The 144,179-nt window shown below is 35.1% G+C and overlaps 6 protein-coding genes and 1 long non-coding RNA gene across 10 annotated transcripts; 2 read left to right on the forward strand and 5 right to left on the reverse strand.

Annotated features, from left to right (window-relative positions):
• Positions 1–19,636: 19,636 nt before the first annotated feature.
• Positions 19,637–22,124, reverse strand: LOC127123378 (uncharacterized). Its single transcript, XM_051053598.1, has 5 exons — positions 21,486–22,124; positions 20,501–21,391; positions 20,047–20,053; positions 19,813–19,861; positions 19,637–19,700 (listed from the first exon to the last, which is right to left on the reverse strand). The coding sequence occupies exons 1-5, from the start codon at positions 22,122–22,124 to the stop codon at positions 19,637–19,639; spliced, it is 1,650 nt and encodes a 549-aa protein (XP_050909555.1).
• A 624-nt stretch (positions 22,125–22,748) lies between these two features.
• On the reverse strand, positions 22,749–23,504 carry LOC127123379 (uncharacterized). The gene has a single exon (XM_051053599.1). It carries the CDS (start codon positions 23,502–23,504, stop codon positions 22,749–22,751), a length of 756 nt encoding a protein of 251 aa, XP_050909556.1.
• A 131-nt stretch (positions 23,505–23,635) lies between these two features.
• Positions 23,636–24,286, reverse strand: LOC127123380 (uncharacterized). The gene is made up of 2 exons (XM_051053600.1): positions 23,951–24,286; positions 23,636–23,854 (listed from the first exon to the last, which is right to left on the reverse strand). The coding sequence occupies exons 1-2, from the start codon at positions 24,284–24,286 to the stop codon at positions 23,636–23,638; spliced, it is 555 nt and encodes a 184-aa protein (XP_050909557.1).
• Positions 24,287–34,620: 10,334 nt separating this feature from the next.
• LOC127119656 (protein DMP9-like) lies at positions 34,621–35,277 on the forward strand. The gene has a single exon (XM_051049930.1). The coding sequence runs from the start codon at positions 34,621–34,623 to the stop codon at positions 35,275–35,277; it is 657 nt and encodes a 218-aa protein (XP_050905887.1).
• A 12,612-nt stretch (positions 35,278–47,889) lies between these two features.
• LOC127119657 (uncharacterized) lies at positions 47,890–48,792 on the reverse strand. The gene is made up of 4 exons (XR_007802903.1): positions 48,590–48,792; positions 48,299–48,404; positions 48,147–48,192; positions 47,890–48,057 (listed from the first exon to the last, which is right to left on the reverse strand). It is a non-coding gene; the product is annotated as an uncharacterized LOC127119657 (long non-coding RNA).
• A 14,443-nt stretch (positions 48,793–63,235) lies between these two features.
• Positions 63,236–96,945, reverse strand: LOC127119658 (glutathione S-transferase zeta class). 4 transcript variants are annotated; one of them, XM_051049933.1, is made up of 11 exons: positions 96,827–96,942; positions 96,632–96,743; positions 96,500–96,556; positions 96,332–96,417; positions 96,149–96,220; positions 95,994–96,047; positions 95,827–95,902; positions 95,411–95,472; positions 95,020–95,079; positions 94,683–94,803; positions 63,236–63,390 (listed from the first exon to the last, which is right to left on the reverse strand). In XM_051049933.1, exons 1-10 carry the CDS (start codon positions 96,827–96,829, stop codon positions 94,693–94,695), a joined length of 693 nt encoding a protein of 230 aa, XP_050905890.1. In that variant the 5' UTR covers positions 96,830–96,942; the 3' UTR covers positions 63,236–63,390; positions 94,683–94,692. The 4 variants fall into 4 exon arrangements, with proteins under 4 accessions (XP_050905890.1, XP_050905889.1, XP_050905891.1 ...); XM_051049932.1 differs by lacking the exon at positions 63,236–63,390 and adding an exon at positions 87,175–87,453; XM_051049934.1 differs by lacking the exon at positions 63,236–63,390 and adding an exon at positions 93,381–93,978 and having other exon boundaries at positions 96,827–96,945.
• On the forward strand, positions 68,429–68,950 carry LOC127123382 (leucine-rich repeat extensin-like protein 3). The gene has a single exon (XM_051053601.1). The coding sequence runs from the start codon at positions 68,429–68,431 to the stop codon at positions 68,948–68,950; it is 522 nt and encodes a 173-aa protein (XP_050909558.1).
• Positions 96,946–144,179: the final 47,234 nt, after the last annotated feature.

Here is a 144,179-nt window from a genome sequence, read left to right on the forward strand (position 1 = left end):
TTGGATAAGACATCTTGAAATTGATAATGAAACTTGGATGACCTTCATCGCATAAATATTGAGCAAGTTATGGTCCTTCAAAGTTGACCTCCTAAATAGAGCATATACAAAATGACCTATAATCGTTTACCAGAAAATATGACTTTCCATGAAAACCTAGATCTTGATGTCAACATGAAAGTTGTTTGGAATGTCATAAGGAGTAACGTTTACCTTGGAATCATTTTCATATGACAAAAATTGTAGGAGATAGGGTCTAGGGAACCCCAGTTTTGACCAGTTGACTTTCTCTGGTAAACCTCATTGAACCATCTTGAAAACTTGAATTACTCTTGATATTTGGGACTCATGGAGGATCATATATGCATAATATGATGTATAATGAATTATCCCTTGAAATATTTGATCAATTGTTGAAGAAACTTGCTGAGAAAGTCACACAAGATACCCAGATGAATTAAGGCTTCCAAGGCAAACAAGCTTCAAAATTTTGATGAATTCTTTATCAAAATGAAAAATGAAGAACATGTGGATCCATATATCATTTTTAGAACCATTATGAATAATTCCTTGATTGATCTCTTTGCACCGAGGGTCTCAAACCCTAGATGTGAGCTTGATAGGGCATAGGTGGAAGCATACACTACCTACAAAAGAAACAAAGCTATACATTGACATATTTTTTGTATCTTGGCTAGTAAACAAAGAAAATAAAGGTATGATATAATCAAAATGTTCTTGGTGAACTCTCCCAATGCAAACCCAATGAATGAGGGGTAAGGAGGATGCCAATGTGTGATCCCAAAGCCAATGCAAATGATGAGATAACATGAGGGATCTTAGGGTCAAAATTGGGGTCTTATAGTTTCTAATAATTTAAAACATGTCCAAGTTTGAAAAACACAAACAAAAGAAGGTTCTTAAAAAGAGGGATAAATTTTAAAATTAAAGAAGTGGGAGGAGATGAAGGGATTATCCTAGACAAAAATTAAAAGTTAAGAGTTGAAAAGATTTGACCAATGGGATGCAATCCAACAGACAAGAATGTCATACAGAAATCCATTTTCCTTTGGACTTTGGAAAGCAACAAGGAATAAGCAATATCCAAGGCAAACCATATGAAGACCAAGGCATCAAATAAAGATAGCCATAATATCCAAGTAAACAATCCAATAGCTAGCAGTCTTCAATATCTTCCAATGTATCAGATTAAATATTCCTTGATCAACTCAGAACAATCATCAGACATAAATAATAACAGTATAATAATTAAACACAGAGACAGAGTAACAGATGAATCAAAGGTACTCAAGGTCTTGCATCAGATGAAAAACACTGTCAAATATAGCTCAGTCTCAAATAGTGGCATTGGCCAAGTCCTTTAGCATAGGGAGTGTTTCTTAATTCTAAGTCCAAAAGTTCAGATCAAGTCTAACAGTCCACCAAGATGTTTTTAGGGATTTTTGTTGTTATTAGGCGTTTTAAGGTCCTAAGACCACAAACCAAACAAATACAAACAAACAATATATACAATCACAAGGTATGGCTAAAATTAGCAAAGTGAAAAGGACTTCAAACATAAACATCTTGCATGAAATGTAAATGGCAATGAATGGTAAAGGTATTGAAATTTAAAGTGCATAAAGTCAATGGCTTGAAAGTAAAACAACATTAATAAAAGGTTAGTCAATTGTTAGTCAAATGTTAGTGAAGAGTTTTAAATGTTTAAGTCATTCTTTGGAGAACACTCAACCATTAATTCACAAGTATGAACTCTTGAACCAAGACATCATCCAGGAGAAGGGCTCCAACCTGGATAAATCAACAGGTATGCCACTAGCTCTCATGAAAGGAAAAAGGTCAAGTTTTCACACAATGCCATGAAGAATGGAAGACTTACAATCTCACGTACTAGAATATTATGCCTTGAGGGACAAATTTTACTCTATGTTAAGCAATCGTAATTGGACTTATGTAGAAGTCACAACTATCTGAGGTCGGGCAATAAGATATAGGTGTTAATGCATGTTAGATACTTGGTACAAAGAACCAAACTCCTAAAACGTACCACACACTAAAAGAAATGAGATGAACCTATCTCAGTCAGACTTATGTTGATTCATCTGACACAAAGTTATTGATGAATCAACTAGCATTTAGACATTAGAGAAATCATTGGTCAATGACGGATTGGGAAAGAATGGGGATGATGATGAAGAGGGAAGGGAAACTAGAAATCCAAATTGATCATAAGAGGAATTTCATCCGATCAATACTACCCATTCATTTTGGAAGATGAAATGTACATTTCATCAATCCCTTAAATCCAATGGTATTGATCAAACAAAAGTCAAATCAACCATGACCAAGGCCAAACAAAAATTCAAACATCACAAGACCATAAGAATGGCTCACACCAATTTTTAAACAATTATTCAATTAAAAATAAAATTCAAAATGAATTAAAATGCATTTTAAAATGGACAAAACCTCAAATCCCTTCAAAACACTAAATAAATGGCCAAAGGATTTATCCTAGGTCAAACAAGGTCAAAGGACCTTAGACAAAAAATTTCATAATTTTTGGAAAGTCTGAAGTATTTTAAAAATATTTAAAAGTTTAAAATCATGTAATTCATGAAAAATATCAAAATTAATCCCAAAAAATGGTTTTAATTCAAAATATGAAAGAGGGAAATATTTAAAGATTTTTGGTGAAAGTCCCATATTTTTCAGATTAAAAATGAAATTTCTATGAATAAAATAAAATAAAAGGATTAAACATATAATCAGAAATTAAAAAAAAATAAAAAAAATAAGGACCATCAGATCTCCCTCATTAATTAAGGTGGCAGATCTAATGGCTACGCGCATGTCATCCACGCCGGTCCTTAGTCAATGCACGCGTATGTTTGTTAATCAAAAGGAAGGGTTAAGATTAAAACCTTTCAAACATATCAGATGGCCAGGAGACGTGACACCAAATCACCGGAGCTAGCTCCAGTTTTCTTCTTCGGTGGACCTCACCGGGCTGGTCCACCCTCAACCATCAAGAAAATAAAAAGTAAGGACACTATTTTAAAGAGAAAAAGCTCGGGAGTTTGAATTTGGCCTCAATTTTGTCCTATTCCAAATATATTGAGAGATATGAGGAATTGAATTTTAAGGTACACAATCTGAGTTTCTTCGATTTGACCTCAAAGCAACTTAATCTTGTTGCCTACATTGGTAGGTCTTCAGACAACCAATAAACAAAGAGAATAATGGAGAATTGAGAGAGAATCGAAGACTTGGAGTTTTGGAAAAATCACCTTCCGGTAGCACTGATTTGGCTTGATATCAATGTGAATCCACTTGGTTCTTCCTCCTCTTGCTTGTAGTGATCAATTAAGATGAAAATGGCAACAAATCCTTGGAGTTTGAATCCCAAAATAGAAGGAGAAATTCAAACTTGATTTCAAAGAAATCTTCAAAGAATTCTATGGAGTAGGGTTCTGAGTTTGCTTGGCAAGTGTCATACCCCAAAATTTGCCCATTAATATTTCAAGACATTTCAGGGCGCTCCGACCCATTTTTATGACACTTAAAGGAACAAAGGCCCAGCTCGCGAATGACCCAAAATGGCCTACTCGCTACACGCTCACCTAGTGATAATATGAAAGTGGTATATTTGGAAGCGGAGGAAAAGGGGTGCAAAAAGGAAAGAAAACGAACCAAACAGCAAAGCCCAACCCAAAGTACAAGAACACGGGTGTGGCATCTGTGATGAGCGTCACAGAGGCTGTGACGAGCGTCACGCCTCGCACACCCCTGTGACGGGCGTCACACATGGTGTGACGAACGTCACACCATTCCCCTACTTTGTGGGCGCAGGCAACGCTTCGGAGACTTGAAGATCCGTTGGGCCCTATATCCACGTACGTGTTGAAGACCTTTTTGGCAGCAGGCATGACCTAATGACAACAATATAAATAGCCGCCTTGAAAACCTAAAAGGAGGGGCTTTTTCCGATATTCTTTTTCCTTAGCCGTTTTCGCCTTTGCATTTTTTCTTCTTTTCCAGCAGCTTAGGCATTGTGTTTTACAAGTGCCACACTATTTCTTTTGCAATTCCGGATTCCCTTTTGGTATTTAGTTAATTCTTTTCGCACAATAGTTTCTACAACGGAAACTATTGTGTGCCTTTTTACCGAATCTAATCTTACGGCAGCAGCAAGGTCACCTCCGCTCAATTCTATCCGATCGGCCAATTCAAGGTTGCGACTCAATTGCAAACAGGTTTGCGTTACTATTATCGCTTTATGTTCCTAATTCACATGTGATATCATAATTGAGATTCATAAATATATTTGAGGCTTTGCATGTAACTTAAGTATGCCTGGATACTTTGAATTGTTGTAATGGATGCCGCTGTTCTTCGTCCTATTTTGATCTTTGCCCATCTGACCTGTTTTATCATAACCATGCTTTGTTTACCTATTACTTTGGTGCAACTCTCGATTGCACCCTGATTTGGTATTCTAACCCGTTTGCTGAATTTTGCAAAGGTTCATATGTCCCAGGAAAAGATTGCTGTTTAGGTCTCCCACTTTATTTGTGGGATACCCTTGTGGAGACTCACCCTAAGTGGCCTAATTAATTTTAATGTGTTCATTTTAATGTCTTAATTTTAATGTATTAATTTTAATGTATTAATTTTAATGCCTTGATTTTAGTATGGACTTAATTACTTAATTGACTTTAAAATATGACCTTTAAATAAGTGATCTTGGACCTCTCTTTGCTGCCTTACGGTATTACGGTATAATGGTCATGTCCCGCGAATGGGGGGATACACTTAGCAATGGCCCTTCGATTAAATCATCATAAAATAAATCATGGTCCCTCGGATGTTGCCTTCGAAAATACAATTTTGTCCCGCGATGACCCTTCGGTGTAGCCTACGGTTAAATGATGATCGTCCCTTCGAATGCTAAGGTATCCTCACAACTGTTGCCTTCAGTGACCTATCAATGACCCTACGATGACCCTTCTACATCCCAAGGATAAAACTACTTACTTCTCAATAGTAAGGACAGTTTTACCCTCATAAGGATAGGAAATGCCCGGAAAGACCTCGGACAAGTATAACCTTAATTGCTCATTCATAACAAAAAAATGCTTTTCACACCTCACACCTTTCAAACATCTTTTTTTAGAAAATCACCACTTAGCATACATCCGTACTAGGATCATTGCCGAGTTATATTTTTCTAAACTACTTTCAAAAAACTATACGAGATAACCACTTTGTATACATTCATGCAAGAATCATTACAAAGTTAAATTCTCGTTTTCAAAACATTTTTCATACATTTCTCAACCACTTTTTTCAAACAAGGAAAACATAAATGATTGAGCAATTAAGAGCCCATGGATAACCATGGATACAAAGGGTGCTAATACCTTCCCTTTGTATAAAGTACCTCCCGAACCTAAGAATTTAAAATTAAGGTCTTTCCTGTTCTTTTCCGCCTTTCCTTATGGGATAAAAGAAAAGTCGGTGGCGACTCTTGCTAACCGCGACATTGCGATTACAAATCCAATAAGGTCCAGTTCACCGTATGACAGAACTGGCGACTCTGCTGGGGATTACAAAGAGAGGTCCATCTTAAAAAAAAAAAAAAAAATCATTTATGTTTTATCATTCCTTCTTTTAAGGGGGCTTTGAGTGAAAGATCCTACACCCGGATCTAGTGTACCTTAGGTAAGTAGCAATAGATCATCGCGACTATCCGGCGTATACTGGAATGGTCAAAATGATAGCTACGGTTAATGCGACACTTTGGTTGTCCTGATGTTCCTCATGTTACTTGAGGAAAAATTTGGCTTCCGCGTGGTGTCATTAAAGCATTAACCAGACCTTTAGAACCCTAGTAGACTCATCCTAGCCATTAGAAAGTAGTGAGATAACTGACTTCGGTTCCGACTGAGGTTGGTTGATACTCGATACTACACTCTTTGAGATTGGACTTTAGGGAAGCTTCGGTCAACCACTTGGTGTTGCACTGAAGTGGACCTAAAGAAAGGTCGATGATTTGAGATCCTTCTAGAACCCGGTTACTATTCTAGGACAGGTTGAACCAACCAAACTTCAGTGGGGAGGGTACTTACCTATGGAACTCATGCAAGCCTTAAAACTTAGGAATGATTGTTGTGTGACTTGCTTGTGCTTGTTATTTATTTAACCTCATAACATCATAACATCATAACATCATAACCTCATGACATCATAACATTGTACTAACCATTTCAAGGACTTAGGAATTTAGCTTTGCTCTGTTGAACAGGCTATGGCTCCCAGGAAGACCATCCGGATCAATTTTGTAGCAATCTCTCCTCAACTCAAGGATTTAGTGTCAGAACTTCCCGATCATGCTCAGTTCATCAAGAAACACGGTCATCTCCTCAATTTGGTTACCACTGGTTTCAAAGAAGATATGATGAGAGTCCTATTCCAGTTCTTCGATCCCAAACATCATTGCTTCACTTTCCCAGATTATCAGTTGGTACCCACATTAGAAGAATTCTCCCAGCTGCTTGGGATACCTATCCTGGATCAAATACCTTTCAGTGGTTTAGAAAAGAGGCCAAAATCTGAAGAAGTTGCCGCAGCTTTACACATGACGAAGTCCGACATCGAAGCTAATTGGGTAACAAGGAGTGGAGTTAAGGGTTTACTTGCCAAATTCCTGACAAATAAGGCCCGAGAATTCTTAAAAGTTATGAACGTCCGTGCTTTCGAAGACATCCTGGCATTGCTAATCTATGGCTTGGTGTTATTCCCTAATCCAGACCAATTCATAGACATGAATGCTATTAAGATATTTCTCACTCATAACCCTGTACCTACCTTGCTGGGAGACATTCTGCATTCCCTCCACACTCGTACCATGAAAAGGCAAGGGACTCTCATGTGCTGCATACCTCTATTGTCTAGGTGGTTTATTTCACACCTTCCTCAATCAGTCTTGAAGAATGAGCAAAATCTGAGATGGTCTCAAAGGATAATGTCACTCTCCCATTCAGACATCTGTTGGTGTCCTCAGTTCAAGGAAAATGTTACCATCATCGATCGTTGTGGCGAGTTCCCTAATGTACCACTCCTAGGAATAAGAGGAGGTATTACTTACAATCCTGCTTTGGCTCTGCGACAGTTTGGTTGTGCTCGAAGAGATGGCCCACATGAAATGATCATCGAAGGCATTGTGTTCGACTATGACAACGATTCCCAAGGCCACTGTCAAAGATTTGTACGAGCTTGGGGCATGGTGAAGAGAGGTACGGTAGGACAGAAAAATTCTATTCCTATGGAACCTTATCTCAGATGGGTACGCGCCAGAGCTCGTGAACTTGTCATGCCATATCTTGCAATCGGACCTCAGATTGTCGAACCTGAAGCTGGATACTTTCCTCAGATCATTCCTTATCCAGATATGCCTACCAACATTGAGGAACTAAAGAGATCCTGGATCCAGTTGAGAGAAGAAAGGGATACTTTCGAGACTCAGTTCGTCGCAGAAAGGAAGAAAGTGTTAGAACTTACCAGTCAGCTTAATGAGGAACGAAGACTCAATGCGTATCTTCGCCCAAAAAGAAGTCGCCCCTGGGAGACTTGAGCTTTCATTGTATTTTTATTATCATTCCTTTTGTAATGAACATTGATCAAAGAAATTAGCGATAAACATTTCTCTCTTGTTGGTGATTTACGCAAAGTTAAATTCCAAAAGTCCTTGAAAACATTTCATACATTGCATAGCATAACATTGCATAACAGGTATTCTACAAGTTCAATGTTCTCACGGTCTTCATTGCAAACAGAAAAATGGATCTCGAACAAACTGTCAAGGATCTCCAGACTCAGAATGCTCAATTCAAGGAGATGATGCTAAGCTTATCCAAGGGGCAGGAAGAACTGAAGGCTCTGTTGTTCGAAAAGAAGAAAGACAAGAAAGCCGTGAGTTTCATTAACCCGGGAAGAAGGCGTAAAGGACAGGCTACGGGAATCAAATTTGGAATCCCGAATGGTCCAGAAGAGGGGGCGGAGAATGACTCAGAGGAAGAGAATGCTGATTTCTCCAACCCTGAGGATGACGATGAGAACTATGAAAATGAACAGTACTCTCCAAGAGATGATAAGTACAAATTGCTGGAAGAACGCATGCTAGCCATGGAAGGTCAGAAGGCGCCTGGTCTGGATTTCGAAAGTTTGGGCCTGGTCTCCGATGTGACCATTCCCCGCAAATTCAAAATCCCCACTTTCACTAAGTACGATGGTGCATCCTGTCCTCAAATGCATTTAAGGGCTTATGTGAGAAAGATTCAGCCGCACACCACTGATAAGAAACTGTGGATCCATTTCTTCCAAGAAAGTCTGTCTGGCACTCAGTTGGAATGGTATTATCAGCTAGAGAGCTCTGACATCCGCACCTGGACTGATTTAGCAACAGCTTTCTACAAGCACTACCAGTACAACTCTGAGTTAGCACCTACCCGGCTACAGTTGCAGAATATGGCCATGGGATCTAAAGAAAGCTTCAAAGAGTATGCTCAGAAATGGAGAGATTTGGCTGGCAGAGTCAAACCCCCTATGACTGATCGAGAGTTAGTGGACATGTTCATGGGTACACTGACTGGCCCATTCTACAGCCATCTACTGGGAAGTTCTTCATCAGGTTTCACTGAACTTATACTGACAGGTGAACGGGTAGAGAGCGGCATTCGAAGTGGAAAGATACAGGCAACTACTTCTGCAAGCACCAAAAAGTCCTATCAGGGAAAGAATGAATCAAATGCTGTGTACAGTGAAAGGAAGCATAACAAGAAGAATCGTGACCATACTGTTGGGGCAGTTACAATTGCCGCCCCGCCAGCTCAAAACTTCCAGCAAAGACCAGACAGACCAAGAAGGCAGTTTACCAAGCTCAATATGACTTTAGCACAAGCACTGCAAAGTATGCTAAAGGTAAACTTAATCACTCTCAGAGGTCCTCCTGCAAATGTCAACACTACTTCGCCTCGTTATAATCCCAATGCCAGGTGTGCATATCACTCCGATAGCCCCGGGCACGATACAAATGATTGTTGGCTGTTGAAGAACAAGATTCAGGACATGATCGATGCTGGGGAAATTGAGTTCGAGCCTCCGGAGACTCCTAATGTCATCACTGCCCCTCTGCCTAATCATGACAAAACTGTCAATGCTGTGGAGGATACTGATAACGGTTGTGACTTGGATAGCTGGATTCTCCCAATAATTGATGATGGACTCAATAATTGGAAGGCTGAAGACACTATCCCGATTTTCTCTAGTCAGGAGTAATTGTTATTGCTATTTTAGTGTTTCAAAGCATTGTGTCTAGGCCCGGGGCATAATAGCTAATTTTTCAAGGGTTTTGTCATTTTCATAAGCATATTCATATTCAATAAATCAATGGACTTTTTGCATTCAAATATTGCGCTCTTTATCTTTCCTGTCATTTTTCAAACAAGCTATGTTTTCTTGCACACACCCACGTAACAATTTGTCGACCCATATCCACTCTGGATCTTGTTGATAATAGTTCTACTACTGTTCATTATGACTTTGAAAATCCGATCTACCAAGCCGAGGATGGAAGTGAGGAAGGTTGTAAAGTCCCTGGAGAACTTGCCAGACTGTTACTACAAGAAGAAAAGACCATACAGCCGCAGGAGGAATCAATTGAAATTGCAATGGGTACTGAAATAGACAAGAAAGAAGTCAGAGGTTTCTTGGGACACTTGAATTACATTGCCCGATTCATTCCACACTTGACTGCTACCTGCAAACCCATCTTCAAATTACTAAAAAAATAAAAATCAAGAGATGGTATGGAATGATGAATGACAAAATCAAGAAATATCTCCAAGAACCTCCAATTCTAATGCTACCAGTTGAAGGAAGACCTCTAATCATGTATTTGGCCGTGTTAGAAAATTCAATAAGGTGGGCTGGGGCAACATGACGAGTCTGGTCGAAAAGAGCATGTCATACACTGCCTTAGCAAAAGGTACCGACTGTGAAACAGGATACTCACGGCTCGAGAAAGCTTGCTACGCTTTGGCCTAGGCTGTTCGCCGACTAAGACAGTTTATGTTGAATCATACCACTTTATTGATTTCTAAGATGGATTCTATCAAATATCTACTTGAGAAACCTGCTGTCTCCTGAGAGAGTTATCACTGATAATGGTACTAAACTGAACTCTACACGCGGTTCAAAATAAAGCACCATGACTCTTCTCCGTACCGGCCAAAGACGAACGGCGCCGTGGAGACTGCTAATAAGAATATCAAGAAGATCATACATAACGTACAGAGACTGGCATGAGATGTTACCTCTTGCTCTTCATGGTTGCGTACTCCGACCAGGGGCAACTCCGTTCTCTTTAGTCTATGGAATGGAAGCCGTCTTACCAGTGGAAGTTCAGATTCCCTCTCTAAGAATTGTGAAAGATGCAGGCTTAGATGAGGATGAATGGATTCAAACTCGACTCGATCAGATAAATTTGATGGGTGAGAAGAGACTTGCGGCTGTATGTCACGGGCAGATATATCAGAAGCGCATGACCAGGGCATTCAACAAAAAGGTCAAGAGACAAGTGTATCAAATTGGCGACTTGGTAATCAAACGCATCATCCTACCACAAGGTGATCCCAGGGGCAAATGGACTCCCGCATACGAAGGGCCATTTGTAGTTAAGAAGGTATTCTCTGGTGGAGCCATGATGCTTGCTACAATGGACGGCGAAGATTTCCCGCATCCTGTGAACGCGGACATAGTTAAAAAAATACTACGCATAAAAGAGACCCGCTAGGTCGACGTACCTAGGCAAAAGTAAGGGCATCCCGGCGAACCAAAAGGGTTCGGGCAAAAATTAGGGATATATAAAAAAAAATGTACACCCGGCAAGTCGAAAACCTGAAAAGGCGGCTTGGGCAAAAAAGGGTATCCTGGTGGACTGAAAACCTGAAAAGGCGGTCCAGGCAAAAATTAGGGATTAAAGCGTATGACTATGCCCCGTTCTCTGTCAGCTTCACCCAAGTTTCGAGGGACTGACCAAGCCAATCACTTCTATCCGACAGCAAGGGATGAGATGCTCGAAGACATAATGACAGTAGTAGGCTTAAAATCAATAGGACTTCTTCCACATAGCTTTCTCTTTGTTTTCGGCAATTTCCTCTTACTAGGATTTCTGTCTCCCTTACACAAGTTGCCTGTTTATGGGCCCTCTTTCAAAATCAATACAATTTTATCTCCAAAAAAGATGCTTTTGTTTTCACTTTTTCTGTTTTGTTTGCGTAAATGTCCATTGATTTAATTTGAATTGACTTATGCATTTGAATATGATCAATATTTACCAAAAATACATGCCTAGAATAGTAATGGCAGTTACTAAGAGACTTCAGGATCGTGGATAAGGTCTAACCCTGCTTCCCAATGAATTCGTTGCTAATTCTATTCCCCGGCAACGCCAATTATTCCCCAGAAGAGGTCGGCACCACCAGATAGACAGGTCATCTCTTCCATCCCCAGCCAGGCTCTGTTGAGTGGTTCCATCGTCAGACAGAAATCAAGTATCCCCCAGCTAAGAAAGGGTCGTCAATACAAATATCTCCGACCAGAAGACTGAGATCTATTCCCCCAGTAGAGTCCCCTGGAAGAACGTTTCAGACGCATAGTGCATTCATTACATCATTTCACATCACATACCTACATACAATTTTCATTCCGCATCATATACATTACATCATTTCATAACATATACATGCACACAATGCTCGCATTTATTTCAGACGCATAATTCACTCATTACATCATTTCACAGCCCACGCATGCATACAACATTTGCATCTCATGCATCATGACATGGCATGAAGCTAACTTTATTTTTCAGGTTAATTATCCTCTTGATACACTCAAAACAAAGGTCCATTCAGACGGGCATCTGTATCAATTACATTCAGGATTCAACTACACCTTTCAGATATACTCCATGTCAACATTCATTCTGACATCCTCCCAACGATGGCATCTATAAGCCCATCCCAGACATTTATCGCCAATACAACATATACAAATACTATCAGATATAGCCTAGCGTACGGTTCATCCTGATTCGGCTCAACATATGACCCCTTCAACTCAGATACGATCTAACGTATGATCCATTCTGACCTTCAACAACTCAGATACGATCTAGCATACGATCCACTCTGATCTTCAACAACTCAAGTACGGTTTAATGTACGACCAAGTTAAACCTTCATCTTCTCAGATGCTACCTTCGGACAGGTACATTTCTGAATGGTAGTCTAGTATACGGCTACTCCCTTACTCAGATGCTACCTTCGGACAGGTACATTTCTGAATGGTAGTCTAGTATACGACTACTCCCTTGCTCAGGTGCTACCTTCGGACAGGTACATTCCTGAATGGTAGTCTGGTACACGGCTACTCCCTTGCTCAGGTGCTACCTTCGGACAGGTACATTCCTGAATGGTAGTCTGGTATACGACTACTCCCTTGCTCAGGTGCTACCTTCGGACAGGTACATTCCTGAATGGTAGTCTGGTATACGACTACTCCCTTGCTCAGGTGCTACCTTCGGACAGGTACATTCCTGAATGGTAGTCTGGTATACGGCTACTCCCTTGCTCAGGTGCTACCTTCGGACAGGTACATTCCTGAATGGTAGTCTGGTATACGGCTACTCCCTTACTCAGGTGCTACCTTCGGACAGGTACATTCCTGAATGGTAGTCTGGTATACGACTACTCCCTTGCTCAGGTGCTACCTTCGGACAGGTACATTCCTGAATGGTAGTCTGGTATACGACTACTCCCTTGCTCAGGTGCTACCTTCGGACAGGTACATTCCTGAATGGTAGTCTGGCATACGGCTACTCCCTTGCTCAGGTGCTACCTTCGGACAGGTACATTCCTGAATGGTAGTCTGGTATACGACTACTCCCTTGCTCAGGTGCTACCTTCGGACAGGTACATTCCTGAATGGTAGTCTGGTATACGGCTACTCCCTTGCTCAGGTGCTACCTTCGGACAGGTACATTCCTGAATGGTAGTCTGGTATACGACTACTCCCTCTTCAAGCAGATTCAGCCTAACGGACGGCTCATTCTGCAACTCAGAACCGATCTAGCGTACGATCCGTTCTGATCTTTCATCCCCATCAAAGTCATCTGCCTAACGAACAGCTCACTCTGGTATTCAGATACGGTCCAGTGTATGACCCATTCTGATCCCTTATCCCCAGCAGTATATAGCATACTCTGACTCCCCAGCGAAGTCAACAGCATGATGGATGATTCACTATACGATCTAGCGTATGACCCGGTATGACATCCATGTCTTCAGACATTGTCTAACGTACGACGCAATCTGGAAATCTCCTCTACCTGGATGGCATCTTTAAGCCCATCTCCACCAAGACTAATTGGCAAGTGCAAAATTTTGGGGCATTCTAGTGTTCAATAATCTTTCACCTCTAGACCACGAACGACACATACCATTCTACTCTCTCGGTTCAAGAATATTGAACAGGGGCAGCTGTCATACCCCAAAATTTGCCCATTAATATTTCAAGACATTTCAGGGCGCTCCGACCCATTTTTATGACACTTAAAGGAACAAAGGCCCAGCTCGCGAATGACCCAAAATGGCCTACTCGCTACACGCTCACCTAGTGATAATATGAAAGTGGTATATTTGGAAGCGGAGGAAAAGGGGTGCAAAAAGGAAAGAAAACGAACCAAACAGCAAAGCCCAACCCAAAGTACAAGAACACGGGTGTGGCATCTGTGACGAGCGTCACAGAGGCTGTGACGAGCGTCACGCCTCGCACACCCCTGTGACGGGCGTCACACATGGTGTGACGAACGTCACACCATTCCCCTACTTTGTGGGCGCAGGCAACGCTTCGGAGACTTGAAGATCCGTTGGGCCCTATATCCACGTACGTGTTGAAGACCTTTTTGGCAGCAGGCATGACCTAATGACAACAATATAAATAGCCGCCTTGAAAACCTAAAAGGAGGGGCTTTTTCCGATATTCTTTTTCCTTTGCCGTTTTCGCCTTTGCATTTTTTCTTCTTTTCCAGCAGCTTAGGCATTGTGTTTTACAAGTGCCACACTATTTCTTTTGCAATTCCGGATTCCCTTTTGGTATTTAGTTAATTCTTTTCGCACAATAGTTTCTACAACGGAAACTATTGTGTGCCTTTTTACCGAATCTAATCTTACGGCGGCAGCAAGGTCACCTCCGCTCAATTCTATCCGATCGGCCAATTCAAGGTTGCGACTCAATTGCAAACAGGTTTGCGTTACTATTATCGCTTTATGTTCCTAATTCACATGTGATATCATAATTGAGATTCATAAATATATTTGAGGCTTTGCATGTAACTTAAGTATGCCTGGATACTTTGAATTGTTGTAATGGATGCCGCTGTTCTTCGTCCTATTTTGATCTTTGCCCATCTGACCTGTTTTATCATAACCATGCTTTGTTTACCTATTACTTTGGTGCAACTCTCGATTGCACCCTGATTTGGTATTCTAACCCGTTTGCTGAATTTTGCAAAGGTTCATATGTCCCAGGAAAAGATTGCTGTTTAGGTCTCCCACTTTATTTGTGGGATACCCTTGTGGAGACTCACCCTAAGTGGCCTAATTAATTTTAATGTGTTCATTTTAATGTCTTAATTTTAATGTATTAATTTTAATGTATTAATTTTAATGCCTTGATTTTAGTATGGACTTAATTACTTAATTGACTTTAAAATATGACCTTTAAATAAGTGATCTTGGACCTCTCTTTGCTGCCTTACGGTATTACGGTATAATGGTCATGTCCCGCGAATGGGGGGATACACTTAGCAATGGCCCTTCGATTAAATCATCATAAAATAAATCATGGTCCCTCGGATGTTGCCTTCGAAAATACAATTTTGTCCCGCGATGACCCTTCGGTGTAGCCTACGGTTAAATGATGATCGTCCCTTCGAATGCTAAGGTATCCTCACAACTGTTGCCTTCAGTGACCTATCAATGACCCTACGATGACCCTTCTACATCCCAAGGATAAAACTACTTACTTCTCAATAGTAAGGACAGTTTTACCCTCATAAGGATAGGAAATGCCCGGAAAGACCTCGGACAAGTATAACCTTAATTGCTCATTCATAACAAAAAAAATGCTTTTCACACCTCACACCTTTCAAACATCTTTTTTTAGAAAATCACCACTTAGCATACATCCGTACTAGGATCATTGCCGAGTTATATTTTTCTAAACTACTTTCAAAAAACTATACGAGATAACCACTTTGTATACATTCATGCAAGAATCATTACAAAGTTAAATTCTCGTTTTCAAAACATTTTTCATACATTTCTCAACCACTTTTTTCAAACAAGGAAAACATAAATGATTGAGCAATTAAGAGCCCATGGATAACCATGGATACAAAGGGTGCTAATACCTTCCCTTTGTATAAAGTACCTCCCGAACCTAAGAATTTAAAATTAAGGTCTTTCCTGTTCTTTTCCGCCTTTCCTTATGGGATAAAAGAAAAGTCGGTGGCGACTCTTGCTAACCGCGACATTGCGATTACAAATCCAATAAGGTCCAGTTCACCGTATGACAGCAAGGCTTGGGCAATGTGTGTGTATCATTTCTGAAGCAATGAACTTGTATTTATAGGCTACATGATTCATTTCAACACCAATCCAAAAAATGTCAAAAATAGCAATGATGTGCATGGGTGCATGGGCATTGAATTAGGAAAGGTGACATCAAAGGGAACAACTTTTATGTTGAATACGTTTCCATTTGGAGCTTGGATCATGATGAATTTTAAGGTGGAAGTAGGAGAAATCAAACATGGTTGAAAATTTTCTAAGTACCAAGTCAAATGACCACTTCTTCCACCTTGAATAACTTTTGTTATGAGCTCCAAATGAAAACGGTTTGTTCACAAAAGTTGTAGCTCTTCCATTACTCTTCAATTTGGTAACTAATTTGACATCATTTGGATTTTCCATGAGGTATTTATGGATTTTAGAAGTTGAGGAAAATTACTCATTCAATGATGATGGCCCAAAATGACCTATAATGTTTCCTCTTTGAACATGCCCTTGCAAGTTGAATTTGACATTTCTCAAAGAATTAAAGTTGGATAATAAATCTTTAAATTAAACATGAAACTTGGATGGACTTAATATCATAAAAATTGAGCAAGTTATGGTCCTTGGAAGTTGACCTTCTAACTTGGGCACAGACAAAATGACATATAATATTTCATCATAAAAAATGACTTTCCAAGAAAAACTAGCTCTTGATGTCAACATGAAAGTTGTTTGGAATGTCATAAAGAGTAAAGTTTCTCTTGGAATAATTTTCATATGACAAAATTGTAGGATATAGGTTCTAGGGAACCCCAATTTTGACCAATTGACTTTCTCTGGTCAACCTTCTTAAACCAACTTGTAAACTTGAAGTTATCTTGACCTTTGGGACTCATAGATGATCATATATGCTTGAAATGATGTATAATAAAGTATACCTTGATATCTTTGACCAATTGGTGAAGAAATTTGCTGAGGAGGTCACACAAGATACCCAAATGAATTAGGATTTCCCAGGCAAACAAGCTTCAATCTCTTGATGAATTCTTGCTCAAATTGACAAATGAAGAACATGGGGATCCATATATGATGATTAGAGCCAATGTGAATCTTTCCATGACTTTATCTTTGCATTGAGGGTCTCAAACCCTAGTTGTGAGCTTGATGAGGCACAAGTGAACACACACACTACCTACAAAAGAAACAAAGCTACTCATAGACATATTTTTGGTATTTTGCTTAGTGAACAAGAGAAAATAAAGTATGATACATCAAATAGTTCCTGGTGATCTCTCCCAATGAAAACCCAGTGAATGAGGGGTAAGGAGGATGCAAAGGTGTGATCCCAAAGTCAATGCAAATGATGAGATAACATGAGGGACTTATGTTCAAAATTGGGGTCTTATAGGTACTACGTACTCTTTAAGCGAGCGATTATCATGTTCAGCCTTGGCTTGTTAGGTTTGAAGTAATCGATGTCTTTCATGGAAATAATGCTCGATTTAGTTAATTGTTTCAACAAGAGTGCCTAAGCTCCCGGCGTTCTTGCATACAACCGAAAAACGAGAAAAATAAGAAAAATAATAAAAACAAAAAATTGCCTTAATCCAAACGACAAAACAACATAATTTCAATATTGAAAAATTAGTCCTCGAATGCAAATGATGAGATAACATGAGGGACTTATGTTCAAAATTGGGGTCTTATAGGTACTACGTACTCTTTAAGCGAGCGATTATCATGTTCAGCCTTGGCTTGTTAGGTTTGAAGTAATCGATGTCTTTCATGGAAATAATGCTCGATTTAGTTAATTGTTTCAACAAGAGTGCCTAAGCTCCCGGCGTTCTTGCATACAACCGAAAAACGAGAAAAATAAGAAAAATAATAAAAACAAAAAATTGCCTTAATCCAAACGACAAAACAACATAATTTCAATATTGAAAAATTAGTCCCCGAAAACGCCGTCGAAAACTTGATAGGTTGCAAGTATACGTCTATATCGAAGTAATACAAAGATTTTCATCCTCAGACACCAATGATCTAGTTTCGTTTCTCTATTTATTCTATGTGTATCTAAGGATATATAAAAACTAGTTATTTTCGCGAAAAAGGTAAATAATTATATTTTTTTAATATTAAAAGAAAGACTCTAAGACACTCATTCTTGTCTCCCAACTTCACTCGTACGAGTTATTGTACCGGTTATAATTATGATTTTTGTAGAAAGTACTAAAACTAGTATTAACGTCCACTTTTGCTAGCGCGTCACCAGAATCTAAACCTGCAAACCGTCTACTTTCACATCATGAATTGCAAGTTTAGAGACCTTTTGCAAATTTAGAGTAATCTCTCGATTAATTCAGGTACACTTTTGCAATCACAAAACTAATCGTTCAAATCTTCAAGTCGGATACTATTTATACCCTTTTAGTGCAATAAACGGTATCCGTGCATTCTTACTTTCTTAGAAATCGTCATTCCTTTTTAAAACAGAAATTGTAAAACATAAACTTATATTCTCGTTACAATTAATACTTACACAATTCGCATGAGGTCTGTCGGTATGCAGCTCTCGTGTCTCGGACTCTAATACATAACATTCATCATGAAAACCTTAAAATAGAAACGGAAATTGAGATAAATAAATTCAAATTTTAGAATGCTTCGAAAAGAGACTTTTGATCCAACAATACAGCAACAACAAAGTAAAATGTTGCAGAGGAAATAACTGTAGTAGAAGAATATAATAGAAACTTGAACTTGCATAAAACAGAATTTTAGAGTAATTTTTGGAACAAAATAAAGCTTGGATTTCCTCACAATGTGTTACAGTATATTTGACGTACTCCCTGTAGCACTAATTAGCAGTTGGCTCCACTCAAATACGTATAAAATGAAGGAAAATTGCCTAGAAAAAACTACTGATAAATTAGAAACAAACTGGAAATCGTGGGTTCTAGACACCATGACGGGCGTCATGGGTCATGACAGGCTGCCCAACATGGTTTCATCAAGAAGGAAAATTGTTAAAATGAAGTTATTGAGATTTGAAAGTGTATCCCTTAATAATTTTTCTATCGATTATCAACTCAACGGAGGTAGGTCATATATAAAAAATATTTAAAAAATTCAAAGTTATTAAAATATAGTTGTTTGGATTTGAACATATATTCTTTAAATACATTTGGTCTATGTTTGAGGTGAAAAATTTATTATAAAATATATTATTTATAGTGTTATTTTTAAGAGATTAATTGTTATGCACTCCCAGTGTAAAAAGTTTTACACTGTCAATGCATCACAATCATCCGTCTGAATTATTTTTAAATTTTTTTAAAATAAAAATCAAATCTTTTAAATAAATTAGTGATTGTGATTAACTGATAATATAAAAAATCTTTACACGGTCGGTGTATATCAATTAAATTCTATTTTTAAATAATTTGGAGGTAGAGTTATTGCGTACAACAATTTATCCAATTTGCAATGTAACTTCAAATAATTGTGCTACAAAAGTAAGGCATGGAAAACATGCTCAAATATAGAGTTTAAAAAAGTTAAATATGACAAGAAAAAAAGATTTGGATTTGAAATAAAAAAAAAAGACGGCTTACATCTTAACATTCAACACAATTAAGTGGCAAATCAAAGTCCTAATTAGTTAACCGTCAATACATAACCGCTCACAAGATTTTTTAACCGATGGGAATGTACATTTCCACTATATATACTAGCGTTCAGACGGGCACTCCCGTGCCCGTCTGCCCGCTTGTTTTAATGCGCACAGCAGAGAAAAATAAATATTTTTTTTTCTTTTTATGAGGTTTCTACTGTAGGTCGCATTAAAAATAATATTATTACATTTTGAAAATGGTAAATAAAGATATTCAAAATTATATCGAAGCATGCAAAGTAATATTGATACTGTGTAATCAATGACGTTCTTTAAGAGGAATGCCGAACATGAAATCTCTATTCGAAGTATTTTCTTTTTCCCTGCAATTGTTTTCCGTAGTAAAGAAAAAATGTAAGACTCTAAAATTAGAAATTTTTTATCGAAAAAGATAGTAAAATTAATAGTAAGTAGTGTAATCAAGTTTTTGCTTACCTTATAAAGATTCGAATCAATTCTTCGTACATCCCTTTATCAATGCGCTCTTGAGATTTAAAAAATTACAAATACATGACGAAATCTCATATTATAAAAGAAATACATTCAGAACACTTGACTTGTTTGAATATAATATGGTTTATTTTGACACAAATAATACCTGGAGAATGGAGATACTTTGTTTTAGTTTAGATTTGGTAGAACAACAATTATGACTTGTTTATGAATTACCTGGATTCTGGTAAATAAGGAAAACAATGGACTTAGTAAATATATATGGTTTTATTTACATAAACCACAAATAGCAGTTAAATTCATGCATTCAAAAATAATCTGGAGTAAATATATTCTTAAATGAATTAAATAAAAACCTCTCCATCCTTTGAGATATTATTTCTCTTTTCACCATTTTCCAAAGTTGTGTTTTATCTGTTATCACTGTGGAGCTCCAACCGATGGAGTAAATTTTCAAACGCTTGACCTGTTTCAATGAGGATGATAAAAATGTTACTGAAAGAGTGATGAAAGTGCAAGAATTTTTTTATACATATTACGGAAAAGATAAATACACCTAATTGTCGAATTTGTCGATGGATGAAATACTTTGTTCATCCTACCATGTGTTCCATTTATCTTCAAAGTCTGTTATCTAAAATTTATTGCATAATAATAGTGAGATAAATACCTGCGGGTGCGATAAAAGAATTTGTTTGTAGACTACATTTTTTATGTAGTCACCATCTTCTCCTTTCAATTTTCCTTCCCTGGTTAAAACTCTTGTTGTAGTCTGTGAAATACCCCTGGATAAAGCCACATATAACTGTCCATGACTAAAAACATGTCGTGGAAGATATATTCCAACATTTGGAATGGTTTGTCCTTGTGATTTATTTATTGTAATTGCAAAAGTTAGTCGCATAGGAAATTGCTTTCTACTAAGGACAAAAGGCAGACCATCACTTGCAGATGTTTTTATTTTAATTCTAGGCAAAAAAGCACGTTTTCCTGCGTTGCTTCCTGTCAGGATTTCCACATCCAACATATTCATATATAAACCACGACATAATAACCGGGTCCCATTACACAATCCATATCTAGGATCTAGATTTCGTAACAACATCAATGGTGCACCCTTTTTTATCTTTAGAATATATGGTGGCAAATTACCTTGTGCAATTGAGTTTAAGAATTCTTGCTGGTATAAATTATGATTATCTCCTTCAACCTCGTCAAACGATAATAAATTATGTTCTTCTCCTGGAAATTGATCGATAATCATATCATTCAATTTTTGGACATCATCATTTGTTGGTGTCAAAATAGCTCTTTGTACCATATATGGGGCATCCCAACCATGCAATTCTAAATTAGGAAAAATATATTGGATAAGTACTTGTATGGAATGTTCACCTTCCCATGGGATTGCAATATGTAAAGATAACCTCACCATGTCATCTGGTTTGGTAGGTTTAACATCATCACCAATGCGAATAAGAAATTCTGCAAACTCTTGATCATGCAATGATCGCATATTTTGACGCAAATGCAAAATCTTGGTATGATTCCATAAATGAGACTGAACAATACACACTGAGATCATTTATGCCTTAGTACCTTTTCTTACAACAGGAAGAACTTGACGAAAATCCCCCCCCCCCCCTGATCAGAACTTTTCCACCAAATGGAGCATTGTTGCTACAAATGTCTTGTAATGATCGATCTAAGGCTTCCAAACAATTTTTGTTTGTCATTGGTGCTTCATCCCAAATTATTGCGACAACAACTCTAATGAGATTTGCAAGATCCTTTTGCTTTTGAATACCACAAATGGAACTCGGTTGAATATCAATAGGTATCTTAAATCGAGAGTGTGTAGTCCTACCACCGGGTAACAATGTTGCAGCTATACCAGATGATGCAGTTGCTAAGACAATTTCTCCTCTACTTCTTAAACTTGCCATTAATGTTCGATAAAGGAATGTTTTACCTGTTCCTCCTGGACCATCAACAAAAAATACCCCACTGTGTTTTTGAACAATTACATTCATAATGGTGTTGAATGCAATCATTTGATCATTATTTAACTTAGAAATATATTCAATATCTTCATTGGGGATATCGATCGCTAACTCCTCTTGTATGATACTTGGAACTGCACCTCTGTCTATTGTATCAGGGGGTAAAGATGGGAGATCATAATCTTCAATCTTTTTACTGTGCAGGTTTAAGAGTTCATTCAAGTCCTTCAACAACATATTAGTTAAGTCTGATTCCACAACATTATTAGCTGTTTGATAATCCTCTACCATATGTGTAAAAAACTCAATCCAAAGGCCTCTAACATCAGTAAGTTCACAAAATATTAAAATTGTCACGAATAACCTTCGTAAAGCATATGGCATTCGGAGACTCGTAGCCTCAACCAAACAATCACGAATACTATGATCAGTCTCTAGAAATCCCCTATCCTCGGCTCATTTTTTGAATGTACTGAAAGTCATGCCATTATTTGTAAGAAGATATTCCCAACTGGTTGGACTTGTGACATGCGATAACAACAGTCGCAAGTAAAACTTATCTCCCTCCGAAGGTGATACCGTATAGATTCTCCCGATAACTTTTCTTGTTGATCGCCTACGATGCCATTCCATATCCCGCTTGTTCCAACAATAATGCTTTGGAATCTCTCTATACAGATACTTTCTTGCTTGTGGATCTCGTAGATTCAATGCAAAAAATTGTGTGAGCATTGTTTTGGAGTTGCGTTCATTATTTAACACATCTGCAATTTGCTGATGATCATAAAAGCGCACTTGATGGCGGTTCGACAAGTGGATCTGCAATCTTTCAACCAAAGGATATAATCGGTAAAGAGTGAATCGAAATATTTTCCATAATGCCTCGGGAGCACAAATCCATCTTGCATCAACATATTACTGAACTTCATCCATGTATGATCCTTTATGAACCTTCATAGCCACACGATCAGGGCCCTTGTACACATATTTGTATAGATACTTGATACTTTTAATGCTACTGCAAATCTCTACATTGATGTGACAGTCATACTTTAACAGTAACCAAGGGTTATAAGGAACCACCCATCTATTATCGACAGACCTATCTTTACCTAACGATACAGACTCATCAAACCTTCTCCTATACTCGGGATATGAGTCGGTGCCTTGACGTGTTTCATCCAAGAATTGTTTGGGATACCTTTTTTTACAATGTCCGTCTTTCATACATGGAGACTTTCGGTTGATTATGCCGCAAGGTCCGTGGATCATATGTCTTACAACAGCTTCATGCAACTCTGGTTCACATTCTAATTTAGGTATTTCTGCTCTTACCATACTATCATAATCTTTTGGGTCACACAACTTATCGTTACTTTCTAAGACCAACAACATATGCACATGCGACAGTCCTCGCTTTTGAAATTCAGTGACATACATGTAGCTTTTAACTTTACCCAAGACTCCTTTATTAATAACATTGTCCTTCAATTTCTCAAGTTTCGAACGAAATATTCTTGTTAGCAAATCTGGACGATCTTGTGGTGTTTGAAAAGGCAAAAGTTCTGATCTTATCTCACTCCAAGAAGGATTGCATGTCTTTGTTATAAAAATATCTGGTTTATCGCCATTAAGAACAATAGCCATGCCATCTTCATAACGTTGTGTCATGTCTCGACGATCGCCAATAAATGATGATGGCAATATTGTTCATTTTCCAATGTTCTCTACGATGATTCATGAAATGCATTAGTATTAGAATATATGAATTATTAGCATTAGAAGTACAACTAATTAAAAATTTAAAACTGTATATTTATGCTATATGAATTTGTAGCTGCATTAGTTTTACCAACATGCAAAGCATCATGTAAACATTGGTACAATTCAGAACGTATATCACTTTGGTGCTCTTTAATCCACCTTAATCTCCATGATTCAATTTTGACATAATTGTCTACAACATATTGTTGCAACAGTCGACCCGTATTTAACAACATTGATTGATCATTTGGGCGAATCTACAGTTGATTGAAAAAAATGTCGGTGTTAAATGTAAAGTTTTTTAAACAACACTTAGCTAAGTAGATTATCTACTAAAATTAGTCCAAATTTACCTGAAGCATGTGACTGTAATATGCTCGACATGACACTCTTCGTCCATTGCAATTTGTTGTGTTGATGTCCCAACCATGCGTCCCAAATGGAAACAATACATGGTATTGCAAAGGATCATAATATCCCTTTGTCTCTTGAACTTTCTTGAGATTTCCATCACAACGAATGACATTAATATCCCTTCCATAATCCATAGAATCTGCATCACATCCAACAATAATTGTCGCAACTTGTTCAGTAGTTGGAAGATTGTATTGATGGTGATTACTTGGACGCTCCTTAAGTATGAGGCTACATTCACTGATATTTAGAAATATCTTGTTAAACTGTTCCATAAGTGTAGGATGGTATGAGTGCCACCTATTATTATTATTGGATAAAAAGAATTAAAAAATCTAAGCATCCATTATTTAAAATTAAACTGTCATTTCCTATATGTTGTAACTGCTATTCCTATTTTGTAGCAGTTATACTAAATTTGATAACAGGAATAAAAACGTGAGAAGTTATAAAGTGAAATATTTTGTTAAATTGTTCCATAAGTGTAGGATGGTATGAGTGCCACATATTATTATTATTGGATAAAATGAATTAAAAAATCTAAGGGTAAAATCGGGAGAAAAATAGGTCACTCCAAATAGGTGTATCCCCTTTATCTATAGGTATAGATTTTCTAATATGTTAAATAACACCATAAATAATAAGATGATAATTCTTCAAGACATGTTCCTTATATAGAAACTTCATGTAAACATATAATTCTAAAAATTTGCTTCTTTCTTTCGTTAGTTTTTGGATATTTACATGACATGCAATAAAAAAGAAATGATCATTTACATGATATAAATTAACTAACAAAGATAAAACCTTAAAAAAGATATGCAATAAAAAAGAAATGGTCATTTACATGTTTAGAAAACAAAACTTAAAAAAGGGAGATGATTTTCAGATGCTTTAGTTACATGTGCAGTTACTTCATGAAAAAAATGACCAAATAGAAAATTTAAAAATATCAAACTTAACCAAATTCAAAATCGAAATGATTCAAAATGAAAATGATCATTTTTCAAAACAAATAAAAATAAATCGAACAGAAAGGAGAAGAATTATAAGAGAGTTTGAGGTTGTTATTCATTTGAAATATATTTTTCCAAGTAAAAGAGATAACAAAAATAATATTTGAAAGACATGAAAAAGAGAGGAAGTTTAAGGGCTTGCCTTCATAGTGGTATATTGCCTTTGTTAATTGTTGAATGAGTAAAACAAAGGATTCCCATTGAGTATACTAAGTGTACTTTTCAAAGAAAATTAATGACGAATTATATTTCAAATATAGATGGCATGATCAGTGTATACTTGGATTAAAGTGTGTTTAGTGGTTATCCTTGGGTATCCTGGCAGTGAGTCATCAAATAATCTCAATTGAAAATGAACAGAAACTGATTATCTCAAGTGTATGCAAAGAACCGAAACGTGGTATGCTTGGGAGTTAGTTAACAGCGGCTACCAATTATATTGTAACTGAGTTAAAACTGTTATATTTATGTGTGAGATAAAAACAATTTGCCTCAAGGGTAAATATGGAAAATAAATAGGTCATGCGAAAAGGATGTATCCCCTTTATCTATAGGTATAGATAACCTTTTGTTTTTATATAACACTACGTGCCCGTTTGTCCATTTTTTTTAGTGTGCACACGCATCAAAGTATAAATGAGTATTTTTTATTTTAATTTACTTCATAAAAGATTTTAATAAGTGTTTCATCAAAGTCTTTGTGTCATTTTCATGTTATTGTTATTGATCTTAGATGTGTTCATGATCTAATTACGTGTGCATTTTTTTAATCGACCTCGGGAAAGTGGAGTGTAATATTTCATTGATTATATGATCTAATATTTTATTTTAATACATGTTATAGTATCTAGGAACATATCATCATGTAAACGTTAATTTAAATCAAAGATAAATATTTAAGAAAACATCAACAACAAATATAATAAATGATAAAACATTTAACACAAACTAAAACTAAAATGCCGCTCTTCATCAGTTTTTTTTAAGGTTTATTCTATTTTAAATAATAATGTTTTTTAAGGTTTATTCTATTTCAAATAATAACAACCTTTTGACAGCAATTATTTTAAAAGTTTTGAGTAGCCTATGTCATTTTTTTAGGACATTTCTTTTTCAATAGGTTTTAATCTAACATTCTTTTGAAAAATTAAACAATAAAACATAAGAGAGTTGAAATTAGAAAAAAAAATTAAAAAATATAAATTATAAGTAGAATAATTTACACAATATTCTTCTTTAAAGATATTAATTTAATGCAGATCTTCTTTATCTTTCTTATCTATAACTATATATAAAGGGGATAAAAGTTTTTGGAGTGGCCTATTTTTATTCCAAAATTACCCTTTATCTTTTTTATAAATAACTTGAGTGATTAGTATCTTTTGTTGGTTACCAATTGATAAACTAACTTCCATCTCCCAAAAAAATATATATAATATCTATAACTTCCATTATTTGTTGAAGGATGACACAAGTTAAAAATCCTCTTCTATTTTTCTTTTTTAATTTCATCTTTTTCTCAATCAACATACTATTTTTTTTGTTGAACTTTTTTCATTCTATTATATTTCTATCTTACTTTTGATTTTTCTATTGTAACTTTCTAATATGCAGTTTTTTTACTTCCAATATAGTTTATTTTAATAACCTCTCACCACATTTTTAAAATTGACAATAGTTTCTTTTAGTAACGATAATGACAGTTTTTTTCATAACTTAAACACCTCATTGTTGCAAGATATGATCATATATAGTTGCTCTTAAAAAAGGATTTTTTTTAAAACTTCACATAAAAAATTTAAAATAATTGAAAAACACAAACATAAAGATAAGTTTATTTTATTTTTGTCCATTATCATAAAAATATAAGTTTATATTGGATATGATATTCTTTTCCTAATTACAATTTAAAATAAAGCAATAAAACCTATATCATATAAATTATAAAATTGAAGAAAATGAGAGAGTTCTGATTTTGATTATATGGTTGACCTTTCTATTAAGCAACAATGTCACTTAATATCTCTCTTTTAAAATTTATGTTTATTTGCTTAATAAACTGTGGGAAACATTTTTTTCTTATTTTATCTAAATCTTATTATGGTTTTGAACAATCTATAACAATATATAAAGATAAAACTTAATTTTGGTATCACCTATTTTCCTTTTTCATAATACCGTATTCCAATGCGGTTGAATAATGTCACGTCACAATGCGGTTTTCTCAATTCAAACAAAATTTAATACAAAAAATATTACATTGCAAACAAAATTTAATATGTATCTATACAACTATATATGTTTCATCAAATAAATAGTTTATATTAAAATCAAACTTATAAAAAGAGAAACTGTTAATATTTTCACGTGTTAGCGCAATAAAAAAAACGGACAAACGGGCACGGAGTGTGGGATCCCAAATCAAAGAATCAAGATATGTCCTCCAACTTCTGAAAAATCAAGTACAAAATTAAATTCAATGACATGCTTTTATTTGTAATGATGCACCGTTAAAGTTTCCATACATGCCAAATTTATCCCTTTATGCACCATTTTTAACATAGACAAATATGAATTGAGCAAATATTTTGTTATGAGGATGTAAAAAAAAAAGAAAATATCTTGAATCAAATTTTTAATATTTTCTTTTTTTCATAAGAAAATATCTATACCTATATATAAAGGGGATACAATATTTTGGAGTGACTTTTATTTTTTTCCAAAATTACCCTTATTTAATCTTTTAATTTTTTAATAAATAATAAAATAAAATTGTGTGATAATAAATTCTTGGTAGTTACCACTTGAACTTACAACGATATAACCTTCATGTTCTTCCATTTAGCAGTTACAAATAATGCATCAATATAACTTCTTGGTAGTTACCACTTGAATCTACAAAATTACTATTTATTTGCAAAATTTGTTCAGTTTATTTTTTTGTATTGTATTCAGATTTTAACTGATTCTGTAAAATCTAAAATGGTTTTCCTATATCTCAATTGACTCTCCTTTTTATTTTTATCTCCCTTTGAATTCTTCATATTACTTAAACCGTCATTCTTGCTTTAAAGTTGATTTTAAGGAGGAAAGTTGAGAAATTTGGGAAATGATTTATCTATAATTGATAAGTGATTTAGCACTGAACTTTTACTTTCACCATTTAAGTTTTTTTTTCCTGTCTTTCTAATTATTATATTTCATTTTACTTGACCGTAATTGTTATTAAAATATATGAAGTTATTACTTAAATTTTATGTTTTATACTAAAGTTGTGTTGTTATATGAGAAACTGATTTTTCCCTTTATGTGTTGTTTTATTGCACATGAACATATAAATAACTTTTTGAGATAAAAAGAGAATGAGATGGAAAAAAGAGAAGGAAAAGATAGAAGATTTTGGATTTTCAGTGGCATCAACATGGAAGCTATTATCAAGAGAAATGTAGAATATGGCTGTCAACCCCCAACACATTGATATTAGCTGGAGAGATCTTTCATGTTGGTGGCATTAATGACTGTACGCTATATATTTTTCTCAATTTCTCACATGTTAACACAAAGATGCCAATGTTTTCACATTGATTAAATTTAACATTAGTATGATGATCAAGAAGAAACAAACTCATTATAATGATAGCGACAGATAAGCCCATGTTTTCTTTTTTGTTTTTATTTGAGATTCAGTGTAATGATCAACTATTGCATATTCTCATTGATGATTTATTTGTTTGTATTATATGATATTTTTAAATCTATGTTCACAATTTTCTTCTTTAAGTTCTACCATTAATTGTTTTCAAGAACAAATATAACATGCCTATAATTACCAAATTTGCTAAAACATATAGTCTATTATTTCATTAAGTTTGTTGATTTAATTTATTTTACATTATTATATTTCTGATTTTTATGGCATATAGTATTACATAATAGATGATTAATGATTACTATTTGTCATTTTAATGACATTTATCTTGAGATATTTTTTCTACTACAAATCATTCTATCTATATTTGACTTTGATTCATACAATTTCCCGTATTTCTTTTCTATTTAGTTAAAAAGACGGAGAAAGATTATAAATTAAGATAAATAATATGAGAGATATGATGCTAAGAATTTTAAAACAAGTTAGAATTTAACAACTTAGAAGTATAATATGATTTTTAATTATTATAATATGCCCTTTGCATTATTAAATTGGTTCCTAGAATTTAACACTGAAGTATTTCAGAGAACCTATGATATCTTACTTCAAATTCTAATAAATTCTAATTAGTGTATCTATAACTATCTATAATGGGGGATATGATATTTTGAAGTGACGTATTTTCATTCCAATTATATATTTATGGGTAATGCTAACTTGTGCCCCCAATGACACAAGTTAAGAGATAAATAAAGTAAAAAACATCTTGGAATTTGCGTGGTGAATATAATACAAATTCATAATTAATGATTCTATTGTTTTTTTCAATAAAAAATTTCTATTTGTGGATTTCTTAACTTGTGCCCTTGGGGCACAAGTTAGCATTACCCTATATTTATTACAACCAACCCATTATTCATGGATTACTGTTACTAATCAAAATATTCAATTTCCTCATTTAATTAAATTAAAACAAATAGTATTATAATGAGTACAATACACAACACTCATCAAAAACAAAATAAAAATTAAAAATTTAGAGAGAGAATGAAAGGGAAAAAGAAGAAAAAAATGCATGTTCTTAGTATTGGATTTGGTGATTCAGAAGTTTATTACCGTCTTTCAAAAAATTAATGCAGGCTTCCCAATTGAGACAAGTAGGATCGAGGAAGACGTGGAGCGTAGAAGTTTATTTGATCATTTCTTATTTTGACATGCTTTTCGAGATATGGTGGTGCATAAGATGAGATTTTCGAGATATGATGGTGCTGAAGATGATAGATTATGGATTTGTTGACTATCAAGTGCTTTTCTTATAGCGTTGATTATATGCTACTTATTATTTTCATGATTATCAAAACATTATATGCAAATACTTTCGTTTTTTAATCATGTTTCATAGATTTATTGACCATCGTAGCATCCGACACTATATTGCAAGTGAATTAAATACTGATTATATTTGCAACATTTTTGCTGTTGTTCTTTATAATGTTGGTCAATAGTGTGAAATGAAAGGAAAATAATAGATTTAGAAAAAAATTAGAAAATAAAAATAGATATTCAAATGAAAATAGGGAGAAATTTAATAATACAAAAGATAAAATTGGTTGGAAAAGATAGGAATATTTATTATTTATTTATATATAATTAAGATGATAAATATTCACTTTCAATATGTTATAGTAAATTATTACTTAAATATGAGAGAGAGAGAGAGAGAGAGAGGTGTTCCGCCTTTTTTTAATTTGATTTCTCAAATTTAAGTCATAATTTACTAAAACATGTTGAAAGTGAATATATATCATCTTAATTTTATTTTTATGAAATGTGTCAAAGTAATATTCTTTTTAACATGACTTATGTGAAAAACATCATAAAATATATACACATGTAAGCACAATAAAAAAAGAGGACAGACGGGCACGGGAGAAAAAACAAAAACTCGGTGTAGCGCAATAAGGAGACTTGAAAATGGCCACAAGCTCAAATTAGATTTTCTTGATCCCACATTGCTTAGCTGGGATATATTTTGAATGTATTCTTTGATGGTATGACATTTCTTCATGTATTTGTAGTTTTTTAAATCTCAAGAGCGCATTAATAAAAGGGTGTATGAAGAATTGATTTGAATCTTTATAAGGTGAAAAAAGCTATATTACACTACTTACTATTAATTTTACTATCTTTTTCTCTTTAAAAAATTCTAATTTGAAAGTCTTACATTTTTTGTTTACTATGGAAAATAATTGTAATGAAAAAGAAAATACTTGGAATAAAGATTTCATGTTCGGCATTCCTTTTAAAGAATGTCATTGATTACACAATATCAATAGTACTTTGCCTTATAGGTATGTACCTTACCATCCATGTCAGTCTTCTTTTTGAAGACCCACTTGAATCCTATAGGGTTAACTCCTACATGAGGCTTTACCAAGGTCCAAACTTGGTTTGTGTACATGGAATCCATTTCAGATTTCATGGATTCTAGCCACTTCTCAGACTCTGGACCAATTCACCCCTGATTTGACTGGTCAACTTTTCAACGCCAAACTTCCAATCTTGATGAATGAATGATTGAGGAACCTCACATAAGCTCATATATGCATAAAATAATAAATGAAAGAACTTACCTTGATTAAATTTGATCATAGGCTGAGGTTGCTTCATGAGCAATGCATAGTTGAATTAGGGTTTCCTTGGGAAACAATCCTCAAGCCCTTTGGGTTATCTTGATCAAATTGGCAAATTGAGATGCTTGGGAGACATATATGATGATTATTAACTTTGTGGACCATTGTCATGCTTTTTCTCATCCTCATCTAGCCACATCATTGAGCTTAGGAGCCTCATAGGAGCATGGGAGCACATGATCACTTGAGCTTCAAAACAAAAGAGTTAGTGACATATTTTTATGCTTTTGGTTAGTAAATAAGAAAAGCAATAATGTACAATACAAGCATGCTTGGTGATGTCAAACCAACTCACACAAGTCCCACCCCTAGAGTTAAGGAGCCACACATGCTATGATCCTTGAGGCAATGCATTGAGCAAATGATATGATGTCATGAGGGATCTTAGGGTCAAAATTAGGGTCTTACACCTCCAAAGGTGATTTCCAGTGCGACGGAGTCTTTGGCTTAGTCTAAAATCTTTCAATATTAAAAGAAAAACAGACATTTATTTTTCTCTGCTGTGCGCATTAAAAAAAACGGACAGACGGGCACGGGAGTGCCCGTCTGAACGCTAGTTTTATGATAACAACTTTTACTAATCTTGTATAACATGAATATTTTCTTAAAATAAAATATATATTTTTAAACTATTAAAAAATTCCGGGTATTTTTCTTGAAAAATATGAAAAACAAATATAATAAATGACGTTAACACTTTTTTCTTTGGCTGATCAATAATGATGGTGATTTAAATATATACACCATTTAGATATAAACAATAATTGTCATGGTGATTTTTAATATAAGAACAAAATTAATTGTCACCATTTTTGATCATTAAAATATAAATTATCACCATCATTTCCATACAAATTTAGAAACTATCCTAAAATAGACACAAAAATATATAAACCATCATAGAATACACGTTCAAAAAATATATAAACCATCATAAAATATAAATAAACCCGCATGATCGAAAATCACCACATGATCAAAAATCATCATCATTATCCGATCAATAATTATTAAGTATTTTTCTGCAATTCATGCACACACAAAAAGATTTATACTATAATGGTTGTAATTAAATAAAACAAATTTAATTTAATTAATGATTGTAATTAAATTAAATTAAATGATTTATATAATGATTTTTTAACATGTTGATAAATCAAACTCTAATGGTTGTAATTAAATAAAATATATGAATTTATAAAATAAAATAAAAACTCAAACCACTTTTCATAGCCTTGTTGTTCCTTCTTCTTCCAGCCACATGATTGCCACCATTGATTGCATTCTTAACCGCTACCAGGCCGATTAATTGGCGCCGTCACTACTCGTCGTACCATTGTTAGGTTGTTATGCTATTTTGTTTACAATTGTATTGTAGTGTTGTCTACGCATATCATCGTCTTGTCGGATTACCATTCTCAATCACAAATCAATACATTGAAAAAGAAGAGACTGAAATTGTGGATTTGTGAGAAAAATTGTATGGTATTAATTAGAAATTTGATTGTGTGATATATGCAGAAAGCAATTATACGACATGATACCAATTGCTACCGGAGTATAAAACTCAGTAGTTATAAGCAATGCCAATTACTGTAGAAATTTGCCCATAATGGTAGTACACAAAAGATGCAAATTGCTATTGCAATAGAGAAAGAAATTAGAAATTGCTATGTAATTATACGAATTCATGGCAATTTTTTTTGCTATAAATGCGATGAAAAAAAACCACTCATAACTTGAAGCAGTTTTTTTTTTTGTAAAAACCAACTTTGGTAGTTATGCATATTTAAAAACTATAAATTTTTATTAATATTCTATCGTAATTAAATAAATTATATATATTTTAAAGGGTAAATTGGGAATGAAAATAGGCCACCCCAAAATCACTTATCCCCTTTATATATTAGAAATTTGATTGTGTGATATATGCAGAAAGCAATTATACGACAGGATACCAATTGCTACCGGAGTATAAAACTCAGTAGTTATAAGCAATGCCAATTACTGTAGAAATTTGCCCATAATGGTAGTACACAAAAGATGCAAATTGCTATTGCAATAGAGAAAGAAATTAGAAATTGCTATGTAATTATACGAATTCATGGCAATTTTTTTTTGCTATAAATGCGATGAAAAAAAACCACCCATAACTTGAAGCAGTTTTTTTTTTGTAAAAACCAACTTTGGTAGTTATGCATATTTAAAAATTATAAATTTTTATTAATATTCTATTGTAATTAAATAAATTATATATATTTTAAAGGGTAAATTGGGAATGAAAATAGGCCACCCCAAAATCACTTATCCCCTTTATATATTAGAAATTTGATTGTGTGATATATGCAGAAAGCAATTATACGACAGGATACCAATTGCTACCGGAGTATAAAACTCAGTAGTTATAAGCAATGCCAATTACTGTAGAAATTTGCCCATAATGGTAGTACACAAAAGATGCAAATTGCTATTGCAATAGAGAAAGAAATTAGAAATTGCTATGTAATTATACGAATTCATGGCAATTTTTTTTTGCTATAAATGCGATGAAAAAAAACCACCCATAACTTGAAGCAGTTTTTTTTTTTTAAAAAACCAACTTTGGTAATTATGCATATTTAAAAACTATAAATTTTTATTAATATTCTATTGTAATTAAATAAATTATATATATTTTAAAGGGTAAATTGGGAATGAAAATAGGTCACCCCAAAATCACTTATCCCCTTTATATATTAGAAATTTGATTGTGTGATATATGCAGAAAGCAATTATACGACAGGATACCAATTGCTACCGGAGTATAAAACTCAGTAGTTATAAGCAATGCCAATTACTGTAGAAATTTGCCCATAATGGTAGTACACAAAAGATGCAAATTTCTATTGCACTAGAGAAAGAAAATAGAAATTGCTATGTAATTATACGAATTCATGGCAATTTTTTTTGCTATAAATGTGATGAAAAAAAACCACCCATAACTAGAAGCAATTTTTTTTTTGTAAAAACCAACTTTGGTAGTTATGCATATTTAAAAACTATAAATTTTTATTAATATTCTTTTGTAATTAAATAAATTATATATATTTTAAAGGGTAAATTGGGAATGAAAATAGGCCACCCCAAAATCACTTATCCCCTTTATATATAGTTATAGATACAAACCAACATTCAAATCCAATTCCATTCATTCATAACCATAACTATTGAATCACTCACACACACATGTTCTTCATAAATAATCAAATATGGAACAAAATCAACCAAAAATTGGAATCAAAGTCTACAATGTAACACCACCGCCACAGGAGGTCGTGGGCGCCGTCACAACCCAGTCGTCCGATCCACCGGAACCCGGGAAGAAGCGTCGCGCCATAATGGCAAAAGGTGTTCAAAAGACCCTCTCAAAAACTTCCCTACTCGGAAACTTCCTTCCAACCGGAACACTCATCACATTCGAAATGGTCCTTCCATCAATCTACAGAAATGGCCAATGCACTCATATTCACACCATCATGATCCATTTCCTCTTAATCATGTGTGCACTCTCTTGTTTCTTCTTTCACTTTACAGACAGTTTTCATGGTGCCGACGGTAACATTTACTACGGTTTCGTTACTCCGAAAGGGCTGTCTGTTTTCAAACCCGGACTCGCTGTTTCGGTTCCTAAAGATGACAAGTATAAGGTAGGGTTTCAAGATTTTGTGCATGCGGTTATGTCGGTTATGGTGTTTGTGGCTATTGCTTTTTCGGATTATAGGGTTACTAATTGTTTATTTCCTGGACATGAAAGAGAGATGGATCAAATTATGGAGAGTTTTCCAATGATGATTGGAATAGTTTGTAGCGGTTTGTTCCTTATTTTTCCTACTTCAAGACATGGAATTGGATGCATGTCTGCCTAATTTATCAGTATATATGTATTCATTTGTGTGTGTGTGTTTGTTTGCATATATCATGCATTTATGTTTAAACAATGTGAAGACTTTGTAATTTCAGATATAGTAACATTTGATATATTGGAACCATAGTGTAATCACTGAATGTGTTATCTTCTTTTGTTTTTGCAAAGGCCAAATATAATAACTTACTGGCAGAATCACACTAAGTTATATCCATGGTTTTCATAAGGAAATTGAGTTTTGTGGTTAGGAAACATATGAAGAAACTTAGGCAAAGTTTACTATGTGGTTCTTAAAGTGGAAGGATGTTTGATTTCAAATTACGCTTCAATTGCAATCTGATTCAATTGTGGAAACTTTTACATCAGCAATATTATGGTCGCCATTGTTTTAAATTGCAGTTGTGGTTGTTGCGATTGTAGTTAATGCAATTGTCGCGATGCGCGTAGTGTCAATTGCAAGTGAATTTTGATTGGAAATATTTTGAAATACAAAAATATAATTTATGATTTTTATAAGTATATTAAATTTTAGAATTCTAAATTTTAATATTTTTTGAAGAAAGTACTTGAAAAATATGGTGATGCGGTCTAAAGTGTCTAAAGTAGTTTCTACTCCCTAATGTTCAAAGATGTGTGATTTTAAATTACACCGCAATTACAGTCTGATGAGGTTGTAGAGACTATCACATCAACAATATTGTGGCTATATTGGGGTTGCCTACAATTTAAAACCATAGCGGATGTAATTGCAGTTGTAGACCTCAATTTAAAACCATAGTTATATCATCATTCATTGATAATTACAAAGAAAGATTACTTCAATTAGCTTCACAAAATAGTTAAATTCAATATTTTTTTTACTACGTTAAATCAAATATTTATAAGCCCAAATAAAATTCAAATTTAAAATCAGTTATTCACAGTTAGTTAAAAGACCGTTATTCAGTTATGCAACTGGTTAAACTAACTAACTATCACTAAAACCGTTAGTCAGTTATATATTTACCAACTTTCTTCCCTCCACCAAACCGTTAAGTTGTGCCAGTGATTGTGATTGACTGTGAGTGAGAAACCCTATGGATTCAAATGACAAGCTTAAAGCAGCTGCGAAATCCCAAGAAGAACTGTCACGGTTGAAGCGACTAGGTTCTTCACTCCCTCCACCACGGATTCCACAAGCATCATCATCATCAACATCGCCATTGACGCAAACAGTTTCTCCACTCGACTCTCGCGACCCAGCATCATCATCTTTATCGACGACGCTATCCACTCTTGCAGCCGAGTCTCCACAAAAGTGGATGTTACGAGAACAAGCATCATTGTCGCGGACAACAGAAAAAGTTTCAGAATCGAGGGAGTCTTCGCCACGAAGAGCGCCTTACAGTCGTCCTCAAGTTCTGCCGCACCCAGGTCATGTGCAGCATGTTGAGCATCAACATCATCATAATGAGAAACGTGAACAAGAAGATGCACAAGGATATAATTGGTATTCTCCGACGTGTTTAGTAATAACCGGAGCTTTATTAGCTTTTCTCATTGTTTTCATTGTGAGTTCTTCTTCTTTACTATTTAGTAATAATCAGTTTATCATCTTGATGGCTTCTTGTTGATTTATCAATCTATTAATTTTTAGGTCCAACAATATATAGATTCAGCTTCATTTCATATTTTGATTCAGGTAGATATTAAATATTTTTAAGTATGAAACCAAACCATGTTAATTTCTTAAATTAAATTTAAATTTTTTGGTTAATTCTGCCTTAATTGGACTTTATGGCTAGAATTAGCAAGAACTTAAAGTTGTGAAGTGTTTCATTGATTAGTTGTATTCACTCAAAATTATGAACAAGTTTTCTTTTTCTTTTTCAGGTGTGGTTTATTGCTACATCTGTTCACATGCTGAAGCATCGTCAGCATCACCATTCAGCCTTTTGAGGCCATTTGTTTGCTCAATATAGAATAACTTTCGTAGAGGACACGCTAGGGTTTTGATTTCTTTCAGGTTGATAAGAGGACTCAGATTAAAATCCAGCCTTAAAAATGTAATAATGTTGAACTCTTTAGATTGATTTTACGGTTAATGGTAGTATAGATATTACTATTGAGATGTGATCTGAAATGTGTTTTTTTTATGGTAGTTATTGAATGTGTTTTTTGTTCAATTAAGAACAGTTGTTAATCATATTGGAAATTTAATGGTAGTTATTGAATGTGTAAATTGTTGATTTTGAGTATAGATTTTGGAAGTGGAAATTTAATTCTAGCATTTCTAGTCTTCCAAATAGTAAACAAACATGCAACCCAAATTGTTGTTATTTTCAATTTCAAGCATTTCTTTCATGTCAGAAAATAACCTGAGTTGTGAGCTGCCATCATTATGATACACTATGCTCACACCCAACTATCTATCTAGTCAAATCCATCCATACTTTAGAAAAAGCACATTCAAAAAATAGATAACATGTTGCCTCTTGCTCACCACATCATCTACAAAACCAGGTCTTCCAAGACACATGCACATGCATAGATAACGTAGATCTTGAAGGTGACGAAACTGGATATGAAGTTGAGTCCTTTCTTAATGGTGAAAATGAAGACTTGATGGTTGGAAACTCAGTGGGTCGGTCAAAAGGAGGTTATGTTGAGGATGAATACATGCTTAACTTGGAGGTTGAAGATGATGTAGACAGGTTTGCATTTGTTCGAGGCACATATCCTTTTGCTTGTGTTTGGGAAGATGTGGACACTTCTAATGAGGGGTGTGGTGTTGGTGGGGAACTCTATAACCTATGTGGCCAACCTTGTCTTTGGGAAGATGTGGACACTAACTTACAAGTTCCAACTTATTTTTACAATAATGCTATCTCTTTTAATGTTGTAAAAGATGAAGAATTTATAAAGATGTGTGAAATGATTACCCAATATGGTAAAGGATATAAACCACCATCTTACCATGATATTCGAGGTAAATATTTAAAGAAAAAAGTTGAGTCTATAAATAGCATATTGGTGGAGCATAAAGCTGCGTGGAAAAAGTTTGGATGTACAATAATGACGGATGGATGGTTTGACCAAAAGAGGAGGACTATCATAAACTTTTTAGTCAATAGTCCTATGGGTACTTTTTTTTTTTTAAAATCAATTGATGCATCTAGCATTTCAAAGACAGCTGATAAAGTTTTCAAAATGATGGATGATATTGTTGAGGAAGTGGGGGAAGAAAATGTTGTCCAAATTGTAACAGACAATGCTGCAAACTACAAGTTGGCTGGACAAATGTTGATGGATAAAAGGAATAAGCTTTATTGGACACCTTGTGCAGCTCATTGTATTGATCTAATGTTAGAGGATTTTGAGAGCAAGATACCTATGCATAAGGAGATTATTGCTTCAGGTAAAAAGATCACAGCTTACATTTATGCCAGGACTGGTCTTATAACTTTGTTGCATCATTACACTGAAGGAGGTTAGTTGATAAGACCTGACATCACTCGCTTTGCAACATCATATTTGTGTTTGGGTTGCTTGAATGATAAGAGGGGAGGATTGTATAGGATGTTCACTTCCAAGCAATGGAAGGATAGTCAATTTTCCAAGACAAAAGATGGAAAATTTGTTGAAAATATAGTCACAAACAAGGACTTTTGGAAGAATTTGATTATTTGCCTTAAGGGTGCTTTTCCATTACTTAAAGTCTTGCGTATGGTGGATTCTGATGAGAAGGCAACCATGGACTATATCTATGAAGCAATGGATCAAGCAAAAGAGGAAATACAAACTAGCTACAATAATAATAGAAAAAGGTATAATTTTATAAAATATCATAGATTAATTTATTTGATATAAAAAGTATATTAGTATTTATTTATGAAAATCTTTTCTTTCTTAAGCTACCAATCATTATGGAAAATTATAGATAACAGATGGGACAAACAATTGCATAGGCCTTTGCATGCTGCAGGCTATTATCTTAATCCACTTTTGTATTACAACCCTAATTTTATAGTAGATAATGAAGTGAAACAAGGAATGTATGCATGTTTAGAAAGAATGATGGGAGGAGACATGGATATGGTGAATAAAATTGATGGTCAACTTGAGGATTTTAAGAGTAAAAAAGGATTCTTTGGGAGTGAAATAGCTCAACGTGGACTAAAAAACAAGACACCAACTCAATGGTGGGAATCTTACGGTGATGCACACCCAGAGTTGCAAAACTTTGCTATTCGTGTTTTGAGTTTGACATGCAGTTCTTCTGCTGTGAGAGAAATTGGAGTGCTTTTGAAATGGTATATTTTTTTAATTTATCATATATATTTTTCATAGCTACTATATTTTATACATTTTAATTTAATATTTCCCCTTTTTAGGTTCATACAAAGAAAAGAAATCGATTGAAACAAAAGACTATGAATGATCTTGTGTATGTGATGGTAAATACAAGACTGACCAAGAATAAGGCTGAAAGGAAAAAGCGAGATCTAACAATTGATGATTTCCAAGATGATGACGATTGGTGGTATGTTGCTGAGGAAGAAAATGCAGGTGGTAATCATGTAAATGTGACTGATTTAGATGAAGATTTGATGCAAAGTACTGGTGCTAAATCAACTAGACATGTAGATGAATTTGATGTCCTTGAAACTATAGAAAGTGACAATGAAGAAGGAAATACAGATGAAGGTGATGAAGGAGATGATGAGGGTGATGATTATGGTGGAGGAGATTATGATATTAATAAAGATGAAGGAGTTAACATTATAGGGAAAAATCCAAACTATCGGCGCCTTTGTGATTTGTACTAACCTCTATGATTTTGAGTATTTTATTTTATGGAGTTTGTTATTTTAAGTTAAGATCTTATGTTTTGGTTATTTTATTGAGTTTGTTATTTTATTGAGTATTTTATTTTATGGAGTTTGTTATTTTAAAATCTTACTATTTTGGTTACGATCTTATGTTTTACGATTTTGTTATTTCTTCTCGATCTTATAAAACTAATTGAGTAAGATCTTTCGATTTTAATTACGATTTTATATTTTACGATTTTAATGTCTCCTCCCGATCTTATGTAAGATCTCGATCATGACAACATTGAAGGTAACAGTGATTGATCAAGATCATCCTGACACGTTGTTCTATTTAAGGGATGAAGTACAATCTGCTTTTCACATTTCCTCGTAAGTCAACCATGTTAGAGATGAGAGCGAGTATGGCAATGAAGTTTCACTTTTTGTTTTTCTTTCTCCTCCCAACATCTAGCGCGTGGCACCCGGTTCCTATTTGGTCCTAGACTCTCTCGAAATCATGCCCTGAATATGTCTTCCACCATGGGCTAGAATATGGGCACCTCAAATGGGCTTTTGGTTGATGGTCAGATTCCACATTTTGAGTTTATAAACCTCTTCCCGTCAAATGTGGCTGCAGACTCCCTTTTGGATGGTGGAAAAAGTATTTTGATGGGCTCCTTGCCTGGAAACCCTAAAAATTGCATCCTTGCATCCTCATTCCAACAGTTTTTGTTGATTCCATTGTACCGGTGTGTGAAGCAAAGTATAAGGATTGTTTAGATCATATTTGGTTGTTCTCATCTTCTATTCCCTTCCCTCACAGACTGGGATTTGAGACTTTTTCTTCACTTTTAGAGAATTCGGAACCACCTTTAATGGCTAGGTTTGGTCCTTCCCCTTTGTTTAAGTGTCATCCAATTGTTACATTTGTTGATCACCATGAGTCGTGCTCAAGCGTAGGTGTATGTCATGATACAAATCAGTTCATCCAGGAGGTTCGTCAGATCATTAGGTGTCTAACTCAGACCCAGTTCTTATTTCATACCATTAGATCCAGGTGTTACTTACTCCTCATCGGGAGTCAGGTATGGCTAACCTCTCATGTGATTCTTGTACTGTTATTGGTATATGTATGCAGGATAATATTCTTACACTAATTCCAGAGGGAGGCTTGAGTTCTATGGTGCTCTCTTTACTGGCTAGTTTAGAAGATTGTATATCTCTTTCTCCTTCACATTTGTTTTAACAGTCACAAACTTATTTGGGTGCCTAAGGATGTTGATAGTGTAGTTGTTAAGAAAGTTCTTAGGATTATCAAATAGGTAGGTTGTGAGCATCTGGTTAGTGATGATGTTGTTGTGAAATATCTCATGGAGTTGGATAAGAGAGATAGAAAAAATAGAGCATCTTGCTTGTCAAAGGGGAAGGTTAGATATTATTGTATTCTTTTAATATTAGGGTGCTATGGAGTAATATCAAAAGAATGAAGGCTATGGATCTTATTTGTATTAATTCATTGGAGTTTGTGGATATTAAAGAAATCAAACTTCTTGTTGCATTTGATTCTCTAGTATATTCCCTATGGGGGAATCTATTAAGTGAGTGGAGTTTTAAGCCCCTCGGGGGGTAATAGTGAATGTCTCCTATCGATTTGGTGAAGTTCTAAAGGGAGAGTTTTATTCTCCTTTTCTGGTCTTGGTTTTCTGGACACCTGCTTAGAGCGAAGAGCTAATAAGTTTTTTTGTTAACATGTACTCCAAAACCTTGTTTGATGATAAGAGCAGTATGTGGTATGATATGTGTTCCCATAAATCCCACCTCAATGGTGAGGTCTAGTGTGTCCTTGGTGACTTCAATGCGACCATCTCTCATAATGAGAGGAGAGGAAGTGATGGTACCTTGGTATCTTTGCATAATGTTGAACGTCTTGCTTTCTCCCCCTTCATCGTTCAAATGGACTGTGGACCTTCCCTTTTTTTGGTAGAAAGTTTACCTGGTTTCAATATTTTGATAGGCAGTTAGTAGGCTTGATCGCATTATGATCTCTGGTGGTTGGTGGAGCCTTTAGGGGACTATTGTAACACCCCATTTTCAATTTAGTCATTTAATCGATTTATCCATAAATCAACTATGAATTGGTGTATTTTATTTTATTATAATATGTGGAGTGCAGAGGTTAGTTGGAATAAGTTAGAATTATGTATGATTATCTTAGTAATTAAGTAATAGGAGTTTATTTAATTAATTGAGTAAATAATATTGGAATAATAAAATTATGAGAAAAAGTGGATTGTGTAGAGATTTTGAGGGTGAGGTGGTAATTACAAGGTTAAGTTGAGGGTAGTATAGGAAAATCATAATTAGGAGGAATATGGTTATTAGAAAATACGAGAGAGATAGAGAAAGAGTCAGTTTGCATCTTACGTGAAAAATTTGGAAGAAAGAAAAGAAGAGTTAGGGAAAGAGGAAGGAGAAGAAGGTCTTAGGAGAAAAAGTTCAAGAATGCTTTCATCAAATTCTGAAATCTAAGGTAATCGGGGAGAAACTATTCATCTATGGGTGTTAAGTTATGAAAGCGTGGAGAGGTTTCCTTAACCTCCTATATGATTTGTTCTTCCTCTGAGTTATGATGAATGTTGATAGAAATCTAATGATAATTCTGTTTTTATATACCATGATGTGAATTGCAATTTTGTGTGTTGACATGTTATTGTTGTATTCTTGAAATCAATAGAATTCATGATTGTATTTGTTAAATTGTTTTATCTGATGATAGATTGATGAGTATGTGATGAGTTATGGTGGTAATTGGCCTACTGTGTTAGTAACTCATAAATAAACTATTTTGGTGTTAGGTATTTATTACCTTAAAGTTGTCAAAGTTACTACTTGAGTAACTCTGATATGTTTTAGACTTGTGTTGGTATACCTTGCTGTTAAGGGTTATTATCCTGTTGATGGTCTGACACAAGTAATAATAATAGTGGGTTACCCTATTGATGAATTTTGAGAGTTATAAGGATTTTGTGAAATTAAATGTTGGTTGATAGGTTTCTAGTTAAATAACAATAGGTAATTGACCTATAATAATAGATTTTCAAAATAAACTATTTTGACATGTTAGATGATGTTTAGGATAGGTCTAAGTTGGAAAAAATGAGTTTATGAGTGAAGTTCCCGTAAGTAAATTGCAGGAAAATACAATAGAGTATTGATCGACTTGTTTCAGACATATCTTGAGTTTCGTAAGTCTGTTTGAGGCCCCCTTCAGTTGCATTAGAAAGCTAACGTGATAATCTTCATGTCTAAGTGGAGAAGTTGGGTCTAGGAGTGCTACAACAATAGCGGCTTTATGGTTTCTATACCATAAACGTTAGCGATTTTGGTCATGTCTTGGTCAGCTTGTTTCACGTGTAATTGGAGTCTCGTGAGTCCGTTTGAGATGAGGTCAGTTGTGTTGGAAAGAGGGTTTAATGTTCTTTTTAATTGGAAATTTTTAAAATTGTATCATAAGTATATAATGTTTGGTGTCATTTTGAAGTCGGGCAAAATATTATGCCCGTTACGAGTACCCGTTCTTGTGATTTGAGTAAACTGAATCGATTGGTGTATTAAGTCCTTCAATAAAAATCATATTCTTAAAATAGACTTTCTAAGCTTTCTGAAATATACTCATTTTCTTGATTCTGACTTTGTTTGATATTTTAAATAATTATTTGAATATGATTATGTTGATTGCGTAAGTAGTGATTGTCGATATGCTACCGTATGAGTATGAATTGATGCATTATAAGTGATGAGTGTTGTAACACCCCGAATAAAATAAGAGAATTATTTAAATTAAGTTAATAATATATTTATTAATTTAATTAAATAAATTGAATTATTGGATTATTATTATTATTATTATTATTATTTGGAATAATAATTAGTGGAAAATATATAAGTTGGAATAAGAGAAAAGGGTTTTCATTTTTGGTAAAGAGTTTTCACGTGAAACAGAGAAGCGGCTGAAAAGTGGAAAGTGGAGAAAGGGCAAAGACGAAGAGCTAGAGAGCAAAGGTTGAAGAACGGAAAAGCTTGAAGCTTAGAGATTGCCGGATTATCTCAGGTAAGGGGGGTTTATCGTCGTTTAATGGGTATTATGGGATAGCATGTAATGGGTAGTGATAAACCGTTGAATTGACCCTAATTGGGATTTAGAATGCTGAGAAAATTGTGATGAATAAGTTGTATGAAAACTGAAATTGAATCGATAATTGTATGTGTCGTGATTTTCCGATAATGTAGCTTTTTACGGAAGTTGAATCGGAGGTCCGGAAGTCCTCCAACGGCGGAAAATGCGGAGAACTCTGCATTCTGCCTCGTGTTAGCGCAGGAACTGCTGTTTTGCCTGCGTTAACCGGTTAACCCAGGGCGTTAACCGGTTAACACTGTTGCGTTTTGCCAGAAAGTGTGTTTTGTCCTGCGTTAACCGGTTAACCCAGGGCGTTAACCGGTTAACACTGTTGGAAATTTGAAAAATTGATATTTTAATGTTGTGAACCTAATTGGTGATTGGCCTACTATAGTTAATTGTGATGAGTAATTTTGTTGGATTTATGTTATGAAGTGTTGATACAAGTATGTTGCTGAGTTGTTCCGTGTACGGAAAGTTGTTGAAAATACTGAGTTGTAGGCTTGGTGAGCCAAAGTTGATTATAAGTTGATGTTGTTGAAAACATTGTTGTATTGCTATTATTATTATGTTGTCGACAGTTTAAAGTCGTGTATGCCATGTACATTCATATGCATTAAGTCGGAGCTTTGCTCACACCACGTTGGCCTGGATTGGCAAATTTTAAGTTGAAAGTTGAAGGCTTATGCCTTGATGTCCAATAAAATGGCAATGATTTTAAGTTGGGAGTTTTACCCCGAATGGTACCACATGCATGACGAGTCGAGTCTCATTAGAGTTGCATTTTGTTGGCTTGTTGTATGGATATTTAATTTAATTGAGGAGTGGAATTGTGTTGATATTGAGTATGATGTTTGAGTTGATGTGCCGTTACTGGATGTATGTTACGATTAGGGTGATGAAATGTGTGGATTTACTTAGCATTACATGATGATTTATAATGCTTATTATATCGATTGAGGAACTCACCCTTACGACTATTTTTCAGGTAACGAACAAATGAGTTGAGTGGAAGCTAATGCTTGGAGTCTAGTGTAGTCTCCTAAGTGGGTCATGCTCTGATAGATGTAACATCGGGAGGGAACATTTTTTTTATATTGTTGTTGATGATTGTTGAACCAGTTTACATGTAGTATGTTGCATGTTTTGAATGATCGATTTGATCTCTATCCGCTGCGTATTGTGCAAATGTTTTATGTTTTAAGTTAATGAAAGAGCATGACAGTTATTATGGTGTGAAATGTTGTGTGACACCCTTGATTGCATATTTACTCTGATTGATATGTGTTATTTTAATTATATACTCGGGGTATTTTAGAAGGGTGTTACAAGTGTAATTTAGGTGTTGTGGTGTGTTGTTGAGTTAAAGATGAGTTGTGTCATACCCCGATTTTGGTCCTGAATTTTTTCCATTTTTTCATTTTTATTTGGTACTTGGCCTAAAGTTCATTTGCATACATTCATGACCAAAGGCAACCATCTACCTCCAAATCCTTAATCATGTATCCATAATCATTTCATCATTTTCGAATTAATTCTAGGAGTAGCGAACTAAGTTCAATTTGATTTTGATCCAAAAATTGACTTTAGAGATTCAAATTGATTTTGAGGATTAGATTAATTTTGGAAATTATTTCAATACCTTTTGTCAATTTAATTTTAGAAGTTTCAATTAATTAGCCATGGTTGTATCATTTGTTGGTAGGTCATTTAACCACTTTTTTTTATCATAAAAAAATTCTGCATGAGTTTACAAATTTCAGCCCATATCCAATAACCCAACTCTATTTTTAAATCCATTTTTGTTTCAAACTATATCCAAAATCCATATCCATTTTCATTATCCATTTGGAACCAATTTAAACCATTTCATAACCCAAAGTTCATTAATCCAAAACAATTATCCAACAAAAGCAAACCCCAATTCCAATCCCATAAGAATTCCATAACAGCAACATCATGTTTACTGCTAAAATTCAAGCATATAGGAATGCACAAATTTGAAGAATAATGCATACACGTCCATACATTTATGTGTTACAAATATGAGTTACAACTGTTTGCAAATTGCCAAAGGGGAAGTCCTAGCCTATGATCCAAATACATAACTTCATGTCAAGCCAGAAACAACGGGTATGTTGACTGCAATAAACTCCTTGTGCTATTTTCTCCCAAAGGTTCGCGAGCCACAACAATTCAGTCACCATTACTAGCAAGTGAGCCACAAACTTCCAGGATGCATTGCAACAAAAGTTGGAGAAGCAGGTTTTTTCCTTTGAGATGGAATTGGTTGCACGGATGGTGGAAAATTCCTTCCATTACTTGATAATGCCGGAACAGTCTTATACAGTGGAGATCCATTGCTAGTGGATGCATCGTTATCGGCACTTGTCCATTACAGTATTCCCGGATGTTTGGGTGCAGGTTGTTTTGAACTACAATGTTGAGGTTGTCGTTGACACTTGCACGCGCTTTCCACGGAATGGTGTTTGGTGGTATGCTATTTTGTAGCAACTCTGTAACATGTTGTTTGGTTGTCGTTGCTTCTATTTTCCATTGACAGCTTTTGCAGTTTGTCTCGACAACAACTTTGATTTCGGTTCTCGTTAGCATCTTTGGATGTCTTAAGATCCACTGGAGCTTATGGTTGTTCTCCTCTACTGCAACTTGCTGCCGTTTGTGAAGTGTGCGTTCGCAGCTTGTTGTCCATTAATAGAACATCTTCTGCATCCAGACCAAGGAATTTCCCATGTGTTTTGTGTCTCTAAACCTGATGGTGACGACAATGCATGGGAATCCAATTAACTTCTGGGATGTGGACTTGACCATGTATCTTGTCGGATGCATGAACGACCTTAACTCGTGGGAAGTAACCAAGAGATTGACTTGGATTTATGATCGAAGTTGCCGCTGATAATTGTTTGGCTCCCCACAGCAGAAGCTATAATAGAGTGTTAATTGTTATTTCGATGCTCACTTAGGTTGACGACGAGGATGCTGTTATTGTGATTGGTTAATAATTATAGGGTGAATTGCTTCTGATGGTTAGCTTATTACAATTTGTGGGACATGGTGCAAAATGAGATGTTGGCTGGTTCGTCTAATTTGATAGCTCTGCCGGTACATATGTATTTTACAGCATGATACATGTGTGGAACTTCATTGGTGCCGCTGGCTTAACAAGGTCTTGGTCATCTTGCAGCAAGATGTACCCGTCCTGTTTCAATTGTGCCCCTAGTCCATAACCGATCACACCAACCATAACCTGCAAAAATTAAACCAAATCACATTGGTCACTATCAAAACCGCACATCAACAAGAAGGGTACTCCTCAAGGAAATATTAAAGTACCTGAATCATTGGGTATAATTGTTGGTATTATCTTCTTGGTTGTGACAATCTTATTTCAGCATTTCAACTTCACAGCAAATTCAAATTGGCTTGTTGAGTACAAATTTGCTTTAGCATGCATCTGTTTCATGACATTGTTTGGATTTGTCGATGATGTCCTTGATGTCCCTTGGAGAGTAAAATTATTACTACCATCAATTGTTGTACTTCCTTTGTTAATGGCATATGCTGGACACACAACTATAGTTATACCGAAACCACTTGTACTACATATTGGCATAGAGATTTTGGATCTTGGATGGATGTATAAACTATACATGGGGTTGTTGGCTGTTTTCTGCACAAATTCGATCAATGTACATGCTGGATTAAACGGCCTTGAAGTTGGACAGACGGTGGTTATCACATATGTTATCTCAGATGCAGCAACAACAACAGCAGAACCTTCTGCAACCAAACCCTGTGAATAACAAACCAAACCGTACAACATTTATGCCCAATTCAATAATTACACGCATTAAATCAGATGGTAATGCAGGAAATACTCACCTTGAACCTCAACCTCATCCACAACCTCCCTGTTACAAGAAATTCACTGCAGTAAAAAACACAAATTAATTAGTCAAAGTTGTAGAGTTTCAGAAAAAATCCCAAATTGGCATTAGGACAAAACAGAGGGAGAAAGCATGAGTTCAGATTACCGTTTCGAATTGTAGCATCAAACAGGACAACCCAATTCTGAGCACAAAAAGCATTTCCAGGAAGTTTCCCTATTGAATCTTTGGATACCAAATTGAAACCCTAAAGCTGCAGAGATAAATAGGAGAAGAAAATCAGTGAGGAGGGGGCGATTGGGAGGCGGAGCAAAAAAAACCCTAGGATTTGAAACAACGAAAATTGGAGAGGCGGACGGAATATCACAAAAAACCTAACTCCAAAATCAAAGCCAAATCGGTATTTGAATAGGCGAGGGAAGAAGATTCGAACATCACCTGAGTCGTCGTCGCCGGAGGTGAGCTTCTTTCTTTTTGTTTCTCCTTAAAACCATGGATCCTTGCATTTTAGATTGAGAGAGCAGCTGAGAGATGAATGATTGAGGGTGAGAGAAACGTGGGGTTGAGAGGGTGAGAGAAATTCGTTGAGATTGAGAGAGCGAGTGAAGTGAGAGAGGAGGACGATGAGGCATCCGTTGCTGTTGCTCTTGTTTTTGTTTTTATTTTATTTAGTTTAAGCAAAACAAACCTTTAAGCTTTTAAAAAACCATAAAAAAAATTAATATGTTTAGTATTCCCCTATTTTTTTATAGTGTATATTAATGTTTGTTAAGGCTGTTTAGAGTTCCCAACCCATTAACCTCTAGAACCCAACAGCCAGGCGGCTGGGTTTTTTTTTGGGTAATCCAACAGATCTTTTTATTATTATTTTAGTTTTTTATTTTTAATATTTTTTGTTCCAATCTTTTCTGGTTTATATACCCAAATGGTTGTTATAAATAATGACTAATCATAAATGGTCTAGTGGAGAGAGGGTTGTTTCATGGTCTTTAGTGGGGTGGGTTCAATACCTATATGTAGCATTTTTTTTCTTTTAGCATTCATTTTTTCCATGTTTATGTTTTAGTATAATTTCTACCATACTCATAGTTTCATTATCATTTAATAACACATATTTGTTTTCTTTTAATTTCATCATCCATTCAAAACCATTTTAAACTATTAAAATCACACTTTTCTCGATTCAATATCGAGCCCATTTTCACACCCTTGTAAGCCGATTGCTTTTAAGCATCGCCATCAACCTCACATAGCTTACTCTTGGGCTTTCTTACAATTAGCCGGTTCTCTTGCACTTACACTCATACTTTGCATTATTTGTTGTTGGGCCCGATTTAATTATTTCATGATTTTGAATCCCCATTTGACAAAATGTACCCCTCTCCCCCGATGTGTAATAATTTTGTACTGTTTTTTTGACTGTTTAGTTAGATATTAACACAAGAATAAAATCAACCATTTCCAAAAATACTAAAATAATGACTCGATCCAACGTCGAGTATTTTCTCAATAAACAAATCAATTCATTTCTCCCTCCTATTCTATTCCATTTCTTTCAAACTTTCATCAAACGCTTGGTTCAACGTCAAGCCATTTTTCCTAATAAAAACTCAAAAAAAATATTAATTCATAGTTAAGACCTTTTCAATAAGATGGAAGTGGAACGTGGTGTATACCGCGCACTCCTGAGACTAGGATTCGAGATGTATATCTCGCCAATCCTAGCTCTCGCAATCATCCAAATTTATCCACTTTGTTTTCTCTCAAACATTCATTCAAATTTCTCTTAAACGTCCATCAATACTTGATCTAGGGTCAAGTCATTTTCACAACAAAACTCAAAATACCTAATTATTATTTAACACTTTCTCAATAAAGGTGGAAATGGAACATGGTGTATACCATGCACTCCTGAGATTAAGATTCGAGACGTATGCCTCGCCAATCTTAACTCTCGCCATCGTCTAAAATTGTCAATGCGGTTTCTTCAAACTCTTTCTCAATCAAATTCCAAAATACTTAATTCCTATCTTAAACTCTTTCAATAAAGATGGAAATGGAACATGGTGTATACCATGCACTCCTGAGGCTAGGATTCGAGATGTATATCTCGCTCATCCAAGTTCTCGCCATCACTCAAAATACATCCAACCAATCAAACTCTTTCTCGCCGCCGTGCGATTAATCAAAAATCTTTTTCATAAATGAAAGATATATTGTCTTAAGTGATACAAAACAATGTTTCGGCCACGATTGTTGAGTAGAGATAAATGACGCTTTTCCGAATGTAGATTTATAAATCCGTTCGATGTGTGGTATGCGTCCACTCCTCATCTGTTTTGGGTAAAATAATGTTTTCATCGATTAATACAATATAGCTTTCGCTAAAATCGACCAACAAACAAACATTTTTCTACCCAGAACTACGTAAGCCTTGATTTCTCTTTTTTTGAGATACGTAGGAGCAGGATTTATAAATCCTGTCAGGCCCACTAATAAAACACTTAGGTTTAATCCTTCGTCAAAAATCCAAAAACATTCTTTTTTTTCTTTCCTACTTAATAACTTGAAAAGCCTAATATTTCAACTAACACTAACGCACACAACTAACCTAATGGTTCCCGTTGAGTACAACGGACGTGAGGGGTGCTAACACCTTCCCCTTGCGTAATCGACTCCCGAACCCTGATATTGGTTGTGATGACCATATCTTATCCTTTCTTTTTTCTTGGGTTTTATCGATATTTCCCCTTTCCTTTTTAGGAATAAATAAAGTTCGGTGGCGACTCTGTTCAGTCCATCATTGCGAGCGTGCGATCGCGCTTCGCTTTGAAGTCGTATCCCCATTTTTTTCGAGGTGCGATAAGTTGCATGTATGTGAATTAATAATTCCATTGATTTGAATTACTATATGTGCTTGAAATGTTTTATTATGTGGAGTATGGTGATCGATGTGGTTATCATGATATTGTTTGTGTTGTTGCAAATGTCGTGATAATGTTTATGTGATTATGAGAATTTTTTTTATAATTATAATGATAATGGGTTAAGTTTAGACGTGTAGTTTCAATGTGAAACTATCATGTTGATGTTGTACAGGAAATTATGCGGTTGATGTGATATTGTTTGTATTGTTGAGTTGTTATGATGATGCATACATTCATTCATGCATCATGAGTTGTTGTTGTTGTGAAAGAGGCGATTAGAGATTTTGATGTTGGTGACTGGTAATTGTCTCAAGCTTGATATTGTGGCTTGGAGCTCAGTGTGGGGCTCGGGGTTTGCTGAGTGAGGCCCATGGGTTCGCAGTTGAGTGGGATGCGGTTCGTAATTGGAACCACTATTGAGATCGGTACCGCATGGGTATGAGTCTGTTGATGTTGTTGAGAGTCAAATTTGCATATTGATTGTGTATTATTATGAAGTGGGTGAAACTTGAATATATGTGTTGTGGTGCATAGTGGATTATGTTTGAATTGTATTGTATTTAATACACTCTGATTATTATGCACCATTAAATCCTTTAAATGTATTTGTCACCTCTTATGTTTAAATGTTGCCTTTACATGGGCATCGTGCAGATACTCAGGAGTAGCATTGCTGAAGTAAGTAAAAGATATCTCTTGGAGTTACTTCTTTAGTTTTTCGCTTTGACTAGTGGTGCCTTCCTCTGATAATATAACATTGGGTTAAGGGATAAACGCTTGAATTGATTATTATGTCGTTTATATTTGAATTTGGGACTCTATATGTTGTTGAGATTTTCTAAGTTGTTTTAAGTTAAGCGTTATGAAATCCTTTTTCTTATGTTATAAAGTTAACGTTTATGAGAATAGATATTGTGAGTTGCAATATTATTGATTAATTGCTTTATTAATGATTCCGCTGCGATGACACCTTAAACATCAGATGAGTTGGATTTCATGTAAACATCCCAAGTATAGATCAAATGATTTAGATGTCATGTAAACATCCTAGGTACAAATGTGTGTATTAAACTATTATGTTGTAACTCATGTTGTGAAGCAGGTTATGTATTTGATGTGAGTGACACCCTGCGTGGTTGTAATTTTTATTAAAATTATGCGTTAAAATTTTATGTGGGGTTTAGGCTGTTACATTGTGATATCAAAGTAGGTTGGTCTATCCGGCCAGGTTGCTTAATTATGTTTTCTCCCTAGTGTCACTACACGAAAAATACAGAGTCACCATCGGATTTTATTTATTCCAAGAGGAAAAGAAAAATATCAACAAAACCCCAAAAGAATGGTCATCGCAACCATGAACATGTTCGGAAGTCGGTTATGCAAGGGGAAGATATCAGCATCTCTCACATCCATCGTACTCGATGGGAACCATATAGATTGTCTCTCTCTTGAATAGGTGTCGTTATTTTAATGCTTATTTGCTAAAGGTTTACAGAGTGGAAATGGATTTTTTATTAGTGTGCTCGCTAAGGATTTGGGCTCTTGTGCCTACATATCCTCATTCGTGCAATAAGGAAGTCAGAGCCTCGTAGTTCGTGGTAAAAAATTATTGTGTGTTGGTTGCTTTTACCTTGAAAAAGGATTTTCGGGATGATGCCCTAAGGCGGAAAATAAGTTTCATGAGTTGATGTTGTTTTTAGGTTTTTGTTAATAGGTGGTTGATTTGAATTGCACCACTACATGAAACGCGCAATCCTAATCGTATTTTATTACTTATTTATTTATTTTGAAATGGTGACGATCCTAACTCTTAAGGTTTGTTAACAATAAACAACAGACAAAGGAAAGCGAGGAAAAGGTACACCAAAGTGGGGAGTGGGATACATGAAAATATAAGGGATATGTGCGAGAAATAAAATGTCTCATTGTAAGGTAGCCCAAGAGAAAGTCTTGTGTGTGCATTGTGTCCTAAGCTAACAAATGGATAATGGAATTACAAAGCATGTATCCCTAGGATAATGCCATGAATGAAATCCATTCTTGCAATGAAAGATTACAAGTCCTCAGAAAATCTAAGTTATGCATAGGCCAATCATAAAATCTCAAGGTCTAATAAAGGGTCATAACAAGTCCTCTAAGTCTCTTCATTAAGTCTCACAAAGAAGATTAGGTGTTTTTTGTATTTTACAAGGTGTGTGTGTGTGTGTGTGCATGCGTTTGTAGGTGCATGTGTGTCTATGTGTATGTGTGTATGTGTGTGTGTATGTGTGTGCACGTGTGTCTACATTTGCGCGTGTGCACGTGTGTGCATGTGCACGTGTGTCTGCATGTGTGTTTGAAGGTGTGTCTATGTGTGTGTGTGTACGCACGTGTGTGTGTGTACGTGTGTGTGTGCGTGTGTGCGTGTGTGTGTCTGTCTATCCATGTACGCGTGTGCATGTGCATGTGCGTATGCGTCTGCGTCTGCATGTGTGTTTGTCTGTGTGTATGTGTGTGTGTGTGACTTGCCTTAGTACTTCTAAGTTATTTCCTTACTTTTACAATATTTTAGTTGTAACACACTGAACCCCGAAACTTATATATTAAGCTTTACACGACAATCTAGTGTGTGTGTGTGTGCGCGCGCGCGTGTGTGTGTGCGAAATGTGTGTGTATGTGATTGTGCGTGTTTGTCTGTGTGTGCGTGTGGGCGTTTGTGTTTGCGTATATGTCTGCGTCTACATGTGGTGTGTGTGTGTGTGTGTGTGTGTGTGTGTGTGTGTGTGTGTGTGTGTGTGTGTGTGCATGTGTGTGTGTGTGTGTGTGTGACTTGCCTTAATACTTTTAAGATACTTCCTTACTTTTACATATACAATCGATTGACTGGGAATGTCAATCAATTGACACTGTAGTTTTTTCCAAAAGTCCTAGTTTTCTCCCGTGAACCTTCATACATAATTCCAATTAACTCATACAAATTTAAAAAACTCAAACATGGTTTTTAATAGTAAACCATAATAGCATAATCATTAACATATACATCACTTATTTCACAATAATTCATAGCAATTTCATCATCAAATTCATTAGCAAATTTCATCATTATCATGAATAAAACTCAAGTTTTCACACCTTCATCGATGGCAGAACCTAATACATACATACTCATGATCATTCAAACATTGACTCAATCATAACCACACATATAAACACAAGATCAACCAACCAATTTCTAGAATTTCACCATATAAAAATTCATTAAAAGAAAACCTAGAACCTTAATGAGAGTAAGGACTTCCCATCTCTACCCCATAATGCAATACACCTAAATTGCTAGCCCTTTCTCCCCTCTTCCCTTGACTTTCCAGAAATGATTATGAATTGCACAACTTCTATGAATTCCTATTCCCAATTCTAGTTATCCTTCCCCCTAAAGCATTGTTTCTCCTTTGCCTCTTATTTTCACGTAATGTCAGATTCTCTTAGACCTAGTTTCTTCCCTAACTTTTAGAATATATAGTACCCTCGTCACTTTTGCTTAATTATTTTTTTCCCAAATTAACTCTAGCTTCTCTCCTCTATCACAAAATTTTATCAATTCCCACAATTGGCCCAAAACTCACATGGCTCCAATTATGTCATTTTATTATTATTAATAATTAAAATTCTAATTACTATGATTATTTTCTAATTTATTCTACCTTCTCACCACACACTACTATTACTACCACACTCCAACAAAATATAATCATATTATTTATTTAAATACACACTAACATCAATTAATTAAATAAAATAAATCCAAATAATTATATTAAATAATTTAATCGAATTTAGGGTGTTACACTGGTCACTTTGACAACAGACTGACATGACCTGGAGAACTTTCAAACATAGTTTAAGGCTTCAACATTATTTGCAAGATTTCTTCTAGTTATATAAACACTTTGATCTTTAGTATCTTTTTGCTTATTAGGCATGAGATGTTTCTTTAGTTAGAACTTCATCGTCAATGTTGAAAGTTATTGCTATGAACTTTAATCATTATTGTCGTCATCAAAAATTCAGATGGATCTTTTGAGAGATTTGTAACTTTATACCTGCAAGTATATAGATCCACAATAATGATAATAATTTTGATATATTTGTTAGGTATGAGCTACCTAACAAGCATAATAGAGGAAAATCACTGAAGTGATACTCTCTGAATGAGAAGGAACATAAACTAAGGTACCTAATTAAAAAGTATGTCTCTAAGAAACAGTTGTTTGAACCGCTTAAAAAGTTTGCAAATGAGCTCTCTTCACATAATGTTGAGGAGGTCATGGAAGATCCTAGATGGGTTCAAGCTATGACTGGGAAATTGCAAGAACTAAATAGGAATGCAACATGGACTCTTGTTCATTTACTAAAGGGAGAGAAACCAATAATGTGTTAGTGAGTTTTATATATCATATATAAAGCTGATGGGTCTATTGAAAGGTAAAAACTAATACTAGTAGTAAAATGCTTCACACAAACATGTGGCGTAGACTATTAACACACATTCTCACTTGTGGCCAAGTTGAGCACTGTTAGAGTTCTTTTATCCATTGCAGTAAATATTGATTGGTCATTGCATTAGTTAGACACAAAAAATGTCTTTCTCCATGAACACTTGATAGAAAAAAATATATATTTGATATCCCTTCAGGATACATGACAAATGGTGAGATTAAGGTGGTGTGTAAATTGCAACGCATGCATTTTGTATGGTTTGAAACAATCTCCTTCAGTGTGGTTTAGGAGATTAAATGTGACAAAGAAAAAGTATGGTTTCCAACAAAGAAACACAAATCATACATTGTTCATAAAACATCGCCAAGATAAGATCACAACTCAGATTGTATATGTAGATGATATGATTATTGTAGGAGATGACCCCGATGAAATTGCAAAGCTTTAAAAGCAACTAGCAACAAAATTTGAGATGAAGAATATGGGTGTACTGAAATATTTTCTAGGTATTGAGGTTTTTAGGTTGAAAAAGGGCATTTATTTTATCACAACAAAAATATATTCTAGATATTTTATTAGAAGTTCGGTTACTATACTATAAGCATGTAGATATGCCAATTGTCCAGAATCTTCGACTTGGGGAACATCTAAACCAAGTGTCAACACACAAAGGAAGATACCAAATTGTTGGAAAAATCGACTAACTATCTTATACATGGCCTTAAATAGCGTATGCAGTAAGTGTAGTGAGCCAATTTATGCATAATCCGAGTAAATATCACACGCACTACTAAAAAATTATGAATAATGACGGATATTAGAGACAGAAATGTTTCCTTCTCAATTAGAGACGGAATTGGAGACGGAAATTTGAAGTTGGAGACGGAAATTAAATTAGACTATATATCGACCACTTTTTAGCTAATTATTTTTTTTTGCTTAGTTACACACTCCAACTTTTCTTTTAGTTAAATAGCTTTTGTTTAAAAATATTATCTCACAATGTTATATATTGATATGTGGCTAAATCCTTCAAAAATAATTAGAATCAGATGTCAAGGGATGTCCGTCCAAGGATTTTGTGAAATTTGATGATCGGAAGACATAATTGTCTTTTATAATTGACAACCTATTTATTATGATGATGCTGGAAAAATGAAAGAATATAGTAGTATAAATTGAATGGAACTCAAAAAAGTGTGGTTTAGCAACAAAAAGGAGAACACACACAACACATCAATGTTGAAATTATGATGTCATATAACTTGGATCACCTTTTAGTTTGTTTATGTGGAATTATAAGAATAAGTGCATGTGATTACAGTTTACTAATATTAACATAGTTTACTTGTAATTTTATAGTAGTGTTAAATTGGTTTGAGTTATGGATATGTTCACAAGTGAAATAATGATAACATTTTGTGTATGATTTATGTTCACTAATCAAGTATATATTGTAACAGCAGTGTCATGCTCTGAAGGTTTTTTGAAGGAACCCTTCAATATTATGATTCTCCATAGAGAAAATTTGTGGTAAATATCATTCTCTTTTTCATAATTTATTCTCCCATTTAGATTATTTATGTTTAATATTGTATTTTCAAAGCATGTGGTAAATCTCATTCTCTTTTTCCAAAGTTATTCTTCAATACTATATTTTCTGTGTTATAAATTTGTATTACCGTGCCACAGTAAAATGAATCATTCACTTAACAATAACTCGGTTCGGTTCTTTGGATTTTTTTGAACAACCGTAGTCAAAGAATTCATAGTGGGATTGTTTAAGGACACAATTCTCATTGAAAATACCATGGGAGGAAAGGAATTCATACTACTCCTTTATTATACAATCACCTTCATTAAGACATATATAAATATATAATGTTGTCATGATTTTGCTAATTAATTTATATATAAATATATAATGTGTTATGATTTTGTTAATTAATTTATATTTATAATGTGTCATGATAAATGAAAATTTATTATAATAAAATGATATAGGTTGGGTAGTATATTCACCAATGATGCCTTCTAAGAGTGTATTATAAATAAGAACTTATTATATTTATAACTTCTTTTTGTATACCTCAATTTGTTCTAAGAGTGTTTGTCTTTCGTTTGTTTTGTTTATTATTTTTCCAGAATATTAGTGATGGGAATGATTGGTGCAAAGCAAATGGAAACTCCTCTCAGCAAAGAAAATGTCTGAATGGAAAAGAAGTGTTTTTTCTTCTATTGTAACACATATTTGAATGACTTAAATCACAATGTTGTAGAGGTATATATGAATGACTTAAATCATAATGATTTTTTTTATATTTGAACAAGTTTAAAATTTGAGCTCATATAGTGTAATGTTAATGTTATTATGTATGATGTTGAATTGAAAGATGAACAACAATAACACAGCATCATTAAAAAAATAGATTTAGAAAAACATAATGCTACTAGGTACTATACAATAATAAAAAAAAATTAGAGACGGAATTAAAAGTTTCACTCTTTTGTCTCTGTAGAGACGGATTTGATAGTTTTCCATTATTATTTTAGAGACGGAATATTTATTATAATCACGAATTTTATCCGTCTCTATTTTGAGACGAATGTAAAAATCCATCTCCAAAGAATTTGTGACTAAATTTTCACCGACTAATGTGTATTCGTCTCTATTTCTGTCTCTAAAATAATTAGAGACGAAATTCTTATAAATTAATGACGAAATATGTCTGTCTCTTATTACAACTTTTCTAGTAGTGACGGATGCATCAATTCGAATCATGTGGTACTTGAAGTCCACGTTTGGAAAAGACTTAATGTTCACAAAGAATAATCATATAAATGTCGAAGGTTATACAGGCACAAACTAGGCATGAGATATCCCCAATAAGAAATTCACTCACCTCTGACTATTTTACCCTTGTCGTAGGGAACTCGGTTACATAAAAAAGTAAGAGATAAAAGGTTGTCAAGTGTTGAAGAAGAGTTTCAAAGGATGAAGAAGGGTCTTTGTGGACTTCTCTAGCTTCAAGGACTATTAATCGAAATTGACTTTATTCAGTGGATCTTCGATTCTCTATGAGGATCTGTGGGGATAAGAATGGAGAAAAATATTTTCCTATGACGGGGCCAGAAACGGTAATAAAAAAAACATTAAGGACGAACGGAAAGCGGAGAAGTATCCTCCGTATATTTTTTGTCAGGTTGACATCCCTAATTAAAAATATGATTGTACATGTATAAATATATAACTTATTACTCCTCTATTATAAATGACCCTATTAGAAATATTTTGCAATTCACTAGTATCTTTTTTACATAAGGTCATTACCCAGATTCAAATTCAAGGATAAATGACCAGTTTGTTTTGACTTTTTTTTTAAATGATTTTTAGAGTATAACATATTTCGATGTAAAAAATTTTTACAAAAAAACTTTTCATAAAAGCTTCAAATGAAAATTTGATTTGAATAGTTATTCTTAAAATGTTATTTTAGTTATTTCATCATTTTATCGGAAAAAAATTGAATATCAAAATTTTAAAAAATCACTTAATTTTGAAGCTATTTCAAATAGCTTTTCATAAAAATCATTTTTGAAATAGAACTTTTTGAAAAAACTATGATTTTGACTATACTTTGATCTTCAATAATGTAGGTTTATGTTATAGTTTATCAAAATCAATCTTTTAATTTATAAAAAACAAATTTAAAAAAACTTATAATATTTTGAAAAATAATTTTGTAAATTCAATTTTCAAAAATACAAAGAAAAAATTTATTTTTTTAAAACTAAAACACACCGACCCAAATTCACCCAATATTAACCAAATAAATAAGATGTATTACTAATTTATAAGAAATCAACCGCAAGAATTAGCTAAGTCACCTCATATTCGACAAACATTAACCGAATAACTGAGCTGTGTTAATGAATAATTAGTGCATATATATATATATATATATATATATATATATATATATATATATATATATATATATATATATATATATATATATATATTGTTACAGTATAGTTCTTTAATTTAGTTACTTAACAACACGTTTAATTAATTAATTAAGTGACTAAAACACCGGCGGTTAATACAACTGATTAACTAACTCACTTGTTATAATACCTTTACAATCAGTCTTTGAAGCTCAAGAACCTGAATATTCTCCTCTTACTTTCTCTCCAAGAAACCACTAAATATTGCATTCTGTCAACAATATTCTGCTCATGGATCCACCACCACCCAAACCAGTGGCAAGTTCTCGTCCACCAAGGCCACCACGAAAAAACAACGCTCCACCATCACACGTCTCTCAGCGGCAGCCACAAGAATCATCACCGGGAATACAAGAATCTCAACTACTGTCATGGTTTGAAGAAATATTCCCTGGTCAAGATCTTCCACCGTGTCTTCAACCGGAGACGAATAATGTTCCTCCGGGAGACTACTCTTTACAACGTGTTCAGAGTCTTCCTAGATCAAACCCTGTACCATGGCGTAAGTCACGAGAACGATTATTATTACGTGAATTATATCCTCATCTTGATTCTCATTGTACGGATTTGGTCTCGCGGCCCAGAGAGGGACTTCAACCACCGCGACCACCGCGGCGTCGGCCTCAGCCACAGGTAATAGCATTTCCTTCTCTCGACTCGCCACCACAGTCACCACCCCAGTCGCAGCAAGAAATAGCTCTTGCACCTCCATCTCCGCTGAAAAGAGAATCCCAAGAGGTTCATCCTTCTTTTTCTATTGCTTCTCCGTCTCCATCGTCATCAATGCACACAGAATCGACGGCAAAAACTGTTTGATCTCCGTCACCATCGTCAATGCAAAAAGAACCGTCTGATGAAACTGTTTGATCTCCGCCCGCACGCAAAACCAGTCCTAGTGTTGGATTTTCGTCGTAATCTTAGTTATTATCATAATCGTTACACTAGCGCTGGTGCGTTCTACTTATTTTACTCTTTCATTTATATAGTACTAGCTGCTTCTACTATTACTCACGGTGATGATTGTTGTTTCAGGTGTACGTTTTTAGACATTATTTATACATCAAGCTTTGATCATTACTATTGACGTCAACGGTCAACTACATGTTTATGATAGATTAACTTTCTTTCGGGAAAAAGATGTGTATTTCTTATTCTGTCACACACAGCTTGTAGTATCAACGTTTCAGTGACCTTGTAGGTTCTTGATTTTAATTTGTTAGTAAAATATATGAAATTCTAGAAGTTAACAATTGTGAGAGAGAAAATGAAATGTTAATTAGATTTTAGATGTGATCTCAAATGTGTTATTTTTTTTATGAATTAAGAATAGTTGTTAACCATATTGGAGATTAAGTGGTAGTTATCGAAAGTGTAAATTGTTGATTTTGAGTCTTTTGAGAATGTATTTTTTGAGTATTGTATTGTTTATAGAATTTAATTGATATACACTGTCAGTGTAAAGATTTTTTACACTGTCAGTTAATCACAACCACTGATATATTTGAAAGGTTTGACTTTTATTTTAAATATTTAAAAAGTAATATAAACGGGTGATTGTGATGTAGTGACAGTGTAAAACTTTTTACACTGACAGTGCATATCAATTAATCTCTTGTTTATATTAGATGAGTAATATCAAGTCATAAACTTATAATGTGAATTCACTTAACTTGTGTATATGAATGTGAAAATTAATAAAACTTATTAAGTTAGCATAATCCTTAACCTTAATTTTTGCCTTCAATTTAACTTGTCAAATCAGCTTTGCATACAATAAATGACATTCTTTATATCAATGTGCAACTACTATTATTCATGTATTCCAATTTCACTAATATCTTATCTTCATAAATGACATATAATTTCTTATACTCCCATCTCCAATTCCTTTTCACTACTCTCCTCCATGATTTCGCCTCTCTCTTTCATCCTCACACTACAAATTCGGAAAAAAAATATTATCATCTTCAACTCATCAAACTCGTGCAACGCACATTAATATGGATGACTTCGAACTCTCCATACTGAGTTTAAAAGACTGATTTTTATTTTACTATTATATCTCTCTAAAATATAGTAAATTTGGCATTCTTAACTAATTGTTATTCTATTTCTTATTTCTCATATCATATTGATTTGTTAGAAAGTACTAATGAATATAAGCACTCTACTATTATCAGGCTGAAATTTCGAACATATAATTTATCCCTTGATTCAGATGAGGTATCTCAATCTCTTGATACTCTTTATTGATTTCTCATGTAATTTTAGTTTTGACATGATTAACTATTATAATAATTGTGTTTTTTCTTTTCATTTCAATAAGTGGTCCTTCTCTTTTTGTTTCAATAGTTGTGACTATTATAACAATGATAATGTTTTTTCCCTTCTCTTTTTCCTATATATTTTAGAAATATACTTTGAGATTATGATACTTTAATGAACATAAACTTTAATGAGTTTCAATTATTTATTCAATGTAAAGAAAATTAATGATCTTTAATGATTATTTATATTGATACTCCATTCATTTTATAAAAAGTGTCCTATTTGAATAATTCACGGTTATTAAGAAAATGATTGGATGTGTTGGTTTTGATAATAAAATTAATATCATTTAGTAGAATATCCCTACTAAATATAATTAAAAGAGATGTTGAATAAAGTGAAAGTTAATAAATAGGGATATGATAATGAAAAACTAATAATAAATACTACAATGATATTATAAAAGAACTATATTTTTTAGACAAATAAAAAGTGCAAATAAAACATTTTTTATAAACAGAATGGAATAGTATTATGCATGGCAACCTTTTTATATTCACGAGAACATTCAATGCTACTTGAAAGAAATACATGGCATTTAGTGAAGTCATAGAAAATTACATTATATTAAGTCATGATTATTATATGATGGAGGCTTTTGCTATCCCTGCATGTACACTTCTTATATCCACGAGGACATTTATTACTACTAGGATATTTTCCATAATGATTGTTTTGTCTGTTTAACTCATCAATGTTATTTAAAAGAAGTAGATGACATTTAATGAAACTTTAAATTTTAAAAAATTATATTCATGATGACATTTATAACTACTTTGTTAGTTTTTATAATGTTTGATTTATTTGTTTAACTCTTCAATGCTCCTTGAAGAATTATATCTCTTATCCCTTATATTTAATATATGTTATTGGTCAATGATTCTACCGATGTTATTGTAAAAAGGAGTTGTTAAAATGAATTTACTAAAGAATGTAGCAAAGCTGATATTGGTTGATGAATGATGGAATCAATGAGATTGCATGTGTGAGTTCATTAGTGATCCTATTTACTAGTGTTTTTGGTAAACAAATCACGTGTTTTATTTCACTTGAAGGACCAAACTCGAAAAATCCTAAAGGACACTTTGTGTGAAATGTTTGAGAAAATGTATTAGTGCTAAAATATTTTATGTTTGAATCTAGAGCAATTGGATAGAAGTTCAAAGAAGTAAATGTAGAAATACTTACAAGGACAAAGTAAATAAAGAAAAATAGCAAAGCATTTGAATTAAGAATGTTTTAATTAAAAGTGGGACACAAGTTCCTATATTTCTCACAAATTCTTTATTTTTATGACTCAGATGTGTCAATTCTAAATATAACACAATAAAAACATGAACCCTTGATACAACTCTAAAATCTACTTAAATACTATGTACACCAATAATTGTCAATAACGATTATATCTCAGAAATTTGACACATATCTTCTACGTGGGCTTTTGTCTTCTGATGTGTTTCCACATTTCCTTGGTTCTCGAACCGCTCCAAACCTCTACTTCTGTAGAAAAAGTCTTCAAGTTACTTAATATTATATCTCGAAAACTCCACTTGTCGAATTTGCAACTTGGTGTTGACAACATGACTTAACTACCTACACTTAGTATATAAATATACCTCGTATCTCGCATACATGCAGGCAGGGCTAAGTCTAAAATCTCAGGCTAACAGATGCCCCAAAAAAATTCCATTTTCGATCATGTTTGCAATATGGAAAAATGGCGTTTTTTAGTAAACACCATTCAAACCATTTTGCATACGTCATTGTCATCATGACTCCTATTATCTAGCCGTCATGTTAACAATGTTCGTGTACCTGCCATCATAGCTTTCGATTTCCAAGGCCTTTTTGGACCACAAACATTAATCGTAAGATAAATCATTAATTAGTAATAATTTAAGTTAAAAAATTATAACATCAGTGTTCTAACTTTTAGAGGGAAAAATTGAACAGTTTCACTTCATTAGCTATATATCATATCTTTCACTTCTTTCTTCCATTTTCCCCCATTTCTCTCTTATGAATCCTAACTTCTTATTTTATGCAACCTCCATTTTCATCTTCTACTCAAGTTCTAGAACCTCTTATGGCTCATAAAACAACTTCTAATATATTCTGTTGCTGATATTTGTGGTCCTATTTATTCTGGGTCGTACTCACATTCCAGAATCAGTAATGAAGAAAGAAAAATCCAACATTTGGGCTTCCCAAGTACTAATCCCTTTCTCTATTGTAGGTAAGACCCATGCATTTCTGGGTCTTTTGCCCATAAATTATGTGAAACCTAATAAAATGGCGGGTTTCTTCCATTGTTTACCTTATTGTAAGTTCCTTTGAGGACGAGAGCTTTAAGTTAGGGTTCATGGAACAACCTCATCGTGTGTTATGTTCTTCTATTTACATTAATAATGAAGTCTATCTCAACTGGCTTAATAGAGTGGAAAAGAATAAAGGAAAAATCTGGTAAGATCAACGCATCTTCGATTTAATCCAACTGGCAAGAACTGGACCAAGGTACAATGCCAATATGCTCATATCTTCCATTTATTTTGGGAAGGTTCAACTAATAAATTCCAAATCGTTATGGGAGGATAACCCCCATGTTTTTCAACGATACTGTTATTACTAGTTTTTCCTTCAGTCATCCTAGTTTAAACGAATACATTAAAGACCATCATGACCAAATTAAGGAAGTCTTTGACTATAAGCACATTGCTTTCCTCACCCTCGGATTATCTGACTTCATTTTTTGTTCTAATTATCTCAAAGTAGCTAAGACTTTCATACAGCTAGCCACTCAGCTTTATGAGTGGGAAAATGTTTGTCTCAGTAGATTGATCATGGGTAGTCTTTATGATTCCTTAGGACTTGCCTCCCCTGAACTAAATTATTTTTCTAATTTTGATGAAAATCTCATGATTTTAGGCTCTATATGGATCTTGCAAATTTGTACTAATGCCATTTTTGAAATCTTCCTAAAACATTGCTATTATATCTAACTTAGCTAACCAAGTCGAGGGAAGACAATTCAAAGGTAATACACTTGCTTTGCTGACCCCAGAAGACATTGGCTTATCAATTGAATAAGCCTTTCTAAAAAAATTCTTCTTGTATCTGGATTGTGCCACATCCGTTCCTTCTATGGCACCATTTGTTGATCGAAGTCATTAACCGAATTGGTTCATAAGAGAGTTTTTGGCTTCTTCACTTGAAAATCAATTTGAAGCTCTTGACATATGGGTAGCTTTCCTTAAACCTACTATCTTATCGACTAGAATTTCGATGGGGAAAGTTGGATTGGGGTTCGTTGGATACCATCCAAATTTGGTGGCGAAACAATTTGGTTTTAGCCAATTTTTACCAATATCACTTTTTACCAAGAAAGAGGAAATATGCTTGGCTAACAGCACAATGGTAGAGAGATACAAGGTATGTTTAGACTTTCATACCCAAAAAGTCATTAATCTGAGCCCGTTTGAATTTGAAGCTTCTTACCTTTTATACCAAATAATTCAAAGAGAGGATAACATATCATAATGATATTGTTGTGGATCTCAATTCCGCTGTAACATTTGACCGATGCTTTTATTCTCTGCAGAGACAAACCAAGAAAAGTCAAGGTGCCCACATCAAGGAGATTTAAACTTTTCAAAATTACTTAGAACCCGTGTATAATTCTGGTCAACTTAGTCGAACTATTTAAGAGTCGCAAATGACAGTAATGACCATGAGGTCATCTTTATAAGGGTGGACACCATTTGTGTGTTTCTCAAATAAGGAGATCTCGGCTTCTAGTGCCTTTCTCTCCCATTCGCCTTCAATATTATGGGTGTTTTGTATATTCAAGATTTGTCAAGTGTACCTCATATGAGAGGAGCTTGTCTCCTCGCCTCTAGTGAATCCTCATACAAAAGTGTGGAGCATGTGGCATACTCCTTTGTTATCCTTTCCCGTGGACGCTTACTTTTCCTTGTTAAGCTTAGGGATAACTGCGTCATCTAGCCTATAGAAGATGGATTTGTATGATCCATGAGAAAAATCGCATCTGACATAGTTCCTGAGGTGTCCCTCTTGGATCAACCTCTCAACTTATTTCTTGAGTTAGTAACAGTCTTTTCCACCTTGCCTGCTCTCTTAAATGCAATTTTATCCTTGAAAGGAGAGGTGCGACTGGTCTTCTTGTGAGGATGTGAACCTTCAGCGGTAGGAACACGTTCTTTACGTCTCACGCCTTCTTCTTTTTTATCTCCTCGCCTTTTATGTAACATTATTCTTTGGTGACATTTATGCTAGCAAAAGTCAGGACTTCTGGGCGAGAGACTTATTGAAGTGTCGTGCCTAGATACCATTCTAGAATTCTCTCACGAACAATTATTGATTTGGGGGTGGGGGTGGGGGGCTAATGGTAGCTTCAATGGATTGGGCGAGATAGTCCTTCAACAATTCGGAGGGGCCGTGTCTTATGTTGGACAACCTGGTGGTGGACATCTTCTTGTGACGACTGGCGGTGAACTAGTGTATGATTTTTCTCACTAATTCTTGATAATTGGTGATGGAAGCTCGAGGTAAACCCATATACCATTGCAGGGAGGTGTCCTTGAAGGTGCTAGACAAAAAATATCACTTTAGGGAGTTAGGGACTTTGATGATGGTCATCTGAGAGTTAATAGAGGCAACGTGCTCATAGGGGTCATTGCGTCGACCAAACTTGGCAAAAAAGGGAGACTTAAATCCTTTAGGGACAAACACTTCCCATATTTCATTTGAGAAAAGTTGGGGATCAAACACTTATATCTCATTGGGATATTGGTCTCTTGTTGTCGTGGTCATATATTGAGGATATTGTCCTCAAAGGTTTGATTCTGACGGCGTAGTTCATCCATGGCGGCACGCATCTCTGCCATGGCATTGGCATCATGTCTCCCCTCAATATCTTATGGCGTAAGGGAAGGTGATTTCCTCTTAACCATGGTTGAGAATATCTGGATATAAGAGCGGGTGACAGTGAATATGGCGATTGTAGAAGAAGGTGTGACCTAAGTTAGTTTTATCGAGACCCTTCAGTGGGTGCCGATGTACTTGTTAAAAAGTACAGATGTGTGTTGTATCTCTACACGGGTAGGGAATAACCAAAGATCTTAGTAGGTTTATAACAATAAGGACTTGTCCAGGACGGTGAGAGACCCTGTATGGTGGTTTTATGGGGATTATGGTGGTATGAGAGACACTCTCACATGAAGTGAGATGCTCTATTTAATATGCGATATGTGGTTAAGTTGTCATTTGTCCTTTCCCGTTAAGGGAGGAATATTTATATAGTCTCTTGGATCTAAAGCTTAGGAAATCCTAAGAAGTAGTAACGGCTCACCCTTAACTTGAAGAGACAGCTGACCACCCTTTTTTTAGGGAGTCATGGTCTGACTCGTTCTTTTATGGTGAGTGGGGAGAAACGATATTGCACATGTCATATGCCTTAAAGGCGAGACCCCATGCTCTCTTGAGGTAGCGCCCTAACGATACCCCGCTAGGCGAGGTCCCTGACGTCGCCACTATTTACGACTCTCACAAATACAACACTCCATTTAGAAATATAATATTTTCCTAATTTTCTTACTAAAGACATGTCCACATGGTTTATTACATTGCCACCAAATACAAACACAGTTTTGATCGGGGAACATTTAGAAAATATTTTTCAAGAATAGTTCTTCTGAGGAAAAACAAAGGTCGATGCCATAGATTTGGCGACAAATAAAACCTAGACACGTGACTATGATTCTAGAATTTCAATTAGTGCAAATGGAAGAGCAAGTATGAACTACGATTTTTGAAAGAAAATGGTTAGCAGATAACTTATAGAGATGTTGTAGTCGGAAGATAGTGTTGGACAAATTAAAATTTTAAACTTTGAAACGTAAAATATGAAGAAAAAAAATAAAGTTTTCCTTAAAAGGGGTAAAAATCCAACTACAAAGTTTTCCTTAGTAAAAAGTGAAGGGGTATGAACGACTCATGTTATGAATTAAGAAAAAATATGGGTGAATTAAAATCTGTACCACTTTATAAGTGTCTTAAACATTAATCCCACATATTCAAATACAACTTAAATGTTTAATAGAAAAAAAATATGCTTTTGATATTACTAGTAAAGATGATCAAATATTTTTGACATTATGTTTAAAGAACAATAGATCTTATTAAGTGAAACTGATAAAACCCCTCCCCACAAGCAAATAAGAAGGTCAAAAAGACTATTGAAGAGGGTCAAATTATATTTTAAGAATACTATCCAAAAACCTATCGAAGATGGTTGAATTGTATTTGATGACAAGTCAAAAGGATAATGAAAATTGATGACAATCTTTTTAAATGGCTGCAAATTTTGTTAAACCTAATTTCAATATTTTCTATAAAACCGTTAGTCAGTTACATATATATGCAACTAACTAACTGAAATACTGTTATTCAGTTAGTTGAAACTCTCACACTATTACATTACTTTCTATCCAAGATACCATTGAACTCTTGAGAAATAACCATGGATCCTAATCCTCCGAAACCAATACTTCCCAATTTAAATCTTCCTCCGCCTGATTCACCTGAGCAAGAACTTCCGGTACCTCAGTCACCGCAACCGCAACCACCAAACTACTCTCCACCACCACCAAACTACCCTCCACAACCTAACTCTCCTTGGCAATCACCGACCAACTTACCTCCATCGTCACATTCTCCACCACAACAGCCGCTAAACTTACCACCACAGCCACAGGTATTAGTCCAAGATCCTCGGCCGCAATCACCGGAAGACTCGTGGCCAGACCCAGACGCTTCACCACAAGAATCATGGCCAGAGGAGCCACAACCTTCACCTCAACATGAATTCTTAGTCGAAACCCCCGGAGGAGTCGTCACCGTCACATTACCACACTCTCCGCGAAGTCAGCTGCGGCCAGATGTACTTTCTACACCGGAAACGTCAGACTCTCTACCAGACTCATCAGACGCTCCAACCGACACAGCATCAGGAAATACTTCCTCTCTTCCTCCCTCGCAATGAACCAAATATATACACTCAAGTTTTTTGTAGTCTGTTAGTTTTTGCAATTTCAAGTATTGATTTGTATGCCGGTTCTTGATATCGTGCGAGTTATGAAGAAATTAAGGTGATACTTGAATTGAAACTTCTTTTTTTCTCTCTTGTTTGGGTTAAACTAATTGTTGAAAGTTTCTCGGAGACATGCTTCTAATTATCTTTTCATGATAATCACTGCTCAAAAAGTTAATTAATAATTGTATTTGTAAAATGAGAAGCTACACATGGCTCAAAAACGAAACGAGAGAGTGAGGTTTTTTCAAGAAATGGATTCCTATATGCCACTCACTCTAAGTTTTCTACGTTGAGGTTATAATAGTCAATAACACATAGAACAGGATTCTGTTGCTTAGCTTCGTGGATGCATTTATGTTCTGCCCACACTTTGAACATCTTCCAGCTGGAATCTTTTATTCTCAATTGTCATTCCCAATTTATGGGATTCCAAGACCACAGTTTCACTTTCAACAAATGGCTCGAAGCAGCTAAACTACGTCGCGTGGTTCATTTCTATCTATATTTGTTATATGTTCCTTTATCCCCTACCATTTTCTGCTTCAAAACACTTGTCTCCATGGCATATATGCTTGATGTTCGATTTCATCATATAGACCATATAGACGATTTCATGAAACTTCTTTCTCGTTGTCCCGTATTTGAGAGAATGAGTATTATTCTCTCGATATCATAAAAAATCCTTTAAAATAATTGTTTATTTATGTATTTATTATTATATAAAAAAAAGCAAGCAAATGAATAATAAATTGCGCCGTTACTCTATTTTGGATGATAAAACTTATCTTCTTAAAAGTTATATTCATTGTCATAGATGACACAATATTGTTATACAAGAGCCTTTGCACTCTCTTTAAAAGATCAATTGCTTATGGTGCTAGAAAAACCATATGTATCAAAGGCAAAAAACGTATGAAAGCATGTTCATTGTCGGAACACGCTTTCTCATGTTTGACCACTTTACTTTAAGCGGCTTTGAGCGTTGCTTGTCCTACATCAAAATCTCTAGTTCTTAGTCCCACCAGTGGGGAAATCTTGATCAAGTCTACACATGCATGTTTTACTCCTACCCAGCCATACCCCAGAACAACTGTTAGCCTAAGAGTCAATCTCCCCTCCTTTGGATCAGTCAAAAAATTCTCAGACGCATCTTTCTTCACAAATATTCCTACACACCTAAATATAAAAAATAAGACATCCCTAACAAAGTTATGACAATATTTGAATCTTGAAATCTCCTTGCTATTTGTAGCATGTTCCACAAATGTATCCAAGCATGCCTTACAGAAAATAAGGCAAACATCATCAACTGAAAATGAGGGAATCATAAATCGGTATTTAAGGATGGTGTGATACTCTATTGGGGATATATGTTGGTCTAAACCGTCAATAGATACAACAAGGAAAAAATCTTGAGCATGTGTTACTTGCTAACAATCAAAAATTATATTTTATCTTGTGGTCATAAGATCAAAATCTGAAATCACAATATTAAGATAACAACAAAAGACTATTTTAAACCCTTGTCCAAGTTGATGAAATCCGCGATCGTTTTATTCGAAGTTCGATTTAATATATATATATATATAAGGGGTATGATATTAAATACAATATATATTATCATTTTAGTTATTAAAAATATCATCAATTTATATCACTACTACAAAATATATATTCGATAACATCATATTAGATAGCAGTGGTAATACCTCATTTTTTGACGCGTTTTTTTTATATTTATAAAAAGAAATTTCATTACGGTCATTATAAGCAACCGTAGTTAAATGTACATGAAGTGACAGAGTTCGAATCTCAGTACAAATAATTTTATATTTTATCTTTACAAAGAGTGTTGTCATTATAATATTATATATATTAAAATTAAGATATTTATCACCACAGTTAGTAAAAGAAACTGTTGTGAAAGACATTAGATTTCACTATGGTTCTTATAATACAACTATGGCGCTTCTTGACAGAATAAGTGTCGTCTCTCTCAAAACAAATAACATATTCTCTCTTTTTCATTCATATTCCACATGCAGAAATCGTCATTCTTCTTCTTCTTACTAAAAGATAATCATTATATTTATTCTTTCAACTAACAGACTCTCTCGGTTCAAAGTTGTTTATTCATTATATTTCTTCCTCTGCTTCTTCATAGACATTCTTCCAATTTTTCTTTGTATAGGATCTAATTTTCATCTCCATTGAAGAACTTTCAAGTACATATTTATTCAAACTATTCATTCCATTGGTTTTTTTTAAAGTTGTTTATATTTCCAAATCTAGTTCAAGAGTTTATGTTTCTAAATATATTTACATTTAGCACGGTATTTTTGAGTTGTATCCAAGGTGAATGAAAAACATTAACTCAAGAAAGTGCATCCTATAGGTGTGGTCCATAAATGGTTTGTGTTGCTATGGAGAAAAAATACAAGAAGAAAGTGCATCCTCGATGATTGTGCAATTCGATGATTGTTCAGCATATTATTATTATTATTATTATTATTATTATTATTATTATTATTATTATTATTATTATTATTATTATTATTATTATATATTCTATCGCCTATATATATTCTTCTCTTATAATGTGAAATATATCAAAATAATGATGAGATCATAAGCTCAGTTCTCTTCCTCTCTCTTCTTCTTCACTTGTTTTTTAAACTCCATTAATGGAGTTTTTCTAAGGTGTTCATGATTCCATGAACCTTGTCCAGTTTATCAACATGGTATCAGATGCCTTTATCGATCTACCTCATTTCATTCATCTTTGATTTTGCCTTCTCTGTTATTTCACCATGCCGTCTCACATTGATCCACAAGCAGATGTCACTGGTCCCTACTATGTTCATCCTAGTGATGGACCTTCATCAGTCAAGGTTACACCGATTCTTGAAGGTTCAAACTATCATTCATGGGCCAAAGCTACACGCGGAGCTTTGGGAGGAAAGATGAAACTTGAATTCGTTGATGGCACAATACCAATTCATGCAGATGACTTTGATCCTTCTTACCGTGCATGGAACAGGTGCAACATGTTAATTCACTCTTTGTTAGTCAATTATGTATCTGAATCTATTGCACATTCGATTATTTTCTTGAAAAATGTTATTGATGCTTGGAATGATCTAAAAGGAAGATCTTCACAAGGAGATCTTGTTAGAATCTCTGAATTGCAACAAGAAATCTATATCTTGAAATAAGATTCCAAAATAGTTACAAATTTCTACTATACACTGGAAGTGGAAGTTCTTTGGGAAGAACTTCAAATTTACATGCATATGTGTAATACCCCAAAATTTACCCTTCATTTTTCCCGAAAAAAAAAATAAAAATTTAATTAATTAATTAATTAATTAATTAATTAATTAATTAAATAAATAAATAAAATAAATAAATAAAATATAACAAATTATTTTGGACTTGGGTCTCCCTCATTTGAGCTCATTACCCACGAAAATCAGTCTATAAATACTGAAGTTTCAGTAGAGGAAAACACACTTGGAGTTACACTGGGAGATTCACTGGAGAAAGAAGGAAGAGAAGTAAAACCCTGAGGAAAAGATAGTGAGAGAAAAGCCAACAGAGTTCAGAGCAACCTCCAAACCCTGAAAGGAACTCAACTTGTAAACCTCACGGGCGCAACTCAATCAAGCTCTCCAATCAGGTTTGCCCTATATCCATCATCTTTATGCCTTTTATTTGAATGCTCTAAATGTATGAGGTATTATGGGTGAATTTGATACCTTTTTGTGAGCCTTTTGTGAATTTTGATGGAATTATTCATGTGGTTACATTTTGATTTAGGGGCAACTCTGGGTTACCCTATTTTGTTTATTCTAACCTGTCTTGTGTTTCCATGGCATTGTTTTCTCTTGATTTCATCCTACTACTCTAACCCTTTGTCGAGTTTTGTGAGGGCTCACATGGCTTTCGCAGAGACACTCGCGTGGTTTCCCACTTTATTTGTGGGATACCCCCTGGAGTTTTATTCTGATTATTCGTGTTGACTGATTTCCTTTGACGGTCCAGCTGGAGACATTTCAGGGTTTCTTGCCCCTTTAACTGCTATAGCTTCGGATCTTTATCCGTGTGGTAATTTTTTCCCTTTCTCATACTTTATCGCTTTCTTAGCTGGAAGACCTCGATAGGAGGCAATGTTTGAGCCCCTTGGTGGCATTTTACTTTGAGATACATGTTTTGTGTTTTGTATTCATATCCCTGCAGGTAGCGCGGTTCCTTCGTCAAGGACTGCCTTTTTGCCCTCGAGCATCCCAAACCCTAAAACCCAAAGCAACACGTTTACTCCTTCTACTACAGGCGAGTAAGTCTCCAAAGGTCGAGCATCCGGTAGATTGCGTAGTAACGTTGTTCGTCCAAAACCCAATCCATAACCCCGTAGTTAGCCGAACTACGGCTTGCTCTGATTCTCATTCCAGATGAGATACGTAGGCATAAGACGCGATGTCTTAGCGAGCACACATCCCCCCAACCCATAGGTCAGCCGAGCTACGAAGACTCTGATTCTCATATTCAGATGAGATACGTATGCAGTGGATGCGACATCCGCGCGAGTCATTTCTCTTAACCTTTTTAGTAAATAAACACGTTAGGTAAACCCACACCCTTTAGACAAAAACTACAAAAGTGGATCCCGTAGAGTACTATGGATGCGTAGGGGTGTTAATACCTTCCCTTCGCATAACCGACTCCCGAACCCAAGATTTGGTTGCGAGACCCCGTCTTGTCCTTTCCTTTTTCAGGTTTACTTCGAGCGTTTCCTTTCCCTCCCTTGGGATGAATAACGCACGGTGGCGACTCTTCTGTCATTCTCTTTCGCCGGTTGTTTTTTTCGCACACTGTATTTTTCAGGTTGCGACATCTGGCGACTCTGCTGGGGACTTTAAGAAGTTGACCTCTTGCTGGTCCATCTTCCCTAAGCGAGTCCCTCCTAGCTTTTGTAGTTTGTTTGTTTATTGGGTGTTCATGCTTTTGTACAGTTATTTATTTACCTGCTTTACCTTATTACATTGTGTACATATCATTGTTGTATCTGTTTCTGTTGGCTGGCTGCTTGGTGATCTTTGTGAGATGAGTTCTATACCCGAACTCGAGTGCACTTAAGATAGGAGAATGGCATAGTCCTGTCAACTTGTGTGGAGTATTCCTTAGCGAGTTGACTTGCAAGCCCATTCACTTGGTGGAGGTCATGTTGAGATCAATAATGTCACATAAGTAAGTTGTGGTTAGACATTACTTGTTCCAATATAGACCTAAGAAGCCAAGGACCTTAGTTTACCTAACCCATCTTGGCCTATTCGTAGGACGTAGTGCGAAAGTCGTTCAAATGTAAGATTTGATACGATTGTTACGCGATACTACACTCATAAGAGTCTCTCTTGAGAATATTGTTGGAATACGAGTAGTCGTTCCTCTAATAATATCCGAAAGATGGGATTATGACTATGGGAACCTTTTTGTAGAACATGTTTGGCAGGTTTAAACCTTAGTACACTCCTTTTGGGTGGTTCTTAACCTAAACTCCATGCTCGTGACTTGCGACAAACCCTTGATTCATGGTTGATCCGATCAGGTATCCTTAATATCAATGAAACTCGGGTGTTGATAAGGTGTAAACCATAATCCACCAAAATGGGTGGTTGATATTAAGGATAACATGATCCATCCCATGACCTTTGTTTGGTGTGCTCTTAATTTCTCTCCAGACAGTGCAACCTGACAGATGTTCAAGCAGATACAGTAATCCTGATTGACATGCCACTGCACTGCATTCACATCATTTTGCATCACATCATTTGCATTCATAATCATTCACACATGTTTATCCATTTCTGTGGGGTTTATATCTTCCACTTGATTCTAGTTGGAATTTTCTTGGTTCTCATCAACGGCTTAGTTTTCTTCTTACGCTGTTTATCAAATGTGAGACTGGAATCAAGGAGGTAGAATACCTTTTGGAATTGATAAACATGTCATTGCATTTGCATAGTCATCCGCATGTCTTGCATAACAGGTACCGCCACAGTGTTCTCAGTTTGTTTGGTGTTCCATCAGCAGGATAGCTGACTCAGGCATTCACCGATACGGTACCCGCAGGAATCAACAGAGAGTAATGGAAAGCCTACAGGCAGAGCTCGCCGAGATGAAGATTCGCATGAATCAATTCATGGATTTGGTTCAAGGGGTGGCTCAAGGACAGCAGGAGCTTAGATTGTTGGTACAGAGGGATCCCTCTATTACTCAACCGGAGACGTTGGCTGATCCTCCAGCTGGAGAGGCTAATGGTCCCAATGGACCAGGGCATATCCCAATCATGCGTATCAACCTAGATCAACAACCCATTCAGGATGGTCAGGATGATCAGTTCCCCTTGCTTCAGGAAGACGTTGGCCTGGACCCCATGTTTAGAAGATTGGAAGAGAGGTTGAAAGCAGTGGAAGGACAGAATCTTCTGGGAGTAGATGTTGCTGACTTAGGGCTGGTCCCAGGTGTGAGAGTGCCACCGAAATTCAAGGTCCCGATATTCGACAAATACAATGGCAGCTCTTGCCCCAAAACTCACGTGCAAGCCTATTTCCGTAAAATGGTTGCATACTCTGACGACGAGAAGCTACTTATGTACTTCTTCCAGGACAGCCTGGCTGGGGCATCCTTGGAATGGTATATGAGGCTGGACAGAGCCCACATCCGTTGCTGGAGGGATTTGGCAGAGGCTTTCGTGAAGCAGTACCAGTATAATGCAGACATGGCTCCGGACAGAACTCAACTTCAGAATCTGTCTCTTAAAAGCAATGAGTGCTTCAGGGAATACGCTCAACGCTGGAGGGATACAGCTTCCCGTGTTCAGCCTCCTATGTTGGAAAAGGAAATGGCCAACATGTTCATGAATACGCTGCCTGGACCTTATCTGGAGCGTCTAGTGGGGCGCAATGCTTCCAACTTTGCTGATGTGGTCTCTACCGGAGAAAGGGTGGAGAATTACCTAAAGACCTATAAGAGCCAAAATGGAGTTGGATCCTCATCAGGGGTGAAGAAGCCGTTCATTCAGGGACAGAAGAGGAGAGAAGGGGATGCAAGTGCCATATCTTCTTATCATAACAGGGATAACCGGAGGAATAATTTTCAGAATTATCATCAGCAACCGTATGTTGCGGCTGTGACCATTCCAGCTGCAGCACCACTACAACAACAACAACAATCACAACGTCAACCAGCTCAGTATCAACAGCAGCAACAACCGGGTAACAAACCCGCTTATCAACAGAGGCAAAGGATGATGGACCGGCGTTTCGACACCCTTCCAATGTCGTACGCTCAGATGCTTTCTAGTCTTCAACAACTACAGCTTGTGCAACTGCGCACTCTGGCTCCTCCTGTTGGTAGACTTCCGGTGGGTTACGACGCCAACGCTAGGTGTAGCTTCCACTCTGGGGCACCTGGCCACGATATCGAGAACTGCAAAGCTTTTAAGCACGTAGTTCAGGACCTCATAGATTCAAAGGCCATCGACCTTGCACCAGCTCCGAATGTCGTCAACAATCCCATGCCCCAGCATGGTGGTGCGAACGTTAATTTGGTAGAGGGAAAAGCCAAGCCCATTAAGGATGTGTTGAAGTTGAAGACTCCATTGTTGGATATCAAAGGATGTTTGCTGAAGGCCGATGTCTTCCCCGGTTGTGGGAAGGGTTGTTTGGATTGTGCTACTCAGGGCGGAGGTTGTTTGAAGCTACAGCAGGGTATCCAGGCCTTGCTCGACAAAGGTATCCTCCAGGTTGAAGATTTGTCTGTCCAAGAGTCTGTGGAAGAGGTTAAAGCGGGTGCCTCTATCTCATCCTTTAAGTAGGCACGAGCCGTGGTGGATTCAGGTATTGCTCCCGGTTGGGGGCGTCTATTGGAATTACCAGTGAAAGAAGATAAGTTCGGGATTGGGTATCAGCCAGCTCTAACTTCTACAACTTCAACACTTCAGACTCATCAGGGGCCGATCACTTTCTCCAGTGCTGGCATCATTCAGTATGGTCAAGTCTCTGCAGTCAACGAAGAAGAGGGGGATAGTGATTGTGACATTGACAATTGGGTGCGTCCGAAGATCCCGGGTGAAGTCATCAACAATTGGTCTTCTGAAGAGATTATCCAAATCACTCTTCTTGAAGAGTAATTTTCTTTGTTTATCCATGCATATCCAAGTCTTACGTTCCGCCCAGGGCGTAATGACTCATTGTAGGGCCCATCTATGTGACACTTGCATTTTTTATCATAAATAAAGGACGTCTTTTTGCATTCAAATATTTCGTTCCTTGTCTTTCTATTTTTGCAGTTTTTCAAAATATAAAAAAAAATGGCAATGTTTTATTTAGTTTTCACTTCTTGTTCACACTCATAAGCACATACCATCACTCATACAGATGCACGTCACCGGATCCTATTGATAACGGTTCTGCTATGGCTCGCTTCGACTTTGAAAATCCAATCTTTCAAGCTGAAGAAGAGGGTGATGAAGACTGTGAACTCCCTGAAGAGCTTACCAGGTTACTACAAGAAGAAAAGACCATACAGCCGCAGGAGGAATCAATTGAAATTGTAAATCTGGGTACTGAAATAGACAAGAAAGAAGTCAGAGGTCTCTTGGGACACTTGAATTACATTGCCCGATTCATTCCACACTTGACTGCTACCTGCAAACCCATTTTCAAATTACTAAGAAAAAAATCAAGAGATGGTATGGAATGATGAATGACAAAATCAAGAAGTATCTCCAAGAATCTCCAATTCTAATGCCCCCGGTTGAAGGGAGACCTCTAATCATGTATTTGACCGTGTTAGAAAATTCAATAGGGTGTGTTGGGGCAACATGACGAGTCTGGTCGAAAAGAGCATGCCACATATTACCTTAGCAAAAAGGTACCGACTGTGAAACAAGATGCTCACAGCTCGAGAAAGCTTGCTATGCTTTGGCTTAGGCTGCTCGCCGACTGAGACAGTATATGTTGAATCATACCACTTTATTGATTTCTAAGATGGATCCAGTGAAATACATATTCGAGAAGCCAGCTCTCACCGGAAGGGTCGCTCGTTGGCAAATGATTTTAACAGAGTATGATATTCAGTACACGTCATAGAAAGCCATCAAAGGTAGTATTCTGTCAGACTACCTTGCCGATCAACCGATTGATGATTATGAACCGATGAAGTTTGAATTCCCTGATGAAGACATCATGTTCCTCAAGATGAAAGACTGTGAAGAGCCAGTTGTTGAGGAGGGACCTGATCCAAACGAAAAGTGGACTTTGTTGTTTGATGGGGCTGTCAATACTAGAGGTAGTGGAATTGGCGCTGTCATTACTACTCCGAAGGGTGCCCACATACCTTTCACCGCTCGTTTGACTTTTGAGTGCACAAATAATGAAGCTGAGTACGAGGCCTGTATCTTGGGCATTGAGCAAGCCATTGATCTGAGAATCAAGACTCTGGACATCTTCGGAGATTCAGCTCTGGGGATCAATCAAGTGAATGGTGATTGGAATACTCTCCAGCCCACTCTGGTCCCCTACAGAGATTACACGAGAAGACTTTTGACTTTCTTCACAACGGTAAAATTGTATCATATACCTCGTGATGAGAACCAGATGGCAGACGCACTTGCTACTCTATCCTCCATGATCAAGGTAATTCGTTGGAACCATGCTCCCAGGATCGATGTGATGCGCCTTGACAGGGCCGCGTATGTGTTTGCTGCTGAACTGGTAGTCGATGACAAGCCTTGGTATCACGATATCAAGTGCTTTCTGAAGAATCAAGAGTACCCTGCAGGGGCATCCAACAATGACAGAAAGACTTTGAGAAGATTGGCAGGCAGTTTCTTCTTGAACAAAGACGATGTGCTGTATAAGAGGAACTTCGACATGGTTTTGCTCAGATGCGTGGACAGACACGAGGCGGACATGTTAATGCAGGAAGTTCATGAAGGTTCCTTCGGTACTCATGCCGGTGGACATGCAATGGCTAAGAAATTGTTGAGAGCGGGTTATTATTGGATGACCATGGAATCAGATTGTTTCAAGTATGCTCGGAAGTGTCATAAATTCCAGATTTATGCTGATAAGGTGCATGTACCGCCGAATCCTCTGAATGTGATGTCTTCGTCGTGGCCGTTTTCCATGTGGGGCATTGACATGATTGGAAAGATTGAGCCGACTGCTTCCAATGGGCATCGCTTCATCCTTGTTGCCATCGACTATTTCACCAAGTGGGTCGAGGCAGCGTCGTTTGCGAATGTCACCAGACATGTGGTTGCCCGTTTCATCAAGAAAGAAATCATTTGTCACTATGGGATTCCCGAAAGAATCATTACTGATAATGGTTCTAATCTCAACAACAAAATGATGAAGGAGTTGTGTCAGAACTTCAACATTCAGCATCACAACTCTTCCCCTTACCGCCCTAAGATGAACGGCGCTGTTGAGGCGGCAAATAAGAACATAAAGAAGATTGTGCAGAAGATGGTCGTCACGTACAGAGATTGGCATGAGATGCTACCTTTCGCCTTGCATGGGTACCGTACTTCAGTACGTGGTATGGAAGCAGTCCTACCTGTTGAAGTGGAGATCCCTTCTCTAAGAGTCTTGTTGGATATCAAGCTAGACGAAGTTGAATGGATTCGGACAAGGTTCAATGAGTTGAGTCTTATCGAAGAGAAGCGAATGGCAGCCATTTGTCATGGGCAGTTGTATCAGAGTCGGATGAAGAGAGCCTTTGATCAGAAAGTGCGTCCTCGTTGTTTCCAAGTCGGAGATTTAGTTTTGAAAAGGATCCTTCCTCCTCAGACAGATCACAGGGGCAAGTGGACTCCTAACTATGATGGACCGTATATCGTCACCAAGGTTTTTGATGGTGGGGATCTAATGCTTGCAACTATGGATGGTGAAAACTTCACTTCCCCTGTGAACTCAGACGCAGTTAAAAAATACTTCGCATAAAATAGACCCGCTGGACAGTAAAAAGAGTAGTCCAGGCAAAAATGGGCATCCCGACGAACCAAGAAAACGAAAAGGTTCGGGCAAAAATTAGGGATTAAAAATGAAAAGATCGTACACCCGGTAAGTTGAAAACCTGAAAAGGCAACTTAGGCAAAAATGGGTATCCCGGTGGATTGAAAACCCGAAAAGGGCGATCCAGGCAAAAGTTAGGGATTAAGCGAATGACTGCGTTCTGAGTAGTTCTGAATCTCATCTCGTGCCAATGACTGGAAATTTTTGAAGGATAGGAAACAGTCCAATCACTCTTTCAGAAGGCTGATTATCTGGAGGATCTTGAAGACGAGCAAGTCATAGCAGAATTGGAACCCAATAGAAATCCATTTCACATTGCCATTAGATTAATTTCTGTTTTTATCTATTGTGCGATTACCTCTTTCCAGGGATTGCTTCTTAATGTAAATGCCTATTCAGAGGCCATTCAATCAATAAAATCATGTTATTCAGTATATCTCTATTTTCATTTTCATTTTACTGTTTTGTTTGCAAAAATGACGTTCGAATTTTTGATAAACATTGCATCATGACACATAAGGGCTTTACAGGTACAGGCTTAATAAACATTTAAAATTGCTGTAAATTTTAAGTGCTTTGGATCGTCTATTCAGAACAGATACCCTCGGGGCATTTCCTTAAAATCTCCTGCAGATGGTCGTGAATATCTTCCCCAGTGAAGTCGCCAACAGACGAATTCAGTGTCTTGACCCTGCAGAGCTGATCAGAGTGTTGGATTCTTCAATCCCCAGCAGTTTCTCACCACCGTACTTCCCCAAGCGGTTGTTTCAAGACATACACTCCCCAGTAGAGTTGACAGTGTCAGACTATATATCCCCAGCGGAGTTGACAGTGCCAGACTGTATCTTCCCAGCAGAAGTGGCTGCTCCTTAGAGTTCGATGCCAGATCGATAATCCCAATGCCAGATCCATGGTTTCTTTCCTTGAAGCAGAACCTCGGTACCGTATCAGTGTTTGCTCCCCCTGCTGAGTCATCTCTCGCAAATCGTGGTTGCCAGAACCATTGTAGCTTTCCTCAGCAGCAGGCTTCCAATGCCATTCTTTCCCCGATCAGAGTCTCGGTATGGCCAGAACACCGCATGGCTAGTCATCTCCCCACAGAGTTCATTGTGGTGTGTATCTCCAGCAGCCTGGCCAGAGCCCAGAGGATGATAATCATTTCCCCAGCAGATCCCCTTGCATCGGCTTGGCATTCTACCCAGCATTTCGCATCCCTGCATGTAGAATCATATTGCATTGCACCCTTCCAAATCGCGTAGCATTTCCATTTTTATGGAGCATTACGCCATTGAAAAATTCAAACATACGCATGTAAGCATAAAACATTCTCGGTATCCCAAGTGATAAGCTAGAAGTTGTTTCCAGTACTCAGACTGAAGATTGTTCATGACTTACCTTTGTTATCCCCAGCAAGTGTCATTGGCCCATGCGCCGCCTCTATTATCATTCCCTATTTCTGTCAATGCTGACAGGCATGAAGTTTTCCAGTATCCAGACCGAAGTGGCATTCAGGCCAGTTTTCCGGTATCCAGACCGAAGTGGCATTCAGGCCAGTGTTCCGATGTTCAGATCGAAGAAGTTTCCGACGTTCAGGTCGATGCAACTTGTGGCATTCAGGCCAGTTTTCCCGGTATCCAGACCGAAGTGGCATTCAGACCAGTTTTCCGGTATCCAGACCGAAGTGGCATTCAGGCCAGTGTTCCGATGTTCAGATCGAAGAAGTTTCCGACGGTCAGGTCGATGCGACTTGTGGCATTCAGGCCAGTGTTCCGATGTTCAGATCGAAGAAGTTTCCGACGTTCAGGTCGATGCAACTTGTGGCATTCAGGCCAGTTTTCCGGTATTCAGATCGAACTGGCATTCAGGCCAATTTTCCGATATTCAGATCGAAGTGGCATTCAGGCCAATTTTCCGATGTTCAGATCGAAGAAGGTTCCGACGTTCAGGTCGATGCGACTTGTGGCATTCAGGCCCATTTTCCGATGTTCAGATCGAAGAAGGTTCCGACGTTCAGGTCGATGCGACTTGTGGCATTCAGGCCCATTTTCCGATGTTCAGATCGAAATCCTTTCCAGTATTCAGACTGATGAGCGGCATTCAAGCCATGGTTATTTCTGTGTTACCATTTATTTTGGTATCCAGTTTAACATTCTTTTTCGATATTCAAACTAACTCTCACCGTACCAGACGAATTCTTCTTTCAAGACCACCTCTTTGCTGATTCTGACAGACATTGTTACTTCACTTCACTTCAGTGCAAATTTTTGGGCTTTTATTGTATTCAATCCCTTGATACCTCGAAAGTACGAAAGCAGTTGCCATCTTCTTTCCGGGTCTCCAGTTGATTGAATAGGGGCAGCTGTAATACCCCAAAATTTACCCTTCATTTTTCCCGAAAAAAAAAAACGAAAAAAAAAAACGAAATAAATAAATAAAAAAAAAAACGAAAAAAAAAATTTTAATTAATTAATTAATTAATTAATTAATTAAATAAATAAAATAAATAAATAAAATATAACAAATTATTTTGGACTTGGGTCTCCCTCATTTGAGCCCATTACCCACGAAAATCAGTCTATAAATACTGAAGTTTCAGTAGAGGAAAACACACTTGGAGTTACACTGGGAGATTCACTGGAGAAAGAAGGAAGAGAAGCAAAACCCTGAGGAAAAGATAGTGAGAGAAAAGCCAACAGAGTTCAGAGCAACCTCCAAACCCTGAAAGGAACTCAACTTGTAAACCTCACGGGCGTAACTCAATCAAGCTCTCCAATCAGGTTTGCCCTATATCCATCATCTTTATGCCTTTTATTTGAATGCTCTAAATGTATGAGGTATTATGGGTGAATTTGATACCTTTTTGTGAGCCTTTTGTGAATTTTGATGGAATTATTCATGTGGTTACATTTTGATTTAGGGGCAACTCTGGGTTACCCTATTTTGTTTATTCTAACCTGTCTTGTGTTTCCATGGCATTGTTTTCTCTTGATTTCATCCTACTACTCTAACCCTTTGTCGAGTTTTGTGAGGGCTCACATGGCTTTCGCAGAGACACTCGCGTGGTTTCCCACTTTATTTGTGGGATACCCCCTGGAGTTTTATTCTGATTATTCGTGTTGACTGATTTCCTTTGACGGTCCAGCTGGAGACATTTCAGGGTTTCTTGCCCCTTTAACTGCTATAGCTTCGGATCTTTATCCGTGTGGTAATTTTTTCCCTTTCTCATACTTTATCGCTTTCTTAGCTGGAAGACCTCGATAGGAGGCAATGTTTGAGCCCCTTGGTGGCATTTTACTTTGAGATACATGTTTTGTGTTTTGTATTCATATCCCTGCAGGTAGCGCGGTTCCTTCGTCAAGGACTGCCTTTTTGCCCTCGAGCATCCCAAACCCTAAAACCCAAAGCAACACGTTTACTCCTTCTACTACAGGCGAGTAAGTCTCCAAAGGTCGAGCATCCGGTAGATTGCGTAGTAACGTTGTTCGTCCAAAACCCAATCCATAACCCCGTAGTTAGCCGAACTACGACTTGCTCTGATTCTCATTTCAGATGAGATACGTAGGCATAAGACGCGATGTCTTAGCGAGCACACATCCCCCCAACCCATAGGTCAGCCGAGCTACGAAGACTCTGATTCTCATATTCAGATGAGATACGTATGCAGTGGATGCGACATCCGCGCGAGTCATTTCTCTTAACCTTTTTAGTAAATAAACACGTTAGGTAAACCCACACCCTTTAGACAAAAACTACAAAAGTGGATCCCGTAGAGTACTATGGATGCGTAGGGGTGCTAATACCTTCCCTTCGCATAACCGACTCCCGAACCCAAGATTTGGTTGCGAGACCCCGTCTTGTCCTTTCCTTTTTCAGGTTTACTTCGAGCGTTTCCTTTCCCTCCCTTGTGATGAATAACGCACGGTGGCGACTCTTCTGTCATTCTCTTTCGCCGGTTTTTTTTTCGCACACTGTATTTTTCAGGTTGCGACATGTTAATTCACTCTTTGTTAGTCAATTATGTATCTGAATCTATTGCACATTCGATTATTTTCTTGAAAAATGTTATTGATGCTTGGAATGATCTAAAAGGAAGATCTTCACAAGGAGATCTTGTTCGAATCTCTGAATTGCAACAAGAAATCTATATCTTGAAATAAGATTCCAAAATAGTTACAAATTTCTACTATACACTGGAAGTGGAAGTTCTTTGGGAAGAACTTGAAATTTACATGCATATGCTTAATTGCAGCAGTAGAATTAGATGTTCTTGTGAAGCTATGGGACAAGCTCGCAAAAATCACACTTTACTTCATGTTGTTCGATTTCTAACTGGTTTGAATGATAATTTTGCAGTAGTTAGATCTCAAATATTACTCATGAAATCCTTATCTAGCATGAATATGATATTCTTTACGGCACTTCAACATGAGAGACAAGGGAACTTTGTTTTCACCGAAGAATCTCATGCTTTAATCAATGCATTAGGAAACAAGAAACCATATGTTAAGTATAACAGTTCTACTCATTCCTTCTACTGCTTCCAGATCCAAAGTTTACACACATTGTGGTAGAACTGGACACACAATTGATGTATGTTATTGAAAACATGGGTTTCCACCTCATTTTGGCAAGGCATCCATGTCAAATAATGTGGCCACGACTGAAGGTTAAGATAGTAGCTCCAATACCTCTATATCCAATATCAACAATGCTTCTCCTACCATTACTCGGGACCAATATGAGGCCCTAATGAACCTCCTTCATACTTTATCAATCAATCAAGATAATATTCTTGCAATTTCCAACCAAGTTGGCTCATCCACAACTCACCCACCTTTGCACAATGAAGGTATTTCTCAAACTTTTGCTTATAAATGATGCTCTTCAAACTCTTAGATCATTGATTTAGAAACTAGTGACCATACTTGTTCATCTCTATCATGGTTTCAAACATATAAAACTATTCTACCAATCAGTGTCAGACTTTCAAATGGGCAAATTGCATTAGCTAAACATGTTAGTTCGGTCATGTTTTCTTCAAATTTTGTCATCAATAATGTACTCTACATTGTTGGTTTTTCTGTCAATCTTATTTCAGTATCACAATCATGTAAACAATCCAAGTACAAAGTCAGTTTTACTCTTGACAATTGTTTTATTTAGGATCCCACCGCTATGCAGATGATTGGTTTGGCTGACAACTTTGAAGGACTGTATCACTTAATCCTCAAATACAATCATGGTGATGCTCATGCTATCTACCATTCCTCAACCTGTAATTTACCTGACATTGTGTTATGGCAATCCCTTCATACTATCTTTCCTTTTATTGTTGTAGACAAAAATGATGCTTGTGATGTATGCCATTATGCCAAACATAAAAGTCTCCTTACCTTATGATATTCAATACAAAACCTGATCTGCATTCCCTAAATATTTTTTATTCTTTAACATATGCTACACTCTCCGATCACAAAGAACCAAGCTTGATCCTAGGGGAAGAAAATGCATTTTCTTGGGATTTAAGCAAGGTACCAAAGGAGTAATCCTTTTAGATCTGAACAATCATGACATATTCATATATAGAAATATCACTCACCATGAATACGTATTTCCTTTTAATCCTAACTGAAAATACTATTCTAGCCACCAACTTACCAATAATCAGAATGACACACCTCCACACACAACTTCCATACCCTTAACCACTGAACATGATTATGATCTTAGCTTTGACACTTCACCACACACCGATGTCCCTTGTGAGGAACAAAACCACAACACACAGTTAACTGAGCCTTACATACTACGCCATACTGACACAGTTCCTCACCCTAACAATTCCACCAAAACCAGTAGGAGCAGACATCCACCTGCTCATATTAAGGATTATGTATGCAACACTTCAAGCAATAAGTGCATTCCTTCATCTCTTACACTATCCTATATCTTCTTTCCACTCTTTTAAATTTTTATTTCCTAGTCATTTTTCTGTCACTCTTGATCATGAGCCAAGAACTAATAAAGAAGCATGCATAGATGAGAATTGGATCCAAGCTATGAAATCTGAACTAGAGGCCTGGGCTATCAATGGTACTTAGAAGTTTATTGATCTTCCATCAAATGTCAAGCCTATTAGCAGTACGTGGTTATACAAAATCACTTGTGTTTATTTTTCAAATGCCAAGCCTATTGGCAGTACATCATTGGTATATAAAGTATTGTAAAGTCGGTCTTGTTGCAGTTTTTTCAACCCAACATCAGGTTACAATTTTTGTTATTCATCGATTAAAATTAATGATTAATAGCACTTTTGTTCTTGTCACACGGGCGATTTTTGTTTTTTCTTCTGTAAAAGAAAATTGTGAAATCAACCCCAATACCTTTACACACATCATGTAATGACTTACCACTAACCTATATGCTTTTACTTGTGTTAATTTTTTCCTTCAAATATATTTATAACATAATGTTTGTAATATTAATGAAAGTTTATTTTTAATTATTTCAATCATACTTTTATATTAATTATCTCTCTCCATCTCCCGCTTACACTTTTATTTCAATTATCTCTTTCTTTCTCTAATTTACAATTTTATTTTAAATAAGTTTTTTATTTTTTATTTAATAATATTTATTTATTATATAAATATTTAAATACCTATTAACTCCATATTTATTTTTAATTACTCTAATCACACTTGTATACTAATTATCTCTCTCCCTCTCTCATTTACTTTTAAATTGTTAAAACATTTCAATATGTTATTGAAAAACTATTTAATAAACTATTAATTTTAAAAACATTTTAAGTAAGTATGTGTTACGTAAAATAATATCAATATAATATATAAATATTTGTTATATGATATTAGTTAAAATATTTATATAATAAACTATAAATAATTTATATCTTCAAAATAATAATTTTCTTCAAAAATAAATCACATAAAATATAGGTTCAGATGATATTAAAACTCATAAAATATGTGTTTATGTATGTATACTGTAATACCCTAAATCTACAATAAAAATATTTCTTTTTCTTTTTTTATAGAAATATTGCAGAACATAAGAATATAAGATAGGGTATCATACCAACAAAATACTCAATATTTTACATTGAAATAAAAATTTAAATTCAAATCATAACAATAAGGTACAGTTATTCAAGTTTAAGGAATGGTAGAGAACATAGCAAAATAATCCTAACTCCGATGTTACAATATTAGAGTTATTATTCCAAAATAAATTAATATTCGAATTAAGGTACGGCGAAACATAAAATCAAAACAAACTGGTGAATTGGCCATAAGCACCATCTTTCATAAACAAACAACAATCGCTCATCGGTCTCAACCTGAGAACCATCTGCACATGGTTCACATAGAGGAACAAAGAAATAAAAAGGATGAGAATTCATTTTATAAAATTACGTGGTATAATAACAACAAAGATAACAGTAGTTCTGACTCTTGTCCCCCCCGGTCTAACAAGATAGAAAAACCAGTTATTGAGGCTTTATATTTAGCCTCATTATTCGAGCAACGGTCGTTAATTTAAAATTTGTACTTGGTTGGAATTCCCATTGGGGAGGTAATTAGAATTCCAACGTCGGTTCCTTTGGCATGATTGGAACCGTGGAAGTATAACTTTCGTGCCGATTGCTCGTCATTGTTTTGCGCTACTTCCGTTATTGTGTTATCCACTATGAAATCCGCAACAATTTGGACTTTCATGGCTCTTAACGGTGCATGTTTTAAAGAATATTTTATTAGGGAAAGAGCCCATTTTTTTTATTCTACTATGTAGAATGGGTTTCGACAACATATGTTTAATAATATCAAAGTGTGAGTAAACAAAAACATATGTTGATTTAATATAGTATTTCAATTTCATACATGAAAAGTACAAAGACAGACACAACTTTTCTATCAAGCTATACCTAGTTTCTGCATCGATTAACAACCGACTAAGATAATATATGACTCTTTTGACACCATCATCATCTTCCTGGGCTAACATATTGCTTATTGTCGAATACGATGCAAAAATATACAGTTTCATGTTCTTATTTCTCATAGGAGGTAATAACACAAAAGGCTTCGACCGATATTCTTTGATATCATCAAATGCCTTTTAATGTTACGGTTCTCATATGAAACCTTCCTCCTTCTTTAAGCGTAGCAACGGTGAGAAAGCCTTCGTCTTGCCACTTAGATTCAAAATAAATATTCTCAAGAAGTATATTTTGCCAATTAAGACTAGAGTTGTTCCTTGTTTGTCAGAGGCTCCGTATTAAGTATAGCCTTTGTTTTTTCTGAGTTATTTTGATACCCTTCTTATGGACTACGAAGCCTAAGAAATCACATGCACTAACACAAAAAACACATTTTAATGGATTCATTTTCAATCCATATTTCCTCATCCTTTCGAAGGACTGTCTCAGGTGGTCTAAATGGCCACTTTCAAATGAGGATTTGATGACTATGTCATCTATGTAAACTTGCATAAATGTCTCTATGAAATCATGTAACATAGAATTCATTACCCTTTTGTAGGTTGCGCCAACATTTTTTAGTCTGAAAGGCCTCACTACTCACTCATATGTGCCCAGGGCTTCGGGACATCGAAAAGTTATCTAAGCCACATCTTCCTCTGCAATGAAAATTTGGTTATAACCTGAATAACCATTTAAAAGACTTAAATAATCAAAACCAACCTCCCAAGTCGACTAACATCTCTGCCACTGACATTGGGTATTCATCTTTTGGACTGACAACATTTAAGTCTCGAAATTCGATACAGACCCTGAGAGTGTTATTCTTTTTAATTACTGGAACAATATTATCTAAACACTCAACGTACCTTGCAGGTCTTATAAACCTATTTCGCAACAGTCTTTCGATTTCTGCCTTAAATTTTGACATGACCTCTAGCGGAAATCTGCTTATGGTTTGCTTTACAGACCTCTTGTCATGGCTGATTGGCATTTTCAACTCTACCAACTTCGGGCTAAGGCTCAGGGTCTCATGGTAATCCCATGTGAAGCAGTCTTTAAACTCCTTCAACATCTCGATTACTCTTGCTTTTAGGGTTGAGTCGAGCTTGACACTTATGTAAGTTGGACTTTTAGTCAACCTGTCCCCCATATCTACTTCTTCCAAAGGATCTTGAGCTTGCATCCTTTTGGTCGAAGTTAGTGGGTCTTTCTAAAACCCCAAAGGCTCGTCATCATAGATACAATCAAGCCTGTGACTTTCTGAAGTTGTTTCTTAGCCATCCTGGCTAATTTCTTTATTAACTTCAAACTCAGTGGCTTTTACAACCATCATTTCTTATGATCCGGACTCTAAGGCCGTCATTAATTTATTTTCAGCCACATAGGCCAAAGTCTGAGCCAAGGTGCTCGACTCATACATCATCATCGTCTGATCCATACCATTTGTTATATCCCCCAATCGTCTCATACTCCCAAGTAAAGTTATGCAAGGGGTGTAGTTTTACGAAGTAGTATACATCGACTCCTTTAAAATCGAAGCCAATTCCCACCGGTGCACATGGAAAAATGTTTGCCAATTGTCGATCAAAATTCCTCTTGTCAACATGGTTCACGTCTGCACGAAAAAAGCTTTGATCAGATTCTATGTGCTCTACGATTCCATCTGGCTTCCTGATCGTAATTCTTTGGTGCATGAAGGATGGGACACACCTAACTCCATGAATCCATTGTCGATCCAAAATAAAACTATAATTCACTTTAGTTGAAATTACAACAAAAAAAGTAGGTAGAGTTGTGGTTCCTACAACCACATCCACTTGGATAACCCCCGTGGGCCTACTGGTATTCCCTTAATAATTGGATAAGACCATGGTGTTAGATTCCAAATCAGTGTCATATTTGTCAATCCTCTGAAGTAGGAAATGTGGCATGACATTGATACATGCTCCACAATCAATGAGAACCTTATTAATCCCGACACCTTCTACATTGGCCCTTACGTACGAAGGCTTCAAATGTTATTTCATAGACATGTCATATCTTTCAAATATGGTCATGTCCTCATTAGCTAAGCCATCATATAGCACAAAGGTTTATGAGAAACCATTTCTTAGGCCAACCCATCTTCCTGCTCATTTACCTCAGTAATGGTATCATGCTCTAATGGCAGCATTGATATCATATTACATTTGATATCTAATTCATCCTCTAACCTAGAGTCAAAGTCGTTGCTATCCATCTCCTCTTCTGAACCAACAGAAATCTTAGGTTTATTTTCCAACACTGGTGGTAGTGGACGAAACAACCTTTATTTGACATGCTTCTTTTTCTTCTATCCATCATCCATAACTTGGACACTACTGTTCTTGCTCACGCTTTCTACTTCGGAGGCATTTTTTTTGTTTCTTTGGTGCCTTCTCCATTAAGTGTGCGTCATGGGGTTCTTCCTCATGTAGTTTTTTTGAAACATAAGAATATTTCTTGGAAGATTGGGAATTATCAAGGTAGAAAGATCCTCCACCCACTTCGATTCGCTTCCATTTTCCTTTTTCAGCTGCTAACTTCCCTACAGGTCCATACCACTCTTTGACAGGAACATTAGCAGGCGAGACATAAGTCTTAGGCATGTGAGTCTTCTGATGGACTCCCCTTTTATTAACAAATAATTATTTGCGCTGGTCTCGTCGACCAACTCTCTTTGATTGATCAGGGTTAGTTTTGTCCAACTATTTTGGCGTTGCCTTGTCGAAGACGGCGCTGCAACGTGAACACAACATAACCTTAGAATCCTTGAGTTCACATATGTTTAAAAAATCTATGAGCTCTTCCTAAACCTTGGGAAAAAAACTTTCATCTACTCTTCATAGTCAGGTTCAACCCCTTCTATGCTATCAGATATGTCCACCATGAACACATCCACAAACTCGACGAACAAAGCCTCTTCCACTTTAGGATCAGATTCACTCTCTAGTCAAACTTTTTGCTTCTCAGCAAACATGAGTCTTATCTCCTTCAATGGATTCTGAACCAGGTCCCTAAAAAGCACACAGTATGAGGTTTTATGCCCTAAAAATTTGTGAAATTTACAAAACCCTTTTTCTTTCCCTGTTCTAACAGCGATGTTTTTAACCCTTTAGAGATTACTATTTGGACAGCAGAACCTAGAAGGTCGAAAATTTCGTCAAATTTAGTTACATCGAACATATACATTTTTATGACAAATTTTTCAATTTTAGGTTCAATGAGATTTTTCTCATTTGAAGGTTTCAATAAGTTACACACATAGGGAGGTCTTGCCTTTAGTTATGCCATATTAACCTCTTTCTCTTTGACAAAGTCGCTTTTTGTGTCATATAAGTTGTTTATTTCGTCTATCTCGACGTAAGCTACTTTTTCCCTTTTATGGTGTTTACTTAATCTGGCACTTTCGACCTTCAAACGTTCGACATGTCGAACTCTATGTGCCAGCTGGGCCATATCCCTTAGATCTGAATGTCTAACTTCTTCCTAATGGAATAGTCTAAACCACCAGCGGCCATTTCAACCAACTTATGTTTAGAGACTTGCGTAAAGCACCTTGCCTTGAGAAGTCGAAACATGTTCATGTAGTCATCAATCGACTCAGGAATTTTACACTTAATGTTGGTCAATTCTTTAAGACTAATTTTTTACTCTCCATGTAGAATTGTTCATGAAACTCTCTCTCTCTCTCTCTCTCTCTCTCTCTTTCTCTCTCTCTAACTGACTCCAACTATCTATGGAATGATGAGGGAGTGTGGTGAACCATGTAAAGGCATTTTTTTGTCAGAGAACTTGGAAAGTTTTTCATCTTTAAACTCTCATTATTAGTTATATCACATGCCTCAGTTTGATATTTGACAATATGCTCGATTGTGGACTCATTGGTCTCACCAGAAAACTTTGTGAATTTGGGGACTTTCCATCCCCTGATGAGTTCGTTATGCCGAACATATTTTGATAGAAGAGACACATGATTAGGCTTATGAAGACCTACGTTAATGCCATTTGCCAAAATATGTTCGACCACGTTAGTTATATTGTTATGTCCCTAAAATTGTTTTGTTGTACATTCCTAAGCACTTATTCGGGGTCCTGGTCTCTTGGAATCATAATTATTTGAGGACCATTATAGGCTTGGCTCCTGTCTCCTATCCTAGGTGGAGATTGTTCGTCGGGGACCTGATTAATAGGTGGTGGCACAACTAGTGTAGGAGGCACCCCAAAAAAATCAACAGTTATACCCATCTGATGGACTAACTGCTGGTAACTTTGACTGGTGTTCTGAATCAAGGGATTAAACATCGTACCTATTTGTTACGTCAACATATTCACCATCTCATGGTTACTTTCATCCATATGTTGCCTCATGGCCGCTAGAGAATCAAAAGTCAAGGTTGGCATTATAGGTGGACATATGGAAACCTCAATTGTGGTTGCCCGATTCGACCAGGGTTGCTTATGGAAGATCCTGACGCCAAATATGGATTGAAGGGTGACACTATTGTTGCAACATTATCCAAAAACGTTGAAGGGTGACTTTATAGCCCCGTCATCATGGCAGTTGGCATGCCATATGGGTAATCCCTCGTAACTAAGGGCATAGTAAAACTTGGGACATAAGGGGGATTAGGGTCCCCCACAACTGTCGAAGTAGACCTGTGAGAGGTTGGTACGCTTGTTACCGATGGTAAAGTAGCCATCACTCCTAGCATCGACGTAGACGTTGCTACCTGAGATAGGGAGAGGCATGTGACTCCGATAGTTTTTGTTGTCCCTATTGTACCAACCACCATAGTAATCGGTGGTTCAGGGTCAAGAACATCATTTCAGGCACGAAAATTGTTTTTTGGGTTAACCATTTATGCTAAAATCCCACCACTCCTCAAACCCGTATGACCTCGTACATTAAAAATCCTACCACTCCTCAAACACATATGACCCTGAACGTTGATAATATTTCAACGATAAAATGAAGTAAATAGTACGACAATTTGCACCAAAGAAATGTAATTTTGCAAAAAAATACGCGTCCTACTAGGCGTGTCAATTTGCTCGCAAGTGTTTTTAGAGAACAATCACGAGTTTAAAAGTCTTTGAGATTAATTCAAAAAATCTCGGGAATATCTTTGTGCAAGAATGTTTACAAGAAAGTATGTGTATGATGTGATTACGAATGTCTGGGTGCAGACTGTGTAAAAGTAAACTTTAAAAACAATAATGATTGAATTATAGTAAACGAAGATTAAAGTGAAGAACATTAAATAAATGCAATAAATGACAAAAGAAAAAGGGTGTTTCAATTAAGGAAACATAAAAAGTACAAAGAAAAAGGTTCAAAACTCACATATTACTCACAAACTGTTTCACACTTTATCTTGGATACTCCAGTTCTATAGAAAAAGTATATGTAATTGCGACCTCGATTACAACATATGAGTATGCTATATATAGTAAATTAAAAATAACTGTTTCCGGCAGTTTACTCCTAAAGAATTGACAAGTCTTCGAATGCATGCAACTCATCTTCCAACGTATTGCCACGTCGTCAGCCCTTTGAAGCCGCCGAAACCATTATCTCATGTTCTTTAACTACTCTTAGCAATTAGTAATTGTCTGTTTATCGAAGGTAGTTGTTGATAGTGCTAAGTCCCTTCTGTTATCCGATTTCCTCGATTTTCTATGTCTTTGGAGCTTGTCGAAAGACTCATCCTCTACATGGGGTCGAGTGCTTTCCCAAGTCTGTTCCTGATACTCCTCCAAAACGTATCTCAAAATCTGCTCTTAAGATTCTTCCAAACCACATCTCAAAATGTCACTCGCGAAGTCTTAGTTGACGTAGGCTTATTGCATACTCTTGTCGATCTATACAAACACTTAACATTTCACAAATGCAATATCCATCTTAGTATTCATTTGAGTTTTCTACTAAGTAAAATATCTCATACTAATAATATGAAGATTTTTTCAAACTGCTAATATAGGATCGTATGTTATATCCATCTTAGTAGTCCATGGTTCAATTCCTCTTGCCTACAATTTTTTTAGTTTTTTTAATTTTTAATATATCAAAATTTAAAGGGATTAATTACTATACACCGTTAGTGTACAAAGATTTATACGGTCGATTCATCACCATTAACCGTTTGCATTATTTTATAGATTTTTAAAATAAAAGTCAAACTTATTTCAATATCCAACGTATAAGATTAACTGGCGGTGTAAAATCCTTATACGCTGTCAGCGTATTTCAATTAAATTCAAATTTAAAATAATAATAAATAAAATGTTAATTTAACATTTAAAATAATTAAAAATAATAAATAATAAATCCACACCAACATAACAGTAATTAAGAAAAATAAAAGTATGTCCGAAGCAAAAGTGTTATTAACTCTTAAAATTAAGTACTGAAAAATTCAGATTTGAATCCTTTCCTATTATTTTTCTTTTGATTTAGCGTCTCTCCTTTTCTTAAATTAGACCAGATACTAGTGCATGACAGAAACATAAAACAAAATGTACGAGAGGATCCTAATCGTCATCTTAAATATTTTCAAGTCCAGTAGAAGTCACTTACCAGTCCCAAATCATTGACTCAGCTGGCCTACTGCATCTGGCTGATTCTCAGGCAAAGTCTCCTGGAATGCTGGGATATCATAATATGTCTCATGTAGTCTTGAAAGAATAGGGAACTCATTCTGCTTTGACAGTTAAGGGAAAAGTAAGTCATCTGATGAATTTTGGCAATGCTATCTCACACATGACTCGAGATTTATCTTTGAAATGTTGATTGCATTTTTACGAAATTTTGAATCAAACAGATCAGAACTAAGACTAAGATTAACTCATCTTTTACACATTCATACTATTAGCTTATTCCCCCACAAAATATACACTAAACCATAGAATATTACCATGTCAATGTTGAATCTCTTAGATGCAGCATCTAACTGGGGTGCTAAAAATATATCCGCCTGCAAACGATAATGAACATGTTAGATTATACACAATTAAACCGAAAATATATTCCATAAAAGATGCAAACCTAGTGCTTGTACCTGCAGAAAAGCCTATTAGTTTTCAAAACTTGTGATCACTAACTTTGAAATTGAATTGCATTGTATTCTAAAATATCTTATGATAGATACATTTATTAAACTATAGTACATCAGTGATTGATCAGACATTCAAATAATTGACATTGCTATCCAAGATCTTTGGGCTACTAGACTAGACCCTTTTGAAAGGATTTATTTATTTCTTTTATTAGTTTCAAAGAATAAACTCGAAGGATTTGCAACATACCATGAAAACTTCGTCTCCAGTAGCATACCTCCCAGTGTGATCTTCCAATAGCTTTTCAAGTGCTGAAACACATTCAAATGTAAATACGTTATAGATTTTAGATTAAGCCAACCACACACTCAAACTAGTATCTAGCAAGGAAACCTGTGTCGAATAGGAGGAGGGAGATAACATTAACAGAATATTTCTTAATGATCGGATATGATAGGCAATAGCTCCACGGGAAAATTAGTGAACTTTCTATCAGACTCTTTGTTATCACGGACAACTAACCATAGTGAAACTCTTTTTACAACAGTAGTGATAGATACTTTTATAGCAGTGAGTAAACAGTTTAACTTTGAATTAATACATGACTTAATTGACATTAACTATGACATAATATCTTCTTCTAGAGTAAATTAGTCTAATCTCACCTGTAAAGCCTTTTCTAATTACACTCTGGACCCATGGAAGTTTATCATCCCGGCTAACTCTTTTATTGATGTACTTCTGCAAATAGAAAAGCAAAATAGCCACGAACTTATCATATGCAGTCGAAATGCTCCAAATGAGTAAGAAAAGAGGTGACATACATGCATACCAGAGTATCTAGGTTTTGAAGAGGTTGTATCAATGAAGAAACAATACTCACAGCCTGTGAATCAAATCTTTAGAAAGGAATCCATTTATCGCATGAAAATGAAATTCTTATTCGATTTCAAATTCAAATTTGATAAAATATGATCCAAATTGTACCTGGAAATTGATTGCTCTTTTGTGGATATCAGTAGGGAGTAAAGGATGTTGAGGATACTTATCTTCCAAATACTGCGTGCATAGATTAGATAGAAAACATGAAAATGAAGAGATAAATTAAATCCATCAATTAAGCAAAGGTTTGAAGATTTAGAAAATTGAATGAAAATAACAGAAACTGACCATGATAATTGCAAAGGAGTCAAAAATGACAGCAGAGCCATCAACGAGAATGGGTACAAAACCAACAGGGTTGAGCTGGAGAAATTCTGAATGAGGATTTGAAAATGGAATTAACAAAATATAGTGTTAGAATTAATAATACTATAAAGTATGGTAAGGAAAAGAGACCAGGATGAGACTGTTCTCCCTTCAAGAGATTAACTGGTTTGTAGTCAAATTTGAGTCCTGAATGAATGAATGAATGGATGTAATTAGTAATAAATAAACAAGAGGAGTGAGTTGGTGAAATCGAGTGAGTACCTTTGAGGTTGAGAGCAATTCGGACACGGAAGGAACAAGAACTCCTCCAATATGAATATAGAGTGAGCTTATTGTTGTTATGTTCAGCTTCTTCACCAACACTTGCGCTAGCCTTGTTCGAATCAACGAAATAGAATGAGTTGATGAGGTAACAGTTACTAAAAACGATAAAAAGAAGATGCATAGTTAGCATACCATTGATGGAGCTGCTACCGATTCTAAAGTTCCGTGTTTATACTTCCAACTTCATAGCTAGATAGATGATAGACTCAAATAGGCGTTTTGTTGACAATAGTCTTAAGGGGTTGGTGAGTATTTTATATATATATATATATATATATATATATATATATATATATATATATATATATATATATATATATATATATATATATATATATATATATATATTGGGTGATGAGATATTTTCGGAGAACTAAAGAGTATATATTTGTTTTTAGGAGAGTTGTTAGCTGATATATAGCTTATCACATGTAAATATATTTATAGGCTTTTTCTTTTATCCTTACATAGTGGATAATGTAATATAAATAGTCAATCACTTTCTCTTTTACAGAGTTAGTTTTCCAATAACAAATTTCTGTTATCTTCTTCTTCTTCTTGAATGTTTCTGGTTTTCCATTTTCTCCATATGAACATTATTGCAATTTGTTTTTCCACTGCACTGTTTCATATGAATGTTGATATGGTATCAGAGCTTCACCAGCTCTGGTAGTCATTGTCCTTCTCCTTCCCTCTTCAATCCACTGTATTTCTGTTTTTTTTTGCAGAATCTTAATACCTTCCAATCTCGGTTTTCATGGCTAACCAGAGCTTCATCGATTTTTCCACAAATTCGTCGAATCCGTATTACCTGCATCCGAATGAAAATCCTTCAATCGTCCTCGTTACACCTCTTCTTGATGATAAAAATTACCATACTTGGGCGAGATCGATGCACATTGCGTTAGTCTCCAAGAACAAGGATAAGTTCGTTGACGGTACACTCACAAAACCTCCTGTTTCTAATCCCCTATACGCCCCATGGATTCGGTGCAACACAATGGTTCTGGCATAGATTCACCGTTCTATTTTTGAATCGATTGTTAAGTCTGTGTTGTGGATCGAAAGCGCAGCTGGCGTATGGAAGAATTTGCAGCTCCGTTTTTTGCAAGGTGATATTTTTCGCATTTCAGATATTCAAGAAGATTTATACAAATTCCGTCAAGGTTCCCTTGATGTTTCGAACTATTTCACTCAATTGAAGGTCATGTGGGATGAACTCGAGAATTATCGTCCCGTACTAGCATGTTCTTGCCAATACCGTGTTCTTGTGGTGTCATTGGTTCAATCAAAAATTACAGAGAGCAAGATTATGTTATCAGGTTTCTTAAAGGATTGAATGAAAAGTTTACACATTCCAAATCTCAAATAATGATGATGCAACCCCTTCCCACCATTGACAAAGCTGTTTCATTGGTGATTCAACAAGAAAGAGAGATAAACTATGCAGGATCATCCATGGCCATTCCCACTGTTTCAACCGCCGAAGAAGCAATGGCATTTCAGTTCCACAAGGTGGAGCTCGAGGACACAATCGTGTTTGCACACATTGTGGGAGAACTAATCACACAGTTGAGAGTTGTTTCCTCAAGCATGGATATCCACCTGGCTTCAAAGGCAAAGGTAAGAACCAATCTTCTAATACTTCAAATCAGAATGTTGTTGCATCTATTCATGCAGGGTCAGACGAATCTCAACCAAGTTTTGGTTTTACACAAGATCAATACAACAACATTTTGGCCTTAATCCAACAGTCTCAACTCACACCTCAAGCCAACTCCATATCCTAATCCCCATTTGGCCTAAATTCTCATGCTTACAATGATCATGGTAAGAACCCTAATCTATGGATATTTGATACTGGTGCAACAGACCATATTGCCTATGACTTAGCCTCCTTTGAATCATATAAACACATAATTCCAGTCCATGTTAGTTTACCAGATAGTTCTCAAATTATTGCTTATATGTCTGGTAGCATGGTTTTATCTCTCACCCTTACTCTTCATAATATCCTATACATTCCCACTTTCTATGTCAACTTACTCTCTATTGCTAAACTTGTCAATAGCAATTACTGTCATGTTAACTTCACTGCTAATTCTTGTACCATTTTGCAAAACCATTCCAAGGCAGTGATTGGTACAGCTAACCTACAAAGAGGACTATATGTACTTGATGCTACTCCTCAATCACAAGCCCTTCATTCCAATATTGCTTTCTCTTGTAATCTTTGGCACATAAGATTAGGCCACATATCTAATGATGGTTTAAAATACATTTCCAAAGCTTTCCCTTTTATCCCTTATGTACACAATAATACTCCATGTGATTCTTGTCATTTTGGAAAACAAAAGAAACTTTCATTTCCTAACAACACTACTGTTACTTCCTTTCCCTTTGAAATACTACATGCTGACTTGTGGGGGCCATTTGCCACCACTTCTACATTAGGCCATAGATATTTTTTAACCTTGGTTGATGATTATACTAGGTATACGTGGACTATATTCCTCAAAACCAAAGATCAAACAAAGAATAACTTAATACAGTTTGTAGCATACATTGAAACTCAATTCAAAACTTCTTTGAAATGCCTTAGATTTGACAATGGAAGTGAGTTTATAGCCCTTACTAGTTACCTTCTATCTAAAGGTATCATTCACCAAAAATCATGCATTGAAACACCCCAACAGAATGGGGTAGTAGAGAGGAAACACCAACACATATTAAATGTAGCTAGAACCTTGTTGTTTCACTCTTCAATTCCATTAAACATGTGGAATTTCTGTATCCAAAATGTCATACACCTCATAAATCACCTTCCTACTCCCCTACTGAAACTCAAAAGTCCTTATGAATTACTACATAAACATCCTCCCATTCTCATCCACTTAAAAACCTTTGGATGTTTGAGTTATGCCACCTCCTTACAAGCTCACAGAACTAAGTTTGCACCTAGAGCTAGAAAAGCTGATTTTCTTGGTTTCAAGGAAGGGACTAAGGGATATATTCTCTATGATTTACAACACCACAATATCTTAGTGTCTAGACATGTAGTTTTTTATGAAACTTACTTTCCCTTTAAAACCCCTAATACATCTGCACCTGAACCTGAAAACACTACTCTCATGGCCTGTCCCACCTATGATGATCCACTTGTCCAACCTATTCCCTCTTCCACAACTCATGACAGGCTTTCACCTCAATCTCATGTACAGCCTGTTGTTGATACACCTCAGTAGATGGTTATTAATGACCAGTCCCACCTCAGTCCAAACTTACAACCTGTCATGAATGACCTTTCACAAATGTCCCACTCTAGCACTTTGTTGGATGCACATAGGTCTGATAATCAAACTACTCCTATCATAACTTCTTTATCACCTTTATCATTACCTGATGGACAATCCCATGTTCCCCCTACTACAATTGTTTCCCCTGCTACAATTGTTTCCCCTGCTGTACCAATCACAACACAACAACCTGCTACCACTGAAGAACCACATGTCCCTTTACCTGAACCAGAGCCAACAAATAATGCTGAAATGTTACATAATCTAAATTCTACTAGAGTTTCTCATCCTCCAAGTTATCTTGCAGATTACCATTGCTATAACACCATACATCATTCTCCTATCTCTCTTAAAACCAAACAAAATCTTTCCACTGTTGCATATCCCTTATCCTTTGTGTTGACCTATGGTCATTGTTCTCCCTCTTATAAACACTATTGCCTTTCTATATCCTCTCATGTTGAACCAAAGACATTTAACCAAGCCAATAAACATGACTGTTGGAAGAAGGCAATGGGTGCAGAGTTGATTGCTCTTGAGGAAAACCATACTTGGCAGATTGTTGATCTACCTCATGGAAAAGCACCCATAGGATGCAGATGGGTTTATAAAATCAAGCATAAGGCATATGGCTCCATTGAGAGATTTAAAGCAAGGTTGGTGGCAAAGGGGTATACACAAATGGAGGGTATTGATTACTTTGACACATTCTCTCCTGTAGTCAAGATTACTACAGTCATAGTTCTTTTATCATTAGCTGTTGTTAAAGGTTGGCACTTAGAACAGCTAGATATGAATAATGCCTTCCTTCATGGTGATTTACATGAAGAGGTATATATGACTCTCCCTCCTGGTTTATCTGGATATGGTGAATCTAAGATATGTAAACTGCAGAAGTCCTTATATGGCCTCAAACAGGCCAACAGGCAATGGTATTCCAAACTATCTACTTTCCTTATTTCTCTTGGATACACACAATCTCAGGCTGACCATTCACTTTATATTAAGAAATTCAAACATGAATTTAATGCACTATTGGTCTATGTAGATGGTGTGGTATTGGCAGGTAATTCCTTATCTGAAATTCAACAAGTCAAGCACCTCTTGGATCAAAAATTTCGAATTAAAGACCTTGGTCAGCTACGTTTCTTTTTAGGATTTGAGATTGCTAGATCCCCTACTGGCATTTTTCTTAATCAAAGAAAATATGCTCTTGAACTCTTTGAAGATGCAGGTCTCTTGGCAGCAAAACCTTCTGCAGTTCCTTTCAACCCAACCTTAAAATTGTCAGCTGATGAAGGCAATGTTTTAATGGATCCTTCTGTATATAGAAGGTTAATTGGCAGGTTGATTTATCTTACCAACTCCCTCCCTGACATTGCATTTGTTGTACAGCATGTGAGTCAATATGTATCCAAGCCACATGCTCCTCATTATCAGGCTGCCATTCAAATTCTCAGGTATCTCAAATCTGTCCCAGCCAAAGGCATTTTCTTCTCCTCCAACAGCAAACTACAGCTTTTTGGCTTTGCTGATTCTGACTGGGCTAGATGCCCTGATATCAGGAAATCAGTCACTGGATACTGTGTTATGTTAGGCTCCTCTTTATTATGCTGGAAATCCAAAAAGCAACACACAATTTCTCGCTCTTCCACTGAGGCCGAGTATTGTGCGTTAGCTTCTATCACTTGTGAATTACAATGGTTACATTTCTTATTTCAAGATTTCCTGGTTCAATTTGAGCAGCCTGCATCTGTGTTTTGTGACAGCAAGTTTTCCGTTTACTTGGCGTATAATCCTACGTTTCATGAACGTAGCAAACACATTGAATTGGATTGTCACGTTATACGGGAAAAGATCAATTCAAAACTTATTCATCTTCTTCCTATTTCTACACATAACCAGTTGGCAGACATTTTTACTAAACCTCTTCATTCACCATCCTTGAAGAGCAGTTTGGTCAAGTTGGGAGTTTGTACCATCCACTGCCCACCTTGAGGGGGGTTGTTAGCTGATATTTAGCTTATCACATGTAAATATATTTATATGCTTTTCCTTTTATCCTTACATAATGGATAATGTAATATAAATAGCCAATCACTTTCGGTTTTACAGAGTTAGTTTTCCAATAACAAATTTATGTTATCTTCTTCTTCTTCTTCTTGAATGTTTCTGGTTTTCCATTTTCTCCATATGAACATTATTGCAATTTGCTTTTCCACTGCACTGTTTCATATGAATGTTGATAAGAGTTGACAACTTGGAAATAGTTGGGTATACTGACTCTGATCTTGTTGGGTGTGTTGATGATAGAAAGTTTATTTCTGTTTATATTTTTATGTTAGCTAGAGGTGCGATATCATGGAAGAGTAAAAAGAAAACTCTTGTCGCCTCTTCTACTCTGCAGGCAAAGTTTGTTGCTTGTTATGTTGTTGTCACTCATTGGTTGAGAAATTTGGTGATTGGACTTCGTATTGTTGATTCCATTTCCAAGCCACTAAAGTTTTATTGTGATAACAGTGCAGTTGTGTTCTACTCTAAGAATAATGAAACTTCCAGCAGATCTAAGCATTTGGAATTAAAGTATTTGATAGTCAAAGATCTTGTAAAGAAAAATGACATTGTTGTTGAGTATATTGGTATTGATTTCATGTCAGCTGACGGCTCTATAACTTGCCCCATTGAGAGTTGTGAGCGAGAATGTGAGATACATAGGAAGATCCCGTTATTCGTCTTTTCGAGATTCTCAATCATGACTTCAACAAGTATTTATTGATGTTTTAATTTTATATAATTGATCATTGAATATTTACCCTTACAAATTAATATTTGTTCCTTGTATATTTATGTAGAAAGCCCATCCTTGAGTTGTTCAAAATCAATCTCAATTTTAGAAAATTTTGGTTGAATAAATAGTTTAAAATCTTTTGAAGTTAATCACATATTGCGAGAAATAGCAGTTTATCCAATCAATTTTTGTCTTTTAATTTTAGTCACATCAATTTCATTTAAAGACATGCAATTAATTTCATATGAATATATGTAATTATTTTGTTTTTTAAATCAGAATAGAGGATTCAAATCAAGTCAAATTGTATATAATAATGTTTATATATAATCATGTAATGGTTAACTGGTATTTATCTCCTCTTTCCATTTAGAGAGACATTTAAACATGTGTCATGGGAAATTACTAAAATTGAAACTCAATTCCCTAAGATAGAGCTTCGAACAAGTGTCTCCCCCAAGATAGATCATGTCACTATTTTGCTATCAAGTTTCCTAAAATCTGAAACTACTAAAATTGAAACTCAATTCTTCTTTTCGATTGTACACATATTCATGACATTTTTCTCCTCTCTCAAGTCTAATCTATGTTTGTGTTTCGAAGTTCTCATTTGTTGTGTGATCTTTCCAATCTGTCCAGAATCTCATATCCAGTGTCTCATTTTAAGAATATTTTGAAAATCTCTCCTCAAACATCTTATCTTTTTGACATGTTCAAAATCCATCAGTTGTTGTATAGAACTGGTTTTGCTCACTGGTATAAGTAAAACAACACCGAAATGGGTTGTCGTGACTTAGTTTCCTGGAATTCAATGCTGAAGTCTTATGCCATGCATGGTCGAGCTAAAGATGTGATAGAGATCTTCAAATGAATGGATGTCAAACCAGATTCAACAACCTTTGTTGCACTTCTTGCAGCATACAGTCACGCTGGACTTGTTGGAGAATGGGTGGAAATATAAAAAGTTAGATCCTACAATCTCGTTGGCGTATATACAATGTCAAACATATACTCCTATGGAGGAAGTTTTATTGAAGTTGCAAGTCACCATGGAATCCATCATGAAAAAACAATGAGAGAGAAGAAGAATAAAACAATGGTGAAAATTCAGAAATTTTCAACTTTTTTCTCTCTCATCAAAATATACATGTCACCGTTTTATTAGGGAAGCATAATTCTGGATTGAGTATTTCATTATATTACAGGTCAGCAATTTTAACTGAGTAACGTTAGTGCCACATAATCATTTTTGGAACAAAATCATTAAAAAAGGGCAATGGTGTAGATGTTAAATAATTTAAAGAACTGACTTGTAGCAATTTTTTTTTAAATCAATCGATTACAATTAAATAACTTAAATGACCAAAACGATAAAAAGAAGATGTATAGTTAGCATACCATTGATGACGGTGCTAAAGTTTCGTGTTTATACTTCCAACTTTATAGTTAGATAGATGATAAACTCAAATTGACGTTTTGTTCGATAAAAGTCTTATGGGTTGGTGTATATATATATATATATATATATATATATATATATATATATATATATATATATATATATATATATATAATCAACATCAAATGGCATTAAGGTGTCAAACATACTAACATGACACCTCTAATAACTCTTCATCATACATCTGTATAATAAAATGCACCGATGTATTGAAAGATGTTGTTATATAGATCATCTCTATAAAATTTAACATCAATAAAAAACTATTTAATATGTTTTGAGAAAATGATCAAAATTAACGGTTTTGTTAAAGTTTTATAAGCTGTTAATTTTCATGCATCTCGTTGACATATCAAATGATTTTCAATTGGTGTTAAATTTTATAGAGATGATCTATATGATAATAGTTTTTAATCCAACAGTAAATATTGTTATACAGATGTGTGGTGAAGAGTTATTGGAGGTGTCATGTTATTAAGTTTGACACATTGATATCATTTGATCCTGACCTCTCTCTCTCTCTCTCTCTCTCTCTCTCTCTCTCTCTCTCTCTCTCTCTCTCTCTCTCTCTCTCTCTCTCTCTCTCTCTCTCTCTCTCTCTCTCTCTCTCTCTCTCTCTCTCTCTCTCTCTCTCTCTCTCTCTCTCTCTCTCTCTCTCTCTCTCTCTCTATATATATATATATATATATATATATATATATATATATATATATATATATATATCTATATATATATATATATATATATATATATATATATATATATATATATATATATATATATATATATATATATATATATATATATATTTGTGTGTTATATGTACATGAAGTGGAAATGATGGATTTGTAGATGTAGGGATGGTAGGAGTAGAGAAGAATCATTTTTGGTATGATGGAGAGGATAGACATGCAATGTTAGCACTTCAACGCCCATGTTAATAAGATTCAAGAAGAATGTTGATGTGAGTTATAATGAGAACATACATGTAACCAACGTGACGATCTTTATATATGTAGGACGGTTAGAGTTGGTTCATGTTTCTTGACGTGAGATGTAGGAAACTATTAGATTAAATCTAATAGTGGATGGTCAATGAATGGAAAATATTTACGGCCTGTTTGAAAGGGTTCTCAAAAACTGTTTTATAGTTTTTAAAAATTAAAAAATAAAATACTTGTGTGATGAACTTGTTTCTCAAAACTAATTTTTAAAACACTTTTGAAATTGACTATTTTAAAATCTAAAAAACCAAAATCATCAAAACATGTTCTGATTTTCAATTTTCAGTTTTATTTTTCAAATGAGAAAAGTTGAAAAACACAAAAAAAAAACACTTTTTTTCATCAGTATAATAATTAATTGTAATATCTGATAGCGCTGTAATATTTTTAAAAATTATCTGCAATTTACATTTCAATAATTTTAATTTTAACTTATTAATGAGTTAGCTCATGGCTCCACCCCTCTTAATTCCCGTTAATATTCAGGAACGTTAATTAATGATGCATTAATTATTTTTCTATTATTATTGATTTTGAAATTTTGTTTAATATTTATTTTAACTTTTTTATTATATAAATATTTAAAATTGATTCTTTTGATTAATTAAACTTTTTATACTTATTTGAAAATTATTTAAAACTATTGAAATATTCACAAATTTAGATCAAAAATTGTTTTCATTTAACCATGACTAATACATAGAGACCTTATTGAATATAGTGTCTTTTCTCATTTCGACCGATTTTTTTTTCAAAAATAAGAGCTAGGATACCCCAAGTGATTTTTTAAATAAATTATATTTAAATAATCAAATATAATAAGTAATCACATTATTCAATCATTTAAGTATAATTAATAAAATACACTTGTATTTATTTTTATACAATTAAGAAAATACATTTGTATTTGCATGAGCCTCACATAAGTAATTAATATGATATATATATATATATATATATATATATATATATATATATATATATATATATATATATATATATATATATATATATATATATATATATATATATATATATATATATATATATATATATATATATTCAAACTAACACTTAAAATTTAATTTTTATGCATCTCATTAGGTGATTTGTATATTTAATTATTAATTAAAAAATATCATTTTAATAAACTTAAATATATATTAGCTAATTTTTATATCTCCAAAAGAGATATCGTGATTATTTTTTAATATAATTATTTAATATAATAAAATAGATTTTAACTATTTTATTATATTACTAAAAACAGTTTTTACAAATTATAATAACAAACATAATTTTTTTAGTTATTAATTTTTAAAGCTGTTTTCAAAAATTAAGTTACCAAACGAATTACTTTTCATTTTTTTCTCAAAAATAGTTTTTCAAATAGATTTTAAAAACCAAAAATCAAAAATCAAAAGTGATTTAAACAGACCGTTAGTTTTCTCTTCTTAATCGAGGGTGTGCCTAGTCTCTAGAAACCAAGTGAATGTGTCTTGGATTGGACCCTCGTATGTTTCAGTATTTCCGTCTTTTTGACGTATGGCTAACCAGAACAATTTCTCCTAAAATTTTACCATTGTTGAAGAATGTGAAAACGAGATTAGCATGCCGACCTTCTCTTCTATTGTGGTCTTCTCGACATGTATTTGATTTTATGGAAATGTAAAAGGTCGGTGAGTGGTGGCAAATAACTCAGGACCTTACATATTTGTATGGATATTAATTTTGTTTTGATATTATAATATTTTGTTGTGATTTATTATTTCTAATTTTTAGTTAGTATAATTAGATAATAACTTTTTTTTTTTTATAATGTTATAAAATTAAAACATTCTATATATCTTTAACAATATATATACTAAAATAGTATGTATATTAGGATTTAAGTTTATATATATATATATATATATATATATATATATATAAATTTAATTGAAATGCACAGTTAATCACATCCATTGATTTTTTTAGAGAAGTTTGAGTTTTTCTATATTTCTATAATCACATGTAAAGTAACCAAAACGGATGATTGTGATGTATTGACAGTGTAACACTGACAGTGCATAACAATTAATCTCTCTCTCTCTCTCTCTCTATATATATATATATATATATATATATATATATATATATATAATATATATATGTTAAAGTAGTATTAATATTTGTATATATAAATTTAAACAAGTATTAATATATTATATATAAATTTATGTATATAAATTGTAATATTTTATATAAATTTAATTATATATATTGTAATATTTTGTATAATATAAATATATAATAATTTTTTTAAATAGTAAAAAAATATTACCAAGTGAAATACACTCAGCAAAGTGTATGAGTTGTGCAGGGTATTATACTCAGCGAAATAGTGTGTTGTACACTACTGCTCTGCACTACACACAATTTTGAACCACTTTTTAAAAAGTAATATATGAAGTGACATTCACTTAGCAACTTGCGAGGTGATTTTCACTCAGAAAAAAAATTACGACTAACGTTTTAGCCAAGTGATTGGAACTCGTTGAAAATGGACATTGCGAGGTGTTATTTACGTTTTCGAAGTGATTAACACCTAGCAAATTTATGTTTTTTTTTGTAATGATATATATATATATATATATATATATATATATATATATATATATATATATATATATATATATATATATATATATATATATATATATATATATATAAACTTTGTGTGTTATACGTACATTAACTAGAAAAGATGGATTTGCATATGTAAGGATGGTCGGAGCGGAGAAGAATGCTTTTTGGTACGATGGAGAAGCTAGTAATGTAATTTTAGCACTCTAACGCTTATGTCAATAAGATATAGGAAAAACGGTGATATGACCTATGGCGAAAACATACCTGTAACTAACGTGACGATCTTTATATATGTAGGACGATTAGAGTTGCCTCATGTTTCTGACCTAAGACGTAGGAGACTGTTAGATTAAATTTAACGGTGGATGATCAACGAATAATAAAGATTGAGTGTTCTCTTCTTAATCGAGGGCATGTCTGGTCTCTAGAAACCCAATCAATGTGTTTAGATGGACTCTCTTATGATTGAACTTTTCCGTTTTTTGGGCCTATGACCAACCCAGAACAATTTCTCCCAAGATTTTGCCATTGTTGAGGAATGTGAAAACCTGAGATTACCTTGTCCGCATGTGCTTTTAGCAAACAATCACGAGTTTAGCTCACTTGTGAGATTAACTCGAAAAATCTCTAAAGCAATATGTGCAAAACAAATATATAAGTAAAAGTGTTTGCGAATTGAATGTGAATGTCGGTATGAAGACAAAATGGACACAAACTTTAATATAAAAAATACTTGGATCAAGATAATAAACGAAAAGTGCAATAAAGGACATTAAACAGAAAATGTAGTAAGTGACAATTAAAGCAAAATGTTTCAATTAAAGAAACATAAAAATAATGAAAGAAAGAGACGTAAACTCATGCATGTTCCACATAAATTGTTTCTCTCTTTGACTCAGGTGATTGCCATCTATAGAGAAATATATGAATTTTGTGACCTTAATTGTAATGCATGGGCTTGCTATTTATACTAAACTAAAGATAAATGTCTCTGATAATTTGTTCCTAGAAAGTGGACACGTATCAACAACATGTACTTCAGTCTTCTGAATATCTCCACATTGTCATAACTTGCAAACTATTGAAAACCATTATCCCACGTTCTTAACTGCTCTAAGCATATAGCCGCCTTCTTAGTAAAGGTAGTTCTTGAAAAAAGTTGTGACTATTTCTTTCAATTCTTTGAATTCCAAAATATTCTAAGTCTTTGATGTTAGTCGAACGCTTTGACTTTGACATGGTGTTGAAAGATCAACTAGATCTGTTCTTAAGATTATTCCAAACCATGTTTATCACGTTAGTCGAAATACTCAAATCGACGTGTTTGTTCCTGTCGAAGCTTCTCCATAAATATTAACACTTAGTATTTCCTCAACGTAACCCACCTTGTTGACTTTTATCAAACTAGAAACTTCAGGATAACAAATGCCCCTAAAAAATGTAACTTTCAAACATGTGTCGGATGGAAGAAAGGTGGTGTTTTTTGTAACTCCTCGACACTGTTCCAATAGCTTGTACACATCACATAAACTAGACGTTTTATTATGGTTATTAGTTTTACTAATTCGCCATCATGACCACTTTTTACCAAACCGTCATGTCACAGACGTGCGTGCGGCTGATCATCATTATCCCCAATTTCCTAGGAGCATAATGAGCCATTAACTTAAATGAAAATAAAAAGAAATCATTTAATTTCATTATTATCATCTTTTCCCATAACCATCGGTGCCAACTGTCGATTTGAATGTGTCATTTGTCCAAAATATTTGAGGGAATATTGAAACGTTCTTTAACCCTTTTGGCTATTTAAACATTTCTTCATCAAACTCTCTTCTCTTTCCCTATTTCTTTCGCTGAAAAAGAAAGCAAAACCTTAAAGAGCTTCTACAACTTCTGTCATCTTTTTCCAAACATTTTTTCTTAAAAACATATGAGAATAAAAAATGGCTCCAAAGTGCATTTTGGTCTGCTCCATGTAACACCCGAGGCAGAAAAGGACGGATAATGATTGTAACACCCGAGGCCAAAGAGGGAGGGGAGTGGTCGCCCAAATTCACATCAGAATGAGAGGATATTGAGGTTGTGCAGGTATGACATTAGATGGTTGAATGAAGGATTATAAGGATTGATTGGTACTACTTATATCAACAAGATGCCTTCTTACTGTGATAACAATGTAGTTGTGTCCTACTTTAAGAATAATAAAACTTCCAGTGGTTCTAAGCATTTGGAATTAAAGTATTTGACAGTCAAAGATCTTGTAAAGAAAAATGACATTATTGTTGAGTATATTTGTATTGATTTCATGCTAGCCGATCCCCTAACTAAGGGATTTAGGCACATTGTGTTTAAAAACCACGTTGAGAGCATGTGCGTTGTGAGTTCTTTTGATGTACTTGGTTAGCGGGAGTTTGGTCTTTATGCCATTTTCTTATCATGTTGTATTTTATTTTGGACACTTTAGTGTTGGATTGTCTAGTATTATTATTACAATGAATATTGTTATTATTATTTGTCATTGTTTATTTATATGTCAATTGTTAAAATTGGGACTCAGTGTCATTGGGACCACCGTGTCTATGGTCGACACTAGTTTGTAGTTCGAGGCATGATTATAATTTTAAGCTCGGCGTCTTTAGGATCACTATACCGGTGGTCAATGTCATATTGGAGCTGAGATATGATTTTAAGCTTGACGTTGTCTGGACCACTGTGTCGGTGGTCAACACCATATTGGAGATGAGGCATTATGGTTTGTAAAACCATGCAATTTCTTTGGTCTTAATGCATTTGAGAGAAATTTTTAAGGACTGACAAAGAAAATAGCAGTTGATTATTTGATCACATTAGCATGTTATTTTCTTGTCACACTCAACATTGATTACTAGTTAACGGAGTCCGTAGTATTTGTAACCACGAAAGATTTCATGTCAATGAAATATATAATAATCACTGTGATTCCATGTTGCTTGACTTTTGTTGGATGGAGTCATATTAAAACACTGCACCTGGAATCATGCATTTCCTTAAAATGCAGCCGCATTTTAAAGAGTTAGTCATTAACCCGAGATTCTTTTTCAAAATGTATTTAAAATAAAAATCACACAATTGATTTTGTCCAAGTGGGAGAATGTTAGATTTATCTAACTTTTCTGGGCTACAATTAATTGTTGTTTAGTTTGTGAAAAAACTGGTTGATCGTGATTCTGATAGGGGTGCATATATAAGCCATTCTATTAGTTAAGTTTTCTCTTTTAATTAAAGGCTGAGTATCTGAAACTTGATTGCTGTGGGAAAACATGTGGGCTTTAACCTTGGGCCCATAATGGGTAGGGACTAGACTTTTATATATATATATATATATATATATATATATATATATATATATATATATATATATATATATATATATATATATATATATATATCATATAGTTAGGTCCCCTCTGTAATCATAAGAATCAGAAACATAACTGACGGCTCCATAACTTGCCTCATTGAGAGTTGTGAACGAGAGTGTGAGATATAGAGAAAGATCCTGTTATTCATATTTTCGAGATTCTGAATCATGACTTCAATAAGTAATTATTAATGTTCTAATTTCATATAATCGATCATTGAATATTTCCGCTTACAAATTAATATTTGTCCATTGTATATTTATGTAGGAAGCCCATCCTTGAATTGTTCAAAATCAATGTCAATCTTAGAAAATTTTGGTTGAGTAAATAGTTTAAAATCTTTTTAAGTTAATAAGAGATTGCGAGAAATATCACTTTATCCAACCAATTTTTATCTTTTAATTTTAGTCACATCAATTTCATTTAAAGACGTGCAATTAATTTCATATGAATACATGTAATTATTTTGTTTTTTAAATCAGAACAGAGGATTCAAATCAAGTTAAATTGTATATAATACAGATTTGTATATAATCATGTAATAATTAACTCTTATTTATCCTCTCTTTCCATTTAGAGAGACATCTAAACAGGTGTAATAGGAAATTACTAAAATTGAAACTCAATTCCCTAAGATAGAGTTTCGAACAAATGTCTCCGCCAAGATAGATCATGTCACTATTCTGCTATCAAGTTTCCTAAAATTTGAAACTACTAAAATTAAAACTCAATTCTTCTTGCCAGTTATACACACATTCATGACATTTTTCTCCTCTCTCAAGTCTATTATATGTTTGTTTTTCGAAGTTCTCATTTGTTGTGTGATATTTCCAATGTGTCCAAATCTCATATCCATTTTCTCATTTTAGGAATATGTTGAAAATATCTCCTCAGTCATATCATCTTTTTGACATGTTCAGAATCCATCAGTTGTTGTATAGAACTGGTTTTGTTCACTGGTATAAGAAAAACAAGACCAAAATGGGTTGTCGTGACTTGGTTTCTTGGAATTCAATGCTCAAGTCTTATGCCATGCATGGTCGATCTAAATATGTGATAGATATCTTCAAATTAATGGATGTCAAACCAGATTCAACAACCTTTGTTGCACTTCTTGCAGCATACAGTCACGTTGGAATTGTTGGAGAATGGGTGGAAATTTAAAAAAGTTAGATCCTAAAATCTCATTGGTGTATATACAATTGTCAAACATATACTCCTCTGGAGGTAGTTTTATTGAAGTTTCAAGCCACCATGGAATCCATCATTGAAGAAGAATGAGAGAGAAGAAGAATAAAACAATGCTGAAAATTCAGAATTTTTTAGCTTTTTTCTCTCTCTTCAAAATATACACGTCACAGTTTTATTAGGGAAGCACAATTCTGGATTGATTATTTCATTACATGTCAGCAATTTTAACTAACACGTCAGTAATGTTAGTGCCACATAATCATTTTTGAAATAAAATCATTAATAAAAGGCAACAGTGTAGATGTTAAATAACTTAAAGGTCTGACTTGTAACAAAAAAAACCTTAAAAAACGAATCGATTACAATTAAATAACTTAAATGACCAAAACAATAAAAAGAAGATGCATAGTTATCATACCATTGATGATGCTACCGGTGCTAAAGGTTCGTGTTTATACTTCCAACTTTATAGTTAGATAGATGATAGACTCAAATAGACGTTTTGTTCGATAATAGTCTTATAGGTTGGTGTGTATTATATATATATATATATATATATATATATATATATATATATATATATATATATATATATATATATAGTCAACATCAAATGACACTAAGGTTTCAAACATAGTAACATGACACCTCTAATAACTCTTTATCACACATTCGTATAGTAAAATCCACCTATGTATTGAAAGATATTAGTATATAGATCATCTCTATAAAACTTAACATCAATAAAAAACTATTTGATATGTTTAAGAAAATGATCAAAATTAACTGTTTTGTTAAAGTTTTATAAGCAGTTAACTTTCATGCATCTTGTTGACATATCAAATTATTTTCAATTGATGTTAACTTTTATATAGGTGATATATATGATAATAGTTTTTAATCCAATGGTGGATTTTGTTATACAAATGTATGGTGAAGCATTATTGGAGGTGTCATGTTATTAAGTTTGACACATTGATATCATTTAATCCTGACCCATATATATCACTAGCCAAAAACTGGAATAGACAGCGCACCTTAGAGGGCGCTTTCTTAAAGAAGCGCACTCTAAAGTGAAAAAAAAAATAAGGAGCGAACAATTGGAATAGACAGCGCACCTTAGAGGGCGCTTTTGTAACAAAGCGCCCTCTAAAGTGAAGCGAAAAAATAATGAGGAAATGGAGGGACACCAATAGAGGGCGCGTTAATGAAAGCGCCCTCTAAGGGTACCCTTAGAGGGCGCTTTTAAAAAAGCGCTCTCTAAGTCCATGTACATTTCCAGTTTATAAGGCGCTTTTGGAAAGCCTTAGAGAGCGCTTTCAGAAGCGCCCTATTAGGCCCCCTTTAGAGGGCGCTTTTTTTACAAAAGCGCCCTCTAAGGTCCCCTTTAGTAAACATTAAAATTATAACATATACTGCATGTCTCTTTATTTTCCCTCTCTATATGCTATTTCGTTTACGTAACTGGGTTTTCTCTCTACTGCGATTACTCTCTACTGCGATTACTCTCTACTGCGATTACTCTCGTCCTCCGTTCGTTCTCCCTCCCTTACCGTCGTCGTCGCCGTAGCCTTTTTCTGCTGCTGCGTTCACGTTCACTGAGTTATCTGCGTCCACCGTCACTGTTCACTTTCTTCTCCATCGTTACCGTCACCTTGAAGGTATTTCTCTTCTCCATCGTTACCGTTCACTTTCTTCAGGTGTTTGATTAGGGCATTTTTTAAACTGAGTTTTATATTTTGTGCATTATGTTGATTAATGTTGTTTAGGGCAAACGAGCACTATATGGTGTTCATGAGCACCTTCTTGTAAGGTTTTTTATTTCTGATTGAAAACTGATGTCATTTGGAGTGTGTTTGAGCTTGTGCTTGGAAGTTTGATGATTATGGATGCAAGTTTGTTCATGTTCCAAACACCATAAGTTTGCATTGGTCTTTTGTATGCAGTAGGTGTGTGTGAGTTTGTATTCAATAATGATAAAAAAAAAGAGTTTAGATTGTTGTAACATGAGAGAAATGGAAGGTATATGAATGTGTTTTTTATGTAGCTTCACGAATATGGTCATTGTCTTACTTGGGTCTTATTGAATCATTTCTATATTACAGATAAAATGGCTAACCAAGACGATACCCATGACGCGAGTGGATCACATAACAATGTTGAAAAAGAAATCAAACGAGGATTGACTGTTATGAAGTCAATCATTCGTGCAAGAGACAAGGGTGAAAAATTTGAAGTACATTGAAGTGCTGAAGACCAACTAATTGAGCCTAACGGTTCAATGTTGGCAAGTTACATTGGTTTCCTTGTTCGACAACATATTCCGATTACATGTGATAATTGGAGAAGTCCGGAATTGAAGGTTGGCAAAGAAAAAATATGGTCCGAGATACAGGTACTTACCATATATTGTTATATGTTTTTTTTTGTTGACTATTTGTTGACCATATATTGTTATAATATTACTTATAATAACACACTCCATGTGTATGTTTTTTAGAGATCCTTTCACATCGATGAAAGCCGGCAAAAATATTGTATTCAATTGGCCGGAAAAAGACTCCGAGGATTTCGATCCTTTTTGTCCAACAAATTTCTCAAGGATGAGGAAGGAAAATTTGTTGAAGCAGAACGGCCAATGAAGTATGCCGAGATTATTTCAGCCGAAGAATGGGATAACTTTGTCGCCAAACGAAGAAACGAAAAATTCCATGTAATGTCTATTAATTATGGTATTATACAATTGTTAAGTTACTTGGTTCTAATATGCCTTAAAATTTTTTATCCAGGAAGTAAGCGACAAAAATCGGAAAAGGGCATCAAAACCCGCGTATCCGTACAAAAAAGGGCGTACGGGGTATACACGGTTACAACAAAGAATTGTGAGTATATTCAAATGCTATGAGCTTATACATTGTCACAATATGTTATAATTGATGATCTTATAATCTGATTCAATGTGTAGCTAGCCGAGGAGAAAAGTGACGCAACATCTCTTCCGGAGCACGTATTGTGGAAGGCTGCTTGGGTTGGGAAGGATGGGGCTGTCGTTGAAGCGGTTCAAAATGTTTATGACGAATGTGTAAGTATATGTAACATTATTTCTTTAATTATATCGAAAATTTTGTTAGACATATAATTCATTTTTAATCTCCTCTAATAATATTTCAGGAGACTTTATCCCAAACCTTACCTTCAACCGAGGTCCAGGATTGCAGGAGCGTACTTAGTCGAGTACTAAATGTTCCTGAGTATTCCGGTCGTGTGAGGGGTAAGGGTTTTGGTGTGACTCCGTCGTCATTTTATAAAAAACCAAAAACAAAAAATCCTACCAACAAAGAGGTGATGGAGACCTTGGCGGAGTTAAGGGCACAAGTACTCGAACTGCAAAAGGAGAATGCAAGGTATAGAGAGGAAAGGTGCGGTTCCGAGGCAAAAGATACTAGTGACCGAGCTAGTATCAATTGTCAACCGAAATTTCCCGAGGTAATTATATATGTTATTATGAAATTAAAATAGCACTTTTTTACTTGACACATATACACGTTAACAATAACATTTATTATTGGTTTAGGGCATTACACCTTGTCAACCGTATCTATCGTCACCAACTTATCGCATAGTTGGCAAGGGAAAAGTGCACAACACTTCGGGTGAATTACTTCACCATAATCCCCTCCCGGTGGGATATATGAAAGTTTCGGTTGACCTTGTATTAGATACGGACGCGCTTCTACCATTACTTGACGTTGTTTCAGAGACAACGTTGATGCGAGATGCAGTCAGATCCTTTGTTGGTTGGCCGCCAGATCTAATTTTCCCAGATGCCGAGGTATATATGTTCTAAATGATTATGAATATTTAGTATTCACATTTCAATTCAGCTACAATTATGATATTTAATCAATCCTTATTACATGGTAATGTTAGACTCCTACAAGACCCACACATAAAGCTGGTAAAGGGATTTCAAGACGCATCGAGTCGGTTGCATCTCAAAAAGAGGTACAAATATATATACCCATTGAATTATATACGCAACGATTCTGTTGCATCAAAAAAAGTCATGATTTAATTTATATGAATTTTTAGGTTCCCGGTCGAAAGTTGAAAAGCGCTGGTAAGGATATTCCAACGACGTCCGGGACAAAATCTCAAATTATGATGCGTCTTGAGAAAATGGTGGAAGAGTCCGATATTATGCACGGCGCCATCCGTAGTGTAGATTTTGATGAAGGTGTTTTCGGAATTGCTCATTCCGAAATAATTGCAAAGGAGGACATGCAACAACTTTTTGAACACGAAGAATTGGGCATCGCTGTCATTCATAGATACATATGGTACTCCGATCAATCTATAATTTACTTAGTTGAACAATTTATTTACACATTTCAATGAGTAGTCTAATGTTTATTATGTTTCTATTTAAGGTATATGTATGACACATTGATGCGGGGAACTGAATTGTGTAACCGTTTCAATTTTATTGCTGCTTCCCGTATCAACACAACGTTAATAACGAAAAATCCAACATCCGTAAAGAATGAACTAGTCGATAGATTCATGGCGGTCGGCGATAATACTACACCCAGTTTGTATTTTTTACCGTTTAATTCTGGCAACGGGTTAGATTTTCTTTCTAATAATTTCATTCTAATCTATGTATATCTTTTACGTAGAAAATTTTCATGCATCTAAATTTTTGTTTTATTTTACAGTGGCCACTGGGTGTTGGTTGCTATGGATCTTTCGAGACTAATGGTGTATTATCTCGATTCGTTATCGGGTGATTGGAGTAAATATCCGAGTATGAAGAAGACGGTTGACGCGTAAGTGAAATTCCCCTAAATATTCGTGTGTATTTGTATATTTAATTATGTCTGTCAGATTGATCTCAATATATGTTTTTATTTTGTTAGGGCAATACTAAAATTTAGATCGAAAAAGAATTATCGTAATAGGAAGGACATTACCTGGGTCAGAGTTGAGGTATATATTAAGTATCTTATTTTTGCTTATAATAGTGTTTGTTTTTTGCTTATAATAGTGTTTGTAAGAAATTAACTATATATATATTGTTTGTTTTTCTGTGTAGTGTCCTCAGCAAAACAATTCGGTCGATTGCGGATTTTTTGTATTGAGATTTATGAGAGATATCATTGCGTTGAATCATATAGACATCCCAAAAATGGTATGGAATAATAACTTAGGGTTTATTTTAATATTATCGGATATTTTATCTAATTTGTTACTAAATCATGAATATGTTTTATTCTCTTAATTGTAGTACTTTGACGAATACAAATCTTACTCAAGAGCTCATTTGGATGAAATGAAGGATGAATTGTGTCAATTCATTATTGATCAAAGAATCATATAGCTAGGTTGTATATTGTTGTACATATATGTATGGAATGTTGTTGTTGTATGTTGTTGTTGTATATATGTTGTATATTTTTACTAAATCATGAATATGTTGTTGTATATTGTTGATCAAAGAATCATATATTAATGTTGTATATATGGAGGATTAATGTTGTATATAAATGGATTCATGTTGTATATATCAATGGATTAATGGTGTATAACATTGGATTAAAGGATGAAATCAATATGAATTTTACACTTTTGCAGCATGCGAACAGGTTCCCAATTAAATACCCACTGCTTTTCAAACAATTTTTTTTAAAATAACTAACACTTTAGAGGGCGCTTTCTGTAGGAAGCGCCCTCTAAACACTTTACATTGACAACTTTAGAGGGTGCTTTGTCCAGAAAGCGCCCTCTAAGGTGGCTTTACATTGACAACTTTAGAGGGCGCTTTGTCCAGAAAGCGCCCTCTAAGGTGACCCTTTATGGACCACTCCAGAGGGCGCTTTTTTCTGAAAGCGCACTATAATGTGGCCCTTAAAGGGCCACTTTAGACAACGCTTTCTCCAGGAAAACAAAGCGCTGTCTTTACCTATGCCAGCGCCACTTTAGAGGGCGCTTAAAAGCGCTGTTATTGGCCAAAATAAGCGCCCTCTTTCCCCTTATTTGGCGTAGTGTCTATATATATATATATATATATATATATATATATATATATATATATATATATATATATATATATATATATTTGTGTGTTATATGTACATGAAGTGGAAATGATGGATTTGTAGATGTGTGGATGGCTAGAGTAGAGAAGAATGCTTTTTGGTATGATGAAGAGGGTAAACATGCAATGTTAGCACTTCAACGCCCATGTTAGTAAAATACATGACAAATGTTGATGTGAGTTATAGGTAGAACATGCATGTAACCAGCGTGACGATCTTTATATATGTAGGGCGGTTAGAGTTGCTTCATGTTTCTTGACGTGAATGTAAGAAGGTATTAGATTAAAATCTAACGGTGGATGGTCAACGAATGGAAAATATTTAGTGCTTTCTTCTTAATCGAGGGTGTGCCTGGTCTCTAGAAACCCAGTGAATGCGTCTTGGATTGAACCCTCATATGATTGATCCTTTCCGTCTTTTTGACGTATGACCAACCCCGAACAATTTCTCCCAAGGTTTTGCCATTGTTGAGGAATGTGAAAACCTGAGATTACCAGGCCGACCTTCTCTTCTCTTGTGGTCTTCTTGACATGCATTTGATTTTATGGAAGTGTAAAAGGTCGGTGAGTGGTAGCAAATAACCTAAGGGCCTTACATATTTATATGTATATTAATTTTGTTTTGATATTATAATGTTTTATTGTGATTTATTATTTATAAATTTTAGTTACTATAATTAGATAATAACTTTTTTTTATAATGTTAAAAAATTAAAACATTATATCTTTAATAGTATATATACTAAAATAGTATGTATATTAGGATTTACGTTTATATTAATTATGTATATATATATATGTTAAACTAGTATTAATATTTTTATATATAAATTTAAACTAGTATTAATATATTACATATAAATTTAATTATATAAATTGTAATATTTTATATAAATTTAATTATATATATTATAATATTTTGTATAATATAAATATATAACATTTTTTTTAAATAGTAAAAAAAATGTTGCCAAGTGAAATACACTCAGCAAAGTGCATGAGTTGCGAGGTGTATTATACTCAGCAAAATATTGCGATGTACACTTCTACTCTGCCATCTGCTCTACACTGTACACTGAGTTTTGAACCACTTTTTAAAAAGTGAGTTACGAAGTGAAATTCACTCAGCAACTTGCGAGGTAATTTTCACTCAGCAAAAAAATTACGACTAATGTTTTACCAAAGTGATTGGAACTCGTTGAAAATGGATGTTACGAGGTGTTATTTACGTTTACGAAGTGATTAGAACCTAACAAATTTATGTTTTTTTGTAGTGATTAGCACCTAGAAAATTTACTTTGCGTGCTATACATACATTAACTTGAAATGATGGATTTGCAGATGTAAGGATGGTCGGAGCGGAGATTAATTCTTTTTGGTACGATGGAGAGGCTAGTAATGTAATTTTAGCACTCCAACGCTTATGTCAATAAGATATAGGAAAAACAGTGATATGAGTTATGGCGAGAACATACCTGTAAATAACGTGACGATCTTTATATATGTTGGACGATTAGAGTTGCCTCATGTTTCTGACCTAAGACGTAGGAGACTGTTAGATTAAATCTAACGGTGGATGATCAAAGAATAAAAAAGATTGAGTATTCTCTTCTTAATCAAAGGCGTGTCTGGTCTCTAGAAACCCAATCAATGTGTTTTGGATTGGAATCTCTTATTGGAATTCTGGTATCAGATATGAGATGTCGAAGGTAATGTCACGACACTAATATCTGAACAATACAAACATGATTAAAGATAAAGAACAGTAATGCAAGAGACACAAGCAATTGTTAACCCAGTTCGGTGCAAACTCACCTACATCTAGGGGCTACCAAGCCAGGAAGGAAATCCACTAAACAAAATTAGTTCAAAGACTCTCAGTAAACAACTTCAAGTTACAATTTTTTCACCTAATCTCTACCCGTCTGACTTCTACCTAAGAACTCTTAGATATGAGATCCTACTCACCCCCCCCCCCCCCTCAATCACAACAGTGATATAAAACAAGAATTACAATGAAAAGAAGACACTCTTCAAAGACACATACTTGATCTTGCTTAAAAGCTTCAATCAAGTAAACACACACTCATGCTTAAAAGCTTAGAGTGGACAAATTACAACTCAAAAATCAGTCCAATTCAATCATCTATGGATGAATGAATGGCTTACAATTCACACGACCATACAAGACTAAAACCCTTATTCTCTCTCAATATTTCGTTCGTTATTTCTTGTGTATAAAACTAGGTTTTCCATGTCCTTTATATAGAAGCAATTGGCTGGGCTTGGACATCATAAAACCCTAAAACTATTTTCCATTCACATCTTCTCATGACAGCTGATTATATCTCCTTGGGAAATAAGTCAATCTAGTTGTAATTAGTGATTGATAGCGCGTTCAATCATCTCATCAATCATACATAGATTAACATTAAAAACGCAATCACATAATACATAACATTCAGACTGAATGTTCTGTATACAGATTTCATGACATCGGGTCTGACATCTCAGTAAAATCCTGCATAATCACATTTTAAACATCCTGCAGGTACATGTTATCTTATGTCAAGACAACACTTGTGACAACTTGTGAACACTCTTGGTTTTACCATAATTGCTGCCAACACATAGAACCAACAAACTCCCCCTTTGGCAAATTTTGGCTAAAACATATATCAGTCCATTTGTTCACAAGAGTACAAAACATATCAGCAATTAAGCAACAGAATTAATAAACCACACATTTACTAGCTATAATAGCACCTAGTAAACACACATTGAACACATATTGGACACATGTGCTTCTTCTCCCCCTATATATGTTCAACACAGACATCTCCTTCAACAACACCTGTAACATCCATCACATATGTGTTTCTTCTCCCCCTCAGTCTGTTCAACACACACATCTCCTTCAACAACACCTGTAACATGCATCACTTGTACTCCACAAAACATCATCCTGTTCAACATCATAGCTACTTCATAGCACATATTAATTGCAGCTCTCCATTAGCTACTTAGCTACTTCTCCCCTTTTTTAGTCAAAATAGACCAAAGAGACCAATGAGATAAAATAAATGTCTATTAGTCCAACAGAGAATGTCACATAGAATGTTAAAACATATTGTTAGGTGTTACAGAACCACAAATATACACAACTATATAAGCTGAGATAAAAGAAATCCAGAGAAATCACAAAGAACCCAATAAATTACATCAAGGCATCAAAACAAGACTGCCAAAAAAACATCAAACATCAAGGTTTCCAGAACAACACATCATCATAACAGGGGAACCATCTTCACCACCATTCAGTCAGAGGAGCTAGCATCTTCATCAGCTTTAGATCCCGAACTGCCAGTTGATTTATCTTAAGATTCAGACCTCTCACTTGAGGTGTGGACATCTGTGTCCTTGACTTGACCAACATTATCCATATCTCCTTGCTCCAAGCTATTAATCAGAATCTCCAGAGCTTCTTTCCTAGCTTTAGCCACCCTTATCCTAGTCTCCAATTCCTTACAGGTCTCTTTCAGTTCAGCAATCAGACAACCTTGAGAAGCTGGCTTCTTCATAGCAGATGTCATGACAATGTCATTGACATGACTGCCTTCAAATAATTTGTAATGAACTGACAATGGAGGTTTTCTTCTACTAGGGATATCACTTGTGCTCATAATTCCAGGTTGCTGGCTTAGGATTATCCCACAAATTAATGAGGGAAAAGCTATGGGCAGCTTCACTGCATTTGTGGAAGCATGTTTGACAATTTGTTCAAACATGAATCTTCCATAATCAAAATTAAGCTTGGTTCCAATAGCAAATATGAGCCTCCCAATAGCATTTGAGATTGTAGAGATGTGATTTGTTGGTACCCAGTTTGCTGACCTTATCTTATGCAAGATAGCATATTTCACAGTTAATTTTCCAGCAGAGAGATGCTTCTTGCTTGGCCACTCATTGACCTGTCCAGCAGTTATTTTCCTATAGACTTCATTGTCTGTGGCCTCTAGTTCAACAACACCTTTTGTTCCTCTTCATAGGAACTTATTGATCGCAGTTGGAGAAAACTTCACACACTTTCCTCTAACAAACACCTTACAAAACTCTTTGTTGTTCTTGTCAGCAATGTCCTCAGGGATGTTCACCACAAACTCTTTAACAAGACCTTCAAAACATTGAGATAACCCACTAACTGTTTTCATCAATCCAGTAGACTTGATAAGGTCCATAACCTCCTTAACCTCCACAACATCCTTTCCTAGTTCTCTTTCCACATCCACTCTCCTTTGGATTACAAACTTCCACTTTGCTGCACCATCTTCAAGATGGAAGGAAATGTTATCCAAGTGTACAACAACAACCTTTGTAGGAGATTTTCTAACATTTGACCTTTTGACATGAGAGATGTCAGGGACATCGTCTTCAACATCTTCCTTTGAATCAGAACTTTCTCTTACCTTTCTCTTCTTTACCTCCACTTTACTCCAAGACTTTGAAGGGCCTACAACAGTAGCCTTCTTACCAGTTTTGGTTGTCATCATCTCAGCCACAGACCTACCCTTCCTGGTCTTCACTCTCTTTGCAACACTTGGCTTCAAGTGATGAAGCAAGCTATCATCTTCATCATCTGAGCTCTCTTCTTCCAAGTCAACTACCTTCTCAGCAGAGTCATACTTCTTAGACTGAGAAGCATCTACAGATTTCTTGCAAGGCAAGGTTTGCCCTAAAGAACACTGTCCTTCTGCAGCAATATCTTTCTCAGACCTAGATGAATCATCATATTTCTCATTTTGAGGTCCAACCTCAGGAGAGGGGTCCCTTCTAGATAGAGGAGTAGAAACTCCCTTTACAGAGTGTCCTTCATTAAGGATCCTCGTGACAAGATTTCTAATGACACGATCAGTATAATGCATGTCATCCTTAGAGCTAGGGTTATTAGAACTGTTACCTTGAGTATGTCCTGTAGTGGAGGATGGACCAGGAGCATCGTCGGGGATGACTGATAGGGGAATCACTTCCAAAATGTCCTCATTAAGAAAATCCATGGAGGGTGTTTTTGCTTTATGCGCAGGTTTGGTGTTTTTAGAACTAGAAGGTGAAGGATGTTGTGCCATCTTGTTGAGCTTGTGAAAGGATTTTTGTTGCCCTAGCAGAGAAGGCCGATGAAGTTTGAGGAAGATGGAAATGGTTGAGTTGAGGTTGCATGTGAAAATGCTATAGATGGTAGTTCCAATACTAGGTAATGATTTACCATAAATGGGGCACTTTCTTTTAAGTGGGTAGACAATATTTTTATTACCTTTTCCACTCCAAATTAATTGCTATAAATTCTCATGGATACAAATCCCTAATTTCCCTCTTAAACATTCAAATTTATTAGCATCCAAAGCCTTTGTAAATATGTCATCTAATTGCATTTCAGTAGTAACATGCTCCAGGGCTATGATTTTCTCTTCCACTAGTTCTCTAATAAAGTGATGAGGAATATCAATGTGTTTTGTCCTGCTGTGCTGAATAGGATTCTTAGAAATATTTATAGCACTCAGGTTGTCACAGTACAATGTCATGACATCTTGCGTGACATTGTATTCAGTCAACATTTGTTTCATCCAAACCAGTTGAGAACAACTACTTCCAGCTGCTATGTATTCAGCTTCAGCAATGGAAAGGGACACGCAATTTTGTTTCTTACTAAACCATGATATTAAGTTGTTCCCCAAGAAGAAACATCCTCCTGATGTGCTTTTCCTATCATCAGCACTTCCAGCCCAGTCAGCATAGATCTAGATCCATGAGTATACAATATTCCATAGTCACTGGTGCCATTGACATATTTCAGTATCCTTTTCACTTGGTTTATGTGACTGACTTTTGGTTCAGCTTGATATCTAGCACAAACACCTACAACAAAAGCAATGTCAGGTCTGCTTGCCGTGAGATATAGCAGACTTCCTATCATGCTTATGTAGAGACTTTGATCTACACTAACACCATTTTCATCTTTGGAGACTTTCAGATGTGTAGAAGCAGGTGTCCTTTTATGACTTGCATTCTCCATGCCAAACTTCTTAACAATGTTTCTGGCATATTTGCTTTGAGATAGAAAGATAGAATCTTCCATCAGCTTGACTTGTAGCCCAAGAAAATAGGTCAGCTCTCCAACAAGGCTCGTTTCAAATTTATATTGCACTTGTTTAACAAAATGTTCGACCATCTGATCTGACATCCCACCAAACACAATATCATCCACATATATTTTAGCCACCATGAGTTTTCCTCCTTCATTCTTAACAAATAGGGTCTTGTCAATACCTCCCTTCGTGAATCCATTGTTAGTGAGGAACACTGTGAGTCTATCATACCAAGCCCTAGGAGCTTGTTTCAAACCATAGAGGGCTTTTCTCAACTTGTACACATGCTTAGGAAGATTTGGATCTGTAAATCCTTTAGGTTGTTTAACATATACTTCCTCATTTAAGTAGCCATTCAAGAAGGCACTTTTTACATCCATTTGGAACAGTTTAAACTTCAGAATACATGCCACTCCAAGCAATAGTCTAATGGATTCAAGGCGAGCTACAAGGGAAAATGTTTCATCAAAATCAACTCCTTCAACTTGAGTGTATCCTTATGCTACTAATCTTGCTTTATTTTTAGTAACCACCCCTTGTTCATCAGATTTATTCTTGTACACCCACTTTGTTCCAATGACATTTATTCCTTCAGGTCTTGGAACCAGTTTCCATACTTCATTTCTCTTGAATTGACCTAACTCTTCCTGCATGGCATTTGTAACACCCCGATAAAATATGATAATTATTTAATTTAAGTTAATAGTATATTTATTAATTTAATTAAATAATTGGATTATTATTGGAATTATTATTATTGGAATAATAAAGTTGAAATCAGTAAAAGAGTCCCATTTGGTAAAAAGGGTTTTTTCATGTGAAAAGGGAGAAGGGACAGAAAAGTGGAAAAGAGCAAGAGAACAAGGGTTGAAGAAAGGAAAAGCTTGAAGTTCAGAGGATTGCCGGATTAACTCAGGTAAGGGGGGTTTATCGTCGTTTAATGGGTATTATGGGTTAACATGTAATGGGTAGTAATAAGCCATTGAATCGACTCTAATTAGAATGACGAATGCTGAAATTTGTGAACTTTTGGATGAATGAAATATGGGTATAACTGAAGAAAATTCGTAGGAATTGGATGTAATAAGGTTAGAGATTGTGAAATTGAATGTGTATGATCTGTGTTTGATCATATGAATGAAAGATGTGTAAAAATTGGACTGTGGGAGGTTGGATCTGAGGAATCTCGTAGCAGAGAAAACCATAGCAGATCTGGAAATTTGGTTTCTGGTCATACGCGTATGGCACTAGGCAATACGCGTATGAGATGGCTTGGAGGGGAGGAAATTGGCGCTGATACGCGCCATACGCGTGTATTACGCGTAGTCTGTGAGTGGTACGCGTATGGGGTGAGGCCATACGCGTATGAATGAAGAAGATGATGTTTTGAACGTAGTTTTGTCTCTGTTGGTACGCGTATGGGGAAGTGGTACGCGTAGCATACGCGTATGAGACAGGCCATACGCGTATGGGCTTGGCTAGGAAATGGGCCATACGCGTATGGGCATGGGGCATACGCGTATGGGCAGAAGTTGGATTTTTTTGAGCTGTTGTTGTGCAGTTTTTGGTCGTTTCAGCTGAGTGATGCAATCTAGCTGATATATGATATAGTAGGGATCATTTCCCGTTGTTTTGAGCAGTATAGGTATTAGTAGAGTGTGCTAATACTGTGATTTATTATTTGGCATGACATGATATGATTCTGTGATAAATATGCTGATAATGTATGATGGTATGCATAATGCTGTGAATATATCTATTATGTATGCAATTGTGGATGGACTGTTTATGGCTTAGAGTGTGAGCATATGTCAATTGTGGATTGTTGTTGATGGTTGCATGCTAGGTGATTTAGCGTGCATAGTATGGCCTTTATGGTGGTAGCTAATTCCCATGGTGAGGAATTAGTGAGTGAGTTACTGTGGATTGTTGTTGATGTTTGCATGCTAGGTGATTTAGCGTGCATAGCATAGCCCTTGGGGTGGTAGCTAATTCCCATGGTGAGGAATTAGTGAGTGAGTCACTAGGTCTCAAATGAGTGGGACTAGTGAGCTTGGTAGCCGTATCTGGGTTTGATCGGTGAGGTTGAACTATGTGTTCACGAATAGTCGGTACCGCATGCATGGAGTCTCATTGCATAATGTATGTATGGCGTATAATATGAATGGATGTATTCCAATATTATACGTGTGTTTGGTGTTTGTGTTGAGTATGATGTTGAGTTGATGTTGCCGTTGCTGAATGTGTGATCTGATTAGGGTGATGAAATGTGTTAATTTACTTAACATTACATGATATTTTATAATGCTTATTATATCGATTGAGGAACTCACCCTTACAACTATGTTTCAGGTAACGAGCAGTGATTGAGTAGAAGCTAGTGCTTGGAGTCTAGTGTAGTTCCTTAGTGGGTCATGCTCTGGTAGATGTAACATCGGGACGGGATGTTTTACCTTGTTTTCATTGTTGGTTGTTGAACAATCTTACATGTAATGTGTTACATGGTTTGCATGATTGATTAGATCTCTATCCGCTGCGAATTGTGCAATGTTTTATTTTGATTAATAAATGAGCATGACAAACTATTTTGGTGAATGGTGTGAAGTGTCAAGTGTGACACCCTTAATTGCATATCTACTCTGATTTATATTTGTTGTTTTAATTAATTATTGGGGTATTTTAGAAGGGTGTTACAGCATTGATCCATAATTCATCAGTCAAGGCTTCCTTGACATTCCTAGGCTCAATCTTGGACACAAAATAGCCATGTGAGATCACTTTCCTTGATCTAGTTGTGACCCCTTTATTTGGGTCTCCTATAATGAGATCTTGAGGATGATCCTTCTGAATTCTGATAGAGGGTCCCTTATTAATTATGTCAACTTCAGGTTCAGCTTGAGTGAGTTCATTCTCATTACTTTTGTCTGGGAAATCAGCTGGGAGATCATTTAGGGATGTCTCAACATCGTCTGTGACATCAGTTTGCTGATCATCAACCACAACATTGATAGATTCCATCATTACTTTTGTTCTAGAATTAAAGACTCTATATGCTCTGCTGTTTGTTGAGTAGCCCAAAAATATTCCTTCATCACTCTTGGGATCCATCTTCCTTCTTTGTTCATGATCAGTCAATACATAACATTTACTACCAAACACATGGAAGTATTTGACTGTAGGTCTTCTCCCTTTCCATACTTCATATAAGGTAGTAGGAGTTCCTTTCTTCAAGGTTACTCTATTGTGAACATAACAGGCTGTGTTCATAGCTTCATCCCAGAAGTGGTAGGGCAATTTCTTAGCATGAATCATAGCTCTGGCTGATTCTTGGAGAGTTCTATTTTTCCTTTCTACCACACCATTTTGCTGAGGAGTAATGGGAGATGAGAATTCATGACAAATTCCTTCTGATGCACAGAATTCAGCAAATTTGTTGTTCTCAAATTCCTTCCCATGATCACTTCTAATTTTGATAACATGACTTTCTTTTTCTCTTTGAAGTCTTAGACAAAGATCTTTGAAGACTTCAAATACATCAGATTTTTCTCTTATGAAATTGACCCAGGTGTATCTGGAGAATTCATCCACCACTACATAAGCGTACTTCTTCCCACCAAGACTTTCCACCTGCATGGGTCCCATCAAATCCATATGGAGAAGTTCCAGCACTCTGGAAGTGGTCTCATGTCTGAGCTTCTGAAGTGACATCTTTGTCTGTTTTCCAATCTGACATTCCCCACAAACTCTTCCTTCATTAATCTACAAGTTGGGAATTCCTCTAACAGCTTCAACAGATATAATCCTCTTCATTCCTTTAAGATGCAGATGGCCCAATCTTTGATGCCATATCTTCACTTCTTCTTCTTTGGCTAGAGTACACATTGATGAATAACCAGTTTCTTGAGAACTCCACATATAGCAGTTGTCCTTAGACCTGACTCCTTTCATGATCACTTCATTTTCTTTATTAGTAATCAGACATTCAGTTTTTGTGAAGTTTACAGTTAGACCTTGGTCACATAGTTGACTGATGCTTATTAGGTTTGCAGTCAGTCCCATAACAAGTAGGACATTATCAAGGTTAGGGACTCCAAGACAGTTAAGCTTACCAATCCCCTTGATTTCACCCTTTGCTCCATCACCAAAGGTTACATAGCTGGTGGCATGAGGATGAAGGCCATTTAGCAGGTTTTTGTTTCCAGTCATGTGTCTGGGGCACCCACTGTCAAAATACCAGTCTTCTTTGGCTGAAACTCTGAAGAAAGTGTGAGCTATAAGGTTTGTAACACCAGTCCTAGGAACTCATTGTTTTCTGTTGACAGGTATGTGATGTTTGGGTATAGGTTGATGATGAGAAGGACTAGGATAGCCATACAACTTATATCAGAATGGTTTTATGTGGCCAAATTTTCCACAGTAATAACATGTCTATCTTGGATGTTTCCCTTTCTGATGTCTTCCTTTATGATGTTGTGACATATGATATGACATATTTGGTTTGCTACCAGTGTGACTGCACTCAGGTTTGGATTTTGGTTTGCTACCAGTGTGACTGCACTCAGGTTTGGATTCATTGAACCCAATGCCAGATTTGTCTCCTGTCATTTGTCCAGTCTGGAGAATTTTGTCTAAGGTGTCAGATCCATTGTTTAGCATCCTGACATACTTTGTCATCTCATCTAGTTTGGAATTCAAGAACACTGCTTCAGCTTTTAACTTAGAGATGGTTTCCAAGTGTTCTACCTTCTCATTCTTCAGTTGTGTTATCACTTTCTTCTGACTTTCAACTTGTTGACACACTTCTTCACTTCTGTGACACAACTTTCTGTAGGTATTGGATAACTCATCAAAGGTTACTTCATCATCACTTGAGTCTTCATCAGAACCCCATCTTCCAGTCAAGGCAGTCACAAGATTTGCAGACTCTTTTGTTTCACTTTCATCAGACCAAGTAGCAGCAAGACTCCTCTTCTGTTTCTTGAGGTAGGTTCCACATTCAACTCTAATGTGTCCATACCCATCACATTCATGGCACTGAACTCCTTTTCCTTCTTTGGACTTTTCATCAGATCTTGTTCTTTTTCCGGCATTATTGGACTTACTGATGTCAGATGAGATGTTCTTGACATTAGACTTAGACCTTACATCTATCTTTTTCAGAAGTTTGTTGAACTGTCTTCCCAATAATGCTACATCATTTTCCAGATCTTCATCAGTATCTTGACCACTTTCTTCCTCTTTCTCTTCAGTGTTTGACATGAAGGCTATGCTTTTGACTTTCTTTTCAGATCCATCACATATTCCCATCTCAAATGTTTGGAGAGATCCAATTATCTCATCAACTCTCATATTGGAAATGTCTTGAGACTTTTCTATGGCTGTCACTTTCATGGCAAATCTCTTAGGAAGTGACCTAAGTATTTTCCTCACTAGTTTTTCATCTAACATTTTCTCACCCAGGGCTCCTGAGGCATTAGCAATTTCAAGGATATTCATATGAAATTCATGAATATTTTCATCTTCTTTCATCCTTAAATTTTCAAACTTGGTAGTGAGCAACTGCAGTCTAGACATTTTCACTCTAGAGGTGCCTTCATGAGTGGTTTTGAGAATGTTCCAAGCATCTTTAGCCACCTCACAGTTGTTTACCAATCTGAAGATGTTCTTATCTACTCCATTGAATATAGCATTCAATGCTTTAGAGTTCCCAAGGGCTAGATCATCCTCCTCCTTGGTCCATTGTTCCTCAGCCTTCTTGTCAGTTGTAGCTTCTTCTTCCTTAGTAACAACTGGATGTTCCCAGCCTGTTAAAACAGCCTTCCAAGCCTTGTTATCCAAAGATTTTAGGAAGGCTACCATTCGAGGTTTCCAGTAATCATAGTTGGATCCATCCAAAATAGGTGGTCTGTGAACATATCCTCCATCTCTATCAATAGTACCAGACAGTAACGTCCCTAGATCTCACCCAGAACCAGAGCTGGATGCCTGCTCTAATACCAATTGAAATTCTGGTATCAGATATGAGATGTCGAAGGTAATGTCACGACACTAATATCTGAACAATACAAACATGATTAAAGATAAAGAACAGTAATGCAAGAGACACAAGCAATTGTTAACCCAGTTCGGTGAAACTCACCTACATCTGGGGGCTACCAAGCCAGGAAGGAAATCCACTAAACAGAATTAGTTCAAAGACTCTCAGTAAACAACTTCAAGTTACAGTATTTTCACCTAATCTCTACCCATGTGACTTCTACCTAAGAACTCTTAGATATGAGATCCTACTCACTCCCCCTCAATCATAGCAGTGATATAAAACAAGAATAACAATGAAAAGAACACACTCTTCAAAGATACATACTTGATCTTGCTTAAAAGCTTCAATCAAGTAAACACACACTCATGCTTAAAAGCTTAGAGTGGACAAATTACAACTCAAAAATTAGTCCAATTTAATCATTTATAGATGAATGATTGGCTTACAATTCACACGACCACACAAGACTAAAACCCTTATTCTCTCTCAATATTTCGTTTGTTATTTCTTGTGTATAAAACCAGGTTTTCCATGTCCTTTATATAGAAGCAATTGGCTGGGCTTGGAGATCATAAAACCCTAAAACTATTTTCCATTCATATCTTCTCATGACAGCTGATTATATTTCCTTGGAAAATAAGTCAATCTAGTTGTAATTACTGATTGATAGCGCGTTCAATCATCTCATCAGGCATACATAGATTAGCATTAAAAACGCAATCACATAATACATAACATTCAGACTGAATGTTCTGTATACAGATGTCATGACATCGGGTCGGACATCTCAGTAAAATCCTGCATAATCACATTTTAAACATCCTGCAGGTACTGTTATCTTATGTCAAGACAACACTTGTGACAACTTGTGAGCACTCTTGGTTTTACAAAAATTGCTGCCAACACATAGAACCAACACTTATGATTGAACTTTTCCGTGTTTTGGGCCTCTGGCCAACCCAGAACAATTTCTCCCAAGATTTTGCCATTGTTGAGGAATGTAAAAACCTGAGATTACCTTGTCCGCATTTGCTTTTAGCAAACAATCACGAGTTTAGTTCATTTGTGAGATTAACTCGAAAAATCTCTAAAGCAATATGTGCAAAACAAATATGCAAGGGAAAATGTTTGCGAATTGAATGTGAATGTCGAGATGAAGACAAAATGGACACAAACTTTAATATATAAAAAATTGGATCAAGATAATAAATGAAAAGTGCAACAAATGACATTAAACAGAAAATGTAGTAAGTGACAATTAAAGCAAAATGTTTCAATTAAAGAAACATAAAAATAATGAAAGAAAGGGACGCAAACTCATGCATGTTCCACACAAATTGTTTCTCTCTTTGACTCAGGTGCTTGCTATCTATAGAGAAATATATGAATTTTGTGACCTTGATTATAATGCATGGGCTTGCTATTTATACTAAACTAAAGATAACTGTCTGTGACAATTGTTCCTAGAAAGGGGACACATATCAACAACATGTACTTCAGTCTTCTAAAACATCTTCATGTTGTCATAACTTGCAAACTATTGAAAACCATTATCTTAGGTTCTTAACTACTCTAAGCATATCATTTCCTTTTTATCGAATGTAGTTTGTGAAAAAAAATTGAGATTGCTTCTTTCAATTCTTTGAATTCCAAAATATCCTAAGTCTTTGACACTTGTCGAACGCTTTAACTTTGACATGGTGTCGAAGGATCAACTAGATCTGTTCTTGAGATTATTCCAAACCATGTTTATCACGTTAGTCGAAATGCTCCAATCGACGTGTTTGTTCTTGTCGAAGCTTCTCAATAAATATTAACACTTAGTATTTCCTCAACGTAACCCACCTTGTTGACTTTTCTCAAACTAGAAACTTCAGGATAACAAATGCCCCTAAAAAATGCAACTTTCAAACATGTGTCAGATGGAAGAAAGGTGGTGTTTTTTTGTAACTCCTTGACACTGTTCCAATAGCCTGTACACATCACATCAACTAGACGTTTTATTATGGTTATTATTTTTACTTATTGGCCATCATGACCACTTTTTACCAAACCTTCACGTCATAGACGTGCGTGCGGCTGATCATTATCATCCCCAATTTCCTAGGAGCATAATGAGCCATTAACTTAAATGAAATTAAAAATAAATCATTTAATTTCATTATTATCATCTTTTCCCATAACCATCGGCGCCAACTGTCGATCTGAACGTGTCATTTATCTAAAATATTTAAGGGAAAACTGAAACAGTCACTTACCCTTTTGGCTATTTAAACATTTCTTCATCAAACTCTCTTCTCTTTCCCCATTTCTTTCGCTGAAAAAGAAAGCAAAACCCTAAAGAGTCTCTACAACTTCTGTTATCTTTTTCCATACATTTCTTTCCCAAAAACATCTAAGAATCAATAATGGCTCCAAAAAGTGCATTCTGGTCTGCTCCATGTAACACCCGGGGTAGAAGAGGACATAGAGTGGTTGTAACACCCAAGGCCAAAGAGGGCGGGGAGTGGTCGCCCAAATTCACATCGGAAGGAGAGGATCTTGAGGCTGTGCAGGTATGAGATTAGATGGTTGAATGAAGGATTATAAGGATTGATTGGTACTACCTATATCAATAAGATGCATCATATTTTTGATAGGCTAACAAATAATAATTCCATAGTTAAGCGTGCTTGAGTTGGAGTAGTATTTGGATTATAAGCACATGAATTATAACTTGGTACCATACATTTTAAATAACTCTGACATGAAATGGATGGGGAATATTTTATCCCTATATGACACAATGGTTGATGGAAAACCATGTAACTTAACCACCTCTTTGATGAAAATTTCAGCAACATCCTTAGAAGTAAAAGGATTACTTAAAGCCATAAATGAGCATATTCGGTAAGACGGTCTACTACCACCAAAATCACATTTTTTTCCATGTGCTTTTGGTAACCCTTCTATAAAATTCATTAAAATATCAGCCCATAACTGAGTAGGAATTGGTAGTGGTTGTAGTAGTCCAACGAGAGACAAGGTTTGATATTTTTTCAATTGGAAAACTTCACAAGTGGAAACATATTGTTGAATATCTTTCCTCATTCCTTCCCAATGTAGAATTATTGAAATTATTTTGTAAGTTCTGAAAAATCATGAGTGTCCTCTCGTGGCTGAATAATGGAATTCTTTTAAAAGCTTTGGAATTTTGGAAGACCTTTAGGTAACACTAGTCGTCCTTTGAAAACCAACTTCCGATCTCTAAAAGAATATACAGGGTAAGAATGGCTATCCTTCAGCAAGTTATTTCTTGTAATTTTTTATCATATGAATTTCAGTCTCCCACTCCTCTAATTTATCAAATTGGAATGTGGATAGAGTTGTATAACTCATTCTTCTAGAGAATTCATCATCCATTATGTTTTGTTGTCCAAGCTTGTATTGAATTTCAAAATCAAATCTAATAAACTTAGAAGTACACTTGAATTGTTCCTATTCTAGAACTCTTTAGTCACAAATAAATTTGAGGCTCTTTTGGTCCGTAAGGATGATGAAATGCCTCCCCATCAAGTAACGTCTCCATTTTTGAACGGCTATCACAATGGCCATCAATTCTCTCTCGTACACTAACTTAGATTATGCTCTATCTATTAACTTTTGATTATGAAAATCCACTAGTCGACATTCTTGCAATAAAATAAACCATAATCCTTTGTTAGAAACAACAGTTTCTATGGTGAAGACTTTGGAGAAATCCAAAACTGTTAGTATGGGTAACTCACCCATCAATTTCTTCAGTTTCTCAAAAGTGGAGTTTCTCAAAAGTGGTATGGGCATCGCCATTCCAAAGGAAATAATCTTTTTTCAACAATTGGGTCAACGATCTAGCTATCTTTCCATAATCCTTCACGAACCTTCTATAATAACCCATGAGTCTTAAAATTCCTCTTATTGGTTTGAGATATTTAGGAATGGGATACTCCATCATAACAATTAGTTTTTTTTTGGATCAACCGCTACTCCTTCCCCTGAAATGATGTGACCTAAATACTCTAATTAAGGTTGGCCAAAAGTTCACTTTTTCAGGTTCATAAATAGTTGGTGCTCCTTCAGTAGCGCTAGCACAACTTGAAAATACTTATGATGTTCCTCATTAGATATGATGTAGATCAATATATCATTAAAGAAAACCAAAACAAATCTTCTTAAATATGGTTTCAACATTTCATTTATTAACGATAAAAGGTGTGTTAGAAATTCGAAACAACATAACAACAAACTCATAATGACCCTCATGAGTTCTAAAGGTTGTCTTTTGAATATCATATTTATTCATCCTTATGTGATGATAACCTGATTTTAAATCCAATTTAGAAAAAATATTTGCTCCCCCTAACTCATCAAGAGCTCATCAATAATATGAATAGGGAATTTATCAGGCACATTAATCCTATTTAGGGCTCTATAATCTATACAAAGATGTCATCCTCCATCTTTTTTTAACTAGAATAATATGACTAGAGTAAGGACTTACACTAGGCCTAATGACACTACATTTTAGCATATCATCTACTAACCAGTCAATCTAAATTTCTTGGTAATGAGGATATATGTAAGGTTTGATATTGGGAATATTTTCCCCTTACTTAAGTATAATAACATGATATTGTCTCTTCGACTATGGAAACCCCTTTGGTTCCTGGAACACCTCTTCAAGTTTGCTTAAAACTTCTTCCAGCCAGCTAGACTGTGATATTACTGAATTTGTTGTAGCCTTTAACATCTGGTATTCTAGAAGAAAAACTTGCCCCTCATCACACATGGCTTTTAAAATATACTTAAATGATGTTGTCTCCCTCGATAATTCAGACTCTCCTTTCAACACAGGATATTCATTATCACATGGAATCTTGATATTTAAATCCTTGAAATTTGCTTTTATTTCTCCCAATCGGGATAACCATTTGATTCCTAAAACCACATCTACTCCACCTAATACAAAGATGAAGAAATCATGTTGAATGTCCAACTTTTGAATGTTGATTTTCAGTTGGGGAAACACTCCCTTACAACAAATTATTATCCCATCCCCCGCCTCTACATAGTAAGAGGGTGTTCCTTTTACTGGCCATTTATCTTCTTTAATAAGTACAAAATAAATAAAATAATGAGAGGCTTCACAATCAATCAATACCACTACTTGTTTGTCTCCAATTTTCCCACGGAGTTTGATAGACTTCTTGGTAGTAATCCATGAGATGCTATACATAGACAATTGCAAGGTTTTCACTTCTTTTACTGGTTCTTCCTCCTCTACTTCTTCCTTTATTCTGATTCATCCCCACTACCTTCCTCAATCAAGATCACCCTTGATTATTTATTTGCACTGATGTGCCATGGTCCAAACTTTTCATCACACCTATAGCATAATCCTTTCATGTACATCTCTTGCAATTCTGCATCAGTTAACCTCCTAAAACTTCTCCCTTTAGATGAAATATTTGTTCTAAAGTCACTCGTAATGCTACCAATTGATAAAGCAACATGATTTTAACTCCTAGAATTTGGTGCCTATGTCACTTTTTTGGTACTATTATAGGTCATGAAACTAGATTTGGTTCTAGAACCTGTTCCACTATTACCCTTGTTTAGAAAATTATTTTTTTCATCCACCCTTTGAGCATAATTCATTAATTCAGACAATGTCTCCAATGGATGCAATTTCAACTCTGCCCTAATAATATCTTTAATTCCATTCAAGAAAATACATTTCAGATAGGATGGCTTTGTGCATTTTATAAGGACAACATATATTTCAAATTGTTCTTGGTATTCCTCTGCAGTCCTTATTTGTTTGAGACTCAACAATAATTGAAAAGGACTTTGAATCATTTATGGTTGGAACCTTCTTAGTATGGTAGTCCTAAAATATTCCCAAGTGGGATTCTGAGATGAGAATTTCCACCATTGATACCGCACCAATGCCTTGCCTTACATAGCCACCATCACAACTTGTAATCTCTCGTTCTCACTCATCTTCTTCAAGTCAAAGTAACATTCCACCATGTTCAGCAAACCATAGGCGTAAGTGCATTTAAAAATAGATATCTCCAATTTTATTCACCGTTCTTCACATTTTCCAGGATGGTTAGTGTGTACAGAAGCATCATCATCAATGTCGTTCAGACTCAACAATGTCGCATCTTGAAAAGTACGATTCCTCGCGATGGTCGTGGAAAAATAGTTTGAACAGAGTCACCACCGAACATTATTTATTCCAATGAAGGAATATGAAAATATAAAAAAAATAACCTTTAACAATTGAATAATGGTCATCACAACCATATTCGTGTTCGGGAGTCGATTATGCAAGAGGAAGGTATTAGCACCCCTCACGTCCGTTGTACTAAACGTGAACCTTTTAGTCTAATTTGATATTTGAATGTTAACTAATATGTTATTTTTTTCTTTGAAAGGTAAAAATATTGAAAAGAGAAATGGAAAGAAACCTCGAAAGGGGAAAGTGAGGTTTTTTATTAGTGTGCTCGCCAAGATCTCGCAATCTCGTGCCTACGTATCCTTATTGTGCAATAAGTAAATAAGAGCAGTCGTAGTTCGGGGAACTACGGTTTGTTAGTGTCTTTTAATGAACAAATGTTTGAATCGCATTCTAAAGGCTAAACATTGGCTTGTCTACTCTCGACAGAGACTTAAGCACCAGTTTGTTATGCGCGTTAGAAGAGATTGAATAATGTTCTTTTTGAAAAGCGTTTTGATCACACGTGAGTGACAAGTTGGATTAATAGGTTGGATGTTTGGTTTTAATATTGATTACTCAGATAGTCGAGTAAGGCAACTCATATCCAAGTATTTGAGGAGAGGAATCGAAGGCTCTAGACCATCTCCTTTTTCGTTTAGTTTATTATGAAAATAATTTGATTTAATTGGTTTAGAAGTTTTTAAGAGAAATGACAATTGTTTGACTAATCGAGTAAGGGATCTCGTACTCAAACAATTGAGGAGAGGAGTCGAAGGCTTAAAACCACCCCCTTTTCATTTCTAAACAAAATGGTGTTTAATCGCAATTACGTGTTTTGAATTGATTTAGATAAAATACTCGATGTTGGATCGAGATTTGAATTTGTGTTTGCGGATGAATTAAGGGTATATTTGGTGAATCAATTGCCAAATCAATTATTTAAAATTGAATAGGTCTCATTGTAAGAAAGCCCAAGAGTAAGCTATGTGAGGTTGATGGCGATGCTAAAAGAAACCGACTTACAAAAGTATGGAAATGGGGGCTCGATATTGAATCAAGAATTATGTGATATTTCTTTGAAATTGGTTTGATATGGTTTTGAATTGATAATGAAATGAGTTTGGTAATGATGTGAAGTCGAAGTGATTATGAATGAAATCTAGCTGGTAGTTTGAAAATGATATGAGGTTCTTAATAAAGAAAAGAGTTCGGTGTGATTTTGAAAAATGTACCTGATGTTGATCAAACACCTTTTATTTTAGTATTTTTGAATGGTTAATTTTAATGGTCATTTTGTCTTTTTGGATAAACACTTATGCATCAACTAAAAATACAATAAAATAAACTAAAAAAGAAAAAATAAAAAAATAAAAAAAAAATAAAAGGGAAGGGGCACACTATCAATACAAAAGGTAAAAGAATTAAAAAACTAAAGGAAATAAAAGAAAGAACAAAAATAAATAGATAAAACAATAATATAAAAAATACATAAGACAAAAAATAGAGTAAAATTGGGGTTGTAATTAGAAAAATGCTCTAAGCCCAAAGGATGGAGGCCCACAGGGGTGTGCTGAGTAATCAATGGGTGTGGGAAGACTTTATCTTCTCCAACCCCATATTTGATTACTATTCCAGTAACAGCAAAAATGAAAGAAAAAGAGTTTCAACAAAAACGTAAAAATAACATATATTTCTCAATTTTTTACGAAATTAAACACAAACCATCGTTAACTCTTGACTTTAAAATCAATTGAGTTTCCACACAACATGGTGATTATTAAGGTACTAACTAAATAAAGCAAAAGTAAAAATACAATAGAATTAAATCAAGAACAAGCATAAGATTCATTTAAAGAACAACAAATCACTTTTGTTTGTGGAGGTTCAAGAACACTTTTTAACTTTTGATTTTGAAATTAATTGAGTTTTCATACAAAGTGGTGATGGTTAATGTACTAAATAAATAAAGTAAGAGTAAAAATGCAATAGAATTAAATAAAGAATAATCATAAGATCTATTTAAACAATAACACATCACTTTTGCTTATGGAGGTTTAAGAACACTTTTCAACTTTTGATTTTGAAATCAATTGAGTTTCCATACAAAATGGTGATGATTAAGGTACTAAATAAATAAAGCAAAAGTAAAAATGCAATAGAATTAAATAAAGAACAAACATAAGAGTCTACCTATTCAATAAAAATAGAGAAATGACTTGAAAGAAAATGAAGAGAAAAATAAAGAGAGTTTTAGTTTAGTTTTTGTGAATGATTGGCGGTTAGATTTGTGAATGAGAATGATTTTATTTATAAGCTCTAAAAATGGTAGTTCAAGAATTATGCAAAGAGTGTGAGTGTCTTCTAGAACTTATTTAACTAAATAGTGAATAATGATGTAATATATGCATGAAATAATGATGTAATATATTAATGGAATAATTATATGATAAAGGAGAGATATCTTGTGTTTTCTAAAAATATTGATTTTTTTATGATGCATGGAAATGATTAATAAAATTCAAATGGATATTTTGATGATAAATCAAATGATCATAAATTTATTTTTCAAAATGCATAATAAAAAAAAATGCAATTTTATCAATTTCTTGAACATCTAAAATATTGACTTTTTAAATATATATGCATATATGAATAATTATGGTGACTTTGTTTGATAATAAAAATACATATGGCTAAAAATACAAAAATGAATAAATGAACTTGTATCAGATAAATTTAAAATGACCGGACAAAATTAGGATATGACACACAGTGTTGTTCGTAATGCGCGACACATTAGAGCGGTTAATTCTACTACTTGTGACTCACTTCAACTCTTTCCTTGCGATCATCTTCGAGCATTTTCTCCACATTTTTCCGCATGGCTAATAACCTTTCAAATCCATGTTCTAGAATTTCCAATCTAACCTCCATTTCCCCTCCCCTAGATACCACAAAGCAGTCCCATAAGGAAACTGCTCTACCATTTGATAGAAACTAATCTGAACAGAATGAATACTTTATGAATAATAATTCTGGTTGATAATTCAAAGACCAAAATACTATGCTTACAATAGTTATATGAAAATACTACGGAATGAGTTTGGTTTTCTCCATTCCAAGCGTCTAACCCTCACATCTTTAGGATGAGCATATCAGAATTTTGTTGCCCTTCTTATTGCCTATGTTTTGTAACTACTCCTAATAATAATTGTTACTCTTTAAAATCTTTAACGGCTATAGATACCATTTATCTTGTTTTATTGGTGCCCCTTCCTCTTATGAGTATTCTTTATATGAGGTTTAACTGTCATTCATCACAAGAAGTCCATAAACAATGCTTAAATTGATCAGAACCTCTATCTTAAAGACCATTCTGAACCTAGATAGGAGAAAACCATTCATCACCACACCTACACTAATCATCAAAAGGTCAAAAGGAAGAACAAACCCAACAATAAAAAAAAAAGAGTTATACTCACCACACAAGAAAGAGAAAGTGAGAGAGATAAAGGTCATAACGCCAACTCTCGTCAATAACATAAACCAGAGTATTGGTACCAACCAAATTGATATTCAAAATATTCAAAAGAGGGACACAACTGAGAAGAATTCAATTATCACTTAATAAATAGTAGATTGGGCATCAAAGGTGGTAGCTTAAGCAAGTATAACATGTAAGATATGGGTAGAAGCAATAATACAAGCAAAAGAAGTAAGACTCAAAAGTTTTATCAAATGTTAGATACCCAAAAAGACATGGACATTACCAAAACCCTAACCATGAAAGAGAATCAATGGGAGAAGAAGGATGATCTTTGGAATCAAGGTAATAATAAACATGACCATTATGATAACAAAGGAAATTCCATAAACAAAGCAAATGATAATATCATGAACAAGCATGTGAATATGAGAAACAGTCATAACAAAGACCAAACCCACCATATCTCCAAAGACAATCCTAAAGCAAAGTTAACCACATCTTCTTAAAAACTTCAAATCTCTATAGATCTCACTTAGAAGACCTGATTCACAACATTAGAAAAACAATTTTAAAAATTAATATTTAAAAAAATATTTTTATCGAAATAATTTTTTAAAATGTAAAAAAAAAATCTATTTTTTGTAAAGCTAAATCAAACTAGGCAAGATCACTTAAAAATTAAAATCCAAACTAACAAGCTAAATGTTATCGGGTGAGATAATGAATTTCCACAAGTTGGTCTACAGTACACCACTCTCATCAGGAAAAAGCAGCTGAAAGAAACAAAAATTTGTCATTAGTTTTGGTAGTTGCTTGAATTGTAGATATAATGAATGAGGATAGTTTTTGTTTTATTGAATAAAGAAAATAATCTAAAATAATTAAAAATAAATTGAAAGGTTGGCAAATTTGCGTACAAGAGAGTATTCAACCAGCAAATCAAAATCAAACTGTTAAAATTATTATAACTAACTTTAAAACAGTTTGGTAACTAATTAACTAACTAACCCAACAAACTAGAAAACCGTTACTGAGTTAGTTATTTCTAAAGCCCTCAACTCAGTCACTATCACAATTATTTGTTCATAAATCACACCTATCTCTATCACAATTAACATTTCCTATTCTGAACAAACATTCACTTCTATTAACTAATCCATCGCCATGACCTCAAGAAAACCCAATACTCCACCGCCACCGCCACCCAATATTCCACAGCTACCACCACTGCCACCACCACCACCACGAGCTCAACGTCGTCATGAACCCCCGAACGTCGAAAACCTACCACCACAACTGCCTCCGCAGCAGCCACCACGACGACAACCACCGAACAATGAACCCCGAGCACTACCTCGACGACTGAGGAGGAGGCTCTACTTGATGTTCATCGTAGGCCATGTTATTTTCGGTGTCGGGGTAGGTTTTCTTGTTCATTAGGCTTCTTGATTTATTTATCTTTTTACTTTACTTTTTTGAGAATCTAAGCAGTGATGGTTTTATTCTTGTTTGATTGCAGTGGTGGTATATTTTTGTCCGCACTTTTTTTCCTTCCAAAAGGGACTCACTCGAATAACTAACAAATTGTATTGTGGCACGAATTCTTCAACTTCATTCATCAATCATCATCTTGCAATTCTTTTCTTTCACTTCTCCATTGTCATGTGATTCTCAGTGTTAGTTAGATTCTTAGTTGGTTTTCAGAGACTCATCTATATGATGATATGATATGATATTACATCTGTTTGTATATAAATAAATAAATTTGGTTCGTATATTTTGTTCTGAATTTTCTTGATTATGGAACTCTATTCTTAATACTATTACTAAGCCAAATTATGGGGTCAAACTTTACCTCTCAGGCTGTAACCATTTCATTCAATATAAGTATTTATCAGTTTTATAAGATAGGGTTCTTTTTCCAATTAGTCGTACTAAACACCATTTTTCAATTGATTTTTATGATAATGAAATCTAATATATTTTTGGGAATTGATTTTTTTGTTTTAAAAAAAGTGTTGAATCAATTTACTTAAATTTCTAAAAGATTAATAATGTTTGATGGTTTAATAAGAAAAAATACTTTCAAAACTTTAAACAAAAAGGTCCATGAAGTAATGCAATCATGCATCACATTTACTTTCCGAACTCAACGGAAAGGACATTCACAAATCATGAATAAGAACTTGCAAAATCAAAATAAAAAAGTTATTCAAATGGATTAAAAATATAAATAATATAGTACTTCCATATCCTATGAATTGTTTTTTATTCGTGCAATATGTGGTGAAAATCTCTCACACTATGTTAAACATACCCTCACGAAGATATGATATCTTCTTAGAGAAATGCTATGATAACACACAAATTAGTTGTTACACTGTATATATTTATACACAGTACAATATACAGAAGCTTATATTATGTAAAGTATTTTTTTATTTAATTAAAAGATGTTAAGTTATAGATAATATTTACATTGTATGTTCACAAATTCAATGAATAGTAACTTCATTAATTTTGATTTTTTAAAAATGTTTTTCTCTCTCTAAAATAACTATTGCTTAATGGTGTCTAAATTTTTTTGTTACAATTCATACCTTGTCATCAAAAAATAGTCTTAACTAGTGAATCAAAATTATTTAATCATGTGTAAAATGTTGATTCATATAGATCATAATTTGATTATTAAGTGCCATGACATCAAAATATAAAATCTTACGTGGAAAATCAATTTGGTATAATGATACTTAAATGATTGGTTAAACAGTTTATAATTTGGTTAATGAGTGTTGTTGACATAAAAAAATAATCTTAAGTAAATAAAATCATCTTAATGATTTTTTTTTGTGTGGTTATTTTTGTGTTTTGCCTCATTAGCACACATCTCTTTTTGATATTGTCAATGACGGAGAAATTGTAATGTGAGTCTAGATTTAATTTATGCATTTTATGATATTCTTGTTATTGTGCAATGTTTCGGGGGGAGCACAAGAAAAAGGAGGAAAACACGTATGACACTTTTATTCTACTTAAAGTCGACTCAATTCCAATTGTAAAAGTTACAAGCTTGCCAAGCATCGAAAAAGGGAGACTAAAGTGGCTTCCTCCTTCTAAGGTTTATGCTTTGTTGCTTATCATTTAGCTTTTGATTTTGTTTTTATCATCATTGAGTCTCCTCACATAATTGCGATCTTGTAGTTGAGTTATTATTCCGTTTTTTTCGCATGCATAAATCAAACTGTTTGATTATAGTCCGAGCAAAATGCTTCAGGTCAATTTGTCTAAGTTTTAAATTAATAACCACATTTGAAAATGACTCAAGTCAGACCAAAGTTGGATTTTACAAAACGCTTCGTATTTTACAAAAATTAAGTTTCTGAAACTGTGATTCGAATCACTTACTTACATGATTTGAAACAAGGATACATAATTGCTGAAAATTGCTTCTGTGAAGTCATGATTCGAAAATGTCTAAATTCAAATCAAATACATTTTTGAAAAGAATGATTTTCTTTTGTTTGTGTGATTCGAACCAAAGAGGTTTGATTTAAATAATAGAGTGTTTGATTTGAATCAAACATAAATATTTTTTTTTATATATATTTTGGTTTTGTGTATGTGATTCTAATTAGAGATTTTCTTTACTAGGATCATATGACTCAAATCATAGAAATCTTGATTCAATTTTTTTACAATACATGCGT

Source organism: Lathyrus oleraceus, chromosome 2, assembly GCF_024323335.1.
Source record: "Lathyrus oleraceus cultivar Zhongwan6 chromosome 2, CAAS_Psat_ZW6_1.0, whole genome shotgun sequence".
NCBI lineage: Eukaryota > Viridiplantae > Streptophyta > Magnoliopsida > Fabales > Fabaceae > Lathyrus > Lathyrus oleraceus.

Coding starts and splice junctions, on each gene's coding strand:
- LOC127119658 (XM_051049933.1), bottom strand. Junction 96,048..96,148: donor AAAGAGCAATCAATTTCCAG/GTACAATTTGGA, acceptor TTTGATTCACAG/GCTGTGAGTATTGTTTCTTC. Junction 95,080..95,410: donor CTGGAGACGAAGTTTTCATG/GTATGTTGCAAA, acceptor TATCGTTTGCAG/GCGGATATATTTTTAGCACC.
- LOC127123379 (XM_051053599.1), bottom strand. CDS start 23,504: ATGACACAACGTTATGAAGATGGCATGGCTATTGTTCTTAATGGCGAT.
- LOC127123380 (XM_051053600.1), bottom strand. CDS start 24,286: ATGGAACAGTTTAACAAGATATTTCTAAATATCAGTGAATGTAGCCTC. Junction 23,855..23,950: donor ATTACAGTCACATGCTTCAG/GTAAATTTGGAC, acceptor AATCAACTGTAG/ATTCGCCCAAATGATCAATC.
- LOC127119656 (XM_051049930.1), top strand. CDS start 34,621: ATGGAACAAAATCAACCAAAAATTGGAATCAAAGTCTACAATGTAACA.
- LOC127123378 (XM_051053598.1), bottom strand. CDS start 22,124: ATGGTAGAGGATTATCAAACAGCTAATAATGTTGTGGAATCAGACTTA. Junction 21,392..21,485: donor ATGCTCCATTTGGTGGAAAA/GTTCTGATCAGG, acceptor TGTATTGTTCAG/TCTCATTTATGGAATCATAC. Junction 19,701..19,812: donor TTGATTCGAATCTTTATAAG/GTAAGCAAAAAC, acceptor AAACAATTGCAG/GGAAAAAGAAAATACTTCGA.
- LOC127123382 (XM_051053601.1), top strand. CDS start 68,429: ATGGATCCTAATCCTCCGAAACCAATACTTCCCAATTTAAATCTTCCT.